This window comes from Macaca thibetana, chromosome 7, assembly GCF_024542745.1.
Source record: "Macaca thibetana thibetana isolate TM-01 chromosome 7, ASM2454274v1, whole genome shotgun sequence".
NCBI classification, from domain to species: domain Eukaryota; kingdom Metazoa; phylum Chordata; class Mammalia; order Primates; family Cercopithecidae; genus Macaca; species Macaca thibetana.
In genome coordinates, this window is record NC_065584.1 from 158,883,315 (window position 1) to 159,001,333 (window position 118,019).

At 53.4% G+C, this 118,019-nt stretch overlaps 1 protein-coding gene across 1 annotated transcript; it reads left to right on the top strand.

Annotated features, from left to right (window-relative positions):
• Positions 1–23,780: 23,780 nt before the first annotated feature.
• Positions 23,781–115,929, top strand: CCDC33 (coiled-coil domain containing 33). Its single transcript, XM_050797761.1, is given in 19 exon segments — positions 23,781–23,940; positions 41,944–42,077; positions 46,168–46,277; positions 47,816–47,932; positions 52,172–52,263; positions 53,225–53,345; positions 60,471–60,600; positions 61,175–61,308; positions 62,279–62,350; positions 76,494–76,688; positions 111,328–111,409; positions 111,412–111,492; positions 111,800–111,888; positions 112,115–112,246; positions 112,337–112,430; positions 113,794–113,960; positions 114,336–114,437; positions 114,997–115,083; positions 115,732–115,929. Coding segments are annotated over 19 exon segments (2,247 nt in total). The 5' UTR covers positions 23,781–23,830.
• The last annotated feature ends 2,090 nt before the right edge of the window (positions 115,930–118,019 follow it).

The window sequence follows — 118,019 nt, forward strand, 5'->3', positions numbered from 1 at the left end:
GTGCTGGGTGCTGAGCTTGTAAAATGAGATGCATGTCACTTCCATTCTTAGGTGACATTCTGTTCCCTTAGACTGCAAGCTCCCTGACTTCAGGACCTGGTGTCCTACAGTTTGTCACAGGACTAGGTATGCAAAAGCTGTGAACTCAGGAGAAGCTGTCCCCTGCTCTCTAGGTCCCAGAATGCCCTGGCCGCCTGAGCCACAAGCCACGTGGACAATGCTCTTCAAGCTGCAGTTCTGAATGTGTGCGAGGGAGGGGAAAGGGGATTGGCGAGATGGCTGAGTTGAACTCAGCAGCTCTAATTTCTGTTATTTAAAGCCATCATCTCCCCGCCATGCTCCCTCTTAAAGTGTCAGATGTCTGCTTCTGCCAAGACAAGAAAATGGCTTTCAAGGGAGAGGAAAATAGCTTCCCTGGGGGAGAGTCGGGGGAAAGTCAGCAATCATAACCCTGACGACAGGGCCAGGAAGCACAAGGGAGCAGACAATGAAGACGGGTCCTTCAGAGAATACAGGGGCTGTTTTAGCTCCAGATAACTCGCTCTAGCAGTTCAGGCTAAGGAAGGCAGGCACCTTTCTGGTGCTGCTACTTGGAGGCTCTAAGGCATGGCCAGAAGGACAGCAGCAAGAGCGGGCTGTCAGCGAGCAATATTCAGATCAAAGCTAGGGATGGATTTCTGGCTCCAGATGCAAATGTCTAGGCTCAAGATCACTTCTTCCAGGAAGCCTTCCCAGCATTGATTTTATCCCTCCCGGGTTATCCTCAGTCCTGACTATGATCAGGCATTTCAACAATCGAATCTATTCAATTCAGAACTTGATTGCAGGCTCACAAGTTGTTCTCCAGTTTGTGTAGTGTGTGGCACTGTTTTGTTTTGTTTTCTCCACCAGAACTGATGATGGTCACGGTGGGGCAGTGGAGCAGGGGCTGGAGAGCAGGGTGAGCAGGAATGCAATGATCGAGGTGATCTAGAATGAGAAGGAAGTAGAAGACAAGGCTCAGTGTGAGACCAGGGTCAGGGCTCTGTGCAAACTTCCACTACTGGCTTTGAATCAGAATCATTTTGCTTCTGAGCCATGGCCCACGGGTGGCACAGCCTTAAATGGCCCTGCCAATGCTGGTCACAGCATTCTCTAGTCCTGGAGACTCAGGAACTAAAACGATCAATTCCCCTGAGCGATAAAATTAGGGACAGTGAACACCTTCCCTTCTCCAGTCCCCAAGCTTCCTCCTCTGTGTGGGTGGGAAGGTGATGGTGGGAGGGACTATCCTCCACGAATACTTCCAGCATGCACAATCACAGGCTCCAAGATAGAGGCCACTCCCTGAGTCCTTGACCCAAGAATGGGGATACTGGGAGCATGCAGGCAGGTGCTGCAGAGGGAATTTACCCACCTGGAGGGCTAACTATTTCCAGGTTCCTGCCAGCCACAGCACCAGCCCTTCCCAGAGGCACAGGGTGCTTCCTTTCTGGGTAGAGCTCCACTAGACTCATCCCACCCACCCCCAGCGCTGCCTCCTGTCGCCTCTTGGCAGGTTTGAGACCGTAGAGCTATGCCACTCCAGCTCCCAGAGCCTCTCCTTCCCCTGGGTAAGGGGCAGTTTATCAGACCAGAATGAAGGTGGCCTGTTTGGTGCTGGGCACAGCACCCTGGGGTGAGGAAAGCAGGAAGGCGCAGCCCAAAGCCGGCAAAAAGGCCATCAGATGTGACTCGGCTGGACACTTTTAGGGGAAAATGATACCTCTTGGAGGGACTGGGAAGGGCAGAGGAGACCACAACAACTGTGGGCCTGGAGCTGGGCTCTCAGGGGTCACAAACCCTCCTGGTACCTCACTGCCCTCTCCAAAGTCTACTGACAATCTCCCACTGGCAGAGCTGTTCAAGAGGGAAACTTTGGAAATTCCCAGGGATGAAATTTCTGGAAACGCAAATTTTAAGGTTCCTTGCTTGTAGCTCTGGGAGCCACCCTGGGGGCTCCCTCGCTAGAAGGCCGGGAACTCCCTCCCACACATCTCTGAGCTCTGGAAGGAGAAGGAGGGGTGCGGTGGGCTCCCTCCCCCAGCGTTTACCTCTTCCCAACAATCGCAGTTTTGTTTCATAGAAACGATTTCGTTTCCCAGGAGCCTTTTAAATGACAAGCTTTCAAGGGTTTTTTTTACTTTTTCTTTTTTTTTTTTTAATTCCTTCCGTTTAAAACACCTTTTCTTCCCCCTGGAGGGGAAAAAAGGAGAAAAGCTAATAAAGCAATCACCAAATGCCGAGCACCTGGCTCTAAGCCTGTGGATTCTGATTGTGAATTTGGCACCCACTGGCTAGGGGGCTTTCATTAAGGAGAAGTGGAGGAGAAAGGAGAGCGGCCACGGAGCTGTTGTGAACGGCTTGCCTAGCATCCCCTCGGCCACCCTTACCCCCATCCGAACCCACTCCCCCCACCCCCGCCTCCTGTGTGTCTCTGGTCCCAGTTCTAGTTGGAGCTCCAGGCCGGCGCTCTCCCAGCCCCAGGCATCCTCTTGCCTTTAAGGCCCAAGCACTCCGTCCTCACTCCCCCCACCCCGGTGGCCTGCTTTTAAATTCATTATGCCTTTTATTGCTCGCAATTGCGTACACTATTTCTATTGCCCTGGAGACTGGAATGGTTCAAGCGGGGAGAGGCACACGATGTGGATTTCATTAACTTTACTCTTTACTGCCCGTTTAATCTCAGGGGTGCGGCGCGGGAGTGTAAGTGGGGGCTGGCGCGGCTGGAGAAACGGGCACCATGCATGCCCCATCCCCTCAGTGCTGGACCCTCGGGTTAGCTGGTTTTCCTCCTCTTGTGAAGCCTCCCCTTGTGCCGTTCCCTCTGCTCTCCTGGTGAGGGGAATTGTCACTGGCCCATTTCACAGGTGGGGAAAGAGAGGCTCTACAATGCGATGCTTGGGTTGCTACCAACAAAATGGTGGGAGGTGGGGAAAGTAAGAACAGGTTAGATCAGGACTGCCAGCCCCCTCCCAGGCTGATATCCCAGCCCTTGGGCACTGGGCTTCCCCCTCCTCCTCCTTTCCTGCGCTTCACCAAACATAGAGGACTGGAGGCTGGTCAGCTCCTCCTTGCAAATGAGGCAGTTTTATGGGCTTTAGAAAAACACTCCAATTGTTCCCTCAATTACCCTGGAGCGGATTGAATATATTAATCTCTCTCTTAACTCGAGTTAGAGACTCTGCTGCTGCCCCTCCCCCAGCCACCAGCGCCCCTCCACAGGCACGTGCCAGAGATTGACTCCCAGCCCCCACCCTCTGGGCCTTGGCCCCGAACAGGTCAGACCCGTCCAGGCAGCATGCTTCTGCTGAGGCTGTGCCCACTGCCAACATACACACACACACACACACACACACACACACACACACACACACACACACACACACACACACACACACAGCAGACAGCTGCTTTACATTTCTCCATCAATTTCCATTGATTTTCTCCTCTGCCACTATTTGGAAGAGCCTTTTCCTTGAGTAAACGCGATCATGGGGGCTCCCCCCTTGAGTAGGAGGTGGGAGGGGGACTGCAGGCAGCTCCCCCTTCTCCTTTGACAACTGCCTCCAGCTTAAACACACTCTGCCCCAGGCAGCTGAGCCCCGTTAAAAGCTACCTGAGGTTTCCCTTTGTAGCTCGATTTTCTTTTATTTCAGGGGAACAAAGGCACTGTCACGGCGTTCTCAGAGAATGCTGTCACCCACGCAGGGAGGGGTGCAGACCGGCACCATGGCAGAGAAAGAGGTGGGGCAGGCGGGTGCTGGCCCTGGGGAGGCTGGGGTAGGGGAGAACTTCCAGCCCCCACTTCACCCCTGCACCCCCCACCCTGTCAGAGAGAGAGGCCAGGGGCTAAATACATCATGACCACCCTGCAGGCAGCCTGCTGGCTCCCCTTCCTCCTCTGGGTGCACTGAAACACTCTTGTTCATGGGGTCCCTGAAGGAGAGCCCAGATGTCCTGGGCAGCATGGATGAGACTCAAAAATGCACAGTTTGAGGGAGTCCCATATTTGTGTCCTTGCCCAAGCCTGTCCCTCCACCCCTGTGCTTCCAGATTTCCATGTCATCTATATGTGCTTTTGGGGTCCTAACAAGGTCCATGCCTGGAACTCAGCAGGGTAGGGGATGGGAGAGATTTGGGATTCAGCTAGCTTAGGGTGAGAGGCAGATGCATGGAAGTCAGGAGGACCTGGATGCCGATTGGGCTCTGGCACTGACTTAGTAGCATTTGACCTGGTGCAGGTTATATAACTTCCCTCAGCCTCCACTTCCACATCTGTAAAATGGGAGAGAGCAATTTCTGTGCCCTTTATTGCTGGCAAGATGAAATGAGTTAGTGTACAGTTAGCCGTGCCCTGCAGTAAGTGGTTAATAAATTTGCGCTGTTCTAGTAATGACTTGGGATGTCTGTATTGCGCAAAGAGGATGTGTCTGGGCCTCAGTTTCTGTACCTAGAAAATAGGGTTGCTCTTTCTTGCCCAGCCAGTATCCCAAGGGAGGGGTGTTAGGAGCTTGTGAGTCTCACTGTGTCTGGGCCCAGATTCCAGCTTGCAGGGTGGAGAAGACCAGCCCAGCCTGGGTGCTAGTCTGGGAAGAGCCTCCATTAGCAGATTGTTGTAACCGAACACACCAGATGGCCCTGCTGTCCTCCCTCATCTCTGCCTTTCCTCACCCCAGCCAGGGACTGACACTGACTCACACCTCCTGGAAGCGTGTGTGTGTGTGTGTGTGTGTGTGTGTGTGTGTGTGTGAGAGAGAGAGAGAGAGAGAGAGATGTGGGGGAGATGGTTTGGAAGGGGGTGCCTGCTTCTGATATGTCTTCCCAGGCAGACCAACCCCAGCTCCACTGAGCAACTCATGAGCTCCAGGGAAGGCAAATGTGGTGGCTTTCTCATCTCCAGAAATTATCTTCACAGTGAAGTAAACGGGGATAAGATGCAGGAAAACCCAGTGACAGTGGCCTTTTCTCGACCTTACACCCATTGAAAGTGGATGTGCCCCCAACTCCTGAACACCCTCCACCCATCCCCAACTCCATCCACCCTCATGGATGCTGACACACACAAGGACACATATGCATGCACACATATGTGAGTATACACAGACCTCCAGCATCCTTAACATGCAGAGAACCCCCCGCCCCCTGCCCCCATCCAATGATAGATTCATACCAAGACACCAGTGGGCCTGCCTGGGAAGCGCACATCCTCCCACACACAGACTCGCACCTCCCTGGATCTCCTGCATCTCCCTGGTTCCATCTCTGTACAACACCCCCAAGTGCAGCACCAGATGAGAAAGGGACTTGGGGACATGGCATATGTGATATATGAGGTGAGATTAAAACCCTGTGTGAAACCCGTCTTTAATATACCTTTAACAGTGGATTAGGGTGGGGAGCAGCAGGGCAGGAAGGCTGACAGTGCCCAGTGAGGTTCCCCTGGCCCTGGTGAGGGGTGTGGCTGTCAGGCCAGCCCAGTCAACCCCAGCCTGGGTCCTGGGCTGGTTCTGCAAAGTCCTGGGGTCAGGAGCAGCTGAGGCCAGCAGATACCAGCTCCCTTCCCAGGGTAGATGGAGAATGTGTGTGGGATGTCCTTCCTCCATTTGGACCTGACAGCCTGCCCTGGGCTCCAAAGGTCCAACCTTCCTCAGCCTGAACTGACGATCATTCATTCATTCATTCATTCATTCATTCATTCACTTTCCCAAGCAGTCAGCTGGGTTGCTGTATGTCTAGCCCTCAGGGAGCTGCCAGGCTGGGCAGGGAGAGGAAATAGGAGGAGTTGAGGAACGATCACTTTCCAAGCCGATTGTGGAGGAAGTGGTGGGCATGAGCTGGGTGGTCGTCAAGGACTCATTCCGTTGGAGGAAGACAGTTCTGCTGGCAGTCAGAAGACTTTGTTTAGAACCTCATTTCCCAGTTGCATATGAGCAGTCATGACTTGGAGCAAGTCCCTAACCTCCCTGGGCCTCAAATTCCTCATCTGTATGATGGACCTACTAACAAGGAAGTTATGAGGCTCAAGTGAGGAAGAGGTTGGGAAATTGCGTGGTGCTATCAACCCACCCCACAAATGTCAGGGAGACAGTTGAACCCTGCCTCCGTGGTGGGGTGGGATTCCAGCAGAGAGTGGGGAGAATGGTTTTCAAGGGTGAGCCGGATGCAGCAGCTCACGCCTGTAATCCCAGCACTTTGGGAGGCTGAGGTGGGTGGATCACGAGGTCAGGAGTTCAAGACCAGCCTGACCAACATGGTGAAACCCCATCTCTACTAAAACATATAAAAAATAGCCAGGCGTGGTGGCATGCCCCTGTAGTCCCAGCTACTCGGGAAGCTGAGTCAGGAGAATCACTTGAACCCAAGAGGCAGAGGTTGCAGTGAGCCAAGATTGCACCACTGCACTCCAGCCTGGGTGATAGAGCGAGACTCCATCTCAGAAAAAAAAAAAGGTGGAGAACAGTGTAAGCAAAGGCGTGGAGGTATTCGAGGGACAAGCAAGTAGAGGGAAAACAAGAGGTGGAGAGAGCCGGTTCAGTAGGATGGGGGTGGTGGGGAGTTGCAGGAGATGCCAAGGGAATGCACAGGAAGTGCCATATCTGAGTACTTCAAGCTCTCTGCTTTCCCCTCTGTACCAGAGGCTGCTCTGGGCCAGGCTGGCAAAGGTGGAACTTATATCACACTTGGCAGCCTGCAGAGCCCATTGGAGCATCATACTGGTCTTGGGAGGAGAGCAGGGTAACCCTGATAGAGCCCATTTTCTGGAGCAAGAAACTGAGCCCCTAGAGGAGATGAACAGCTTGCCCAAGGCAGACAGTAGCAAGGTCAAGCTGGAATCCAGATCTCTACCATATATTTTGGTCTTTCTGAGCCAGTAGTCAGCACACAGGTGGGAATGACTAACAGCATCCTTTCCTAGGGAGACTCACACTTTGCAAGCTGTTCCTTAGCCCATTTGCAAGCTGTTCCTTAGCCCATGCAGCACTAATGCTGGGCTTTCTGGGCACGTGACAGGATCACGGGGAAGCAGTTTGAGGGAGGATATTTCTTCCTGGTGGCCCCAAATCACACCGAGTCCTGCCAAGACAGGTTACTTGGTATTACGCTGGCCCCAACAATGAGTGCTCGTTTATTGCACTGAATGGTTTGGGAGCAAGGCTGGGGATGGAGTTGGGGCTGTCAATGGCTCAGAGTCCCAGAGCAAACTCCCTGAACAACTGCTGTTGGCTGATGACACTTAGAAAAAAGTGTTACATAAGTAGCCCTGGCCCATAATTAAGCCCTTCCCACCCTATCTGAGAAGTGACAGGGAGTTACAGTCAAGAAGGTTCAGTAGACAAACTTTGGACTCATGCTTGAGTTCAGGTTCCTGGTCTGCCTTGCAGTAGGTGTTCCTGAGCAAGTCATTTTACTTCTCTGTTTTCTCATCTGTAAAAGGGGGGGTAATGATGCCTACTTGGCAATGTGGTTGTGACCATTAAATAATATTCTAGTCTCACTGCAGTCCAAGAGGCCTCAGAGGAGAGGGGGCTCCAAAGATTTCCAGAACACAGGCAGCCTGGAAGCCATCCTGATTCACAGCCTTGGAGGCGGGGCGTGGGCCACCCATCTCCACCCCATTACCTCTGCAGAGAGGTGTTACTGATTCCTCCATGCCGGAAGCATTTGTTGAACCCTGATTCTATGCCAGGCCTGGCCTCTCAGAGCTCTTGGAAAGACAGGAGCACCACAGGCAGACCACTGCAGTCACTGGGTATAGAACGCGAAACAGCTGGACCCACCTTGTGGAGGCTGAAGGCGCAGTGGAGGGGTGGAAAGTATTTGATCAAGGCAGAAAGGCAGCCAGGAGAGTAGTGATGGGCTCTGATTTCAATCCTGTTCTGCCCCCTCCAGCTGTGGGACTTCACCTCCCTGCACCTCATTTCCTCATCTGTAAAATGAGGATGATAACAACACTCACCAGCAGGACTGTTGAATTCACTGTGTAGTAAATTTAAAGACTATAGCCAATGCTCACAAAATGCTGGCCATTCTCGTGACATCAGATGAATGGCAGCTTGCCAGGTAGGCAAGGGTTGGACGGAAAAGCTTCGATAAAGACCCAGGGGCTGGAGAGACTGTGGCTTCTTTGGGGAACTTGGAAGCTTTCTGGGGAGTCAGTGATTGTGGGGGCAGGTGAGGGGCTGGGCCATAGGGCCCCCACTCCTTACCCCAGCCGGAAGCCTGGTCTTGAGTCACTATTGGGCCAGTGGAGCTCACGGATGGGCATGGGAGCAGGGAGGATGTAGACATTATTTTAATCTTCCTTTTAAAGCATAATTGCTTTTTGTCGGCGGGTGTTCCTGGAGACGCCTCCCCGTGGGATTGCTTTCCAGGCTCCTCTCTTCCAGGAGACAGGCAGGGGCCGGGCCAGCTCCACGCTGCATTAATACGCTGCAAATGCGATTTCATGGCCTCAAATGAGATTAGGGCCAGAGGCTCTGCTCTCTGGTAGAGATGGCGGGCTGTGTGAGCGAAGGGTGGCGGGCGCTGAGCAGAGAATCTGAGAGGGAGGGAGCCCGGGCTGACTTGGCCTGAGTGAGCAGTTTCCTGTAATTGGAGCCCCTCGGACTTGCTGGCTGCGCATCCCTGCTGCAGAACCAACCCTGAGGCCCTGTCCAGTGGGTGAAGTACCCAGGGCTGTCACCTCTACCCCCAGGCTCCCCACAAGCACCTCAATAAGGAGAGTGCTGTGATTAAGGCCACAGTCTCTGCAGCCAGGTGGCCGAGTCTAAAGCTTGCCTCCATTTTCTTATCTTTAAAATGGGGCAACAGGCCGAGGACAGTGGCTCATGTCTGTAATCCCAGCACTTTGGGAGGCCAAGGCAGGCAGATCACTTGAGGTAAGGAGTTCAAGACCAGCCTGGCCAACATGGTGAAACCCAGTCTCTACTAAAAATACAAAAATTAGTCTGGCATAGTGGCAGACACCTGTAATCCCAGCTACTTGGGAGGCTGAGGCAGGGGAATCACTTGAACTTGGGAAGCAGAGGTTGCAGTGAGCCAAGGTCCCACCACTGCACTCCAGCCTAGGTGACAATTGAGACACGGTCTCAAAAAATAGAAATAAAAATAAAATAAAATGGGGACAACAGTAGCACCTACCTCATATGTCATTGTGAGGACTGAGTTAACGTCTGTAAAACATACAGAATAGTGCTCACCGTTAGCTATTATTACGAGGTTCCTATACACATCCATGCATGCCCTAGCAAGGGGAGAAGGCTTGGACTGTGGAGAGGGAGGGCTTGGGGGAGCACGCATCACTGTCCCAGGCTGAAGTAGCAGGAAGGAGGAAGACACTTGACACAAATGTCATCCCTCACTCATACATCAAGCACACACCTGGTGCCAATTCTGTGCTGGGCAACATGCTGGGCCCTGGGGACATAGTCCCTGCCCTTCGGGAAGATAGATTCTGTCCCAGAGAAGCCCACAATGGAACATGAGCCAGGGCAGGGGAGGCCCACGGGCTGTGGATCTGCTGTCCCTGAGGTGGGGGTGGGGGAAGGTTGCAGTGAATCTTTGTGCAGGTTGTGCACAATTCAACTGTCTTGGATTATTCAGGCTGGCTGGGGAAGAGGGATGGCCCAGGCACGTGGAACAGTAAAGGTGAAGGCCTGAAGGCTGGAGAGACCACTGCACCTTCACAGGGACCACAGGCATGTCATGAGGCTGGAGTGTGGGTATGAGGCTGGGATTGGGTGCAGGGCCTGGGGAGAGCAGACCAGGAGGCTGGCAGGGGTCCCCTGCAGTGATGGGGTTCTACTAAGGTGTTTTTTGAAGCAGAGGAGGGCCTTTGTCAGATTTGGAGGTTGGAAGAGTTGGGGTGAGGGGACACAGGTTTGTTGGAAACAGGTTGAGCCTACTGTCCCCACCCCAAGGCCTCTCTGCCCTCTAAGTATACCCCCCAACCCAACCTTGGCAGGGCACTGCTTCTGCCCCTCCTGATGGAAGGAAATGGCAGGCAGCTTCATTGCTCACGCCTTTATTCAGTCTCTTGTTAAACGAGTTATTGATTTTTCAAAAGAAAAATGCCCAAAAGCCACGTTGCATCTTCAGCAAAGTGATTTATGACATGATGGAGGGAGCTGGGCTGCCCCAAATGAGAGCTTTGGTTGCCAAACGCCAAGAGGAATCCTTCAACATAGCAATCCATAAACGTGCCTGCTAAGCAAATGGAAGCTGCGTTGTCCAACAACGAGAACACCACACTCTACTCATCACCCCCTAGTCTCCTGTTGCCAAAGCTTGGGCCAGAGGTGCTCCATCTTGGCATAAATTGTAAGCGTGAAGGAAAGCCCATTGTGGGGCTGCCTACCATGTGAAGGCATCCATTCTCTTGTCTAATCCTCACCACCACCCTGCACAGAGCCTGCTGGTAGATCTGCTCTGCAGATGGGGAATGGGAGGCTCTGGGGGATCAGGAGGTTTGCCCAAACCTCGCTCCAGTGCCTGGCAGAACCAGGGTTAGAGCCAGGCCTGACAGATTCCAAGTTATCATGCTTTTTTGTTTGCTGCCAAATCTTTTTGCCTATTTGGTGGTGCCCAGAGCCCAGAAGAACTAGGTGCAGCAAGACAGGGTCAGGACTATCATGAAGTCTGCTCTGAGACAAAACACAGATACACATGGGTTTAGCCCAGCAGCCATTTACTGAGCTGATAAAAGTCACCTCTGCACAGCAAGGAACCAGGGGAAGGTCAGAAGGGCAGGTCCCCACAGCCTCCAGGATCCCACCCTGGCCCACTTGGCAAGCAGACCCTAAAGACAGCAGCCTGCATCTAACAGGCTTAGCTGGAAATGGGAGCGAGCTACATTAGTGATAGTCACAGTCTGGGGTGTCATGACCCCACTAGCCCTCGTAATCAAGCAGCCCTGCAGCCCCTCTGTGCTGGATAGAAGTGATGTCCTCCAGGCCCCCTGGCTCTGCCCTTGCTTATGCGGGCCTGGCCAGCCATGCCCAGCTGAGCCTCTGGGACACACCACTTCACTCTCCTTTGACACCAGTGTCTGTAGGCTGCACTGCGCAGAGTCATTGGTCTGGCCTCATTCAAAAGGCCAGGTGTTTTCATCTCTGGTCTTGAATTTTTCATGTTGCCCCAGTTTCAGGAGAGAAGGAGGGAGAGCTGCGGCTCCTTTCCCCAGAATGAAAGGAAAAGGCAGAGTGGTTTGGTGGTTATGATCATGGAGTTTGGAGCCAGCAGACCTGGAGTCAAATCCCAACTTTGCTGCCTCAAAGCTATGTGACCTTGGGCAAGTCCATTCCCTCAGAGCATTTGTGTCCTCACCTTAAAAATGGGCTCTGGCCAGGTGCGGTGGTTCACACCTGTAATTCCAGCAATTTGGGAGGCCAAGGCGGGTGGATCACTTGAAGTCAGGAGTTCGAGACCAGCCTGGTCAACATGTGAAACCTTGTCTCTACTAAATACAAAATATTAGCCGGGCGTGGTGGCATGCCTGTGATCCCAGTTACTGGGGAGGCTGAGGCAGGAGAATCACTTGAACCCAGGAGGCGGAGGTTGCAGTGAGCTGAGATCGCACCATTGCACTCCAGCCTGGGAGACAGAATGAGACCCTGTTTCAAAAAAAAAAAGAACTCACAACAATAACTCCCAGGAGCATAAACGTGAGGATGAAATGAGATGGCGTAGGTCAGCTCTTGGCACGGGACCTGGCACACAGTAAGTGCTCACTGAAAGTTGGGAGTGTGAAGGGGCTGGTGGTGATGATGACAGCAGTGATACCAGGATAGCAGGTGAGAGATTGGGCCATGGAGAGTGGCTCACATAGCAGGTACATCAGCCAAGGTCCTGCTAGGAAAAAAAAGGCATTCAAATTCAGGAGCTTGAGGGAAGTTTTTAATAAAGGGACTATTTCCAATACTGAGGGTGGGGTTTAGGAAAAACAAGAGGGAGACTATAGTGCCCTTGGGGGCTGGAACCTGTGAGAAGCCTTGCCTGACTCCTAGGTTTGAACAGACAAGAGGGAACAATGACCATAACCTGGAAAGGTACCTGTATGGAGAGAGTTGGCTGCCAGGCAGAGTCCAGGGAAGTGTGCGTCTCTCCCAGAGCCCCCACACTTGGCCTTCTCTTTTCCTGACTCTTGCCCCTTCCCCCGTATCTCCCCATCACTCTTTCTCCATTGCTTTTGGGCAGCTGAGTTGGATGAGGTGGGAAATGTAGGCAGTGTGATTTTATAGCAAATGGCAGCTCATAGTTGTGTGATCTTGGGCAAAATGTTAACCCTCTCTGAGCTTTGGTTCCCATCCTTATCCAGTGGGAGAATCAGGACTGCTCTGAGGGCTGAATGAGACCATGAAGGTAAAGCTCTTAACACGGGCAGCGAAGTCCCCCAGACGTGCTTGCTCTTTTCCCTGCTAACCAACCTTGGACTTGGTGAGTTCTCCCCCAATGGAATGGGCCAGAGAAGTGAGAAATGGCCATGGGTTGAAGTCTACATGTCTCCACCATTGCTTGAGCCTTCACACCCATCCAGACCAGATATCATCCCAGGCCCACTTGCCCTCTTCTCTAACCCCTCTCTGTTCCCGGCTTCTGGGCCCACACCTATGGCTGCACCTTTCTCAGGTAGCCCTTCACCAGAAATGTCCCCTTCTTTCTACCTAAATCCAATGTGTTCTCAGGGTCCTGCTCAAGGCCCTTCATCCCGGAGGCCTTCCTCGACCCATTTATCTCCTGCTCTGAACGTGTGCAGTCCTCCTGGTCCACAGCAATACCTCCTGCTTGTGTGCCGCTTCTGGAGCTGCAAGTTCACTCCTGGTATTTAAGAAACATGAGGCAGGGGCGTGGGACCAGGGCAAGTCCCTGCCCCTCCCTTGGTTTTTATTTTGACTGTTGTCAACTGAAGCATTTCCGTTAGAGGGCCTCTATGCTCCCACTGCCACGCACCCTCAGCCCCAGTGGTGTAGACAGCAGGTCCTCACTTGTTGGCTGAAGGATGGAAGACTCTGAGAGGGTCCACCCCTCTCAAAGTCCCTCTGAATCCACCGGCTGCTGGCCAGGACCTTTAAGGGCCGCTCTGACCTCATATAAGTTGTGAGGCTCAGCCTCAGGAGTTTCTGCAGAGAGATTTGGGGTCTGGCTTTGCCCTGTGCTTCCACAAGGGCTCTAACTGGGCCCCTTGAGGCCAGTTCACACCCCACCACTTAAGGTGCTGGGCTGGGTTTAAACTGAAGTCACCGCCACCCAGAGCTGCACTAGAGAGAACTTGCCAAGCCCAAGGTTGGTTAGCAGGGAAAAGCGAGCATGCCTGGAGCTCATAACTATCCGTGTTAAGAGCTTTACCTGCATGGTCTCATTCAGCCCACAGAGCAACCCTGATTCCCTCACTGAATAAGGATGGGAACCAAAGCTCAGAAAGGGTTAACATTTTGCCCAAGATCACACAGCTTTGAGCTGCCATTTGCTACAAAATCACACTGCCTACGTTTCCCACCTCATCCAACTCAGCTGCCCAAATGTGGGGGTGGGACAGGACTCAGAGGGAAGGAAAGGCCAAGTAAGGGAGGGGTGGTCTCTGGAAGACAGACACACTCCCCTGAGTCTCATTGCATGGGTAGTTTGTCCTCACAGGCTGCTTCCTCAGACTCCAGGCCCCAGACATGGCATGAGGAAGCAGGGCCGACTATGAGCCACATCTGTCTCCCCAGATTCTTCTTGCTGTCCAGCCAACAAGATCCTTCCTTCCCCAAGAGCCAACCCCAGATCCAGCCTCAGGGGCTTGCCCCTCCCAGAACTATGGGCTCCCTAGTGGCCACATGTAACCCCTGGCCCCTCCTAGAGCTCCAAGTGCTCTCTCCTGGGGGTAGGGAGTGGGCACAGTTATCTATTAGCTGTGAGATTAATCATTCCCTGCTCTCCCTCACCCTGGAATCTCCCTGAATCATCACAGCTTGGATCTGGCCCCTGGACATTTGAGGAGCAAGCCCACTTTTCTGGGCTGGGGAGGTAGAACTCATCTTGCTGGAGAAAGGGGAGAAGGTAGAGCAGCTGGGCTCATGCTGCTGTTAAGGCCTTCTCACAGGCGAGGAGGAAGCAGTTCTTAGAGGAGGTTAGGGCAGGCACAGGAGCTGCTGTCTCAGGGGTCCTTGGTCTGGGGAGGTGAACAACCAGCAAGTCAGGGGGTAGAAGAGCCCTCCTGGTGGCTGCTGAGTGCACAGGGCCCGCTTGCACTCTGGAGCCAGACGGCCTGGAACCAGTGCCCAATCGCATTATCTTCTTCCCAGGCAGGAAGATGGCACGGGTGTGGCTGCAGAGACAGAAAGCTCAGATGCCAGGGAGGATAGCTGAGTGACAGCCCAGAGCCCCGGGGACTGAGGCAGAGCTGCAGGGCAGGGCAGGGACCACAGTGAGGCAGGCAAGGTGGCCAGGGCGCAAAATGTGAGGAGGCTCTGTGTCAGGAACGGAGCGCTCCCATAGCCCTGAGAGTGAGTGCTTCCTTAAAGTTTGCTTCCTAGGCACCTGGCTTGCCTCTTTAGTCCTGCTGCTGGAGAAGAAGCAATGGCTCCCCACCCCCTCACCCTGCTGGCCTAGCCTCCTAGACTTAGCAGGCCTGAGAGGCTGGGAGAGAGGTGCTTTAGGGAGACTGGGGGAGCAGCCCCTGAGACCTTTCCACACATACACACTGTGCTGGGACATGCTGGCCCACAAGGGAGATAAAGCACAGTGCTCACAGCCAGGCCATTCCTGGTCAGGCCCCCAGTCCCAGAGCCCCAGCGGTACCACTCTTGGCAGGCCTAGACGGGGAGAAAATTAGGAGTGGGGTTCCCGACTTCCATCTCCCACCAGTGTCTGGGTGGTCTTGGCTGGTCCTTTCAGTTCTAATCAAAGACAAAGCCTCAGTTTTTCTGTCTCTAACCTGGGGAGAACCACATCCTCGCTGCTGCTCTTTCTGGAGTGGGGGTAGAGAGGGAGGCTGGGAGGCCTCTGCAAAGCAGGAGTCTTCTGCCTCCTGGCTGCCAGGCTGGTCCTGCTCTTCGGCCAGATTAAAAGAATCTCCAACATGGGGCCCAAAATAGGTAGAAATGAGGCAGGCCACAGGGGCCTCCCAAACACCTCTGAACACCACCCAGCACCCCAGATCCCTCCTCTTCTAGCCCAGGATTTCTGATGATCCTTCAAAGCCCAGTTCAGACCTCACCTCTCTATAGAACAACTCCCCACCCCAGGCCAACGACTAGCCTCTCCTCATTCTGCCATCTCACCTCACCAAAAGCACTTAGAACCCTGCCTGGTGTGCTGCAAATGCTCCACTAAAAGACATACTTTGTCTTCGTAATAATTTCTTGCAGCACTCAGAACTGAACCACAATCTTTGGTTCATACTCTAGTGCCATCACTGGCCCATCATGGCTTTCTTTAGTTGTTTAATTCTAATTTGTTTTCAATAATATAATGAACTCCCATTAACTGACCACCCAATCTAAAAACCCAAAGGTTTAGAATGTATGCTCTTACCCTCTTCTCTCCCCCATCTTCCCACCCACCCTCCCAGAAGAAACCATCCTCTTGAAGTTTGTGTTTATTATTATCAAATAAATGGAAGACTATAGGTACCCAAAGAGGCACGATGGCTGGTAGATTCTTCAACAGAAGTAGCTGTTTTACCGATCAAGCTGCCACGCTCTTGAGAGCAGTGTCTGGCTTCCTCTTTTGCTGCAGTGTGAGCGGCATGGGGCTGGCCATGCCACAGGGTCGGTGGAGACTATGTGAGGCACCAAGAACAGGAAAAGGGTGAGGCCTGAGTGCCAGGCGGCAGGTGGAACACAGCTCCAGGAATAGGGAAAAGAGATTCGTGTTCTAGCTCACTGCACCTGGACAGGTGCCTGTGTGACTTTGGCCCTGCCCTGTGACATCACACAATGTTGCCCAGGTGACCCAGCTAGGTGGAAAAGCTCACTGCTTTTCCAGGCCTGGGCAGAGAGAGGGCTCTCCCATCTCTCCACCGTCCTGGGAGTGCCAAGAGTCAATCGCCTCGTTGCTGACCCTGTCCAACTGGCCATGCCTGCAACCCCCTAGGCCCCTCCACCCATAGACCATCTCGCTGCTGAGAGATCGAGGACCTGCCCCCACCTGGCCACCCTCCCCCTTCCCCAACATCCAGACCCCAGGGCTGGTGTGTGGCACCCCTGAGACCACATTGACCTCCATACTGTCCACTAACCATAAGGACTCCAAGACGCCCAGGCCAACTGTCTGGGCAGGACTGATGCCTGATCACCCACTTATACCAGGTACTCGTCCCCAAGATTGTTAAACAAGGCCAGACACTCCTGGCCTCAAGAGGATGGGACTGAAAAAACAAAAAGGTAAGGCCAGGGGAATGGGCCACACACCTGCATGAATCCATCCCTCCTTCAAAGTCTCTCCTTCAAAGTTTCATTTGTTCCTTAATCATGACAAAAGCTTCCCTTCTCTGGGTCTCAGTTTTCACAGCTGTGAAATGGGGAGTGAGGCGGTCTCTGTGGCTCTCCCAGGTTAGCTGCCCTATACTCTTGGGCCACGTGGGAACTGGAATGCAGTGTACTTGCGGGTGTTGTCAATGCTGACCACCCTTACCTGCTTGTTTCTGCCCTCTTGTTGCTGGGGTCACACAGTCTGAGAGCCCACTGAGATGGTTCATTACCCCCATCCAATATCTCCCAGGATATTCCCAGGCTGCTACCTTGGCAGCCCTGATGCCCCCACTGCCCCCATGCTCTCCTAGCCCTGGCCCTGATTTTCTGGGGCCTAGGCCCCTGCCCTGGAACGCAGATGCTTGGGTCTCTGGAGAGAAGGGATTTTTGTGTGTTTTGTTCATCTCTGTATCCCCAGCACTCAGAACAGTGCCTGGCACATAGTGGGTGCTTAATAAAAAGCTGTGGCCTAGCAGCAGGGTTCTGCCAGGAAGGGACTAGAATCTTATTGCAATGAGATGTAAACAGTTCAGTGCAAGGGACCCCTTACCTTCCTCTCACTAGCAAGGCAGAGCCCCTGCCCTAGATGGTGTTACCCACAGGGATAGCAGAAGGAGCTGAGACCAAAGGCACATCGGTACTTGCAAACGGGGAATACCCTCTTTGTAGTTATACTCAGCTTGAATAAGCCAAATAGCTGGGGGTGCTCAGGCCCTAGTGTGATTTCCACTTTATTACCCTTGATTTTGATGTCTCTGGTTCCTGATGTTCTCTGCCCACAGCTGCCCCTGAACCTCCGCAGACTCCACCCTCCCCATTAAGCCTCTTTCTGTAATGCCACACACTCAGGACCAGGCACCAGTTTGATCTGGCACCCTAAGCTGCCAGGTGGTCCCCACCTGCCCCACATAGCTGGGATTGGGGATCCAGGGAGTGTGCGTGGGAGTCCTGAGAAGGAGCCAAGGTTGCTTTGATTGGTAGCTTTGAGAAACACTTTGATAGCTGGGTAGAATCGCCCATAAGGATGTTCATCATGGCCGGGGGAGTGGCTCACGCCTGTAATCCCAGCACTTTGCGAGGCTGAGGCAAGTTTAAGACCAGCCTGGTCAACATGGTGAAACCCCGTCTCTACTAAAAATACAAAAATTATCTGGGTTTGGTGGGACACAGCTGTAATCCCAGTTACTCAGGAGGCTGAGGCAGGAGAATAGTTTGAACCTGGGACGTGAAGGTTGCAGTGAGCCGAGATCGTTCCACTGCACTCCAGCCTAGGCAACAGAGTGAGATTCCGTCTCAAAAAAAAAAAAAAAAAAAAACGATGTTGGCCAGGCACAGTGTCTCACTCCTGTAATCCCAGCACTTTGGGAGGCCAAGGCAGGAGTTTGAGACCAGCCTGGCCAACATGTTGAAACCCTGTCTCTACAAAGAGCGAAACTCCGTCTCAAAAGAAAAAAAAAAAAAAAAAAGGATGCTCATCATGTATATAATATATATCTTTTGTGTTTCATGTTTTTTTTTTTTTTTTTTTTTTTTTTTTTTTCTTTTGTGAATAGTCTCACGCTGTTGCCCAGTTCATGTTTTTTTAATTGGGTACCGCGCCCGGCTAATTTTTTGTATTTTTTTAGTAGAGACGGGGTTTCACTGTGGTCTCGATCTCCTGACCTTGTTGATCCGCCCGCCTCGGCCTCCCAAAGTGCTGGGATTACAGGCTTGAGCCACCGCGCCCGGCCAGTTCATGTTTTTTTAATTGGGTAATGCTTATAGGTTTCAGTGCTCTTTGTATACTACGGATATTAATCCTTTTTTAAATATATAGCAAACATTTTCTCCTTTTTTCCTTTTCTTTGTATTGCAGGGCATTTTGGATCATTACAGAAGTTTGTATAGATTTTTTAAATGTAATCAAACCTATCCTTTTTTAATGATTTCTGACTTTTGTGTCATCTTTGGGAATGCTTCTCTGCTCCAAAGAACACAATTCCTCTTGCTGCCACCGATGGATACTCAGGTTATGAGTTCAACGGGGTATCCACTGTGGAGCAGAGAAGGGACCCACATCCAAGGAAGCATGGTTAGAGCACAGCAGAGACAGCAAGAGCGTGGGGTCAGACGGACCCTGCTTCCAGTTCCAGCCCCGGCCCCACTAGCTAAGCCGTGTGCTTTCACACAAGAGGTTTACTTTCTCTGAGTGTGCTTCCTCACCTGAAAAAGAGCTTTCCCCTGACCACCGTAACTCCCAGGCAAGTTTAGATGCCAAAGCTAGAAGGAACATGGGGAACCATTTTTAACTGAAAGTCCTTGTGAAACTGCTGGGAAATAGCCCCACTGCAGTCAAATAACTCGCCTAAATGACAGATCCGGGCAGTCAGGCACCCTGCCTCGCAGCCCAGCCCCTCTCCAGCTGGTGTGACTTTTCAGATGCAGGGTCCTTCTGGAGGGCAGAACCGGGCTCAGCTCCTCAGGCCTCCCAGACTGCTGGAGGAGAGGGGTGGCAAGGGAGGCGTGGGTGGAAGAGTTTGTTTCCTTCCGTCTCTCTCCCCACCAGAACCAAGTTAAGCTCCCCCACCCCACCCACAGGAGCTGAATTCAAGGATCATTAACTCCCTGTTGTTCCTACCTCCTCCTCTCACCCCAGCCCTTCCCCCCAGCACATGGATCCAAAAACGCCCTGAGTGATGGGCAGTCCTAGTTCCCCTGCAACATCTGCTGGCTAATCCTGGCCTGTTGAGGGCAAGGCTGCCTGTCTATTGGATAAGGGCGCTTGAGTTAGCAGCTTCCAAGCTTGCCAGGCTCAGTGGAGTAGCTGACAGTGCTGAGCTCTGGAATCAGGCAGGTTTCGGTGCTCACAGCCCGGCCTCCCATCCACTGGCTGTGTGGCCTTGGGCAGGTAAACTGGCCAAACCCCTGCCTGGAAAAGCTGCCTGCTTATCTCTGCATCCTAGTAGTGTTGGGTGGGTTAAGTGAGAGTGAGCCTTAGAAGCTGATGGTGAGCATCCAGCTCTGCTCCCAGCCAAGAAGAGACATGAATTCCCTCCCCAGGGCTCACTACACCCCTACAGATGGGTTTGTGCCACCTGAGACTTACAGGAGGGTGCCCCCATCACCCCCAGTTCACTACCCCTCTTGTAACCCAGTATGTGCATTTTCTGTTCCCTCATCAATCCTCCAGTGCAGGCCAGGGGTAACAGATGGGTTGAGGACTTTGGTTCTGATGCAGGACATCTCTAAGGGAAGCCTGCAGATTCCCATCCAGACATGGGAATAAAAAGAGGATAGCGGGAGGTTAGCAGCCCTGGACCACCATCCCCATCCTGGCCTCACCCTTGGCCCCAGGCCTCCCTGGCCCTGGGCCCAGCCTGCCCAGTGGGCACATGCCTGCAGGCCTCACCAAGAGGCGCCAGCCTGGCAGTTGGCCTCATGCCCAGAACTGAAGCACGAGCAGTTCTCGCCAAACTTCCTGCAAGCTTTATTCCCAGAAGGGAAGGCTGTCCCCGAGGGGAGGCGCAGGGGAGGTAGAGGAGGAATCGGTGTGACTCCTGGCCGGGTCTGCAAATGCCTAGTTGGGCTCTGGGGCTGCCAGGGAGCCAGTAAGGGCCCTTGGACAATGGTCTTGCTCCTGGGCCCTCACTTGTATGGCCCTAGGGAGCTCATGACAGGCCCTGTGCCCTCACAGCGCAGGGAATCTGTCTAGGAACATGAGTCACCCCTCCCAGCCTCACTGCAGGAACTTCAGAGACAGTAACCACCGGAAAGGCTGAATCACAAACCATTCCAGACATTCCCGTTGGCCAGGTGGGAAAACCAAGGCTCAGAGAGGTGGTGCAGAGAGGTAGGGCCAGAGCTGAGCTGAAACCTAGGTCTTTTTTTTTTTTCTTGGTGGAGTCTCACTCTATCGCCAGGGCTGGAGTGCAATCTTGGCTCACTGCAACCTCCGCCTCCCAGGTTCAAGCAATTCTTCTGCCTCAGCCTCCCAAGTAGCTGGAGTTACAGCCTCGTGCCACCATGCCTGGCTTATTTTTGTATTTTTAGTAAAGATGGGGTTTCACCATGTTGTCTAGGCTGGTCTCGAACTCCCAGCCTCAAGTGATTCCCCTGCCTCGGCCTCCCAAAGTGCTGGGATTACAGGCATGAGCCACCAGTCCAGCCAAGTTGAAACCTAGGTCTTTTGCCCCGAGGCTGCCAGCCTTGCTCCTGCGCCACTAAACCAGGAGAGCAAGGCTGCTGGGGAGGGGGGGTCATGGTGGCGTGCGTGAGGGTGGATATGGGAGGAAGTTGCCTACCCAGGAGGGCAGGGAGCAGCACTCTGGCTGCTCCCCCTCCCTCACCTCCAGGCAGGGGCATCTTCCCCTCCCCTCATTCTCCCCTGACAGGAGAATGGGGGGGAGGAGGAGGGGCAATCCTCATCAACACCTCTGCAGATGGTGACAGGCCCTGCTGGGTCCTGAAAGAGGGTGGGGGTGGCCTCCTCAGTCAGAGGATGGAGAGGAGGGTCTCTCTCTGCAGGACTGGCATTTCTGATCTGGGGGGCATGTAGTCTCACCTCCTAGTTAGTCATCTTGCTAGGCAAGGACCACAGCCTGCACCAGGCAAGCCAAGGGAAGCGGGGGAGCAAGGCACAGGGACAACAGTTCTGGGGTGACACCCAGGGAGGAACAGTTCAGGCAGAGGAAACAGCTAGGGCAGAGGCGGGGAGGCAGGAGGGAGCTTGGTGGGTGTGAGAAACAGCCAGGAGGCCAGTGTGGCTGGAGCCGAGTGACCTACAGGGCCCGTGGGACAAGATGAGGTCAGTTTTCTGGGCCAGCTCCTGGAGAGCCCCACAGGCCATTGCAAGGCTCTGAGAGAAGCAGCAAGCTACTGCAGGGCTCTGAGCAGAGGAGAGAGGGATCTGGGTCCAATCTGTAAAGGCTCACTCTGGCCACTGTGTGGGATTGGATGGGGTGGAGGCAGAGCCGGAGAGGAAACAGAACTCCATCAGAGGCGAGTCAGGACATGCAGGTGTCTGGGACCTGAGTGCTGACCTGAGGATGCTGAGAAGGGGTCAGAGTCCAGATATGGTTTGAAGGGGGAGCTGATAGGCTATGCTGAGGAACTGGATAAGGGATGTAGAGGGAGAGAGGGAAGAATCAGGAAGGACTCCAAGATGTGGGGCTTGAACAACTAGAACAACAGCGTTGCCATTAACTCATTAATGAATTGGGGCAGACAGCAGGAGGAGGGGTTTGAAGAGGAGTTAAGAACTCGTTAGCTTTGAGAGGCCAGTAGACCCCCAAGGGGAGCAGTTGAGGGGGGGTGTGGCTCCGATTGGTGGGCACCCCAAGCTATCTTGAGAAATGGATGAAATAACGTTCCTAAAACTCCTCAGGGCAGAGCAGAGCCTCAGGCACTGTGCCCTTTTCTTTCCCTTGGCCTGAGGCTTCCAGGAGCCAGCAGGGGTGGTCCTGTGCCGGGGACCCCCAGGCTCAAAGTAGGAGCAGAGCAGGCTCCAGATAGGCCGGTCCAAGCCCTCATCTCCCCACGGGTGATTCTCAGAGCACCGCTGGCTTTGGGGCCCAGCATGGTGAGGGGCAGAGCTGGTTTAAACCTGGCTCTCCTGACACTCAGGGCTCCTCAGGAACCGGCCGTTCTGAGCCAGGGACCCAGCCTGCCGAGGCTGCCACCAAAACCAGAGCCCATCCAGGGCCCAAGTCCTTGCTTCTGTCTAGGCCTCAATCTCCCCTCTATGTAACAGGACATTGTTCTCAAACCCCACCCACCAGGGCCTGCCCTGGAATGCAGGGTCTGACAGGCTGAGCTTTCCAGAGATGAGGAACAGCCCCCCCAGTGGCCCCTCAGGGCCCTGCCTCCACCCTGAGGAGGTCCCTCGCTCCTCTCCCAGGGCCAAGAGTGCCCCTCTATGGCCCCTCATATCAGCTGGAGGGACAAAGGGTAGGCGAGACCTCCCACCATGGGAGGCCTATCAAGGGTTAATCTAGGTCAGATTAACTGGGAGTGGCAAGTCAGCCAGCCGACCAGTGGAGGACCAGGACCAGGGAGGAGGAGGACACCCCTGAGCCACAGCAGCCCTATGGCCACACTCCTCCCCACCCCACAGCACTTATATGCCCAGCTCTGCCATCTTCCCTGAGTCCCCACTGCCTCCCCAGTCAAAATGAGCCACCTCTGGGCCTTGGAAAGCTCTGCCCTTCCCGCTTGCTGCCTTTGCTCCAGGGTTCTGCTTCTGGCCTGTCCTCCCTGACTCCACTCCTGCACCTCCTTCCAACCCTTTAAGGCCTCCTCCTTCCTGCTGTCTTCCCTGACTGCCTCAGCCACCCAGAGCTCTGTCTTCTCTCGGCAACTCTCATCACAATGGTCCTTTGGGCCATGAATCCACGAATTACTAAACTGCTGAGTCCCTGCTTGAGGCAACTGGCGTAGGAGGCCCCCTGCATGGGCAGGCACCTCTTCCTCCCCAGTCCACAAGGTTCCTGGGTAGAAGACAGGTGGGGCATCTGGGACAGATGCACGAATTCACCTCCATGTGCACTGAGTGCCCCCGTGGACGTGGAGAAACTTTGTCAGCTGTAAAGTGCTGTGCACAGGAGGGGCCTGAGGTGATGGGTGGGCTGAGCTGAGGTTACAGGATAGACTGAAGAAGGTGGCCCATTGTTAGAACTGCAAAAGCAGGTGGGATTTAGGAATTACAGACAAGGGCACCTGCGAAAGCCAAGGCTTAGAAGTGGGACCGGACTTGAAAGGTGAGGTGGCCTGTCTCATCCAGCAGGAAGGGTAGGATCCAGGGCTGGGGGAGAGGCTGAAAGGCACTGCAAGAGATGTGGGATGGGAACAGAAGTAGGGAGAAAATGAGGCCAAGGCGACTGATTTACAGAGTGGGCGGAGGGGTGACAGAGGGAGGCAGGCACTTGACGGGAGCTGTGAGGGGCTAGATGCTAGAGGGTGGCAGTGAAGGGAGGTGTCGCAGCAGAAGAGGCCACTCAGGGCCAGGTGTGGTAACTCATGCCTGTAATCCCAGCACTTTGGGAGGCCGAGGCAGGCGGATCACCTGAGGTCAGGAGTTGGAGACCATGGGGAAACCCCATCTTTACTAAAAATACAAAAATTAGCTGAACGTGGTGGCATTTGCCTGTAATTCCAGCTACAGGGGAGGCTGAGGCAGGAGAATTGCTTGAACCTGGGAGATGGAGGTTGCAGTGAGCCAAGATGGCACCACTACACTTCAGCCTGGGCAACTGAGCAAGACTCCATCGCAAAAAAAAAAAAAAAAAAAAAAAAAAAAGGCCACTTAGCCCTGGCTTTCCCCACAGAACACTGAAGACCCAGAGGAGCCCCTGGTCGCCTCCCAGAGCACGGAACCTAAGATGGGTCACTTGTCTCCCTCTAACAAGGAGACCATCACGGTCACCCTCCATGGAGCCACCAACCTGCCTGCCTGCAAGGATGGTTCCGAGCCATGGCCCTATGTGGTGGTGTAAGTAGCTGTGTGAGAGTGGGGTCAGGGGATGGGTTGGGCTGTGAGCAGAAACCAGGGGACAGCTATTTGGAATATGAGCACCCAAAGGCCCAGGACTGGGTCATACCCAGAGGGGAAGAGCCACTGTGGGCACTGCCTGGCATCTCCACTGCTGCATGGGAAGCTGCTCACCAGGGCTGGGGAAGGCAGGGTGCCAAGGAGTCCAGAGAGTCACCCCTCCCCACCCCACCCCAGCGGGGCAGGGATTGGCCACAGCTCAGCTCCAGTGGGGCAGGGCGCTTGCATGCAGAGGCCTGGGCTGGGCTCATGGGCATGATGGTCAGATTGGGGAAGGGGAATATTTGGGGCCTGCCTCTCCTGACTTCTGGGTGCCCCACCCCACCATACCCAGCCCTGGGGTAGGGTCTTCATAACCACCCTCCCCTCCCCTCCTTCTCCAGTCACTTCTATCATGGGGACTCCCATAGTTCTGGGCCTTTAATGCACCCCACACACCCCCTCCAGCCAGCTGCTGTCAGGGTACACACTTCCCCAGCCTGGCGCCAAGGCTTGCCATGCCACATCTATGCCCACCTCACGGGTCTCACTTCTTCCAGAAAGGCACCAAGTGGCAACACAATCTCCATCCAGCCAACCTTCCCTGGGGACACTAGACATGTGCTCAATCTTTACTATAAAGCACCCTCCAAGGAGCACATCAACCCTATACCCCTTCTATAGACAGACGGTGGGAGCCTTGGTGGCCTCCCACCAAGCCACCCTATACTTCCCCTCCCCCAATACTAGCACCATTCAGTTCCTGCCAAGAGTCTGTTGCCCACATTTCCTTTTGGGGAGTGCCTGCCCCAGCCCTCTCACCAATGCCTGCTGAAATCCTGCCTTCAAAGCCTCCTCCTCCAGGCAGCCACCAGAGTTGAGCTCTCCCTCCTCCGGAGCACCACAGCAGTGGTGACACGGTCTGAAGTACTTTATATCGATATGGTTTATGCACTCCTCTGGGGCTCCCTGAGGACGGATCTCCTCCTCCATTTCCCCCAACAATGCACCCAACATAGGCCTGAGCCCAGACTTAGGGGCCAAGGAGTGACTGAGGCCAACACCTGGTTACTATGACAAGTCCCTGCCCCCCCAGCACCCCACTGTGAAAGAGGGATAGAAGCTGTGCCGAGTCCAACAGGTGAAACACTTGCCTCAAAAGCCCCATTTGTGCCAGCCCAGCTCCTCGGCCCTCCCTCCCCCAACTCCATTTCCGTGGTGAGGGAAGGACAGGTGGCGGGAGCAGGCTTGGCAGGGAGGCTGTTTCTAGCGGGGAGCTCGCCTTCTCCGCTCAGCTATTTCCATAAACCAATTATCGCCGATCATCTCGGGAGATTGAGGCCCTGACTGTCACCAATCCAGCCTGGGCGGCGGGGCGGGGAGCTGGGTGGCCGCGTGGCTCCTAGGCAGGCACCGCGACCCGCGCCATCACCCGGTTGCCATGGGAATGCGCGGCAGGAGCCTAGGCGACCCGAGCCTGGGTGGGGATAAGAGAGCCGGGCACACCCCAGTCCTCCTGCGCCCTCCCTGTGGCTGCCGCACGTGGGGCGGGAGAGAGGGTGGGGACAGAGAACGCGGGGAAGGGGGAGGGGAAAGCACGTCGCTGCACCCCTCTCCAGCTGGGAGCAGCGCCTGGGCCAGGCTGCAGCCTGCGTCCCAGGGCTCCAGAAAGGTGGAGCTGCCACCAGCTCGAGGTGGTGCTAATGAGATGCAAATGAAGGGAGAAGGAAGGGCTTCTGAAAATGAGGGCCCAGCTGTCAGGACCTGAAGGGGGCTTTCAGTGCTGGCCCCCAGCCCCAGGCAGGAACCCCAGAGGGAAGATCCAGATCCTCAGAGGCCATAGACCCTGGAAAGAATTTTATATCCCTGCACATCTGATTACAAATACACAAGTAACAAAGCACGCAATAGGCATAAGAAAGTTCACAAAAGTTTTCGTTTTCTTCATGATGAATACTTCAATGCTTTTTTAAAAATATGTATTTATTTGTAAAGACTTAAATGTAAGACCTGCAACTGTAACATCCCTAGAAGAAAACATAGGGGAAAGCCTCCTTCACATTGGTCTTGGCATTTAATCTTTGGATATGACACCGGAAGTACAGGCAACAAAAGCAAAAATAAACAAGTGAGACTGCATCAAACTAAAAAGTTTCTGCACAGCAAAGGGAATAATCCGCAAAACAAAAAGACTGCCTATGGTATGGGAGAAAATATTTGCAAACCATGTATCTGATAAGGAGTTAATATCCAAAATATATGAGTAACTCATACAACTCAACAGCAAAAAGACAACGCAATTTAAAAAATGAGAAAAAGACCCAAATAGACATTTTTCCAACAAAGAAATACAAATGGCCAACAGGCACATGAAAAGGTGCACATCACTAATCATCAGGGAAATGCAAATCAAAGCCACAAGGAGATATCGCTTCACACCTGGTAGGATGGCTGTTCTCAAAAACACAAGAGATAAGTGTTGGTGAGGGTGTGGAGAAAAGAGAACCCTTGTACACTGTTGGTGGGAATGTACAGTAAAAAGGTGCAGCCATTGTGGAACACAGCATGGAGGTTCCTCAAAAAATTGAATATAAAACTACCATATGATCCAGCAGTCTCACTACTGGGTACATATCCAAAGGAAACAAAATCAGTTACTTGAAAAGATATCTGGCCGGGTGAAGTGGCTCACGCCTGTAATCCAGCACTTTGAGGGGCCGAGGTGGGTGGATCACAAGGTCAAGAGTTCAAGACCACCCTGGCCAATATGGTGAAACCCCATCTCTACTAAAAATACAAAAATTAGCCGGACATGGTGGCAGGCGCCTGTAATCCCAGCTGCTAGGGAGGCTGAGGCAGGAGAATTGCTTGAACCTGGGAGGCAGAGGTTGCAGTGAGCCAAGATTGCGCCACTGCACTCCAGCCTGGGCAACAGAGCGAGACTCCATCTCAAAAAAATAGGCTGGGCGAGGTGGCTCAAGCCTGTAATCCCAGCACTTTGGGAGGCCGAGGCGGGCGGATCACGAGGTCAGGAGATCGAGACCATCCTGGCTAACACAGTGAAACCCCGTCTCTACTAAAAATACAAAAAGAAATTAGCCCTGGGTGGTGGCGGGCGCCTGTAGTCCCAGCTACTCCAGAGGCTGAGGCAGGAGAATGGCGTGAACCCGGGAAGCCGAGCTTGCAGTGAGCTGAGATCGCGCCACTGCACTCCAGCCTGGGCGACAGAGCGAGACTCCGTCTCAAAAAAGAAAAAAAGAGAAAAAAAGAAGAAAGAAAAGAAAAGATATCTGGGCCGGGTGCAGTGGCTCATGCCTGTAATCCCAGAACTTTGGAAGGCAGAGGCAGGTGGATCATTGAGGTCAAGAATATCCCTATATTCATTGCGGAATTATTCACAATAGTTAAGATATAGGATCAACCTAAGTATTTGTTGATGAATGAATGGATAAAGAAAATGTCATATCTATATACACACACGTGTTATATACATATATTTGTATATACTTATGTCATATATACACACACAATTATATATTGTATACATATATGTCCACATATATACAACACATACACAATGGAATATTATTCTGCCATAAAAGGGAGGACATCCTGCCATTTGTGACAATGCAGATGAGCTTGGAGGACATTATGCTAAATGAAATAAGCTAGACACAGAAAGACAAATACTGCATAATGTCACTTAACGGAATCTAAGATGAACTCATAGATGCAGAGAGTAGAATGGTGGCTATCAGGAGCTGGGGATGAGGAAAATTAGGAAATGTTGGTTAAAGGATACAAGCTCTCAGTTTTGGGATGAGTAATTCTGGGGATCTAATATGCAGCAGGTGACTGTAGTTAATGATACTGTATTGTGGCTGGGCACAGTCATGTGCCAGACCTCAGGTGATCAAGACAGGTGGATCACCTGAGGTCAGGAGTTTGAGACCAGCCTGGCCAACATGGTGAAACCCCATCTCTACTAAAAATACAAAAATTAGCTTGGCGTGTTGGTGCACACCTGTAATTCCAGCTACTTGGGAGGCTGAGGCAGGAGAATCACTTGAACCTGAGAGGTGGAGGCTGCAGTGAGCTGAGATTGTGCCAGCGCACTCCAGCCTGGGCGACAGAGTAAGACTCCGTCTGAAAAAAAAAAAGATACTATATTATGTATTTGAAATGTGCTAAGAGTAGAGTTTAAGTGTTTTCACCACATACACAAAAAGTAACTGTGAGGTGATAGATGTGTTAATTAATTTGATCATGATAATCACTGCAGAAAGTATATGTGTATCAAATCATCACTTTGTACATTTTAAATACATATAAATTTTATTTTTATTTGTCAATTATATCTCAATAAAACTGGGAATATATATATATATAATTTTACCTTCTTTCCAAGCATTTTTTCTCATCTTTTTGCTGCCCCTGTTTTCTGGTACCCTGAGCTTAGTCTCCTGGCTTGGTTTCCTGCCCTCTGCCATCCCATCTTCTCTCACCTGAGGTTGGGGATGGGGATCCTGGGAATCCCTGTCTCAGCCTGAGTTCTGTCCTTCTCTCTGGGTTTGTTGCATCCCCTGCAGGTAGGACCACAGTTTCAGGGGTCGAGGCAGGGGGAGTAGTGAAGCACAGACCTGAGAGTGCCCCAGAACTGTTCACTCATTCATCCCCTTAGTGGGGAGCTGAGGAGGATTCAGGCCCAAAGATGGTACTTCTCTTGTTTGGGGCATGGCCACTTCACCCCTTAGGAAGGCACCAGGCTTGAGTCCATCTAGTAATAGGCACATCCTCCAGCCAAAACTATTCCAGACCAGCAGGCACCTGGCTCATCTTGTGGGTCAGCCTCTGTTCATCTAAGCCACTGGTTGGCTTCCAATCTGACCCCACTTCTCCACCAATATAGCTTCTCTGTAGTCACCAGTGACCACCATCCCTGACCCTGCATCCAATGGGCATCTCATCTTTCGTAATCTCTCAGGTGAAGGAAATAATGTATACAGTGGTCCATTTCTAAGACAAAGTGCCTTAAATCAGCTTAGGTCAGCAAACTACAGAAGAAACAGCATATATTAGGCCCCTGCTTGGATAGCCAATGCCTGCTTTTCGGCACCCTTCCCTACCCCCACTTAGTTGCCCTCACCAGAACAAGAAGTTTAGTCTAAAATGAAAGTTTATTAGTCTGCAAAATAGCTCGTTTTGTCTGTTTTTATCAGCCTGCCCAGCTACTTAGGTCATAAGTCAAATACTTGAGGCCAGGCATGGTGGCTCACGCCTGTAATCCCAGCACTTTGGGAGGCTGAGGCGGGCGGATCACGTGGTCAGGAGATCGCGATCATCCTCGCTAACACAGTGAAATCCCATCTCCACTAAAAAATACAAAAAAAAAAAAAAAAATAGCCGGGTGTGGTGGTGGGCGCCTGTAGTCCCAGCTACTCGAGAGGCTGAGAGGCAGGAGAATGGCGTGAACACAGGAGGCGGAGCTTACAGCGAGCCAAGATCACGCCACTGCACTCCAGCCTGGGTGACAGAGTGAGACTCCATCTCAAAAAAAAAAAAAAAAAAAAAAAACAAAACTTGAATAGTCCCTGAGCTAACTAGGATTGTAACAAAATGCAGTAAGACAACCCTAAAACAAACAAACAAACTTAAAGCCCCTACTTAACAATCAGTAGGCGACATCTGGGAAAACTGACCCCACAGTACTTAGCCTATGAGGAACAGGGGGAGAGACCCGTGCACTAAGGGATAAATTGCTTATTGAAACTGTGCTGGGTGTGCCTGCCTATCGGACACCCAATCTTGCAAGACTGGCATTAAAAGTCTCACTTTGGCTGCTCTCTGGGTCTATGAGTCCATTCTTTGGGTTTGGAGGGGTGAGTTTGTTTCTCACACAGAGGCAGCAGTCCCTCATGACCACTCATTCTCTTTGAAGCCCTTTCTCCATTTCCAAGTTACCCCACTCTCCCACCTTCCGCTATGGCCACATCTCTTGATCTCTTCTACCTGGCCTTAAATGTTGGCCTGTCTCAGGTTTCCGCCCTATGTTGCTCTTCTTTCTCTAGCCTGTACTCTCTCTCCATGTGATCCCACCCCATCCTGGTGTCAGGAATCACATTCTCCCCTCATGCAATCCATCACCAAATCATGTCTGTGCCTTCCCATCTCTCGGACTGAGCTGCTTCTCTCCATCAGCTCCACCACCGACTTAGGCTACCACACTATTTCTGCACCTGCTCTTGGTTCCTCTACTCTTGCTCCCTGAAGATTCCTTCAAAGGCAGGTTACCATTGGGTACTGTGGTGCCATAGTACCAAAGGAACCCGGTGGCTTCCCATTGTTCCTAAAGTAAAGAGGATTCCAGGCCCAGCACGGTTGGGTCTTTGCCAGCCTCTCCAGCTCCCCAGCAACAGGATCTCCACCTCATTCTCTTTGGTCCAGCCACACTGGACATCTCTCAGTTCTCTGAGCAAACCCTGTTCCCTCCCACCCTAGGCTTCTGCACGCTCCCTGCCCAAAAACATTCTCCCTTCCCCTTTCCCCATCTCAGCTGTCCTCACTGATCTCCCAGATGAGGCCAAATCCTCCCTCATGCGACTCTGTACCAGGATATGTGCTTATGTACTAGACAGTGTGAGATGCTGCAGGTCTAAAGCTCTACAGGGGGAAGGGGGAGTCCTGAGCAGGCTCACAGTGGGCACTGAGACCTATCAGAAGAAAGCCACAGGACAGTGGAAAGAAGCCAGGCTGGGTTCAGGAAGACCTAGCATCTGGCTCACTGCCCCTGACTCCTTGTGAACTCAGGCCAGTTCTTGCCTTCTCTGAGCCTCAGTCTTCCCATGGCCAGGATGTAAGCTTTGGCCTGCATGCTGCTGCAGGCCTAGCTGGCTTGTGTTCTGGCCTGGGAAACACTCTCAGTTCTTTCGAGGCAACAAGAACCCCAGCTCTGCCACCCGAGACAGATTCTGTGCCCGGGTCTACCAGGCCAGTCCCCAGGCCCAGGGTGTCCCTTGACTGGTTTAGGTGTGGCTCAGTGCCCTGGGGCTTGAACAGTGTCCAGCACCTGTCACCCAGCCTGGCACAGGGAGACCTGCCAGTCAGAGCACAGCAGGGACCAGGAAGGCAGTGGCACTGACAGGCAGGGGGTGCCCCAGTGGGCAGGATGAGATGTGGAAATGGGGCGAGCCAGGAGACGGTCTGTGGGGTTCTGACCCTTGGCCAAAGGCTGCATGGCAGGGCTGCCAGTGTTGGCAGCTGCTGCTTTGGCTGCCTGCTGCCCAGAGCTAATGAGTGGGGACAGAGTCAGGACTCGAAGGAGAAGGCACTGCTTCCTCTGTGCATGTGGGGCAGGCCTGGGATGGCACAGGGGAGGAGGCACAGATCAGGGCCAGCTAGGGTCATACTCAGAGGATCCTTGATTTTCTTAGATCAGCCTGAGAGCCCTGACCCTGGCCCTAGACTGAGCCTGGCCTTGGTCACAGGATGAGCTCTGATTCTGGTGACTAACTGAAGAAGATGTTGAAAGTAGGACAATTGTTTGAAATCCTGGCAAGAGGGGGGTAAAAGAAGGTTACAGTTATCAAATACCCACCATACCCCTGAGAAATAAGCTAGAAGTATATTGTGTTTCATACAGTTTAATCACCACCCAGTCCTATAAGTGAGGTATAATATTATCATCATACCGCATTCTACAGATGAGGTTCCTGAGGCTCAGAGCATTTCCATGACTTGCCTAAGGTCACAGAACTAGTTAGTACCCAAGGGAGGATAAAAGATGTAGGATTTCAAAATCCAAAAGCTCCTTCCACCTCATTCTCTGCCTTGATCTTTCATGCGGTGGTTGCCCCTCTTGGAAGGGGGCTGTTGGGACAGGACGCTAACCCAGACTTCCAGAGAAGATGCCGTGACTAGTGTGGAGACCCCTCCTGGGATCTGGAGTTCTCCTTCCTCCCTGTCTGGCTGGAGGCCTTCGGTCAAGGGCCCCTGAAGGCAGGGATCTGTGCAGACTGGGTGGAGGCTCAGAATGACTCACAGGTGACCCATGAGCTTGTCTCAGCAGCCACAGGGTTGGGCTCAGCAAAAATAACAATAACACAGTGACAGTGATCATGGGATAGTCCCAAGAATAAGGCAGCCCCCACTTGCTGATGATGTCCCACTCAAAGCTCACTGCGAGCTCGGCTGTTCACGCCCTCTGATTCTAACGATGCCGTCCTGGAAGCAGGCTGCATTATTCTCGTGTTATAGTGAAGGAGGCCAAGGCCCAGGGTAGAACGTGAATGTGTCTGAAGTCACAAGGCTGGCCAGTGGGAGTGGAGCAGATGAAGATGACTATTCCCATGTGACCACTGGCTCCTACAGAGGCCAAGCCTCCTCCTCTTCCAGCAGGATCCCCATCGGAAAAAAGACAAAGGTGGGGAGCAGGCCCAGATTGAGGCCTGGGAACCAGGGTCTTCATCTTCCCTGCAGGGCCCCCACACCATGGTTTGATTTTCCACCCACACCTGCCTCCCATGACATCAGTTCCCGGAGACTCAGAACCTCGGGATTTTTATTCAGTGAGAACTTCCCTGTGTCCTAGGGTTATAAACACAGCTGGTGTCAGTGGTTGAAGGATGGTTGGCCTGAGACCCACCCCCAGCTAGACGGAAGCCATAAGGATTCTTTCCAGACGTTCTCCCATCTCTGCCACCTGGGGCCCCTAAGGTATTCTCATGCCTGAAACCCTCATTCAGACTCAAGAAGCATGAGTTCTCCCTCACAGGCTTCTTCCGGAATCCTGCAGAACAGCCTCAGAGTGCATTTGTGCGGGAGATTTGGGGCCGTGAGGCAGGCCAGAGGGGGCCTTCCTGGTGTCCTCGTTGCATCCTCCACTGGCTGTCTCCTCTGCTTACTCCTGAGCCTGGGCAGAGCGGCTGCCCAGGCTCAGGAGTCTCCTCCCTTCCTGGCCATCATGAGCAGCCAGGAGGCTTGGTGATCCCTCCAGGCTTTAGGCAGCTTCCCTCTGCCCTAGCCTGTCCCCCATGGGTCCCAGGGTCACATGCCACAGGGTCTAGCTTGTAGTGGAGTGAGGGAAGCCATTGAGCAGGGGTTGGGGCTCTGGGCACTGATTAGGCTCCCCCTACCCCTGTGTGCTCCATGATTCTGTCATCCCTCCATGCACACACTAAGTTTCCAGCAGAAGGAGCTGCCCTGGAATCCCATTGATCTCCTCATTCCCCACTCCTCTGAGGCTCCACCTATCCATCCAGAAACCTGTGAGATATAGAACTCCATTGTCAGGGAGGAGCTGAGCTCAGAGATGCTTAAGAGATGTGCCACACGGTCAGCAGCAGTGGAGCAGCAGTGGAGCAGTGGAGTGGAGCCAGAATTCAAAGTCAATGTCTTCAAAGCCAAGCTACTTATGCAAATCCTGAAGTTCCTGGCATGTGATGCAATAGAGAGCGGAAGCGACTGTGGCAAACCAGAGAGCACCTAGCTCATTCAGAGGAGCAGCCCCTGTCCCTCCCACTGATCTCTACATTGAAGAACGAGGGCATGGGTTGTCAGCCCTCTTCATTTTTATTTATGTTTAATTATTAGCTTTTTTTTAATGTGTAGAGATGGGAGTCTCACTATGTTGCCCAGGCTGGTTCAAACTCCCAGCCTCAAGTGATCCTCCCACCTTGGCCTCACAAAGTACTGAGATTACAGGTGTGAGCCACCCTGGCCAGCCTCTTCGATTTTATTTTATTTTTTTATTTTTTGAGAAGGAGTCTCACTCTGTCACCCAGGCTGGAGTGCAGTGGCACGATCTCATGACCTCGTGATCTGCCCACTTCGGCCTCCCAAAGTGCTGGGATTACAGGCATGAGCCACCATGCCTGGTCGCCTCTCTCAATTTTTAAAGAGAAACCAGAAATCCAAATGTTTGTGTAAATCAACCAAGTTTTACTTTCAGGCCAAACACCTCTGGTCAGTGAGGATCTCTGGGCCCCTCATTGTTCCTTTCCTGAACCCTCAACCCAACTCAGACGCCACCGGTGCCTCCAGCTTTGCTGTCTGGTCCCCCTCTGCCAGGGTAGTGCCTTCCCAATGGCTGTGCATCCTCCACATATGTATAAATAGGCATTCTCCTTCCTTGAAGCTTCCTCTTTCCTCTCCCCCAGGACAACCCCCTCTCTTGATTTTCTCCTCTGTCTCTGGCCACTCCACTGTGGAATACTTTTTGTCCTAATATCCTGTGAATGTCAATGCTCCTGGCTCAGTCCTTGGCCTCTCCTATGCATCTCTAACCTCCTTTTTTTTTTTTGAGACAGAGTTTCACTCTTGTCACCCAGGCTGGAATGCAATGGTGTGATCTCAGCTCACTGCAACCTCCACCTCCGGGGTTCAAGCAATTCTCCTGCCTCAGCCTCCTGAGTAGCTGAGATTACAGACATATGCCAACATGCCTGGCTAATTTGTGTATTTTTAGTAGAGACAGGGTTTTGCCATGTTGGCCAAGCTGGTCTCGAACTCCTGATCTCAGGTGATCCACCTGCCTCGGCCTCCCAAGGTGCTGGAATTACAGGCGTGAGCCACGACACCCAGCGTCCACACCTTTTAAGAGATCCCTCTCACCTAGGCATCCCCCTTTCCCCCATCCTGAAAGCCCCAGATTCCCTGGATCCAACCTCTCTCTTGAGCTCCAGCCCCATGGACCCACCTGCCAATATACATCTCCACTCAGACTTAGCCTTCTCCATTGATCTCATCCTCTCTCCTTCTCTGTGGCTCCACCGTCCACCCAGAAACCTGTAAGATACTGAGTGCTGTTATCAGGGAGGAGCTGAGCTCAGAGATGCTTAGGGGATGTGCCACACAGTCAGCAGTGGTGAGCCAGGAGCCAGGACTCAAGCCCATGATCCGTGAGCCTGAGCGCAAAGCTGTCTCTCTGGTCTTTGGCAAACCTGGCTTGGGAATGCTCAGGAGGCCCTGGGGTTTTATCCCGGGGAGGGCAGGCTGTGACCTCCCCCTTCCCTGTTCCCATACAAAGATGGGGACAGAGGAGTGGCTGACCCTGTCACTCAGGTGGTGGGCGTGGCCCCCTCCCTCTCCTGTCACTCATCATCCGACTTCCCAACTGTGTGCTGCTGCGGTGTCCTGTGGCTTTGGAGAAGTGGGGCCTAGGGACTAACCGGGGACCGTGGAGGGCACTCTCAGGATGGTCAGTGTGGCCAACGAAACCAGACCTCGATCCCTTCACAGCACCCTGGAATGGGACAGAGAGACCAGGGGCCAGGTTGGACCAAGGTGCTCAGTGCCCCCTGGGCCTGGAGGGAGCCCAGTTCCCGCCCCCACCACAGCTGGGCTCTGCTTCCCCACTTTGGGGGCATGCTCTTGGGACAGGATTTGGAATCTGAACCCTCCTCCCAGCCAAGAGCTATTTCCAGGACAGTCCTGAGGAGCTGCCACTGGCTCAGCAGCCTGGGCCAGTGAGTTGGCCTGGCAGAGCTGGAAAGGAGGTGCTGCCACTGTCCCACCTGATTTTCCAATGGTCTGTCCCCTCTTCCTTCTTTCAGCAAACACCTGCTGGGCCCCACTGTGCCCAGGCAGTGGGAACTGAGCTCCAGCAGCGACAAGACAGGTCCCTGCCCTTGAGGGGTGAACAGTCCAGTAGTGGTGGTGAGGGTGGGGAGGGGCCAGGAACCATAATGCTGCCCCCACTCACTCATCCTTTGCCCACAGTCTCCCAGGAAGGTGGACAAGCTCCAGTCTCAGCACTAGGGTATCGGAGCCCCTCAGGAGGCTGGGCTCTGTGTCTGAGCCAGGGAGCAGCCCCAGACCTCAAAACATGGACTGAACAGCACACGAGTTAAGCAGGGAATGAGAATCAGAATGACAGGAATCAGAAGAGTCCGGTGATTTCTGTGAGGTCAGGAAGTTCGACTTTACGTCTGGTCCACGCTCCTCCTGCCCTAAGACTGCATACGTGAGAAAGGGGGTACTCAGAAGAGTGGCTGTTTAGAGTGACTGAACCATTGAGAGGATCCCGCGTCCTGGCAAGTCCTGCTGGGTTGTCTCATCCAGGCCCACATCTTCCAAGGGGACTGTCATTGCCTCCCCATAGGACCATGGTATTGACTGACAGGTCCACCTATTGCCCATGGCCTAAGAAGGTGGCTCCCAGGGCCCCTCACCAGCTATGCCACAGAACAGGCCACAGCATGATAGTCCAAAGGCTGACAGATGGTACAGACAGCAGCCCTTCCTGGTCCTGCATCACCTCCAGCCTCAAAAAGAGCAAAAATGTATCTCTGGAAAATAAGGAAATCCCCTTCCCAGAAGAGGGTAGAAGGTGCAACAATGCCCAGCACACCAGCACTTGAGCCTGACTTTGGGCCATCACAAAGCTCTGTGGGCTGTGCTTTTCTCCTTGTCCACTATGGGTGGAAAGGAGGGGTGCCCACACTTTGGGATGAAGTGTGAGTAGTGGCGGGGTGGAGGAGCAGCATCCTTGCTTAACAGGAAGATCTTTGCCTTTGCTAGAATGCTTCTCTCAGAGTTTCTCGGAAGGTGCCCTTTCTTTTTCCCAGAGCAGCCCTCATGCCCTGCAGGTAAGGGCAGGGGAAGAGCCAGGCCCTCATGGACTGGGAACTGCTGGCCTCCAGTTGGCGCCCTCCTTGCTCCAGAGTCAATTATTCTGTAAACTGAGGCCCACCTGCAGTGTTGTAGCACCATCAGCAATTAGTGATGCTTCATTAGAGTGCAATTAATAAATGAAACCCAGGATGAGAGCCCCTTGCGTTGCTGAGAATAACAGCCCTGCTCATGCCTTAAGTGGCAGCCTCCTGGGGCTCAAAACCCACAAGGACCAGCTGCCCTGCCTTCGGCATGGGGCTGGGGGAGGCGGCACCATGGACTGGGGGCCTTGTCAAGGCTGTTGTCTAGTGAAGCGGGGGTGAGGAGAGAAGGGAGCTTCAGCGCTGACTCCCTGCCTCAGATCTCAGCTACTCCTTTGAGGAGTCCCCGGGCACAACACCCTGGCCAGCAATCCCAGGGGAACTTGGCGAAGGCCAGAGGTGTGAGGGCTGGGGCTCTTCCCTCCTGCCTGCCTGGCCTCAGAGGACACTGCTTGTGGCCACGGCAAAAAGGGGCCTTGAGAGGGACTCAGTCAGGGTAGAACCGCAGCCTCCCTCTCCTGACTCCCCCAACCCCTGCTCCCAAGCCGGCACTTGCATCAGTCAGACAGCCCCTCTCAAGCCTCATCTTCTCTTCTCCAAGTGGAAAGATCCTCCATCTATCTGTTTAAGCCCTGCCTCCTCCAGGTTTAGGGTTGGAAACACAGGAACCCAGCCTTTGGCCACCCCATTCAGATGATTGTCTCGGCAGAAGCCAGCTCCCATCTCCTGTTGCATAAGACTGGGCTCCTGGATTGGGAAGAGGTAATTGGGTTTTTCAGAGCCTTCCAGGGATGGAGGCAGGCCTAGCCTATGGCCTGGGAGTCTGGCAGCCTCTTGGACTTCTGGAGGATGGGGGAGGCAGGCCTCCCCGGCTCAGAAGTTGGCATGGAGGAAGCAGGTAGAGGGGAATTGCCCTACCTTCTCAGGAAAGATTGAGGCCTGACCATGATACCTCGACAGCTGGCCTGCAGGACTGCCAGTTCCCTCACCTCCCTCTCAGTTTCCCAGGTGAGCCAGCAATGGGCTGTGATGGACCAGGTCAAAGGGGCCCAATACCCCTATTCCACCATCCATCCACTTAAAGGTCCGCTCTTTATCCATTATTCCCAGTGCCTGCCTGACTTCCCCAGTGCCAGGGGCTTCTGGGAACATCCCTCTATTCTTTCAAGATTTACAAGCCTGCCCAGCCGGGACCCCAGCAGCCACAGCAGATCTGAGTCGGGCCCCTCCCCTTTCCTTTGCTCTCCTGGTGGCTGGCCTGGGATTGGCACTCAAAACAAGCCAGGCTGCCTGTGCCCCAGCTTCTAAAGCTCTGCCCAGGAGAAGGCCAAGCCTTGACTATTGTTCATGCTTTGAGGCTTTGAGGGGAGCCAGAGGCCAAAAAGAAGGCAGGGCAGGTGAGGGAGGTAGGCTCAGGTGTGAATAGAAGACCCTGGAGGCAGTTTGAGGGCTGGGTAACAAGAGTGGGTACAGTATGGTACTCACACCTCTCTGGGCAGCCTTGTGCATGTGCATGTGTGCATGTATGTGTGTGTGCATGCATCTGTGTGTGTGTGTGCATGTGTGTGTATGTATGTGTGGATGTGTGTGTGTGTCCCCTGGAGTGAGGGGGAAAGCAGCTCATGAGCACTCTTGCTTTCTGTCCATCAAATCCCATGCTTTTCCGATGCTCACTTCTTCCACTCACAGCTGCATCCCCCAGGAACCAGATGACACATTTTCCCTTCGTCATGACCTTGCAGAAGGAAAGCAAAGTCCTTGTTCCCTCCCACTCACAGCTGCGCTTGGGCCTGGCCCCCTCATCCCCCGCTAGGGTGGGGGCCCCAGGAATGCCTAGCTGGGGACTGGAGTTTGTCAAAGACACACACCCTTCCAGCAGCCTGGAGGGTAGGCCAGGTTGAGGGGGGTTTACATTTTCTTGCAGCTTGGTCTTGGGGCTGCTGCACTCTAAATCCGACTCCAGTCCTATCCTGGCAAGGCTGCCCATGCTGTGACTGGATTAAATCTGACCCTGAGACAGCAGGCACCACCCACTACCTCCTCCTGGCTCTGGATGCCTGGAGCCAGAGGGTCCAAGCTAACAAGGCTGGTCTTTGGGGGGACGGGGAGGGAGGTCTCTCCTTGCAGACAGCCTGTGGAGCAGCCTAGGGAGGCAGGTCTTGGAGAGGTCCCCTGGGCTCGAAGACTGCATTGGGAGCCCTGAGGGAGCCCGGGAACCTGGAACTCAGCCACGTGCCCATCTGCGGGGTGCAGAATGGGGCTGGGAGCAGGGAGTGAGCTCATCCCCTGCTCCTATTCTGTGAAGAATCAGAGACCCTTATTGCTCTCCAGATTCTAGAATAGCATCAAGGCCCGGAGGAGTCAGCTGTGCCAGGAAAAGCCATTACCCTGACAGCTTCCCTCCACCTGCTAAAAGCCTCCCTCTTCCCCTGGGGCCTCCCCCTCCCACCCAGTTGCTTTATCTGCACTCACCTAGCCCTGATGACCTTCATATTAGATGGGGCAGGGAGGTGGAGAAAATAGTTGCTTAACTCTTTCTAAGCTGGAGGAAAGTCAGCACCTGCTCCCTTGCCTTGCCCCATCGCCTTCCCCCACCTTCTTGCGCCTGGGAATTTCTCCTGCCACCCTCCCAGGAGGGTTGGGAGGATATGAGGACTGTAGAAGACAGGCTGGCATGGGGTCCAACCTGAATCCTGAATCCTGTCACTATGCTGCCTGTGACTTCACACATTCAGTTGTGTCTTCTCTGTGCACACAGAGCTATATGAAGATTCCTGGGAATGCCCCAGGAATGTGCCTGTGCAGGTGCAGTTTTGTGTCCAGTTCTGGGGTTGACATTTGGGTGCAGAAGGACTGACTTCTTCCTGACACACCCTCGGCGCTTCTGGCTTTCTGCTGTTTCTGTGCAGGTCCCTGAGGAGGGAGGCTGTGAGGCCTTATTGTGCACTAACTATATATCTGTAAGTAGCAGATCGGGTGGCTGGGTAGCACAGGGAGGCTGCTGAGAGCCTGAGGTCTCTGACTTTGCTGGGGCAGCTGTCAGGAGCGGGAGCCGGGGCACAGAGTGTCATAGGAGGTGCTTAGATTGCACCCTTCAGTCAAGCACGGTCACAGAGCCGGAGGGAAAAAGGGACCTGAGGGTGGAGGGAGCAAGCTAAGTGCCACATTCCTGCTAGGCTTCTGCCTTCCCTCTCTAGCCTGGCAGCCTCCCTCACACCCCTCTGGGGGTGTAAGGAGTACATTCTGCAGAGCCTGCAGGGGTGATGTGTCTGGATGGACACTCATCTGAGAAGGACTCCAGCTCTCTGGGAGATGCCCCTTCTCACCCCAGCTTGTACTCAGTGCCTACCTCTTTCCCCTTCATGCTGTCCTCAGGCAGGTCCTCTTGAGAAAACACTCAGGCTGTTCTGTATCACAAAGAAGGGAATAACATGAACCGGGGCTTTCTGGGTGCTGGGAACAGAACATGCTTTCTTTCCAGTCCTTATAACCACTGTCTGAGGAGGGTACTACTGAAAAAGGAGGAACTTAGGTGCAGAGGGGAGGTGATCCCACCAGGATAAACACAGGCTCCAAACCCAGCTCTGAATCACTCCCGAGCCTATGCTCTTTCCAGGATTCCACACCTTGGCCAGAGCAGCCAGACATTCCCCAATTGCAGACCCAGAGTTGGGGGCATGATAGGGAAAAATCATGCCAGGGCAAAGGGGCTGGTCACAGGAGGGTCAATGAGGCTAAGCTCTCCAGTGCTATGGGGTAAGAACAGGAATTATATTTATATTTTAATAACTTAAGGTACTAACAATTATTAACACTTTCTTGGTACCTAGCAATGTGCCAGGCACTACACATATTCATTTGTTTCCTTCTCACAACAGCCCTGCAGGCTGGGCACCATTACCATCTCTGTTTTATAAATGAAGAAAATAAGGCACCACAGGTTCTGTACCTTGCCTAACATCACCCAGCTGGCAAAGGGTAGAGCTGGGATTTGGAACCCAAAATGCCTGGCTGCAGGGTCCTTCTTACGATCACTGTGTCACACTGCCACTCAGTCAAAGCAGAGCAGGAGTCCTCAGTTGACCTCTGGAGCTTGGAGATGGAACTCCTGCAAGCATGGTTACCCACAGGAGCAGGGATGTGATGAGTGGGGGCAAGGAGCCAGGTCACAGCGTCACTTAAGTCTAAAGGGCAGAGGGAGCAGTGAGGGCCAGGGGGCTCCAGAGGGCTTCTTGGAGGAGAGGAACAAGCTGGGCTGGGAAGAACCATGTTGGTGTTGCTAATGCACAGAGCAGGTGGAATCTGAGCCAATTGGCCTGCCCCACACTCCCTTTGGGGTCTTGAGGGTGGAACAAGGGCTGGAGGGGAAGACATCGTTGCTCCCATCCTGGGGTACAATTTGTGCACCTTGCCTTCCTCTGCAAGGTGTGTGGTGTGGCTCCCTCTGCTACAGGATCTCTGGGATGATTCCTCAGCCCATGACTGCTGCAGTTAATGGAGCAGCGCTGGGGACGGCCCTGGCCTAGTAACCTCTTCTACAGAAGTATTCACTCTCTCCCTGAGCCATTTGACTCCTCTGGATCTCCGATATCTGTGGGGTGCATTTGGGGTGCAGAGGGCCCAAGCTTACCTCTCACCTTAGCCTGGTCCTGAACAATCCGAGTGCTTGAGGGCTGGAAAGCCCTTTCCACCACCCCCTGCCCCCAGACCTGGAACTAGCTCCAGGTGTCCAGCTCCAGGGGCCCAGCCCAAGACCCTGAACGCAGCAGGCATCTCAGAAGGCAGCAGCATGCGTGTGCTTCATTGCAAGCATTTAGAACTGGGATTGCTGGGCGGAGCCTGGAAATCTGGGCCAGAAGTTCAGGGAAATAAGGTGAAGAAGAGATGACAGCCAGGCGGGGCTCTGCACAGCCACCCTGCCCAGAGGCTTCCTCCCACCGAACCGAACCGAGAGAAGAGGGAGGCCATGCACACGGGCTCTTGCTGGAGAGCCCTCCCTGGTGAGGGCTAGGAAGTCAGGCGGGCAAGACATCTACCCTCTACCCCCACCCCCACCCCTGCCCTGAGCCTCTCAAAGTGAGAAGCCTGTGACTAAGTGAAGGCCTCAGTAGTGGTCAGCGAGAGAGTGTGGTCACCCGGGCTGGCAGAGGAGCCCGGGGAGAGGCCTGGGATGACACAAGTGTCTATGCATGAGACAGAGCCCTCCACATGCTGTCCACCTTTCACTCCGATTTATGGACAATGGAGCCTGGGAGGGGGACAAGCAGCAGACAGGACCCCTCCCTCTGACTCACCCTGCCCCTGCTCTCCCCAGGAAAAGCACATCTGAGGAAAAGAACAACCAGAGCTCCAAGGCAGTCACATCTGTGACCTCAGAGCCCACCAGAGCCCCTATCTGGGGGGACACGGTGAACGTGGAGATCCAAGCTGAGGATGCAGGGCAAGAAGGTAAGGTGGGGGCTGGGCCGGCATGTGCAGGCAGGGTGTGAACACAGCCAAGGACTTAGGGCGGAAGCAGGCTCCCTCTCACCGCAGCTGGTAGCCACCTGAACACCTCCTTGGGCTCAGTTAAAAGCACTCAGAAAAAATCATAATGCTGTCACGCCTCATCTCCCCATCCTGCTCAAAAAATGAGTTGTTCCACATAAATGAATTTTCCAGACAATGCAAGCTTATCTTTTTTATGACTGTTGTTATTATTTTCATGGCTGTTATTACCGCCGTCTCTCACTGAAACAGGACATTACAGCCTCCCAGCACGTCCCCACACATCGCTCATTGGAGTCACCGCCTCCCGGGAGGTGCAATGCTGCTCCCATTGCTTAAGAGAACATTGACGTTCAGGGAATTTAACTGGCTTAAGCTCAAGACCGAGGTCCAAGGACTCGGAATTGCATGTTCTTACTGCAGCTGCAGGGTTCTTGCTGCTTCCATTTGATTTTTTAAAAAATCCTTGACATGTCCCTAGAATGGGTCCCTCTTTCTGCCTAGTCCTCCCCAGGTGTCAGCCTGAGCCACCAGGTGCCCACGTACACACATGCATGTGCACCCTTGTATTTACTTTCACACTGTGGGTCTGTTGGATTTCCATTCTCCTGGGGCTGAATGGAAATGGCAGGCTGGACACATGGGAATACTGATTGGCTGATGCCCGAATGGTGGGGCGTCGCATCGGGCACTGCCAGCACACACCGGAGGTGCCTGGCGATGTCTCTAATCTTATCTAGTCAGGACCTCAGACTTGCTTCTTGCAGGTGGTCTCTCCCTGAGAGGACAGGCTTTGCCTCTCTCCCTTGAAACCTTGCCAGAGACCTAGACAGAACTTGTCCTCCTCACACAGAGCAGAAAGCCAGCTGGAGACTATGGGAGGGGAGAAAGGAAACAGGAAGCGGAGCCTTCGTAAAAGGGGAAGGAGCTAGCTCTAGGTCAAACCAAATAATTTTTCTTTTCTGCCTGTAAAGGGATAGGTGGAGCTATTGGGATGCTTTAAGAAGATGCAAAAGAGGAGGAAAAATTGACCTAAGATTTCATGCAGAGGCACATGCGTGCCTGTGTGTGCATGTCTTTGTGAATGCTTGCATGCTGGTTCATGCGCATGTGTGAATGTGGTGTGTGCTGTGTCTGTACTTGTAGACATGCATGTCTGTGTGTCTTATGTGTGTGTGTGCTTGTGTGTGTCCAGCTGCAATGTTGTGGTGTATGTGTGTCTGGATGGATCTGGATGGTGGTGTGTGTCTTGCAGTGCATGAGTATGTGTAGTTTGTGTGTGTGGCTGTGTGTGTATGCATGCATGTATTTATGTGGCTGGTGGGAAGTCAGAGGTTGTGGTGAGTGAACCTGAGATGGGATCCTGCCCTGGGCTCTACATACTTGGGGTAACAGAGGAAAAAATGTAATGGGGTCAGTGACCCCAGGGCCCATCTGTGCAGCAGAGAGAGGGGCAGGACTAACTGCAGGAGGGACAAGAGAGTGGGGAGGCCTCACAGGCAGGCAGGGAATATTGGCAGGCACCTCATTGCAGACTGAAGTAGCTGGATGCTTGTTGGAACCGGTTGCTGTGGTGATGTCTGCGTTGGGGGTTGGGGAGATGGGGGCCAGGCCAAGAGGAGGGGGAAGGGTGGGAGATAGCTCAAGGATGTGTTAATGAAAAGCAAAGGGGAGTTTCAGACCCTGTGTCAGGGCCAAAGCAGGCGGGTGGCAGAAATAGCTTGTTGGCCACACAAAGGGAGTGGTGGGAGGCCGGAAGGGCACAATGCCCAGAGAGGAAACTGATGAAGCATGTTTGTAGCATGGAGACAGGAGCAGGGAGGAGTGGCTGTCCATTACCCCCAATTCCAGCTCATCTGCTGGCTGCCCACACAGAGCTCCAGGAATAGCGGGTGGAGAAAATGCATGGCACTCACCTCTCCTTCAACCCTGGCAAATCCCAACTGGATTCTGGGTCCATGGCGAGTTGGCATAAGGGGCTTCAGCCTGCACAGCTCCTGGTGGTGCTTTGGCTGGGAGCACTGGAATCCCCCAGCAGAGTTTCCTCAGGTCTGCCTACAGCAGGCTTTGTGTATGGAGAGCTGCAGATGCTTAAAGAGGAGGAAAATAGTGACAGCCACAAGGAGCATTTGCACAGAATGTTACAGCTTGAAAACACACTCTTCTCCCTACAGCAACCCAAGGGGAGAGACAAGGCTTCTTATTAAAGTGTTAACATTTTAAAAAGCAGAAACATGAAGCTCAGAGAGGTTAAATTACTTGCTAACAGTCACAGAGCAAGTTAGTGTCCTGGTACTAGAACCCAGGTCTGCTGACTTCATATCCCTTGCCTCAATCTCCCTTCTTCAAGCCAACCTCAACACCTTCGGTGCCTTTTCCCCCTTCTTTCCTTTGAGCATGTATCCTATGTGACAAGCTCTTGAGATATCTTGGCAAGTGTTCAGGGTCACTGTGGGGAAGACAGAGAAAGAATACTTAGTAAAGCTCTCAGCTTCCTTTTCCATCCCCACATCCAAATGACCCATCCAGCTCCAAATGACCCAGCCGCTGAGCCCACTGAACCTGCTGAGCCCTCAAGGGCCAGCTGCTGTCCCTGGTGCTGAAATCCCTTGTCTCAAGAGACGCAGAGGGCAAGGGGCTCCCCAAGTGTCTCAGGCACACCCCTCCGCCCCATCCTCCCTTTCCCGTTCTTCTCTGTTTTGTATCCTTTGTATCCTTTCTTACCCCATCTCTCTCATTCCTTCTCCATCCGTCCTGTATCCTTCTCCTCCTTTTCTCCCTCCCCATCTTTTCTTCCTCCTCAAATCATAGATTTCCAGAATAGAAAGATGCCTCAAGTGTCACCAAATTCAACCCTTCCCATCATCTACTTTTTAGACGTGTGATGTTGATCTAGTTATATAACACTCTGAGCTCCACTGTTCATATTTTAAGAACAGAGATGATGATACCTACCTCAGGGGTTCTGGTGAGAATTTGTTGGAATCACGGCTGAGACATGCCCATCCCCATGCCTGGCACATAGTAGATGCTCACTAAATAATCATGACACTCCTGCTCACTAAACAGGACTGTCATGATTATTTATAGGACATTGGTGTCTTCTTAAAGTTTATACCAGCCAGGAGCGGTGGCTCACGCCTGTAATCCCAACACTTTGGGAGGCTGAGGCAGGTGAATCACTTGAAGTCAGGAGTTCAAGGCCAGCCTGGCCAACAAGGCAAAACCTTGTCTCTACTAAAAATACAAAAATTGGCTGGGCGTGGTGGTGGGCGCCTGTAATCCCAGATACTTGGGAGGCTGAGGCAGAAGAATGGCTTGAACCTGGAAGGCAGAGGTTGCAGTGAGCTGAGATCATGCTACCACACTGCAGCCTGGGTGACAAAGTGAGACTCTATCTCAAAAAAAAAAAAGTTTCTACCAACATTCATGCTATTTTATGAGAAAATATAGTCTATTTGGAGGGTGTTTACTAAGTGGTGCATTATTCTTAGTATTTAGTTTTCCCTTACTTGTAGTAGGCTTTTATTGATAGCTGTATTAAAGGATTTCTTGAGCAAATCACTTTTTCTTACTGAAATTCAGTTTCCCCACCTGCAACATGTGTGAGATAATCTCTCCCCATCCTGCCTCAAGAGCTGGCACAAGTGTTTGTGACCAAGGGAAGGAATCTTATTCCTGGAAATAGGTGCTATGCCTGCTTGCCTGTGTGTCTCAGTGTGTGCACACATGTGTCTGTTGCCACAGGGGACTGGACTCAGTTCTGTGTGTGTCTATCTCTGGCCTGGGAGTTTCTAGACCATGGGAGAAAATTGCATGTTGGAGTCCTAACAGCAACGGGCATGGAGCTTTGCCCTGTGCAGAGGCTCAGACTATGCTTATGGGTTTGTGTGCACAGGGGTGATCCACACATGTGCATGCATGTTGATTCCTCAGTGTGGCCCCTGCTTCCTAATCTCAGCAATGTCTCGCACCTCTCACTGTCTCTCCTTGCTGGGAGAGAAAGGGATCCATTTAAAAGTGAAGCTGTGCTCATTTTTTATCTTTCCAGATGTGATCCTCAAGGTGGTGGACAACAGAAAGAAACAGGAGTTGTTGTCCTACAAAATCCCCATCAAGTACCTGCGTGTCCTCCACCCCTACCACTTTGAGCTGGTGAAGGTGAGTCAGAGGCCTGGGAAAGTGTGGGGAGAGCAGGTGGGAACCACCTTGAATGTCCCCAGTCATTCCCTCAGAGAAGCTCTGAACATTCCACACCCACCCACAGCATGACACATCTAGGACCATGTGGGGCTCAGGAAACATAGCTCCTGGTACATACACAGGAATGATGTCTACAAGAATTTGGAATTCTCCAAATTCATCTCTGTAAGACAGCTGATTATTATAGGACAATTGCCACATTAAATGAATATACCAATTAAAGATAGATTTTGATTACGTAAATGTTAAAAGAGTGGATCTAAAAATCAAAGAAACACAATATTTACAGAGTAGCTGCTGCTTCGAGGCCCTGTGCTAGACACTTCACACTCCCTCTCTAATCCTCCAGGTAAACTACATTTTGCAGACATGGGACTGGGACCCGGGGAGAAAAATCTCCTCTTCCTGAGACACAGAGCAAGTGAGCGGCAGAGTTGAGGATGAGCCCAGGTCATGCTGTCTCCCAAGCCAGTTCCTTCTGAGCTGCCTCCCCATGCTGCCTTGGTCAGAAGGCCCAGGAGAGTTGGGGGTTACATGGCATAAAGCATTCCCTGGAGTGAGCAACTGGGTCCAAGCCATGAACTGAGGGGCCTGAGGCTCCTCACTCCAAGGTTGGGCCTCCAAGGCCAGACCCCTGCCTGTCCTCCCTCCTAGTGCTAAGGGGTAAGGGGTACAATTCACTCTCATTACTCAAGGACTTATGAAGCACCTACTATATGGCAGGCAGTGAGCCAGAGATGAACAGAAGCATCACATTCCCCTCCCCACTGTGCGCTCCAGACCCTGATAGTGGTTGAGAGTATAGAACAATGTAAAGAACAATTGTCGGGGGTCCTAGCCCAGGTTTGCTGCCTCCTAGCTGGATACCCATGGGAATCCACTTAACCCCCAGGCCTCCATCCTCATCAGCAGAGCTGGCACAGTCATTTTGAGGATCCCATGCAATGGTAGGCAAGGTTCCTGGCACACAGTAGGTGCTCAGTTTGGTCAGTTCCCCTCCCCCCATCCCTCCTCTGGGCCAGCACTGAACTTTTTTCTAAGCAATTCTTCAATCATGGCACCAGGGGGCTTTACCTTCCCTTAGGCCCCGTGATGAACCCCAATCCCAGGGCTTCAGGATGGGTCAGGTAGGGAAGTAAAAGAGATGCACCACTCACCCTGGGAGACTCAGCACTTGAGCTGTAATTCTGGGGGCATCACCCAGGCCCCCTGGCTGTCTGTTCACTTACAACCCAGGCCTTGTTATCACATCTTTACTGGAGAGCAGACAGGCAGTGGTCCTTGTGAGGGTGATGAAATATTCAAATGGAAAAGGGAAGATTTATTATATTGATCTCCTTGGAAGGGCTCACAGGGACCATGAGCTTTAATTATCAGCTCGGAGCCCCAGCGGAGCAATGCCAAGTGATTGTCTGCAGAGGGCTGGATTTATGGCCAGGATCTGCCCCTTAGACACCCTCCTTCCTCTGTTTCTTCTGCCCCCACCCTGTCTCCAGCCCACCCAGTCTGGGAAAGCTGATGAAGCCACTGCCAAGACCCAGTTGTATGCCACAGTCGTTCGGAAGAGCAGCTTCATCCCCCACGACATCGGCTGCAACCACACAGCTCTGGAGGTACCAGAGCTGGGGCCCTCTGGGGTGGTGGGTGGAGTGGGAAGGGGCCAAACTTTGAGCAGGCCCCACGCCTTGCCCTTGGCCCCCACTGGCTGGCCTGAGGGTATGGAGCAGAGATATCAAGAATGGAAAAAGTAACCAGGCCTTTCCAAAATAGCAAAAGGAGTTTGTGAAGACAAGCCCTTTGGCAGGGATGACAAGGATGAAGATGCTCAAGCCTCTTCTCCTTCCCTCTCTGCCTTGGAGGTGAGGGGCAGGGGCTCAGCCACACCACTGCTCCTCGTGTACCATCTCTGTGCTGCAGTGGGGACCAGAGCATCCCAGAGCCTTATGTCTCCCCAGATCTTATGCTAGGGGCAGGGGAGAAGCCCTGTGCTCCCCCTTAGCCCATAGCCCAGCTGTTTCCTGTTCTATTCTTCCCCTCCTGGGATAGTGCCTCAGCCCCCCAAGCAAAAGTTTAGGGCCTCCTTGAGCTTTCCTTCAGCACCGTGTCTAAAGAAGTTTGACTGGTCTACTGATTAGGTATTCAGTTCATTCATTCATTTATTCATCCAGCAACTGTTTACAGAGCCTCTTCCATTAGCTAGGACAGGGCTGGGCCCACCTTAGGTCTGGCCACCAACCCTTGACCCATCACCATCCACCCGCTAGGCCAATTAGCAGCTTTGGGAGGAACTCTTGATGCTCAAAGCAGACATGATTCAGGGACCTGGCCCCTCTCCCATTCCCCCAGCTTTCAAACTGCCCATGGGTGACAGATTCAAATTCAGCTATAGCCTGAGTATGATCAGGGTGAGAGCCACAGGACCGAAGCTCTGAGTTTCCACCTACCCAGACTTGGCTGATCTGTTCTTATCCTTCCCACCCCCACTACTTCCCACCCACCAGCACTGTGAGCCTGGCAGGGGAGGAAGCATTCTTTTGTCCTCTTTCACAGCCTGGGACACTGAGACCTAAGGGGAGTATGGTATAGGAGCCAAAACTCCTAACCCACATTTCTACTCCCCCACAGCCACCCCTCCGATGCCAGCATGTCAGACCTACAGGCGCCTTCTGCTCCCTGACACCTTCTATCACATCCTTTCCTGAGGACAGCCAGCAATTCACACACACACAGAACAAGGAAGAGGGGCAACAGCCTGGCCTTGTGGTCCCCAGGCCGCACCCCACAGGGAGGGGGCCACATCCCCAAGACCCAGGCAGAACTTTAGGGCTGCCCCACCCCACCCAGCCCTCTGACTTGCCTGGTAGAGCGGTAGAGTGGGGGCTTTCTCTGGCCAACAGCACCTTGCCCATTCTCCATGCCCTCTCCATCTGTGCGACGAGTATGGCCACAGAGCAGCTGCCTGCCCCTGATGGTGAGCGCATGGCAGGAGCAGGAACTTCTGCTACCTCCCAGGCTGTCATGAGCAGGTGTACTTGGGCAGCTGTCTCATTCACACCTGATCAGAGTCCACACAGAACAGATGCAAATTAGCTGCCACCACCCCCTTTTCAGCCTTACATCTGCTGGGGAGCCTGTGAACAGTAGGGCCTGCCAGCCTCCAGTGAAATCCCTCAGCCCCAGACCCCAGACCCCTCCAAAGTGTGAAGTGTACCATCAGAGATTCAATCCTTTGAATGTGGTGAAGGAATTCAGTCTCCAGAGCCCTCAGTGAGAGCTGCAAGGCCCTAAGGACTATTGTACGTGCCAATCAGCTCACACCTGTGTGGGGTTAGAGGTTGGGCAATCAGCTGAGATGGGTATTGAAAGAGGAGCCTGAGAAGAGGGTGTGGAGGAAGAAAAGGGAGAATGATCCAGAACAAGCTGCACTCCTGGGCCCTCTCCTCCCATTGAAGGTCAGAGTTAGAAACTCAGGGGAGATTATGGTTCAATCCTTCCATGCACGAGTGGGGAAACAGGCCCAGAGGCAGGAACTCGCCAATGTGACCCAGCTGGAGTGAATGGCTGAGCTGGAATAGACCAGTGAGAACCTCTTCCCATCTCAAGCTATGCCTGGGGCAGAGTCCGTCAGCTGTGTCCAGAGCCCCTTCCTCTTCCTGCTTCTTTTCCCATCAGCACCACAGAACTAGGATCCCACACATGCCCCAAGACCCTCACCCAGACCACTGCCTGCCTTCTCCCCTTCTTCCTCTTGGGTCTTTCTGTTTCTCTGTCTCTCCTTCTTTCATGCTCATAAACACAGAAAGGGTAAACCTTTTCCTCCATTGTTCCCCTCTTTTCTCCTTCATTCATATGATCCTCACTTTTTTTTTTTTTTTTTTTTTTGAGATAGAGTCTTGCTCTGTCACCCAGGTTAGAGTGCAGTGGCACGACCTCAGCTCACTGCAACCTCCACCTCCTAGGTTCAAGCAATTCTTCTGCCTCAGCCTCCTGAGTAGCTGGGATTACAGGCATGTGCCACCAGGCCCAGCTAATATTTTCGTATTTTTAGTAGAGATGGGGTTTCACCATACTGGCTAGGCTGGTCTTGAACTCCTGACCTTGTGATCTACCCACCTCGCCCTCTCAAAGAGCTGAGATTACAGGCGTGAACCATCGTGCCCAGCCCATATGATCCTCATTTATCCTCAAGCAGATATTGAGCTCTTTTCTATGCCAGGCACTTTTGTTAAAACCTAGGATGACAACCGTGAATGAGACAGACATGGTCCCTGCTCATGTGGAGCTTGGGATCTAGCCAAATAGACAGAAAAGAAACAAGAAATAAATGAGAATAAACATAGGCTATGATGAGCGCTATGGCAAAGGGAATCCAGCAACTGAGATGGGGAGGATAGGGTGGGCTACTTTATTAAAAATGGTCACGGGAGGTTTCTCAGAGGTGGTGATGTTTAAGCTACAGGATAAGGAGTCAGCCATGATGGGTTGGTGGGAGCTGCGGGGGGTCTGGACAGAGGGATCAGCATGTGTGAAGACCCTGTGGCAGAAATAAGAGGGGCGTGTGGTAGGAGTAAAAGAATGTGGAGCAAGAAGATAGGGACTGGTGGCCTGTCGGGAGACTCGGCAGAGGGGCATGCGGGGTGTCGGGCAGGAAAATAACGTGACCCAGTTCATTTCTAACAAAAGCATGTTTGCCATCATGTGTCAAATTGCCTGGGAAAGACAATGGATTAGGGAAAGGAACAGAAATGGAGAGGCCAGTGAAGTGGCAGAGGAATCGGAGGAGCAGGAGGAATGAGAGCCGAGTGGGAGGTGGGTGAGGGCTGAGGGAGAGTGGGAGCCATTGGTGGATACAGGGTGAGGGTCAAGGTCCAGGAGATCAGGGGCTCTTGGGCTGGCAGCAAAGGCACATGGGGACAGACTCCCTGTCTCCCCTGTCTGCCTTCCAGTGTCCCTAGGCCCAGGCTGAGCAGGAGGTCAGTGAGGGTTGGAGCAAGATGATGCTGTCCACTCCTGCTTTGTAGCCTCCTGCTGCAACCCCGCTCTGCTCTCTGAAAGCTGCGCCAATAGAAGCCCGGAGGAGAGGAGAGGGCAGTCAGAACTGGGAGGCAGGGAAGCCCTTAGCGGGTGACAGAGGACTGAGGAGGGAACAACCGAGGGCAGTCAGGGGAGTGACAACTGGGATCTGATTAAGAAAGAATAGCCCAGAGATGTGGATGCTGTGATCCTGTTCCAAACCAGTACTTCCTGGGGAAACCAGCAAGGCAAGGGAGCAGGCACCAGGGTGATGGGCGCCAGGGAGGCCAGGGGAGCCTGGCTGTGGCCGCTGATCTCAGGAAGTTCAGTATGGCTGGAGAAACCAGACCTGGGCTTCTTGTCTTTTGTTTATAAAGTGCTCTCTCACAAACGATCTAATCAGAGACCCCTCTCATCCCTGAGATGAGCCTCATTTGACTGACAGAAACCAAGGAGCTGGAACACCTAGCCCTACCCCTAGCCCTACCCCTCCCCAGGAGCCAGTGGAGGGGCCGAGGTTAGAACACAACCTCCCTTCCCAGGCCCCAACTCTCATGGCACCCTTTGTCCCCAAAGGAACTAGTGTAAGAGATCCATTGGTAAATCCCAGGACATCAAGCGGGGGTAGTTGCCTCAGCTAGGCAGAGAAGGCTTCCTGAGGGAGGGCAGCCTGGTGCAAAGCAAGAACCGAGTAAGGCAAGGAACAGGGAGGAGCAGGTGTCAAGTGTGGAAGCAGCCATGAGCTCACGGATGGGGAAAAAGAGGGTAGGCAGTCTGGCTGGCTATCTCTGGAAGGTTCCAAGGCCACATGGGGTTCACCTGCCTCCTCTCCTCTCCAGATCTTTCTCCGGGGAGTCAACGAGCCCCTGGCCAACAACCCCAACCCCATGGTGGTGATTGCCCGGGTGGTTCCCAACTACAAGGAATTTAAGTGAGTGGGCCCCAGGTGGGCATGGGCGAGGAGGGGAGGGCAGAGGGCAGAGGAGGGGGCGAGGCTGTCATTGCTGCCATGGGACCTCCGGAAACCCCTCCGCCTCTAAGGCCCTTCAAACCTCTCCACTGGGTCTGAGGTCCCAGTAAGCTTCCTGCAGCAGACCAGGCCTTTCGTTCCCTAGGGAGAGCCCAGGCCCCTGGAAGGGGGCAGCTCATTCCTCTCCTGAGAGCAGGCTAGAGGGCAGGTGGTGGGGATGAGTGCCGATACCAGGCCTAACAGCTAGAGAGTGTGGGGAGGACAACAAGAGGGGTCCTCATTCCCTGCCCAGGGTTCCTCAGCCCCTCCAACCTGCCTCCCTGCCTCACACCCACCACCTCCACACTCCCCCTCCCGCTCTAGCTCAGGGCCACAGGCTCCAGCCAGTGGTTGGCCCCAAAGGCCATCTTGGAACTTCACAGCCTTTAGTCCTGCCGGAGTCCCCTCCCTACTCATCCTGGAGGTCTCCCTGGCCCCAGCCACAACTCGTCCCCTCCTCCTCTAGACCTCCTTTTGAGTCTGTTGGAGTCACAGTCCTCAGGAGGACATTCATACTTTGCCACACAGTGGGAGAGTTCCCCTATGAACATGTGCTCTCTGCCACAGCACCGACTCCTGGGAGTCAGGGTCTGTCTTGGTCACTTCCAACTGGCCCTGATGGCCCAAGATGACTCCTCTACTTCTCTCTATTTCCTGTTGAGTTTTTTCGACCTATGAAGCCACCTTGCTTGTTGGAGGAAGGAAGATGACTGATGCACGCCCAGCCCAGTGGTCCCCACTTGTTATGAGGTCCAGGCCCAAACTCGGCGGGGTCCCTGCAACTCCCTTCTCTCGCATCAACCCAGAATCAAAGCAGGGGCCCTGGGCTGCCAGGCTCAGGTGCAGAGCCCAGAGCATTGACCCTGTCTCCCTGCCTCCCCAGGGTCAGCCAGGCCAACAGGGACCTGGCCTCTGTGGGGCTGCCCATCACCCCACTCTCCTTCCCTATCCCATCTGTGATGAACTTTGACGAGCCTCGCATCAGCCAGAACGGATGCCCTCAGGTATGTCTCCTCCCCAGTGGTTCCAGCTTCCTGTAACTCCCCCACACATTCACTGTTCACTCACTCAGTGAGTCGGTCAGCAGTTCCCTTGACTATTGAGTAAGAGTTGACTGAATTCCGCGGCATACCCAGGGCTGCACTCGCCTGTGCGGCAGAGAAACTGCCCTCCAGGACCTCTTGGTCTGGTGAAGATGGGAGTCACATGGGTAAAAAGGTTGAACATCAACACAAGATAATGTATAATCTAATAACAAACTGGAAGGGCTTGTCAGGGCTATCACATCAGAGGAGAGAAGATACAAAAGGGCAAATGTATAATTCCACTTATATGGGATACCTAGAATAGGAAAATTGAGAGTCAGAATGTAGAACGACGGCTACAGGGGCTGGGGAAGGGGAAGAATGGGGAGTTAAGGTCATGAGTACACAGTTTCTGTTTTGAGTGATGAAAAGTCCTGGAAATAGATAGTAGTGATGGTTACACAACAATGTGAATGCACTTAACATCACTGAACTGTACACTTAAAAATGGCTACCATGGTGAATGTCGTGCTATGTATATTTTACCACAATAAAATAAAACAATTTTTTGAGGCAGAGCTTTGCTCTCATCTGCCAGACTGGAGTGCAGTGGCATAATCTCGGCTCACTGCAACCTTTGCCTCCTGAGTTGAAGCAATTCTCCTGTCTCAGCCTCTCGAGTAGCTGGGCTTATAGGCATGCGCCACCATACCTGGCTAATTTTTATCTTTTTAGTAGAGACGGGGTTTCACCATGTTGGCCAGGCTGGTCTCGAACTCCTGACCTCAGGTGATTCACCCACTTTGGCCTCCCAAAAGGCTGGGATTACAGACATGAGCCACTGCACCCAGAAAAAAAAAAAAAAAAAAAAATTTAATGGGAGGAGAGGGATGTAAAGCCTGGATTAGGGAAGGCAGTCTTGGTTTTTCTTTTCTTTTTTTTCTTTTTCTTTTTCTTTCTTTCTTTTTTTTTTTTTTTTTTTTTTTTTTTTTCTTTTTTTGAGACAGTCTTGCTCTTGCTGCCCAGGCTGCAGTGGCGTGATCTTGGCTCACTGCAACCTCTGCCTCCCAGGTTTAAGTGATTCTCCTGCCTCAGCCTCCCGAGTAGCTGGGATTACAGGCACCCGCCACCATGCCCAGCTAATTTTTGTGTTTTTAGTAGAGATGAAGGTTCACCATGTTGGCCAGGCTGGTCTCGAACTCCTGACTTTGTGACCCACACGCGTCGGCCTCCCAAAGTGCTGGGATTACAGGCATGAGCCACCACACCCGGCCGGCAGTCTTGAATTTTTAACAGAGAAACGGACAGGGCAGGGCAATTGGGCACAGCAATAGCACAAGTGTGAGGTGGGGACGCAGGCTGTGACTTATGTCAGGGTGGACAGGAGTGCCGTGTGTTTGAGTATGAGACTGGGGGCAGGAGCATGCACAGACCATGGCTGAGTTCAGGGGAATAGCCAGATTGGTCTTTTCTCATCATCTGCGCTTCACTGCCAGCTTGCCCTACACGATGGTCCCAACATTCCTAGGGGCCTTGGAGGACAGAGGGATTTTTGGAGGTCCCTCCTATTGTCTGCCCACCAATGCTCATGTCTGGCATAGCAAAAATAGAACAAGACACCCCTTTGGAGCCCAGGCTTCATTTAAAGGCAAAGACATTAAAAGAAGGCTCAGACATGGGGTAGAGTGATGGTGGTGGGGAGGAGTGGGACAAAGGGGGACCCTGGGGACAGAGGCTTCAAACCCAAACCAATCCTTTGCCTGATTTCCCCAGAGTTACCTCACACATGGCCCTGCATTTGCCCAGAAAATTAAGAACCAATCAGCAGGCTATCCCAAGGGGCCCCAGGAGCTGCCTGCTTTAATGAGTGCACCCCCTCCCACTCCCAGGCTCTCTCTGGCTGCCTCTGCCGCCTAACTAATCTGGGTGGGAGAGGCACCACTCACTACACAGACTTGCTCCCAATGCCTTTTGCATGTGTGGGACCCGGTCCAGCAATGGCAGGACACCTGTTGAACATCACCCAACCCCGTGGCAGCTGGGCCAAGTTGAGAATTTGCTGGCAGCCGGCACAGAGGTGCCCAGGTGCAGCAGTGACAGAACAGGGGCAGGCTGCTGTGGTAAGGAGGGGTGGGGATTGCCTGGGCAGAGTCCTATCTGGAGGGGCACCAGCCAGCAGCCTGCGCTAAGACCTCACACAGACCCCTGCTCTGTCCCCTTTGAGCTTCAGTCGCCTCATCTCTACAGTTGAGGGGGTGGGATTGGACTTGGTAATTTCTAGGGCCTGCCCTCTCTGACATCTTGGGGGGCTATGATTTCTCACCAATTGTCACCGTGCAAAGCACTGTTTGACCTGGGTTTGACCCCAACTCTGTGACTTACAGGCTGCATGACCTTTGGTAAGCTGTTCCTTTCTCCAGACTCACTGATTCCAATCTGAAAGGAGAACTGGAGAACTCAAAGGATAATCGTTGCAAAGTGTCCAGGCCCGAGTTAAATGGGTTCCACTCTTCACAGAGCTGTACCTCCCCTAGTGCCAGTGTCCCCTCTGAGGCCAGCCTCACCACTGCCCTTTTCACATCTGGCTCCAAGTAACAGAAACCCCAACTTGGATCGGCTTAAATACTAAGGATATATATTGTCACACACCACATCAACTCACGACATAGAATGCTGCCAGAATTGGTGGATGCTCAGGCTCGGAAGGGTCCTCGAGGTCTCAGGATCTTTCCAACACCCCAAATTACCATCTTCAGCTGGCTAATGGCTCATGGGGGCACCTCACCCAAATAAAATGAAAGACCAGCAGAAAAGAGGCAGCCTTTTTTTTTTTTTTTTTTTTTTTTTGGAGACCAAGTCTCTGTCCCCCAGGCTGGAGTGCAGTGGCGTGATTCTGGCTCACACTGCAACCTCTGCCTCCCGGGTTCAAGCAATTCTCCTGCTTCAGTCTCCTGAGTAGTTGGGATTACAGGCAAGTGCCACCTCGCCCAGCTAATTTTGTATATTTAGTAGAGATTGGGTTTCACCATGTTAGACAGGCTGATCTTGAACTCCTGACCTCTGGTGATCCGCCCCCCTTGGTCTCCCAAAGTGCTGGGATTACAGGCCTGAGGCATCGCACCCAGCCACAGCCCATCTTCTTGTAGGTGGTTTTAAGGAGCAACTGGAAACCAACCTCACCCAGCCATCCCTCAGCAGACCTCCTTCCTGTCTCATTGGCCGGGATTGGTTACATGAACTTCCTTGAGCCAATCACTGAGGAGGAGTGTGGCTCTGCCTTGCTGGTATTAATGTGTAAGGTTATGGAGGCGGGGCCACCCGGACCCAAGGGCCATCTCCTGGCGATGAGGCAGGGAGGGGCATGGTGGTGGGCTAGGTGGCCCTCAGTGGAGCCTGGTGATGGCAAAGCCTGAACTGGTGAGTTAAGGGATAGATGGCAGGTCGGACTTCACCTGGTCTAGCCTGCTGGAACCAACATAGGGTGGGTGGTGTAAGTTACTCCTGCCGCAGCACCTTGGAAGGGGCCCATTGCCCAAAAAGCTTCTCCTGTGGTTCTGGTCTCCTACAGAGCTAGAGTGGAGTTCCGGGAAGCCATGTGTGCCTACCACCAACTCCTCCTTTCTCAGCCCCACAGTTGGCTTGTCTCCTGGGGCCCCTTCCATCTCCACAGACCCTGCCCTAGTGCTGGCCTCCCCTCAGGTCCCTGCCATCCATTCTCTGAGGAGCAGCCAGGGTGTCCCCTGCCTAGCCCCTCCCCTGGGCCCCTGGTCACTATCACGACAAGGCAAAGCCCCACTCTCAGCCAGGTCCACAGGCCCTGTGCCCTCCAGCCTCCTAGCTTATGGCTCCAGCTCATACAGACGTTCTGCAGCCCCACTGGACGGCTTGCTGTTCTCCACACCCATGCTGCCCCCTCCCACCTCCAGCCTCCACCTCTATTGCACTCTCAGCCTGGAATGGCCTTCCTCTCTTTACCTAATGCCCTTGTCCTTCACGTCCTCCCTGAGGAATGGGGTCAGATGTCATGGCTTTCTCCTCGCACACCCCAGCTCCCACAACCACAGCTTGCTTAGGACTCCACATGTTTGCGGGTGTCTGTCTGTCTGTCTGCCTGTCTGTCTGTCCCCTATCCTCTTGGAAGACGGTGAGCTACAGGGTCGGGGGCAGAGTCTGGCTCTAGCAGCACCCCACAGGTATCTGGCATGGAGAAGCCCTCCAGAGTCAACATTTGCTGAGTTCAGTGGAGTTGAACTTTCATCTTAATAGCAAAACATCCATTGTCTCCTTTAACCTCACAACAGGCTTTCAAAGTGAGGAGTTTGAGGCATATCCCAATTGGATAAGGGGAAAAGTAGATCCCAAAGAGCAGAAGGGACTTGAAGGTCACATGGCAAGGTTGAGGCAGACCCAGGCCCAGAGCCAAGGGGTCCTATCTCTCTAGATACCCCAGCCCAGCATCTGTTCCCAGCAACTACTCCTCCTGATGGGGCCACTATGCCTGGGCAGAGCAGGCAGAGGTGGGTGTGGGTGGGCCCAGGGGAAATGAGGCGGGGGGTTGGGAGGGCATGGAATGAAGGCTCTGTCCCCAAGGGGAAGCAGGTCTGCCTCCATGGCTGGGGGTTAATGGCTTTTCTGAAGATCACAGCTGAGGGTTAATGACATTCCGTAATTCCACCACCGCTGTGGCCCTTTCCATTAGCATCTGCAGGCAATGCCTGCCTCTCCCAGCCCCCACCCTGCACACTCATCAGCCACAGCACCCTCACCAGGACTCTGGCATCAGACTGCAGGTCTTCTAACTTCGAGTTCCTCTAACTTCGAGTTCCCACTACTCCTGCCTGCACATACACAAGAGAGGCTGACCCTCCCTCCCCAATCCTAGGTCTGAAGGGATCTTTCCTAGGTGACTTGCCCTGGGAAACTACTCAGGGAAAGGGCTGTTCCTTATTGGGCAGGCAACCACTCACCACCTCTGGCTTCCTAGGCTCCATACAGACACATGGGTAGGTCCCAGAAAGGGTAGCTAGCATCTACTAAATAACCTTCTTCCAGGGCAGTAGCAAGGTATGGGCAGCAGGGGACTGAGTCACAGGTGCCCCAATGCCTGGCAGACAGTCCCAGCCAGGTGGACCCTCCTGCACCCAGGAGAATGGGGTGGCTCTGGGAGGGACATGGTTTGGGGATCAATCTTGAAAGATCACTCCCAAGCCCCACAGAACTCAGAAGCAACTTCTCTCACCAGACCTGTTGGCCAAGCTCCCATAAAAAGTGGGATGCTCCCATCACTGCAGTCTCTGTTCAGGTGTCCAGGGCACCCTAGTCCTGAAGTGATTGCAACCCATCTCCCCAGGGCCAGGGGCAGACACAGCTGAGCCTCGGGCTGAGCCTGGACAAACCAGGCCCATTAGTGTGACTGTCATCAGCACCCTGCCACTGTGGGGGAGTGGACCTACGCTGATATTTCATGATCCTGCATCAATAACTCGTGGAGCCGCAGTGCATTTGTGCTGACCTTTTCAAGCAATGACTGATTCCTGCAGGGCAGCAGGAGGTGGGAGCGGCCGCTACTGTTGCTGACAGTCCCTGGCTGGGGCACAGAGGCAAGGCAGTCACTCGGTGGGTCTGTGGCAATGACCCATAGCCCCGCGCTGTGCTAGGACCCTGCAGGGCTGCCGGCTGGGAGTTACAGGCTGATGGCCATCTCCCATCTCCCACCTTCTGGCCTTGGCAGATGCCAGGCTTCCCCCTGGAGCCTCTCCTCATTCCAGGCGTCCTCTGCACAAGATGTGCTCAGTGCCACTCCACATGTTTGCTTGTGCTGTTTTCCCATCCTGAAGACCTTTGTCCCTCTCTTCACCCAGCCAGACCTTCCTTCAGAGCCTTTCTCTGGTTCTGCTTCCTTCAAGGAGGCTTTTCTGACCACCCACAGGAACATTTCATATAGCTCTCTTATGGGCAGTGCTACAGTTAATACTGTCTTGTTTCATTGTTTGAATCATACCCATGTGTGTGCCCTAACTGCTGGCCTAGGGTGCCATCAAGTCCCCCGAGTTCCCACTGGCCCACACTGTGGGCACAGGGAGGCCCTGTAGTCTGCAGAGCTGTCTTGGCCTCTGCAAGGGGCCAGGGAAATTGTGTGGGGCAGAGAGGGGCTGGTGACAAAGACAGAGGTCATGTCTAACTTAGCATCTGTGACGCCACCAGCCACGGGTGTGAACACGAGTGCAACACTTTAGGAAAACAGTTTACCAATAATGAATAAGGTGTCCTCAAATACACACGTCCTATAACCCAGCAATTCCATTTTAGGTACTAAATTGTACTAAGGAAGTAATTTGCGATATGAAGATATGTAGCAGAGAACTTTCAATGCAGTGTTATTAAAGGGAAAAATGGGAAGGGAGACATCAGGGCACTCCGACATGACAGAATATCCTGAAGTTACTAAAGTCATGGGTGACGAGTTTTCTGTGACTTTGGATATGCTTAGGTTTTACTGGTAAATGAAAAAGGCAGGATGCTAGAATGGCGATTATACATAAAGTACACACAGAAAAAATCTAGGAAGAAGCACAGTTTTATGAACTGTGTTTATCGTAGGAACACCGGAGGTGTTTTTCTTCTTCCTATGTTTCTGCATTTTCCTAAATGTATTTATTACGTGTGTGTTGCAGTTATTTATTTATTTATTTATTTAGGGACAGAGTTTCCCTCTGTCACCCAGGCTGGAGTGCGGTGGCACAATCTCAGCTCGCTGCAACCTCCACCCCCCGGGGTTCAAGCAGTTCTCCTGCCTCAGCCTCTTGGGTAGCTGGGATTACAGGAGTCCCCCACCACACCTGGCTAATTTTTGTATTTTTAGCAGACACGGGTTTTGCCATGTTGGCCAGGCTGGTCTTGAACTCCTGACCTCAAGTGATCCACTTGCCTAGGCTTCCCAAAGTGCTGGGATTACAGGCATGAGCCACCACGCCCAGTCAGCTTGCTTTTATAACTGGGAGAAACTTTGTGACAAATATAGATACACACAACGAAATATCTGAGTATGCCTTGATTTGGGAGAAGCTGTGGCCCCCACCACCTGCTCCTACCTTCTCCCTCCAGCTGTCCAAGCCTGGGGGACCCCCAGAGCAGCCCCTATGGAATCAGTCCTTCCTCTTCCAAGGCCGAGATGGAGCTACCAACTTCTCAGAAGACACAGCCCTGGTGCTGGAGTACTACTCCTCAACTTCAAGTACGTGACCCCTGGTGCCTCACCAGGGCAGCCATGCCTCAGGCAATTTGTATTATGAAAGGGTGTTCAGACCATCCCACCTCTGCCTCCCACAGGGATGGATGGTTCCCAGGTGCCCAGGCAGCTTCCTAGTGCAGGCAGAGGAGAGCTGGCTGCATTCCTTGTCCACAGGCCAGGACACGTGGGCCTGTCCCATACTAGGTCTTAGCCTCAAGCTTTGTTTTATTGCACCCATCAGTGATGGGGGAGGGCTGGAGCCCTCAGAACTCACAGAGAGGGGAGAGGAAGATGGGCTTCAGAGACCAGCTGATCCACAGTCTTCTGCATGGTGGGATTGAAGCCCCCAAAGGGCAGAGACTAGGTTGATGTATATAAATTCCCAGACACACAGAGTATGTTTAGAGTTAGCTTTGAATTCACAAAGCCCTAAAGATGAGAAGAGGATGTATGTGCAGGGAAAGGCCAGGAGGCAGGAAAGCAGGCGGTGGGAGACAGGAGGACTGGATGTCAGGTATTAAAGCAGAGGCCGAAGTGGGGGCTTTGGCAGGAGCCCCAGTTGATCCCTCCCACACAGTGAAAGGCAGCCAGCCGTGGACCCTCGACCAGCCCCTGGGCATCTCTGTGTTGCCGCTAAAGAGCCGTTTGTACCAGAAGATGCTGACAGGGAAAGGCTTGGATGGGCTTCACGTGGAGCGGCTCCCCATCATGGTGAGCCCCTGCCCTGAACTGGGCCCCTGGCATACCACCTGGCCCCACCCTGCCTCACCCTGCCCCACCTCACCACACCTCCATAGGAGAATTTGGCTTCTCTAGGAGCTTCTGTCAAGGCACCCACCAGGGAAGCCACCCAGTCTAGGAGTGAGGAGCTCCCTGAAACCCCAGAAGCCAGTCTTGCCTCTGGGACTATGACGAACCAAGCCAGAGAAATTGCCCCTGAGCAACTTGGGAGACAAGTACAGGGAGACCCCATGAGACAGTACAAGTGCTCAGGCTTTCAGCCAGCCAGACCCAGGTTCAAATCCTGTCTTGGCCCCATCCTCACTGTGGAAATTCAGGCACATTGCTTAACCACAAGAGTCCTCGTCTCTAAAACAGGAGCAGCATGCCAAGTACACAATTTCTGTGTGTAACAAGAGAGTTCAGAACTCAGGCTCTAGAACCAGACTGTCTGGCTTCAAATTCTGGTTCCACCACACACCAGCTAACATGACCATGGGAAAACTACTTAAAGTGTCAATGCCTCAGTTTCCTTGCCTGTAAAATGAGTACACGGCAATAGCACTTTTTTCATAGCGTTGCTGTGAGATTTCATGAAAAAACCATGGAAAGCACTTAGAATAAGTTCTCAACAAGAATGAATAATATTGTTACCATCGTTCTCTATTTCTATGCCACCATTTCCCCTAAAATACTTCTGGCCATCCTGACATAATAGACCTCAACAAATGAGAATCTCTCTGTCAGATGAGCCTAGTGGTGCCAGACAGGTCTCTAGAGGGGTTTAGAAGGGATGGTGTGGAGGTGGTTTGCAGAAGCAGGAGGCCAGCTCCCACCTCCCTCCCACCTCCTAGGTACAGCCCCCAGGTGACACCTTCCAGAGAACTCCAGAACAGTAGGTGGAGCAGAGGCGGAAGCTGCCCTGGCCAGCATGGTCTGAGTGCTCCCTTCTCCTCCCCAGGACACCAGCCTGAAAACTATCAATGGTGAGGCCCCCACAGTGGATCTCTCCTTCCAGCTGCTTTCCTCCGAGGTAAGACTGTGGGCCAGGGGAGGGTCAGGGCCAGCAGGCACATGTTAGTGAGATCCAACTTCCTTCACAATTGCTGGCTTTGTTCAGGGACTTCCGGGGGAATGGGACTACTACTTTGGATGGAAGCATCTAAGGGTGATTTGAGACTCCAGAAAAACAGAGAGAACGCTGAGATTAGGAAAAGGAGAGCTGCGAGCAGAGGGCCACCCAGACCTGGGAGTCAGCCTCTGACCAAGCCCAAGCCAAGTCTGGCTCACTGGGATCAAGGTTCTGCAAGAGTGAGCTAGGATATCAGTTTTCTATTGCTTTATAACCAACTTAGCAGCTTAAAATCATGCCCATTTATTAGCTGACACTTCTATAGGTAGGTCCTGTGACACAGGGTGGCTGGAATCAAGATGCTGGCAGGGTCGCATTCCTTTCTGGGGGTTCTGGGGAGGAATCCACTTCCAAGTCCATTCAGGTAGCCACCACAATCCAGTTCCCCGCAGTGGCGGACTCACAGCCCGGTCTCCTTGCAGGCTGTCAGCCGGGGCGGCTCTCAGCTCCTGAAGGACGCCCGCATGCCCCCTCACAATGGCCCCGTTCATCTTAAGCCAGCAGGCATGTCCAGTCCCCGTCATACCTCAAAACTCTGACTTCCTCCTCTGTCAGCAGCCACAGAAAACTTTTAGAAGTGCTTTTAGAGGGGCTGGTATGACAAGGTCAGGCCACTCGAATCATCTGCCTGTCTTAAAGTCAACAGTGACGTATAACAAACATCATCCCAGGTTCATCAGTCATCATATTCACGGGTTCCAAGAATGAGGGTGTAAAATCTTGCAGGCCTGTTTTTGGAATTCTGTCTGCCACAGCTGGGTTGGTCCAAATGTGAAGACACCCAGGGCTGAGCCCTGCCTGCTGGATGAGCCTCGATCCCTCTAGCTAGCTACACCTGGTCTCAGCCCAGCTTAGACCCTGCTCACTTGGCTGCAGTGCACATGCCAGGCACCCGCTGGACTTTCCCCCTTTCCTTTCAGTGGTGCTGGGATGTGGGTAGTTTAGGACCATGAACCCAGAAAGTGTTTGCAGGGACTAATGTCCGCACCAACCCACTCCTGCCTTCTTCCCACGCAGGAAAAATATCCGCCAGCTCTGGGGTAGTACTTGGCTCTGTGACCTCACTCATGAAGATCACAGGCAATCCTATGGTGTGGAGTATGAGGAGTATATCTGGGCTGGTACCAGCCTGAAAGCGCTTTTACAAGGCCTCTGGAGAGGGTCTGAGACCCCCACTGGCACTCTCTGCTGTAGGTATTCAGGATCGCCCTCTCAAGGGTAGAAGCAACAAACCCCAAGAAAGAGGCAGCAGAATCTTGGAGAGAAAGGTCACAAACTTCCCAGTTTGGAGCCCAAACCTCTGGGGCCTCTTCCCAAGGTATAGAGTCTGCCTGTGGCCACTGGCCACTGCCAGCCCCTCCCCACCTCCCTCTGCCTCCTGCCCCTTCCACTGGGCATGTGTATCCTAGGACTACAAGGAGCGTCAGGTGCCCCTTGTCAGGGGACTGACTAGTGGGCCCAGGCAGGCAACAGGCAGGTGGGCGAACAGTTTCCCAATTGCCCAGGGGCTGGGCACAAAGGTCTCCAGTAATGAATTATTCACCGGAGCTGTGCTAAGTGCAGAATTAATCCCTTTCCTTCCAGCTGGCGGCCTCACTAAATTATCCCTCCAAGTCATGCGGGAAAATGCTGCCGAATTCATTTAGCTGCTGAGTGTTTTGATCTAGGCCTTGTGATTTTAGCGTCTCCTTCCCCCAACCCCCTCCCCCTGGAGGCGGGTAAAAAACCTTTTAGTAATGGATTTCTGAGAAGAAAGGAAAAGAAAGGGGATCAGGATTGGGTGTGTACCAGGAAAATAGTACTAGCAGAAATTCAGATTCTACAGCCAAGAATGCGCGCGCACACACACACACACACGCACACTCTACATATACGCTGTCATTAATCACATGTGAATATCTACACACAGTCACAGACACACAGATGTGTGCGCACATACCTTGGCAAGAAGGATGCACACACTTAATGCATATGTACATGCTCTCACATACATGCAAACTGACACACAGGCGTTTTCACACCTGTAGTGGCACACACAGAAGCTAAATGTCTTTGTAGTGGAAATATTTCTTGGTAAACTATCCGAGAATTGGCCAATAACTGACTCCCTTTGATTCCAGAATCTTAAAGACCAGGTTAGAAGCCTGAGTATAAAGTGCTAATGTGGTTAAATTAAATTCACCGTGAAGTCCTTGCAGCCACAGCACCCATTCATTCATTCTTTTATTCCATGTATATTTGATGAGGAGTCACTGCATGTCAGGAACTATGCAAGGCAAGAAGTAGAATTTTGGCTGCCATTGTGGATTGAAATGGGGAGAATGAGGGGTTGGCAGCCATGGACCTCATTCTACTTTGAGCTCATACCTTCATTGGGCTTGGACATGGCTCTCTAGTGTCTGAGCCCTTTTGGCATCCTTCTCCCTAAGGAATGACAGAAAAGTGTTGAGAATTCATAAACAGGTCAGATGGCATTGCAGCTAAATCTAAAGGGCCCCATCCCCTTCTCCACCCCTCATTACCACCTTCACTGCAATACCATCATTGTTCTCTATGCAACTGCAAACATTTATGAAGCACCCACTATGAGCAATTGCTGTTCTGGATTTTAGGAATATTACATTGAAGAAGAAGAAAAAAACCAATAAGGCCTTGTCTTCGTAAAGCTTGCGTTCTTAGCAGGGAGTATGGAACAGACAATAAACAAATAGTTCATAAGCAGATATCAGCTAATGATAAGGGGTCTGAGGAAATTCAAACAAGGTCACATGATACGGAGTCCTTGAAGGGGCTATTTGGACTCCTCATGGTAGCTGAGTACAGTTATGAGCTAAGCTGCTATAACAGAGATCAGGTTCCTGCCCCCTTATTGTTGCGCCTAAAGTGTTGCCTGCGACTTCATCATGGAAGGTACCTGGTATTCATCTCTGCATCCTGGACTTCGGGAAGGCAGCGGCAGGGCTGGGGCCATCAACTCTTCCACCCTTTAAATCAAATATTGCACAATGGGTCCAGAAGACACCACCTGACACCTGGAGGTCTTAGAGTCCTGCGGACACTCTAGCTGCCGAGGCTTGTGACAGTGGGCCTCTCAGGCCCCTTGTTCGCATGGTCAACAACTCCATCCTAGGGGCAGCTCTTTGCACGTGGTCAGACGTGATCAGTGCTGCCACAGAGCGGAAATGCTTCAGGAGAAATGAATGTGCATGCCCTATTTGGGCCCAGCCCCAGCCCGAGGACATAGGGCTTCCCCTATGAGCCTCCATGTCCAGGAGTTTCGGGCACAGGCTGTCCTGGATAATTGGACATTGTGGTGAACACAGCTTCCCCACACCCACCACCCCCACATCACCCATTCTCAGGGCTCTCAGAACCAGCATGGCGAGATTTGCAAATAGGCAGAGACAGACGATGTCTCTCTCAACAGCCCACCCTGGACGGCGATCTCCTTGGCAGCGAGTGGCCATCCCAGCCTCTCCTCCCGCGCCGCCGTGATGGAGAGCTCACTACCGCCAGGAACAGGCCTTCCCATGACTGAGTGGTAGAAATGGCCACCCTACATTGAGCTCAACCTGCCTCCTGGGGCCCTCCCTCTGCCCCAAGCTCCTGGCTTTGCCCCTGAGGCTGCAGGGCAACCCCAGCAAGCCTCCTACATAGATCCCATAGTCAACCAACACTTTTGAGGGCAGACAAGATAACAAAGCCTGCAGTCTCAGTGAATGGCAAGAGGTGTTGGTCTCTGGTTTGGAATATTGCATTTGAAGGTGGCTGGTTCATGATAGGTTCATTTTTTACCCTCTGGTGGGACTTCTCTAGTCATTTGCTGCTTAAAGTGATCTGCCTTAAGATGGTTTGTGTGTGTAGGTGAGTATATGAACACACACAGATCACACAAAAACTAGAAAAACATGTACACTCGTATACAAAAACATACACACAGAAAACTTCCCTTTATTGCACATTCAGTGGGGGCTGGCCTTTGAGATCGATTAGGCTCTAAAAATCCATGAGTTTGGCTGGGTGTGGTGGCTCACGCCTGTAATCCCAACACTTTAGGAGGCTGAGGCGGGTGGATCACGAAGTCAGGAGTTCAAGACCAGCCTGGCCAACGTCGTGAAACCCTGTCTCTACTAAAAATACAAAAATTAGCTGTGGTGGTGGGCGCCTGTAATCCCAGCTACTTGGGAGGCTGAAGCAGGATAATAACTTGAACCTGGGAGGTAGAGGTTGCAGTGAGCCAAGATGGCGCCACTGCACTCCAGCCTGGACAACAGAGCAAGACTTTGTCTAAAAAAAAAAAAAAAACAAAACAAAACAAAAAAAACTCCATGAGCCTATGGCCACTCCACATACACACACACATAAACACATACACACACACTTTGGTCTCCTCCATTCCCCCTCTGATCTCGGCCTCTTCTCTTTGAAGAGTGTGATGTGGTCCCCGGGGAGTCTACACTTCCCCAGGCAAAGCAGCTTGGCTCTCTTAATGAACTGGTTTCGAGATCCCACAGTATCCTGGGTGCCCTCCAGCTTGCAGCTAGCCTCTTTGAAGTGAGGCCCACACTTACCAGGTTTTCTGGGCTGACCATGTGGATTGGAACCTGGGATGCACGCAGTAGGTGCTCATTGCATCGGTTCCTGCCTCTCTGCCTGGAATGCACCTCCCCATGAGGTGGGACAAGTTCATACCGTCATCTTGGTATACAGCAACGTTTCTCTTCTTGGGTTTAAGATTTGGGATCCATCGCCTTACCCAGATGGGGCACCAGGCAGAAGTAGGGCCTCTCAGATGGGTGGCCACACCCTCCTCAGCCCACAGCCCCCAGACATGCTGGGAGGACTTGAAACCCCCTGGCTTCCTGGGAGTATAGAGAGGGTGCATTTGAGGAGAGGTGGTGGTGACACCTGCTGCCACCACTGAGGGCAGGGGCAGCTGCCATGGTCCCATCTGACCTTCCCCCTCCCTCTTCCCCTCACAGGGAGGGAGTGGGGCAAGTCTTTGATGCTACTCTGGTGGCTTCTTTTCAGACTAGTTACAAAGATCTCTCTGGAGACCAGCCCAGAGTGAGGACGAGTGGCCACTTAGCAAATACAGAGGAGAGGGCAGGGGACAGGCAGCATCACGCTGGCTTCTGAAAAATTTTTATAGATTTTTTGTAAGCCACACATGACACTCCTGGGCTAGTCCTTAGAGAAACCACAACACAAACCTCCCTCCATTTCTTCCCCAAGCACAGCGGCCTGAATGGGCCAGTGCCCAGAACAGTACAGCTGTCTCCTCCACTGGTTCTGCCTTCTGAAGGCTGTTCCCACCCACAAGACTCCATCTCTGAAAACACTACCATAAGGATGGATCCAGAGAAAGAGACCCTTTCCCTGCCACCATCTCACACCATCCCTCATTGCCCTCCCTCCCACATGCAAAGCCTCTGCCCGCCTGTCCTCTCATTGCCTCAGGTCAGTTGGCAGGAGGGAGAGGAGACAGATCCACCCCTTGCCCACAGGTGCCCTTTCCCTCACCTGCTCAGGTTCTAGGTCCAGTGTAGAGCTCTTCCCTTCCCATCCAAAGGAAGCTTAGAGCTGGGTGCAGTGGCTCTGGAGAGATTAAAATCTGTACACCTGTAATCCCAGCACTTTGGGAGGCTGAGGTGGGCAGATCACCTGAGGTCAGGAGTTCGAGACCAGCCTGGCCAACATGGAGAAATCCTGTCTCTACTAAAAATACAAAAATTAGCCGGCTGTAGTGTCAGGAGCCTGTAATCCCAGCTACTAGGAGGCGGAGGATGCAGTGAGCCAAGATCGTGCCACTGCACTCCAGCCTGGGAAACAGAGCAAGACTCTGTCTCAAAAAACAAAAAACAAACAAATCAAAGGAAGCTTAGAATGGGGCGGGAGAGACATGAGAGTCTGTGCTTTCACAAGGCCAACCTGCCCCCAGGTCACGGACTCTCAGTGTGGGAGCAGGGCTGGCCATCTCACCTCTCCTCCCACGCTGCCATGAGGGAGGCTCCTACCTGCTTTCCAGAATGCCTGAATCTCCCCATAGTGCTCCCTGCCTTGGGGACAATATTGGCCTCCCTTGGTGATCTTGCAACTCCCATGCTCCCCACTCCAGAGAAGGAGCTGAACGGTCCCTCCAGAACAGACACAGAGAGTTTGACAGACTCTACTTGGTCATTTCCCATGACAGAAAGCTCATTACCACCCAGAAAGGCCTCTCCATCCTCTACTAGCTCCTTTCTAAACTTCCTTCTGTCTTCTGTCTCTCTTCAGTTTCCTCCCTCTGGCCCTGCCTTTTCCTCCCAGAGGCCCGCTCCAGAGAAGTCAGGGCCTGTGACCATGTCAGTCCTACTGACATTTGCAAACTATTTATGGCATCTCCAGCCTGAACCCACTCTCCTTCCTCTTCCTCTTTGTAGCACTTGGTTTCTGATTATTGTCCTGCTGGTTGTCTCCTCTTGACAACATTCCTCTTAAAGTATCCCCCAAAACTGTGGGGCCCAATCAGCATTAGAGGTAGAGTAGGACCATCACTCCCTCTCGCTGAATACATTCTCCCCTTTGGTGCAGCTGAAGCCTAGCTTTGGTTCTATTTTAGCATTTATCAAAGCAGTGAGGGTCCGTTTAGAGCCAGAGTCTCACTCTGGCACATCAGTAGGCAACATGTCTGCATCTTGCCTCCCTGCTGTTCTTTTTTTTTTTTTTTTTTTTTTTTTTTTTTTGAGACGGAGTCTGGCTCTGTCGCCCAGGCTGGAGTGCAGTGGCGCGATCTCGGCTCACTGCAAGCTCCGCCTCCCGGGTTCACGCCATTCTCCTGCCTCAGCCTCCCGAGTAGCTGGGACTACAGGCGCCCACAACCGCGCCCGGCTAATTTTTTGTATTTTTAGTAGAGACGGGGTTTCACCGTGGTCTCGATCTCCTGACCTTGTGATCCGCCCGCCTCGGCCTCCCAAAGTGCTGGGATTACAGGCGTGAGCCACCGCGCCCGGCCCTCCCTGCTGTTCTATATTGAACTTAGACAGGGTTTCTCCCCTGTGGTGTTTCACCTTTTTCATCTCAGCCCATCTTCTAAGCTTGAGATCATTCTGGACCCTGATTCTATCATGCAACACACAGTCCGATCTGTACCCCCAACCCCAAGCTTCAGGTCATCCGTGGAGGTGGCCAGGACACTTGAAGTGTTGCAGTGTCCACCTTGTAATCCTGTAGACCTGGGCTTGAATCTGGATCTTCCATTTGATCTTAGCCATCCTGAGTTTCACTGTTCTCATCCATAAAAGGGGATTGTAATCCCTACCAGCCAGGAACATAGTGAAGATTGAATGAGGGAGCATGTGCAGATGCCTAACACAGTGTCCTGCAGATGCTCGGTAAAGGATCTCTTAGTGTCGTTCACCCAGGTTTCTGACAAACGTGCTGAACTCATCAGGAATGAGGACAGGGCTCCTGGGGGAGGGGAGATGGTAGAGCCCTGTGAACCCATCACTCGGCACCCGCCCCTCATGACAGCTGCTCCACCAGCTTCACATCCATAAAGACATCAGGAGGCCTTGTCAAGTGCTGAAGATAAACATCGCCAGCACCACATTTGGTCTCGCTGCAATTTTCCGAGAATAAAGAAATGGGAAAAGTGACAGACAATCATCTCTCCAGAAGCTAGATTTGCTAAAGTCCTCAATGTAACCTGCCCTGAGTTGGAGGCTGTGGAGCCTAGGAGCTCACAGGCCAGAGTGGGAAGGGCTGGACCGAGAGGCATACTGCTTCCAATTGCTAGTCATTCAGAAGACCTGCTTTAGCTCATCTCAAATGCCTCATCAGGCTGGGCATAGTGGCTCACGCCCATAATCCCAACACTTTGGGAGGCCAAGATGGGCAGATTACTTGAGCTCAGGAGTTTGAGACCAGCCTGGGCAACATGGCAAAACCCCATCTCTACTAAAAACACAAAAATTAACCAGGCATGGTGTTGTGCACCTGTAGCCCTAGCTACTTGGGAGCACTGAGGCAGGAGGATTGCTTGAACGTGGGAGTTTTAGGCTGCAGTGAGCTATGATGGTGCCACTACACTCCAGCCTGGGCAACAGAGTGAGACCCTGTCTCAATTATTTTTTAAAATGCCTCGCCAACCACAGGACCCAGTGTTGCCTTGAGAATGTGAGCCTACAACTCCCGGCTGCAGATGGAGTATATTAAGTCAGAATGCAGAGATGACTGAGGAAACTGGACTTTGGACACTCCCTTCCCTTGCTCTGCTCTCCCTGTGAGCCCAGTGCATAATTGGTAGATTGAAGAAGGGGGAGGGAAGGAATAGAGAGAGACATGGCAGAAGCTTCTAGACAAAACTTCTCAGAAAATGGGAGTTGGTCTTGGGATTCCCCCCTACTCAAAGCCCAACCACCTTAGCATAGACCTCCCTTCAGTCCCTTCAGCCAAGATGTATCGCTGGCCCAGCCAAGGTCATTCATTCATTAACCATTTATTAGATTTCTTTTTTTTTTTTTTTTTTTTAGACGGAGTCTCGGCCTGTCGCCCAGGCTGGAGCACAATAGCATGATCTTGGCTCATTGCAACCTCCGCCTCCTGGGTTCAAATGATTTTCCTGCCTTAGTCTCCCCAGTAGCTGGGATTATAGGTGCCCGCCACCATGCCCAGCTAATTTTTGTATTTTTAGTAGATATGGGGTTTCACCATGTTGGCCAGGCAGGTCTCAAACTCCTGACCTCATAATCTGCCTGCCTTGGCCTCCCAAAGCCATTTATTAGATTTCTAACCTGTGCTGAGCAGTAAAGCACCCCAACAGATCACTACCACCCATCTTACTAAGGGTCCTGGTTGACATTGGTGCATTGAGTATACAGAGGTCAGGGGAAGTGTCACAGAAAGGCATGGTTTGAGCTCTGTTCCAAATAGTGGGTTGGAAATTGGCAAAGCAATGGTGCTTCAGGCAAAGGGACCCCCACATGCAAAGACATGGAGGCATGACAGTGTCTGGAGCACATGACATATGGGAACTGTAATGGGCAGTAAGACTAGAAAGCTAGATGAAGTCTAGATTGTAGAAGACCTGGGTGTTAGGGTGCAGGGTGAGGGCTTTGTTATAAAGTGGCAGGAAACTAAGAAAGGTCTTGGAGCAGCAGTAGGATGTGATCTCAACTATGTTGGAAAAGTCTCTCTGCATAAGAATAGAGGAACCCAAGGGAAAAAATTAAATTCAGAAAGCCAGGTTTCAGGGTAGCAAGAGTGAGCCCACAGTCAAACCACTGAGTCACAGGCAGGACTTCCATACTAAAATCCTCAACAGAATTTTTAAAAATTCTTATCAGTGGCTCAGCTCTCCTGGCCTCACAACTTGCTTTGGGATTAACCCTCTAACAAACACCACTTTCTGGCAAATGAATCATGGTCCCACCAAGGATTAACACTGGGGTCCTTCTTGGCTGGGAGACAAACTCAGAGCTTCAAACCACTGCAGCTGCAAGAGCATGCAGGATGCCATAAATGAGGCTCGCTATATGCAGGGGAGGCAGCAAGGCCTCTTGGAGGGGCCTGTTGTCTGAGCTTCGCCTACAGCTGAAGAGATAAGAACCTACAACTGCAGCCACAGGAAATGACAAAGCGGTGACTGATCGGGGAGCTGCTGCACAGGGCTCATTACAGCGCTTGCCAGTGGGCGAGACACCCTTATCAGGGAGAAAATTGCATCAGGCCTCCTGAATTACTAGCGATTGGAAGCAGATTTCTTGGGACTCACTTTGTTAGATACCTAATGAGCGGGATACAGGCGGGCAGAGCCCAAAGCCGGCAGGGCGAGGGACAAATGTCTTTGTTAAACAGAATTTGTCAGTTTCCGCTCCAGGCCCCCTGGGGAGGGTTCAGGGCCAGCTAATTGAATTAAGAGCATGTGCGCTCCAGTGAGAAGGCTCAGGGCGGGGCGAGACGCAAGCAGGCCGGAAGGCGGGCACTTTCAGCACCAAGGACAGCAGCTGCAGCCTGGCTAGTCTGTAATTGCGGGGCAGGCTGAAACTGTTGCATTTTGCATGACTGGGGATCTAGGGGATGGAATGGGTAGGAGGAAGGCAGAGGATGTTGTGGGGAGGAGGGAGACAGTTGACCTAAGAAGCCTCAAGCCTGTGATGCCATTGGCCTGGTCTGTCTCAACAGACCCAACTCTGCTAGCAACAGTGAGTGCTGGGAGGAGTGAGGAAGGCGTGTCTTCTCCCCAACCATGGCACTTATATGTGGTGTGGGCAGATGCAGCAACACAGGGAGCAGTGGGCTGAATGCTGGGTCTGAGCTAGTGCGTGGCCATGCATCTCTTTGAGCTTTCAAAGTCAATCTCCAATTACAGTCTTAATGAACCAGGATGTGCTACAGCCACGAAGCCACAGGGACAGGGGCCACTTGTCAGCCCCAAGCTGCCCCAGCAGGCAAGGCTTGTCAAATACAGAAACAAACATGCAGGCTTGTGGGGCGGGCCAGCAGCTCCCACCCTACCTGGAGGAAAGGAGAGTGAGGCAAGGCTGGGCTTGATTAGGAGGAGTTAGTCTTGGGATGAGTTAGTCTCCAAGGCTCTCCCCATCCTTCACTGACTCACCATCTCCTATGGGTTGGCTCTTTCTATGGTCTCGAGCAGCCTGGCCCTCTCTGTGGTCTCAGGCAAGCTCCCTTCCTTGAGAAGCAAGGGGGTGAGGGCATAATTTCCTCCCCCAAATGTGAGCTGATTGAAGCTGTGGAGTCTGGAGATATAATGCTGACCCTAAAGAAGGAGAACTATTAGGGAGAATTTAGACATGATGGGTCTCTTGGTGCCCCTCACCTCACATGACAAAAGAAACTCCCTCTGAGGTGCCCTGCAGGATCTGTGCTGTTTAGAGGTCTAAAGATTTCACTATAAAAGTTACCTCTCCACCTTGCCTCCAAATCCCAGGCCAGATGGATCCTGGCAAAGTTGAATGGGACAGGAGAATGGGAAGGTGGGCAGAGACATGCAGGGTGGGGAGGTACAGGCATGGAGCAGCCATGGGAGCAGATCCTGGCCAGGGTCAACCCCAGGGTAGGGCAGGACAGAACCATTGAGTCTGGCAGGCACTACAGGAAGGGTGGCTGGAGCAGGGATGGGCAGGATAGACTTAAAGTCCACAGATACTCTGCCTTGCCTGCTCTCCTTCCCAGAGCCCACCCCCACATCACCCCCTAAGAGACTGATAGGGTAAAGGCACTGGTCTGGACTGAGGGGTTGTTCTCACCTTTATTTTAGCTTTGTGATGAAATTAAATGGATTATACATGGTAAATTTCAGAATCCACATAAAAGTACCTGGTGAGTGCCCAGCTCAGCTCTGACCAGGGGCTCAGTAAACATCAGCTCTGGGTTATTGCATTGACTCATCTGGTGCTGGGGCCACACTGAGTGGATGTCAGGGAGACAGGCTGTGGGGGAGGGAACTCCCTTGCAATTGTCCCTGCTTTCAGTACTGATGGGGGCACCTCTAGAGACCTCTCCCTTGATTTCATTACTTCTACTTCCTCTCCTAACTGGATTAGATGGCAGTCTATGAAATCCAGGGCATGGAGATTGGCTTTCTGCCTGGAAATGAGCAGAAATGTCATTATAGGTCCTGAATCAGCATCTCATCCCAGCCCCAGGGGCCACCTGGTCAATGGGAAGATGGTCTTTGCCCTGTATTTATGCTTTCCTTCATTCTCTCCTGCATTCATCCATCCATTCATCCACCCACCCATTCATCCATCCACACAATACACACTTTGTAGCTCTTCCTCTGCAGTCAATCTGGTGTTCAGCTGTTCTGAGAAGGAGACAGATGTGGTATTTTTTCCTATCTAAAACACATGGCCCAAAAACCCTAAACCATCTGACTCAGATGCTACCCTGGGTGTCTTCACGTCAGTGGGGAACCTCCAAGTGAAACCCGCCCTCCATGAGCCATAGCTACTGAGAGGACCCCGTGGGAGAGACCGCCAGGCCTGATGCCCACAGACAAAACAGGCCCAGGAGTCTTGATCATGAAGTGCAGTAGGTGGCCTGCCAAAATCAGCATCGGGGTCCCCCAGTGTCCCACTCTTCCCATTCCCACAGTCTTGTTATAGCTGCTTTCTCTTTGGCGTTGTCTAGTTTGCACCCATTTGATGGGGAGTTGGGGAATATAGAGCCCAGACTTAGCCAAATGCCTCTGTGTACTTGTGTGACTGTCCCTTACTCTATAGACATCGCCAGAAACGTCTTCGCCTTAATGAATTTCTGCACAGCAAAGTTTATTTGAAAGTGGCATAAAAGAATAATTACTTAAAGAATTTCAGCGGTAAAGTGAAGGGTCCTTGTCCCAATTCATTGAGTTAGTATGCATGGACTTTCCTATAGAAGAACCACTTAAAAAGAGGCCCACCTGCACTCATTCCCTCTCTGGTTGTTCAGGGTCAAACACCAGGGCACCTCCAACTCTGAGCGCATCTGTACGAGTTGGCAGTGTGCCCGTTGCTCTATTTATTTCTAGCCCAAGACTCCAGACAGTGGAATAATTTGTCTGCTATGCAGCCAAGAGAAGATTCCAACAGCTGGTGCAGGGTGGAACTGGCTCACCTTTGAGGGCCCTGAAAACCCTAGGACTGCATGATTCTTTGAACAATGAGTATGTTTTAGAGATAACCATGAATTTCCAACAGGGCTTTAAAGTAACCCCTCCCCAAAGGGAGCACAGACATGTCCCTAAGCCCAAGGAACTTAAAGTTTTATTTAAAAAACAAAAACAAAAATAGCAGCCAGGCACAATGATTCATGCCTGTAATCCCAGCACTTTGGGAGGCCGAGGCGGGCAGATCACAAGGTCAGGCGTTCGAGACCAGCCTGGCCAATATGGTGAAACCTCATCTCTACTAAAAACACAAAAATTAGCCAAGTGTGGTGGCGGATGCCTGTAGTCCCAGCTACTCAGAAGGCTAAGGCAGGAGAATTGCTTGAACCCAGGAGGTGGAGGCTGCAGTGAGCTGAGATCATGGCACTGCACTCCAGCCTGGGTAAGAGAGCAAAACTCTGTCTCAAAAAAAAAAAAAAAGAAAGAGAAGAAAAGAAAAACAAAAATAGCTTAGAGAGCAACATGAAAGCACAGACAGCCAACTGCTAGATCAGAAGAACACAGAAAATCTACAAGTCAGTGTGAGCTGAGACGTCCAGGCATCCTTGGGTGGTGGGGTGGCTGGTATTTGAGTGGCATCAGACTTTAGACACATGAGAGTGATAATCCTGCCAAGGGAGAAGGAGAACAGGAAAAGAACATGGAGGGAGATGAAGGCTCATCAGAATATACAGAGAGGAGAGACTCTCTGCTTAATGGGTGGTAAGATTGAAGGATGATAGAGGAGATGAAATGGAAAATAGGTCTACATAGCAAAAGGTGTCAAAAGAGTAGAGGATTTTAGAAGCTGTTGTTGCTGCACCAAGTTTGGGTGTCAGAGATGGCATAGTTCATTTATTCTTCCACCAAAAATGTATTGAGTGCCTACAATGAGCCAGACACTAGAGATAGACAAGGTTCCTTGCTGACATGGGACTCATGGGGAGGCAGTTAAGAAGTAAATGCATTTTTAAATTTTCTGGTAGAGTAAGTGCTATGAACACAGTAAAAGGGGATAAATGAATAGAGAGTATATTGGAACTGGGATTACTTTAGATAGAGTGGGCCTCTATCTCAAAAGGCAGGAACCCCTGAGCAGGTCACATTTGGGCTGAGACTTGAATGATAAGAAGGAGACAGCCATGTAAAGATCCCTGAGGACCTCCAGGAAGAGAACAGCAAATGCCAAGGCCCTGAGGCAGGAGAGAGCTTGGCTTGTTGGAGGAACAGCAAGGGCCATGTAGTTGGGGCCCAGTGAGCAAGGGGTAGATGGTAGGAGGTGTGCACGGGCCAGCCATGCAGGGCCTCCTGAGCCATGAGGAGGAGAGGCTTGGGGTGTAGAAGGTGTGCTTATGGTAGATGGGCAGAGAGAAGGAGCCTGTTCCAAAGTTTCTCTGCACCTTCTCTTCTCAGAGACCAGAAAACTTCTTGACACCAAACAACAGCAAGGCTCTTCCTACCTTGGACCCCAAGATCCTAGATGAGAAGCTGGGAACCATCCAAGAGTCCTGGTCCAAGGACACAGTGAGCTCCACAATGGACTTGAGCACGTCCATGCCACGGGAAGTAGAGGAGGAGCCTCTGGTGCCTGAGACGTCCCGCGACACAGTGAGTGTCTCTCCCCAGGTGGGAAGGGCCGGGGCAGTGATGAGGCCATGGGAAGGGGACTTAACTGCCATCTGCAGGACTGGTTCATGCCTCAGGTGGCCAGCAGACCTCCCCTTAGGCACACTCTGCATGTGAGTTACCCCGAAGTCAAACTGCTGGGAGCTGTGGCTTCTTCATTTGCAGGGTCTCTTCACCTTTTGAGTGGAACTCCCGTGTAATTTCTTTCAAAACAAACACATGCAACACTTGGAAGCCAGGGTTCCATTTAGGTGTGTAGGCATCAACCCAGAACTTCCTGAGGTGCACGGCCACTGGGTAGTGGGCAGCACTTTTAAGAGATTCATTTTCACTTATAACGGGAGAAACTGGGGCTCAAAAAAAGAGGACACCAGCTGGTCATGGTGGCTCACGCCTGTAATCTCAATACTTTGGGAGGCCAAGGCGGGCGGATCACCTGAGGTCGGGAGTTTGAGACCAGCCTGACCAACATGGAGAAACCCTGTCTCTACTAAAAAAATACAAAATTAGCCGGGCATGGTGGTGCCTGGCTATAATTCCAGCTATTCAGGAGGCGGAAGCAGGAGAATCACTTGAACCCGGGAGGTGGAGGTTGCAGTGAGCCAAGATTGCGCCATTGCACTCCAGCCTGGGCAACAACAGTGAAAATCCATCTCTAAATAATAATAATAATAATAATAATAATAATAGAGGACACCAATTTTGGTGACAGAGTCTGTGTCCTTGATCATGGGAGCTGCTGTGTCTTCCTGTTGCCGGTTGAGCAGATGCTCAGAAAGGGCTGGTGGAGGTGGCCAAAGTGACATCCTAATTAGCTGAGGAGTCAGTGCTGGGTCTCAGCCCTTGATGCAGAGCGCTAAAGAATGGGCTACCAAAGAGACAGTCCAGGGAGGTGCTACCCAGTAACCATGGCTGAATTCTTGGGTGGCTTCCTCCCTTCTTCCACAGCGGGTCCCATGGGGAATGCTGCTCTGGAAGATCTTGAGAAAAGGCCCCAGACAAGGCCACCAGTCCATAGGGAAGTCCAAGCCATCCCCCTCCCAGGACCTGACCTCCTCCACCAACAGCCTCCTCATCTTCCCCTGGCACTTCTGCACATTTCTGGAACGTGTCCCATCGAACGAATAGGAAGGCTGGCTGTCTGCTGGGCATGCCCAGGGTTCTTCCACATGAGCACCCCTGCCCACCTGGGAGCAGGGCCGTCCTGCTCATGCACCACAGCACTCATAGGCCATCTTTACGATTTCCTCCTGTCACCTCTGGCCCTTGAGGAAACAGCCCTTGGGATCAACATCCAGTTCAGCCATAAACTGCATTGAAAATTTAAAAACCCTATCTTTGGAGATTTGGGGCAGCATGAATAAGCCACTTCCTCCTGCCCTGCCCTCTCCACATCCTGGCCCCGTGATTCCCCCTTCTTGTGCCTCTAAGCAGAGGTAGTAAAGGAAGAGAGGCCAGGTGCATGGCCCACATCTGTAATCTCACCACTTGGGCCGGCTGAGGTGGGAGGATCACTTGAGCTCAGAAGTTTGAGATCAGCCCTGGCAACATAGTGAGATCCTGTCTCTACAAAAAATTCAAAAAATTAGCCGAATATGTTGTTGCATGTCTGTAGTCTCAGCTACTCAGGAACCTGAGGCAGGAGGATCACTTGAGCCTGGGAGGTCGAGGTTGCAGTGAGCTATGATCGTGCCACTGTACTCCGGCTTGGGTGACAGAGCAAGACCCCGTCTCAAGAGAAAAAACAAAAGAAAAGAAAAAACAGGCCAGGAAAGAAAGAAAAGGGAAGGTGCCATCACAGGGAAAGGCACATGGGAAAGGAGGAGAAAGAAGGCATTCCTCCTCAGTCTCAGCCCTGCGGAGGGCTCAGAGCAACCTCTCCTGCTCAGCTGCCCAGGAGGGGCCAACCAGCCAAGCCTCAGCCCTCCCCAAGCTAAGCCTCCACCTTCCCCCAAGGATGCAGACTTCAGCCCCTGACTCACACTACCTCTGGGAGCAGGAGCCTCAAGCACCTCCTGGCTGGACAAGCCTCTCACATCAGTCACTTGGGCACTGACACAGCACAACCAAGGAAGAGGAAGTACCCAGCCCTGCTCCTGGTACTGGGCATGGCAGGGAGTCCTTCGTTTGTAGTCTGCTGGTAAAGCATCCAAGGTCTGAACGGAGGTCAGTAGGTCTGAGAGTCTGGATTATTTGAGAGAAACCAGATACAGATGTCTTAAGACCATGGATTTGTTTGTGGGAAGTGAGACACAAATTGTGGGGTAGGTTGGGTTGGAGTCTGCACTGTGCTTATAAAATTTGATGATGATGATGATGATGATGGTGATGGCGATGATGATAATGGTGATGATGATGGTGATGATGATGGTGGAGGAGGAGCAGAGAGGAAAAAATAGAGTGGAGGAAGAAATGGCCTTTAAATATAGAATGGATCTGAGAGGTGGGCAATATAAACAGTGTTTTCAACATCTGAAAGAATATTAGAATAACATGGGTAGCAGACAAGTCTTGATTTTCTCTTAAGAATTAAACCAAAAGAGATGGGACCAGGCTGCAGCTTGAGAAGTCAAGGTTAGCCATTAGGAGGAAGTGTGTTTTGGGTTTTTGTTTGTTTGTTCATTTGTTTGTTTTTGAGATGGAGTTTCGCTCTTGTTGTCCAGGCTGGAATGCAATGGTGCGATCTCAGCTCACCACAACCTCTGCCTTCTGGGTTCAAGAGATTTTCCTGCCTCAGTCTCTTGAGTAGCTGGGATTACAGGCATGCGACACCATGCATGGCTAATTTTGCTTTTTTTTTTTTTTTTTGAGGCTGAGTCTCACTCTGTCACCAAGCTGGAGTTCAGTGATGCAATTACAGCTCATTGCAACCTCCACCTCCCGAGTTCAAGCAATGCTCCTGCCTCAGCCTCTCGAGTAGCTGGGATTACAGGCACATGCCACCATGCCCGGCTAATTTTTGTATTTTTAGTAGAGACGGGGTTTCACCATGTTGGCCAGGCTGGTCTCGAACTCCCAACCTCAGGTGATCCACCTGCCTCGGCCTCCCAAAGTGCTGAGATTACAGGTGTGAGCTACCACGCCCAGCCAGGAGGAAGTATTTTTAAGCAACTGTAACCATTGTCAGTGACAGAGGAGTGAGGAGAGAAGGAAGTGGCCTGAGCGTGCTAGGCGAGAGTTCTGGGAGGCTCTGAGTGATACCCAATACCCACAAACTGCAGAGGTGTTGTGAGCTGGGTCTGATGGAGAACTCACTCAAGCATGCCCACCCTGGGCATCACCTCCAGCATGCCCATCAGTGGCTCATTCTCCCAGAGAGAGTGTTCCTGGTCCCTCTACCCTCCCTCTTGCTGGACACCAGGTGAGGCCTTAAGGACTGGCTGCTAGCCCTGGTTTGCTATCAGGTTAGGGCCACTCAGCCACCACCATCCAGCCCTTGAACTAAAGAGCTTATTTTACTGACTTACTCGCCTCTGGGCTCCAGAGCCCTGCCCAGACCTGGCCCAAGACAGATGTTGGTAAATCCTAGTTGGGAAATGGAATAGAACCCCTGGCTGGACAGCAAGAGAATCAGAAAGAACCTTAGAAAGTATCTAGACTGATTCTCTCATTTTACAAAGGGTGGCAATGAGGTGGCCCAGGGATGGGTAGGAATGGGCCTGCCCAAGGCTTCCTGACATGGCAATCTCATGCTGCCTTGCATCCAGCCAAGGAAATACTGGATGCTACAGAGGCCTGCATGCTCAGTCGACCTGGCACCTTCGGGTCCCCCAGAGACTCACAGAGTATCCAGGGCAGTGGGTATGTCCCTCTCCCTTACCCATCCCACTCTGTTCCAGGCACCCCGCCCCTCTTTGTTCCTGACTCTTGGCTGCGTCCTTGTTTATCCTCTCACCCCTGGTTCGGTCCCCCAACTCATTTCTCTCTCTCACTCCCTCTCTCACTCGCCTTCTCGTTCTCACTCTCTCACTCTCCTCAGATTTACCAGGCTGGCTATTTCTACTTCTGACACTTTGCCCTAGAGGGGGCCTAGAGACCCAGCCCCCAGCCCCAGCTCCTACCCACTGGCCAGAGCCCAGAAGGATCATAGCTAGGACCCAGACACACATGTTCACGTGGCCAGTAGATCCCAGTTACAGGCAATAGAACGTGGGTGGGTAGCAACAGTGTACGGCTCCATGACAAGCACAGGTAGCCTAGCTGTGTAGCAATGGGTCACTGTTCCATAGCAACCAAACAAAATTACATAGCAATGGATGAACTCAAGCGACCATGAGGCACAGTGACAAGCAGTCGAACATGGCCATGGAGCAGTGGAGTGTCGTTGCATAACAATAGACCCAAGCTGTAGAATCATGTCACACAGCCCTGCACTGCAGGAGGGTGCAATCACAGGAATGAGTACGGAGCACAGTGTGGAAGCTGTGGGCAGACGTACAGAGTAGTAGCACTGGGACACAACTGAGTAACAATGGCACGGTCACAGTGTGTGCGGTTCCTGGACACGTGACCAGGGAGCGGTGGCCAGCAGCAGGTCCCAGGGCAAGCAGCAGGCACCAGTGACATGGCAGTGGTTGCATAGTAGCCGAATGAAGAACTGTCTCCCTCATGCTGGGCCGTTGTCTCTGGCTGAGCCTCTTGGCCTCCCCTGATTTCCGGACTGTGTTGTCTATATCCAGTCTCATCATGCATTCCCCAGAGCCCGAAAAACAATTTTATCTCTGATTCCCTTCAGATCCTACTTCAGCTTAATAAGAAATTGAACAATTTTCTGGAGAGAAAAGCACCTTGGGAGTGGATGAGAGTGGAGAAGAGGAGGTCTATGCCTCTCTGTGCAATGCTGCCTGCTGCCCCTGGTCCTGCCTGTCCCACCCCCATGGTTCACTAAACCCACTGTGTCTCCCTGCCCCTGGATGTGCCCTTGATCTACCTCATTTCCAGGCTGCAACCCAACCATTTCTTCTCACCTTGGAACACTTAGTTTTGATGCAGGCTTTCAAGTTCCGTGTGGTTAACATGGTTCAACACTCTGGTCCTGGGTGGACCCACCGAGGTCAAGTCCCATGGGTATGGTCTTGGGTCGAGCAGGCAGAGGTAGAGGAAGCCTTATCTCCCTTCTGAGCAGCTCAGAAAGCCATTGGGAAGAGGTGAGCCTGTAAGTGAGTGTGAAGAGTGAGGTGCTAAGGTTCATCCTGAACACAACAACTCTCCAAATAGTCAACAACCTGCGAGCATCTGCCCTCCACTCTCTGGGCACTCTGAGCCCACCTCACATGGAGCCAGGCCATGTCTCCTGATGCCAGGAGGGGAGCAGGTAAGGCAAGGGGGCTCCATGCCACCTCTAGATGGACCAACTTCCACCACAAAGGGCTTCTGAAACACCCGCCATGTGCCTGGACTCCCCATTCCTCCAGTCCATCAGAAAATCAGAACTCTCCACCCTGCCATGTGCCCAGCCCTGTATCCAGCTGGGGCAGGGACATGGGGACAAAGAGATCAAGGACCTCAGTTCTGAGAACTCCCCAGTGGACAGGAGCAAGCCATACCCAGGGAGACGATTAGTGGCATAGAGTAGGTACACAGTAAATATTTGGTGGTGGATGAACAGGCAAAGGAGGGGCATGGTTGGGACAATGCAGATTTTTTTTTTTTTTTTTTTTTTTTTTTTTTGAGACGGAGTCTCGCTGTGTCGCCCAGGCTGGAGTGCAGTGGCCGGATCTCAGCTCACTGCAAGCTCTGCCTCCCCGGTTTTTACGCCATTCTCCTGCCTCAGCCTCCCGAGTAGCCGGGACTACAGGCGCCCGCCACCTCACCCGGCTAGTTTTTTGTATTTTTTTAGTAGAGACGGGGTTTCACCGTGTTAGCCAGGATGGTGTCGAACTCCTGACCTCGTGATCTGCCCGTCTCGGCCTCCCAAAGTGCTGGGATTACAGGCTTGAGCCACCGCGCCCGGCCGGGACAATGTAGATTTTTAACTGCCACACTTACCCAGCACTCCTGGACACACCTAGTGAGCCCTCCGTGAATGAGAGAGAGTTGGGGAGGTGGTGGATAGGGGGAGAGGCAAGCAAGGAAGTCTTCCTGGAGGAGGCAGGCTATGCTTTGGATAAAGAAAGGCAGATGTGCTCATTTACTATGAAAGAAGTGTGTATTCAGTGTTGTTTCCAGCACAGAAATTCAAGGACAGGGTCACTTCCCTCCTCTTCCTGTCTCTCTCCCTGTCTCTCCTGCTCTCTCTCTCTCTCTCTCTCTCTCTCTCTCTCTCTCTCTCTCTCTCTCTCTCTCGCTTTCTCTCTCTCGCCCTCCCCCGCTCTCTCTCTCCACCTCTCTCTCCTCTCTCTCTCTCTCTCTCTCTGACTCCTCTGTTTCCCTCCCTCCTTCTGCCTTGCTCAGAGGAGATTTGTGGCAGACCAGAGGGCCCTCATACCAGGAGATGAATAATTGACAAGGGTTGTTAAAAGATTCAGTGGAGTTTTTCCAACCTCCTCACGCTGGAATAACTCATTTCTTTCATTCTGTCTTTGAAAGCCTTTCCCCCCTCCCTCCACCTGTCTCCTCCACATCCCCGCCCCCTCTGAGCATACCGCTTTTGTTTCTCTTCCTTTCTTGAGTCTGCTAGACCCTAGAACGATTCAGCCTTAATCCCTCAGTTTCTCTAAATCCCCTTCCCCAGCTGCCCCCACCCCACTTACCCTGCTCTGGAGGTGTAGGTTGACTTCAGCAGAGACAGCCCCAGATAATGAGCACAGAGAGGAAGGAGGACCAGGGAAGCTGTGGCCTCTGTCAAGTCCCACTATGCCAGAGGTGGGCTCGGTCCTCAGGAAGGCAAGCCTCCCAGCACAGGGACCCCTTTCCTCGCAGGCAGGCAGAGAGGTGCTCTGGGGACTCTGGGTGACCATGTGCCTTGGTTTCTCCATCTTAGCATGGAAGAGGTGCTTGCCCTACCCTACCTGCCCCTCAGGATCAGATGGGAGAGGTGAGGCCCCCCAGAAAGGGCGGCTGGCTGTGTACCAGAGATACCCTGAGCCTAGTCCTTTCTGTCCGGCTGGCATGGCCCTGGGGTGACCACTTTACCCTGCCTGTCCAAGACTGAGGGGTTTCCAGACTATGAGGTGTTCAGTGCTTAAACCAAGACAGTCCCAGGCAAACCTGGATGGTGGCCACCCTACATGGCACAGAAACCTCCCCTGCCCCAGGTCTGCCCCACTGGAGGTTGCCACACCCTCTACCCTGTCAACCTCCCTCATCCACAGGGCACACCCCCCTGCCTAGCCCAGCCCAGCTCCACACTGTCCCTGCACTCACAGTGCTCCCACTGCTCCTGGAAGTGACCTTGAACTTCCTTCCCCTCTCTGGGCCCCAGTTCCTGCCTCTGACAGCACAGGAGGTTGGAGCAGATGTTTCTGAGTGCCCTGGGGCTCCTGCACTGTGGCTGGAGCTTTGGTCCTGCCCCCAGGCCCACACCCAGGATGGGGTCTGCGGCCTGGTGAGGACGTCAGCAGTCAGACCCGGCCTCCACTCCTCAGCACCACCTGGTGGAAGGTGATGAACTCTGAGCAGGAGTCTTTTGAGGCTGCCAGCAGCAGTCACCAGGGAAGGGACTCGGAGCACCCCTGCACACTGCCCACATTGGTGGCAACAAGCAGCAGGAACATCCGCCTAGGGTGGTGACATTGCAAAGCCTCGGGAGCCTGGGATTGGCACTCAGGAACAGGAATACGCAGGCCCCCCAGGGCCACTGGTTCAGGCACCAAGCCCAGCCTGGGAGCAGGGTCACCCAGGGCCTGGGAGTACAAGAGGACCGAGGCCCCAGATCCTTTGGAATCAAGAGAGACTGAGGAACTACGAGAGAAACAGGGAGTGAGACAGAGACAAAGAGAGCAGAACCAACCAGGGTCCACCCAATGGCCTCCAAACAGATGCCCCTGACTCAGTGTCCCCTTCAGGCCATCCCACACCAGCCACAAGACATGTTCCCAAAACACTGGCCACCCCAGCCTTCCTGCTGCCCTTCCTCAGTCTCCATAGCCCTGACTTTACTGCCCAGCGTGACTACCCCATTTGCTGGGTTTATCCTCTCTCCCAGTCTCCTCTCCAAGCATCCCTGTTCTGTGCAGCACACACTCACAAGCTCCTACCCAGGCCCAGCTCCCTACAGGCAGGAAGTCTTCTCAGGGCCCCAACCCTCCTCAGCTCCTCCCCTGCACTCTTGCAGGCCCTCGGCTGGGAGCACCGCATGCTGACAGGGGCTGGAGGGGGTCCTACAAATAAATACTTAAGACGGGGCAACAGACCTGAGCCATGGCTGAGAACACTCACCAGCGCTTCTCCCCTTCCTGTCCCTCCCCCAACTCTGACCTTTTCCTCTCCAATTCCTAAACACAATCACATACAGTGCTTACCAAGCATTTTAGCAAGGAAGGGAGGGAGGGGAGAAGAGTAGAAAGGAAGAAATAAGGATCACATCCCACATGTGTCTGTTACCTCCCTCTGCAGACCCCTCCTCTCATCTGTGTAGCTCTTGCAGGTTTATGTTCCAACTCCACCACTCCGGAGCTGTGTGACCTTGGATAAATCACTCCACCTCTCTGATCCTGTCTCCTCATTGTTAAGTGGAGGGAATACTGTCACCCTGTCCACCTCTTGAGACGATGGGGAGGATTAAGAAGAGAATGAGGGGCAGTGTGTTGGAAACTGTAAAGGGCTGTCCACTTTGCAGGAGTCTTAATAGTCACTGTGTTCGTGGGGCCCTGCGATCAGGCTGAGTATAAAAAGGAAGCAAAAATCCCCCAGGCCTCTCCCTCTGACCCTTTCTCTGGCAAGACTGTTCCCAGACCCCTGACCCACTTCTCCTCCCTCCTTCCCCCATCCCTCGGAGTCTCAGCGGGCCATTCTCCTTCTCCATCCATCACCTGAGACTAAAGAGATTAATAAACGAGACTCATAACTCAGCTACTGGGATGCAGCAGATATTTACGGCTCCATTTCAATTTGCAGAGAGATTAAGTGTTTGTCGATTTATTGTCTCTTGGTGTGTGCAAGTGGCTGAGCAAGGCCCCCTGCAGGCCAGTCCCCTCCCCCACTCCACATGCGCTGCACATGTGTGTGGGCTTCTCGACTCCCACCCCCAGCCCCCGGCCCTGGAGCTGGTGGGGAGCCTGGTGCTGCTCTGCCAGGCAAAGCTATGGGCCACTCCGGTGGGCCTGTCTTCCTGACCGACTTGGCCAGGTACCTAGGCTGATTTAGAGGGCCAACTCACACTCCTCCAGCCTTGTCCCTCCCCACCTGGCCAGGTAAATGTGCCCCAGATCCCAAGCTCCACACTTCTAGAACACTCTGTCAGTACCCAAGACCCCCAAATGGGCCTGAACCTGCTTCTTCTTCCTCCTCCTCTTCCTCCTCCCCTTCCTCTTCCTCTTCCTCCTCCTCCTCCTCCTCTTCTTCTTTTCTCTCCTCCTCCTCCTCCTTCTTCTTCTTCTTCTTGTTTTTTGAAATAGCGTCTTGCTCTGTTACCCAGGCTGGAGTGCAATGGTGCCATCTCGACTCACCGCAACCTCCACCTCCCAGGTTCAAGTGATTCTTCTGCTTCAGCCTCCCAAGTAGCTGGGATTACAGGCACCCACCACCAGGCCCAGCTAATTTTTGTATTTTTAGTAGAGACAAGGTTTCACCATGTTGTCGAGGCGGGTCTCACACTCCTGACCTCAAGTGATCCACCTGCCTCGCCCTCCCAAAGTGCTGGGATTACATGTGTGAGCCACCGCGCCTGGCCTGAACCTGCTTCTGAGGACTATGCAAGCTTAAGTCTACACTTCTAAGGGTTGAATACTTTTGCAGGGGTGCACCCTGAGGCCCAATAAGCAATGGCTATTTGCAGAGGGCACATGCTGGGAGCCTCCATTTCTGTTCTTGTACTGGGCACTACAGACATTAAGGATGGGCCTGGAGAGGTGAGGCGTCCATAGAGAAAGCCCCCCAGCCCAACTGAGGAGAAGTCTGCAAAGGCCAAGGGAAGTGAGACAGCATGAAAAGGAGCATCACCCCAGGGGATAAGGGGGAAGTACTGAAACACCAAGGATGAGCAGTGCTTTAGGAGCCAAGAAGGGGCCACATGAGCACAGGGAGCAAAAGTGTCTAGTGCCCCCAACCTCCGCAGACCCCCAGCTGTCTCTCCCTTCCCTCTTGACTTTGTATTCTGGCACATGCGCCTACTCATTCATTCATGCATTCATTCATTTGTTCAACCAGGGTTTTGAGCATCTACTCTGTGCCAAGTCTGTTTATCTTGCCCCACAGATTCCTCCACTCATTTGTGCAGCCCCAGCAGGCATGAGTCCCATTTCCACCACCCAAGAGCTGTGTGGCCTTGAATAAATCACTCGACCTCTCTGATCCTGTCTCTTCATTGTTAAGTAGAGGAAATACTCTCCCCACCTCTTGAGGCTTTTGAGAGAACTAACAGGAGAGTGGATGGCAATGCATTGGAAACTGTAAAGGGCTGTCCACTTCTGCACTTTGCAGGAGGCTTGTTAATAGTCATTGTGTTGGTGGGATCCCTTGAGATCGAGTGGAATGAGGGGAGGCAGCACAACTCACCCAGGCGTTTCCCTCTGACCCTCTTTCCAGAAGTTCACTCCCAAGATATGTGACAGTCACATAAAGATAAGGGTCTGTACAAGGGTCCTTGTCCTCAAGAAGTCCCAATTCAGCAGGGAGACTCATCAAGAATGGCTGGAGGAGGGAGTGGTCAGGACTGGGGCCCAGGGTCCTCAGGGGATTGTGGGAGCTCAGAGGGGGTCTACCTAATCCTAACCCCCATCCACTCCCACCCCAGGCAGGACACACTTTCTACAGAGTGCCAGGGTAGTCTGCAGATGTCACTGTGATAAGCAAGAGAGAAAAGTCAACCAAGCGGCAGTGGTGGTTAGTATGAAACCATAACAGATCTTTGATTCGTTGGTGGAAGGGAAACGAAATTCTTCTTGTTCCTGCAAGAGGAATCTGTTGATCTGTTGAGTGGGAATTACTAGTTAGTGTGTGTGTGCCTGTCTCTCTCCAGGCTTGGCCTGGGGTCTCACCAAAAGGCACTGTGGGGCCTCAGGGCTAGTCCCTTCCCTGTCTGGACCTCAGTTTCTTTATCTGTATTAATGGAGTGAATGCCTCCCTCCAGTGAAGGATGAGAAAGTCTTAGCGGTGTGGGGGAAAGAACGGATGGGATGGGTGGAGTAGTGAGTGGACTGGCCAAATCAGGGCCTGCCCTAAGTACCCAGAAGATCAGGCTCAGAGGAGATGAGAACGAGGTCACTCCGGGCAGAGGCCACCCAGGGAGAGAGAAAATTACTGCAGAGAGAGTGTTGGGCAGGAGGAGCATCAGGAGACATTGAGTCAGTTCTGACTTGAGGAGTCAGCCTGACTGACCCCTCCCCTCCTGGGCCACCGTCTCCCCTCCTGTGGAGTGAGGAGCCTGGTCTTGACAATTTCCTCTTTCATCCCAGCAAACAAGGCAGGCAGAGGCGGGACAGCCTCCTAGTGCTGCTCCTTAGTGAAATGGCTGGTGCTGCCAAGTCTTGCTGTCCATCTTTAATTAAATGGTGGGTGGGCGAGGCAGGAGTGGAGTGCTCTCGGTAACTAAAGCCAAGATGATGAGGCCATAAATTGCTGAGGGCTTGAATCATCGATTGGTGAGAGTGAGGTGGACTATAGAACCGGAAGTGACTGGGAGAAAGAGTTGCTAACCTGGGAAATGGGGCTGGTCCCTTCTGTACTCTGTAAGCCCAGCCCAACCTTAGCACTCATTTTAATAACACTAAGTGTTCTCATCAAGATTCACTGAGCTCTTACTCTGCACCCAGAACTTTGGTCATAATCTCATGTAATCCTCGCTCCAGCCTGAAAAGGAACATACAATTATCATCCCCACTTCATAGGAGAGGAACCTGCTGGTAGCACAATAACCCTCCCAGGGCCACCAGACAAGACTGAGGGGGAGTCTTGGTCCAACACATGTCTGGGGTCTCCAGTCCAGTGCCTGAGCCTTGGCCGAGCCTGGTCACTCGGAGGTCAGGAGCCTGGTGAGCTTGACTCACCATCTTCCCAGCCTATCAGGGAGGAAGAGCTGCATCAGTTTCCTAGTAAACACCAAGACAAGCTCTGTGGCTGCAGCCCCCACCCCCCGGCCAAGGCCCACCTGGAACATTTGAGAGTACAAGCAAGGCCTACATACCATATGTCCAAACCCCGGGTAATTAAAATATAAATCAAGCAGAAGCTAGCAAACTCCTAAATATGTTCCATTCCTCTACCTCAATAAATACACCTTATGAACAACCTCAAAGAATTCTCAGCTTCCACACTGGCCCCTGGCAGTGTGGGGAGAGCCACTCCCAGGCCCCCACCCCTCAACCCCACCCGCCCCCTTTTCTTCTCAGCTCAATTTCAGTCCCACACCTATGAGACTTTGTGAGCTCTTTCGAGTGCATAAGGGTATACTGCCACCTGCAGGAGGACAGGCCCTGGAAGCAGGGGAGTGCCAGGATCCCAGTTACCCAGGGTGAGGTCTTAAGCGGGCACAGGCTCCAGGTGGGCACGTCCGCCTTGGGACCACCAACTCCTCACCCCATGGGAAGGGTTGTGCCCCAAGGAGGGCCAGAGCAGGACCTTCCAACCCATGGGGCCCAGGGCTGGAGTCCCTCTTGTCCAGGGCTAAAGGCAGAACTGTCCCTTCCCCAACCCTCTCCCCTAGCTTGGTGACTCTATCAGGGTGCACCCCTGAGTTCAGATTAAATGTTTTTCAGTACAGTCCAATTTCCTCCTGGCACACAGACTAGAATAGCCCAGTCCATGTGTGCAGACACACACACACACACACACAGACATTTGGTGCTAAATATCCAATCAAGTCCGCAGATAATGGAGACCAGCCAGTTCACTCCCAGTTTAATCAGATAAAATGCTCATTCATCGGCTCCTGCCAGCGGCTGCCGTCCCCTCCTCAGGGCGGAGTCAAGGGGGCGGGGAGGGCCTGTGGGGGAAGGGGCTGAGACCCAAGTAGCTTGAGCATGTGGGCTGTGCCTTTAAATCTTCAAGGAGGGGGGACCGCGTTGCCCACGGGGGACTAATTATCCTTCAGCCTTTAGCCAGCTCTTACTCAAACAGACAAAAGGGGGCTCAGCAGCTCTGGTGGTACTGAGCCTCTGCAGCAGAATTTTTTTCACTCTCAGATATGCAAATCCACCTCCACAGGGTGGACCCTGGGGTTGGGCTGCAGAGGGGCTCAGGGATTTGGAAGGACCAGGAAGGGCAATGACAGCTGGACCCTCTCAGAGGACTAGTTTGGGACTGGAAGCATCTCGCTCTTCCTCCTCAGGCTGGGTAGGGAGCCGTTCAGTAGGGAGCTGCCAGGCTGGTAGGGAGGGTCCTGTGGTGGCCAAGATGAAGACCCCACCCTCCTGCCTCCTCCTGTATGTGGGTGGAGGGCTCCTGTGGAGGGCCAGTGGCCTCACTCAGAGAGCTGCCTCAGGATCTGGGAGCTGACCGTCCAGATGGGGCCCTCCTGCCCACCGCGGCCTCCCTCCTCCTAGGACACAGCCACCAGGTGACCTGTCCCAAGCCCAAATCTAGACATGCTACCCCCTGCCCTGAACCCATGCATGGTTCCCTTGCCTGCAGCAGGAACCCCTCAGCCTGTTGGGCCCTGGGGCCTCTGAAGCCCCTTCCTCAAGCCTTTACCTGAACCCAGAATATTCTACCCACGCTCAATGGCAGTGGTGCCTCCTCCCAGCTCCAGACCCGTGCTCCCAGCTCACTCCACCTTGTACCCCTCCCCCACCTCCACCTCCGGTGCCTGGCACGCAGTGGGTGCTCAGTAAGTGTGTGCCCACTGAATGCATAGAATGCCCCTTCCTGAGCAGCTTGGTGGACCAGAGGTGGTCTGGATCACAGACGTGTTTGCCTCCTACTCAGCTCCCAGCCAGCACCTACAGGAACCTCAGTCTCTGTAGCTGGGAAAGGCGGACAGTGCTAGCCCTTACCCCCAGGCTGGCTGTGAAAACCTCACAGTGCCTGGAGCAGCTCTGTGAGCCGTAAGAGCTTCTGGCGCCTTTTTTTCCACAGCAGGGAGTGAAGAGGACAGTGTAGGAGAGTGCAGAGGGTCTGGGAACCAGATTCCATCCCTCTCGGTCCCTCCAAGACCCTCGTTACACCACTATAGGCCATTCACTCAGGGAATCTGTTTATCCACTACAAATGGATCTGTGCCCCACCCATTCCAGACCCCCCAAGTCCTCCACCAGCCATCTCAACAGAACAACCTGGACCTTAAGAATGAGGGAAACAAAAACTCTGGGAGAAGCCGGCGCAGTGGCTCACGCCTGTAATCCCAGCACTTTGGGAGGCCGAGGCAGGAGGATCACTTGAGACCAGGAGCTTGAGACCAGCCTGGGTAACATAGCGAGACGCCGTCTCCGCAAAAATTTTTAAAACATTAACCAAGCGTGGTGACACATGCTTGTAATCCTAGCTACTTGGGAGACTGAGGTGAGGGAATTGCTTGAGTCTAAGAGGTCGAGGCTGCAGTGAGCCACGTTCCCGCCACTGCACTCCAGCCTGGATGACAGTGAGACCCTGACTCAAACAAAATAAAAACAAAAACAACTCTGGGAAGATGGTCAGGAGGCAGGACTGGAGATGTGCTTGGTGCAGAAGGTCTGGCTAATCAGAATTTGAATTCTGAGGCTGGGTGCGGTGGCTCACGCCTGTAATCCCAGCACTTTGGAAGGCCGAGGCGGGCAGATCACGAGGTCAAGAGATTGAGACCATCCTGGCCAACATGGTAAAACCCGGTCTCTACTAAAAATACAAAAATTAGCTGAGCATGGTGGTGCATGCCTGTAGTCCCAGCTACTCGGGAGGCTGAAGCAGGAAAATAGCTTGAACCCAGGAGACAGAGGTTGCAGTGAGCCAAGATCGAGCCACTGCATTCTAGCCTGGGCAACAGAGGAGACTCCATCCCAAAAAAAAAAAAAAAAAAAAAAAAAAAAAGAATCTGAATTTTGAGACTGACTCTGAGAGGCCTGAGGTGGTCAGGGGGCATCCTGAGAGACCCAGCGGGAAGGGTACCCACAGGCAGCGGGAGTGCTCCCCCCAGGAAGCCCCCTCCCTTCATTGCCACCTGCATCTGTGAAGTCTGGGCCCTGGATTTCCATTACCTGGGCAGTGGGCAAGGCTGAGTAGGCGCAGAGAAGGTTCCCACGGGGGACTCTCAGGGATGGGGAGAGGGAAGTGTGAGAGGAACCATGGCCAAAAAGGGCCAGGTGACAGGCAGGGGAGGCGGGGGCTCTGAAAGGACCAACTGCCTTGAGGCTCAAGCCTCAAGAGGCAAAGCTGAACACAGGGATTACCAGGGTTCTGATGGCTGAAGCACTTTGTGAAGCTCTGGGGTGGCCTGGAGTCTGGCAGCAGAGAGGTGGTTTCCGCAGCACAGGGCTGGGGAGGAGGCTTGTGGCTTAGGCCGGAGGCAGGACTGTGATCTGCCTGGACAGAGCACACGGGGCCTGTAGCTTAGGCCCGGAGGCAGGGTGGGTGGTCTCACCCCACCTCCTGCTCCCCTGTGACACTGAGCTTCCATCACCCTAGTCCCTTCCCCAACCCACAGTCCCTCCCAAGTCTCAAGATGGTCTAGGTCTCCTTGGATCCCCCCAGAGCCCCAAATGTCCAGACAGGGCTCCTTCTCCCAGGCAGAGACAGGGCAGGTGCCCCCAGTATCTCTCCCCTCCACACCTCCACCCCAGTGTGTTCTCTCCTGGCCTGGGTGAGGACCACAAATGGGACACAGTGGGCACACACAGAAATAATGAGGGAGGAATGTGAAAATGAGAGCCTAGAATTCAGGCCTGGAGACCACAGTCATCTAAAGAGACGAGGCTCTAATAGCAGGATCTCAACCCCTCCAGCTGACGATGACCAGGAACTGCATGTTTGTTAAACATGCAGTTTAACAAAGTTGGAGTTATTGTGGATCATTGTACTAAGGGGGATGCAACCATGGGGAGTTGCGGGGCATCCCAGAAAGAGTGTGTGGGGAAGGACTTCACAGATTCAAGCTGGTGTTAGAGTATTTGGGGAAGGGTTTGAGGAAACAGGCTTTGCTCTGGGTTAGATGGTATCAGGAGGCTGGCTTAGAATCAGCATTCTAAGAGTGGGTAGGTGTCATAGGAGTTCTCATCTAGAAGGCAGGAATGATGGTACTAATAAAGAAGCAGCAGTCACTCATATTAACCAGGAAAGGGAGTTTGGTCATTTTGGGGGTTTGCACAGTGACTATGTTTTATCTGTGTTCACACACGTTACAGAGTGGTCAGAGCGTGGCCTGGTATGATGTTGCGAATGACATTCAGCAGCGGGACACCAGGGTCCAGCTGAGGCCGCCAGCTCCTGGCCACCAGGGGCCGCTTTTCTTTCTTGGTAGCTTCAGACAGCAACCGAGAAGAGATGGAAGGGACAGATGTTACTCACACAGCACATGCCAGGCACTGTGCTCAACGTTAGATGGACGTTGCTCACGTAATCTTTACTAAAGCCCTCTCCTCATTGTACAGATGAGGAAACTGAGGCTCAGAGAGGCAAGATGCTCATCAGAGTCCAGAATGACTGGCAAAACTAGAATGTAAACCCAGTTTATGTTCCCCTTGGTTCCAAAGTCCCTTTCACCCTCTTGCCCTTGCCTGAGGCTGAGCCTCTGCTCGCTCATCAGAGCTACGTGGTCCTGAATTGTGTCCCTCAGACACCCCTGCTAGGCACATCTCCCTGCAGGGTTTCAGCCCATCCATGGCAGGCCAGCCGCAGTGTCAGCAGTCACCCCAGCCCAGGAGGGTCCCCGTGCCTAGAGGTGTGAAGGGTAATGAGGCCCCGTAATTAAGGTTTCTGAAGACATGGCTGGGAGATTTATAGACAGGCTTTGTCAATAATTGTGCTACCGGCTGCAGATCCAGCGAGACATCGATAAGTGCTCGTTACAGCTTCTCCCTGCTCCCTGCTCCCTGCCCTGCCCCCGCACCACGCCTCCTGAGCCATCAGCCTGCTTGTTCACAGCGCCTATGTACACAGGCTTCGCTCAATTAATTTGCACTTGTTGGCGCCATCTGTTCTTTTCATGTGTCCTTATCAGGAGTGTGTGCGCCCTGCCTCCTGCTCAGATATGACAGTGCAACCCTCCTCATACATACAGGGGCTTCCTGGGCAGGCTCACATCTGCCCTCTCAGACTGGGCTCCTCAGGGTGGGACACTGTCTCCCCCCTCAGTCTAGGGCCCCTGAAGGCAAGGCCAAGTCTTCATCTTCCTTCATCTCCCCCTCAACACCCACAGCCTCTCTCTCTCTCTCTGCTGAGCCAAGCTTGGCCTGGGACCCTTGCAAACCCCTCTGAGTCTGACCCCACCTGGCAGGGCCTCAGCCCCCCAGAGGAAGCCCCCAGACCCCAAACCAAACCATGCCCTGGAAGGCTGGCTACCTCTGGGTGCTGGGAAGCAGGGCGTTGGATCTGGTCCCTGCTCTGGCTCCCATAGCCTGAGCTTTGGCAGGTTCCTGCTACGAGAACAGTGACACATTTGAGTCACAGGGGTGGGAAGGGGCTGAGAGGCTGAGAAGCCACTTGGAAGTCTCTGTTTCTCTTGAGCAGCATTGATCAAGGGTGGTACAGGAGCCAAGACTTGTACAGCTCCTAGAGTGGGGTGTGTCATGGCCTGGTGGCTCCAGGATGCCAGGGCAGGTGGCCCAGTCAGATAACTGAGAAAAGGCAGCATCTCAAGGATGCCTTCCCTTGGCTCTCTCCCCATCCCAAGGTTTTGGGTCATTCTGTCTTCCAAAACGCATCTCAGTCCCTTCCAGTCCCAGCACAGATTTCTTTCTTTTCTTTTGTTTCTTCTTCTTTTTTTTTTTTTTTTTTTTTTTTTTGAGATGGAGTGTCACTCTGTTGTCCGGGCTAGGGTATGGTGGTGTGATCTCGGCTCACTGCAACCCCTGCCTCCCCAGATTCAAGCAATTCTCCTGCCTCAGCCTCCTGAGTAACTGGGATTACAGGTGCCCGCCACCATGCCCAGCTAATTTTTATATTTTTAGTAGAGACGGGGTTTCGCCATATTGGCCAGGATGGTCTCAAACTCCTGTTTGAGTTTGAGATCAGGTGATTTGCCTAGCACAGATTTCTAACCCTGGAGGGCTATGAATGCTGAGCTGGCCCTGCCACAGAAGTGCTAGGCAACTTCTTACCCTCTCTGGGCTCTGGGTCCTGCATAGCCATTGAATTTGTTTAAAGGCAACCAGACCTTATTCTGGGAGGGTCTTTGGGAATTCACAAGCATGCTTGGTGCCAGCATTCAGGCCCAGCCCAGTCCACTTTGCCTGCCTATAACAGGCTCGACAGCTGGGCCTTAGACTTGCATCCAAGGTCCCATGACTGAACCCTGCAGCCGCTCCAGTCTCATCTCCTACCAGCCCCTCCTCGCCACATGTCCTGTCTGCACTCCCGCAACGTACCAGGCTGCTGCTCACCTCCACACCTGTGCCCCTGCTGTTCCCTGTGCTAAGACTGTGTCCCCTCCTTATGCCTGTATCACCTAACAAACTCCTACTCATCCTTCAAAACCCATCTCCCACTCTGACATGCCCTCCAATACACCCCTGCCTGCACCCCAGGGTGAGGAGGGGGCTGGCTGAGGGGCTCCCCAGCTACTGCATTTGCCATACTGATATATTATGCCACACTGCCTGCTGTCACATCAACTAGAATACAAGCTCCTTGGGACAGAGACCCCAAGCTTTGGTCACATCTGTGTCTCCAGTGCCCACCACAGGGCCTGGCCAAGTGGGCCTGCCAAAGAGTGTATCCTGAACTGGGAGGACCTCAGTCCTTGGCCTGGGTGGGGGAAAGGCAGTGCTCACTTCTCCCCTGGAGATGAAAGGAGACACTCTCTTGCCACTCTGGCTGCCCACTTATAGGGTCATGACGACCTCAAGGCAGACAATGGATTCAGTTACGGCAAAATGCAAACATACACTTTGGGGGTGGAGGGTACAGAGGAGGGAGCTTTAACCAAGCTCCCTGCCCACCCTTCCCCTGCCAGCCCCCTAGTCTGGACCCATCCCAGGGTCCCTCTGTGAACGTCACTGACACCATGACGAACCCTTTCCTGCAGACAGCTCCAAGCTGTGGTGGAGCACCTGGGGTGAGGATTTGGGGGTTGGGGAGGGGCACAGTTCCATGTGTATTTCAGGCCCAGCAGCATTCCTGCTAGGAGAGAGTTTTAGAAATGGAAATGGAGGGCTGTGTTCCCTCAGCACATGTCCCGCCTCCTGGAGCTGGCATCTCTGCCCTCACACGGCCCATGTGCAGGGGCACAGAACCCCAGCTGCCCACAAGCCCCCTCCGAGGCTGCAGCAGAGGCCCACATCCAGGCAGGGTCCAGAGAAGTCTGACAGCCTGTCAAAAGCAACAGCAAAAGCCATCTCAGCCCCAGGAGCCTCTCCTCCCCCACCCCCGTGTGTCTGATGCGGTGGTTTTATTGCAGGAAGTGAGGGCATTCAAGACAGCCTCAGAATGTATGAACCAGACCTGGAGCCGGCAGGGGTGGGGGGCGCAGAGCAGCCGTGGGACTCCAGGAGACGGGTGTGGGCTCAGTGGAGACGGTTGCAGGGGACCAGGGAGGCATCTGGACCTTCTGGCTAGGCCAGCTTCAAACTCGAGTTGAGGGGAGGCCTCTCCCACCAGCGGCTAAGCATGGCTGTCAACATCCTGCATGCCCCGCCCTGAGTTCAGCTGAGCCTCTGGCCCTGCAATAGGGAGATCCCAGCCCCGGCGAGTGATGAAGCATGAGCCCCGCCCTTGCGGACTCCAAGGCCAAGGCCAGTTGAGGACAGGAGAGCCAGCCCCAGGGTCCGGAGTGGTGGTGAAGACTCTGGAACCAGCTTACCCACTCCAACAACTTCCCTAGCCTCCTTGTGCCTCACTCTCCTCCTCTGTGGAATGGGCATGAAGGTGGCTACTTCATCAGGTGACTGGTGGTGAAGTTAGACCGATCTATTTAAGGTAGTTAAAACAGTGCCCAGCCTGTGGTGAGCTCTTGTCACCTGCCTGATGCAGGCTCTAGAAATTGAGAAAGGAAGCCAAGAAGAGTGGGAAAGCCTTTTGTTAGGAGGTGGGCTTTGCAGAACAGATCTGCAGCAATGGGGGAAGGCGACCCCATCCTGTAGGTAGGAGAACTGCATGAGCAAAGGCACAGAGGCCGGATGCACTGAACCTGTTTGTTCCCCCAGAGGTTCTGAGGCCGCGGGAAGTGGCTGGTGCGGGAGTGGCTGGTCCGAGGGGAGCTGCGCTATTAAGTGTGGAGGGGGAGGGGGACAGGAGCAAGACCACAGGGACCTTGACCGCCAAGCTGGGTGAAGGAAGTGTGAATAAAGCCCCAGTGCCACCAGGCATCCCTGTGCTGCCCTCCTCTCCCTCCCCAGCCCAGCCTGGCTTCTGCCCTGTTTCCGGGGACCCCCTGAAGGAGGACATCCCTTGGCCCCACAAAGAGCCCTGCCCTAGTCTCCACATAGTAATTGTCTTGTGTGTCTCACCCAGTGATAAGGGGTGAGTAAGGGACAGGGAGTGTGGGCTCTTTAGCACCCGTTTTATAGATGAAATGCCTGAGACCAGGCGGGAGCCCCTGGGGCCTCCCTGGCTTCAGGGGGCAGGCTCAAGCCCCTCAAGGGTGCGGCTCCCCTCCCTCTCAGCAGCCCACACTTGGTCTATGTCCGGTGATGGGTCCCTGAGGGTCCGCTCGGGCGCCCCTCCGGTCTCCCGCCAGAGCAGAGCTGGAAGACAGCCATGTCTGGGGCCCGGCTGAGCTCAGTGCATGCCTCTGCGTAGTGCATTATTGATGGTGCTTCTAATTGTGCGTTTCCCAAAGTCTACAGGCCTTTGATGAAAAATTCATGGCACGCCCGAGGATGGGAGCAGACTCAATCGATTGGCGCACAGCAGGCGGGGAAAGATGGGGCCCCTCGCAGGGAGGGGTGGTGAAGCCTGGTCTGGGAGGCTTCTTACCCCAGGATCTTGGGGACAGCAGGGGACACACACCCATTTCCCTGGTGGGGAGCCTGAGGGGCAGGAGCAGGAAGACCTAAGGCCCACATCTCAGTGCCACCTGGTGACTGGTGCCATCAAGGGAGGATGGCCAACTCTACCATGGGCCTCCCCTTCATTTCCCTGGAGGGGTGCTAGACCCTCCAGAGTCCCTCATGAGAGTCACACAGAGGAGGGAGTAATATTTCTGGAGCCACTCTTATATGCCAGGCACTGCTCAGAGCTGTACACTCACAGCCTCATTTAATCCCCAACAGCGTTATGAGATGGGCACAGTGATGCACTCCATTTTACAGAGGAGAAAACAGGCTCAGAGAGGTTAAGTGACCTGTCCAGAGTCACACAGCTGCTTAGTAACACAGCCCACTATCTTTCCACTTCACCAGGCCCACTCAAACAACAACTAATGGGAGTATGGGGATTGTCTGGTGCCACTCCCCTGCCTGTCCCTATTGTTCAGAGGAAATGTCCCCATTAAGAAAAAGTGGAGTGGGCCGGGCGCGATGGCTCACGCCTGTAATCCCAACACTTTGGGAGGCCGAGGCAGGTGGATTACGAGGTCAAGAGATCGTGGGCATCCTGACTAACACAGTGAAACCTCGTCTCTACTAAAAAAAATACAAAAAAAAAATTTAGCCAGGTGTGGTGGCGGGCACCTGTAGTCCCAGCTTCTCAGGAGGCTAAGGCAGGAGAATGGCATCAACCCAGGAGGCGGAGCTTGCAGTAAGCCGAGATCATGCCACTGCACTCCAACCTGGGAGACAGAGCGAGAGACAAAGCGAGACTCTGTGTCAAAAAGAAAAAAAAAAAGAAAACGTGGAGTAAGTGAAACCTGAGGCCTGCAAATGAGAAGAGGAAAGGCACCCCTGCAACACTGAGAGAGGCCAGAGACCCCCAACCCTGTGCAGAGTGCTGAGCTGGGCACCCAGCAGCAGGGGCGGAGATTTTGAAACGGGTGGAGGTGACTGTCCTGGCTTGTCCAGTCAGGGATTATTATTGTGCCACCATTGAGGCCCCAAAGAACACTGTCAGTCATCCATTCATTCATTAAACAAGTAAACAAATATTTATGAAGTCCCAGTGCTCGTCAGCATCTTGCTAGGTCCAGATGGCGGGCCCTATCATGAAAGGCTTTGCGACCAAGCTTGTCTGGGACAGACAGGCTGAACCCAGTTCAGCTGGGGAAAGGCAGGCAGGCCCCTCCATACCCCAGGAGGGGGTCTCAGCAACCCAGGCTGAAGCCATTTACATCAGACGTTCTGCCTTCGTGACCAACGCCGTTTCTAGGTGGCGGGCTGGCTTGTTTGGGTTTGTTTTTTCTTTGCTTCCCAGTGAGTTTCTTTCAAAAACATCCACCCATGTCTCAGCTGAACTAAAGAGAAAGGAATTTGTCCAGAGCATCAGGAAAGCAGACAGGGGAAAGCCCCAGGGGCCAGGCGTGGGGCCCTAAGCCACACTGCAGCTGCAGGGAGGAGAGTGAGCCCAGCTTGTGCTGCGTGGGGTGGGGAGGACTCCTGAGGGGACAAAGGGGAATCGGGGAGCAGAGAGACTAAGGGGAAGGGGGAGGAGGAGACTCAGGGACAGAGGGTGAAGCTCAGTGGGAGAGAAAGGGGAGACGGGATATGGGGGTAACCAGGAGGCAGAGAAAGTGGAGAAGAGAGTGGAGAGTTGAGGGGGAGGCAGGGACCAAGGTGTAGCCAAAGGCAGGTGAAGGAGGAGGGATACTGACCCTGGGCCAGGGGAGTCAGAAGGCCTGAGCCCTGAAGGGCCCCACAGCCCTCCTCGGCCCTGCTGTCTCTGTACTATTCTATGGCCAAAGAGTGAGTCTTGCATTGTTTCAGCCACCCCACCCAGACACCCCCCACCCTAGAACAAAGGGGAAGTGGCCCCATGGCCTGTCTGCTTCAGCTCAGGGCTGGGTTTGGTCACCAGGCAGGCACTTGTTGTAGCAACGGTCCCTGGGGACCCATCCTGGGGAACAGGACTGCTAGCAGTAAAGATGGGGGAGCCAGGGCCCCCATCCCCTCCAGCCCCCAAGGCTGCCCCAGACCTCGTTGACAACCTCTCTGTAAGTCGCCCCCTCACCCACTGGTTCTGGGAGGATGGGTTGTGGCTTGCCTAGCAGCAGGTGCGTTGGGGTGTGTTGCCCAGCAACCAGCAGAGGTGTTCCCAGAGCCTCTACAAGTGGGAGGCAGGGTGGAGAGGACCAGGGCTTTGACTGTTAGATACCCATGGTCACAGGAATCTTTTGCAGGGCCCCCAGCTCCAGCCTAGGCCACCTGAGCCCACACAGTAAACCAGACAGGGAGTACAGAAGGGCTTCTGGGAAAATCCCTTAAAGTGACCGTTGCCTCCTGCTAGTCTGGGCCCCACCTCTGGCGTCTTGGAGGTCCAGCCTCGGATCCTAGAAAGTGACTGAGCCTGGGCTAGCCTGGGAAAGCTTGCTAGTAGTGCATGTGTGATGCGGAGCTGTGAGGAGGAGTAGGTGTGGCAGATGGGGCATCCAGTGGAAGCAGTAGCCTAGGCCGGGGGCTGGGGCCGCCCGGGGAAGTGCTAACCTTTCTGGTTTGGGCCCCAGTTGCCAAAGCATTTCTTCTTCCCCTTTGGCAAGAATCCCAGAGGACAACCCCAACAAGGATCATTCCCCACAGGGGTGCAGATGAGTAGGCACGAAGTGGGCAAGGGCCTCGCTTCAGGTCGTTCAACAGCTGTGGGCAGAGGCTGGATCAGAACCCAAGGTTCTGGGTTCCAACCGGGGCTCTTCCCCCACCCTCCGTGGGGCATTCCTGAGGCAGCAAAGCTCTAACCAGGGAGGATTCTGGCAGGAGGTGACCAGTGGGTAGGGTTCTTTGTGGAAGAGTGAACCGGGCCTGTAAAACCAGGACTGGGGCCTGCCCCTCACCACCGCTGAATGCCCAGCCCTGAACTTCCCTGACTGAGAGCAAAGGCTGGCCCCAATCCGCTGTCAGCAGAGGCTGGACTCTGGCCCAATACCCAAGGAGTAGTGACTGATGGCCTGTCTTGGGATAGCCCGAGGGTCTTCCTGGAAGAGGAGGGCCCAGAATGGAGCCTTGAGGGTCGGGCAGGGTTCAGAAAAGCCTGAGAGGGGAAGTAGGAATGGGAAGCCAGCATCCTCCAGGAAGCCCTGCCCCCACCCCAGCCCAGCCGGTCTCCATTGTCCTGGCCGGGCCCAATTAGCACCTGGCTCCTGCAGGGGCCAATTAGACAGGGGCTGAGGTCAGCGGCCGGCCAAGGCCCTGCCACCCCTCCAAGCTTCACCCAGCCAAGCACAAAAGCTTTCTAGGCACCATCTCTGCTGCAGCAGGAAGGGAAAGAAAGAACAGAAGAAAGGGAAAATGCACTCCTTTTGTTTCTTTGCCGTAACCTTGGGCTGAACAAAGAAGCGACTGCCCCCCCTCCCTGGGAGGGCAGCTTCTGTGGAGCAGGGAGTCTGTTGTAAACAGCAGTTCGCACAGACTGTTGTGGTTGGGAGGCCCAGATGACATTCGAGGGGAACCAGGAGCAGAGACCTGGGGTGAGCAGGGCCCTGGTTCTAGAAACTCCTGTGACTCCCCACTGCCCTCTGTTCAGAAGCAGAGCTCCCGGGCCTGGCTGGGGCAGACAGGTGGGCCTGCTCCAGCTCTCTAGCCACAGACCTGTGTACTTTGCTGCCTCCAAAGAGCCCAGCCCACATGGGCCTCCACACCTTCCCTCGGTGTTCCCCACCTCTCAAGTCCCACCCAATCCAGTCAAATCTCACCTGCACCTCAAAGGCCCAGCGCCACCCCTCCTCCGTAGGATCCTGTCCCCAACCCCACCCCTGGCTTTGACTTGCACTCCTAAGGTGTGAGCCATGTCCCATGCAAAGCCTTCCTCCCACTGGGAACTTCTGAGTGCAGGGGTCTCCCCACCCCCACAGAGCTGAGCTTAGGGGTACAAACAGCAGCTGCCAGGCCCTGCTGGGGAGCAGGTGGAAGGGAGATATATGCCAAACAGAGCCCAGAATGGGCTTGGGAAGTTGGGGCCACCCTGGAGTGGTAGCAGGTGAAGGGGACCCACCAGTGCCATTGTCTCCTGTAGGCTCCCACCCCCATCGCACAGACCACCTTGCCCTCACCTCCCTAACCCTGCCCTCTGTGTCTCAGGAGCGAAACCTCTCCCGCTGGGCAATGCCCTTCCCACTTTGATATCCCACCCAGCCAGTGAGGCTCTCAGTCCTCCCTCGCCTGCCCTCTGGTGGTGATGAGGTTCCAAAGTGAATGGAGGGAAAGAAAGAAGCTTGTTCTCATGGCCAGTGGGTTCTATTGTCCTTCAGTGGGTGGGAAGGGAGCTTGGCTGGATGGGCAGTGGCAAAGAACTGAGAGGCCAGGGACCCAGTAGCATTGGCCCGTGTGCTTCTGGGAGTAAGAGGAGTTCTTAGCCATGGTGAGCCCCGACCCCTGGGAAAACACTAGTCCCTTTCAGCAAATTTTCAGGCACAACTTTCATCCTCCTTGACTTGTCCCTGAGATGGCCCCTCAGAGCTGGGCTTTTGCTCCCTGGTCTCTGGAACTGGAGGAGGCCAGCACCAGTTTGCAAGCTGAATTTTCCATTGTATTTTAAAGAAATGTGGTTAATTCGCTTTATTTTATTTTATCTTATCTTATTTATTTATTTTTGAGATGGAGTATTGCTCTGTTGCCCAGGCTGGAGTTCAGTGGCACCATCTCAGCTCACTGCAACCTCCACCCCACCCCCACCCGCCCCCTGGTTCAAGCGATTCTCCCACCTCATCCTCCCAAGTAGCTGAGATTACAGGCACCCACCACTACGCCCAGCTAATTTTTGTATTTTTAGTAGAGATGGGATTTCACCATGTTGGCCAGGCTGGTCTCAAACTTCTGACCTCAGGCGATCTGCCTGCCTTGGCCTCCCAAAGTGCTGGGATTACAGGCATGAGCCACTGTGCCCTGCCTAATTTTTGTATTTTTAGTAGGGAGAGGGTTTCACTATATTGGCCAGGCTGGTCTTGGACTCCTGACCTCAAGTGATCCGCCCGCCTTGGCTCCCAAAGTGCCGGGATTATAGACGTGAACCACCGCACCTGGCCAAGAAATGTGGTTATTCCGTTTAAAAGTATTGGGAAATTTAGATTAGCCAAGAGAAGCCTCTCTGATATTCAAAGGACACCTGCAGGAGTTCTGTCTGGCAAATTTGGCAGGAGCAGGGTCTGGGTCAAAGGATTTGCCAGAGTAAGGCAGGGAGGCAGGGAGGCCCTTCCCTGCCATCAAGGTCTTCAGGAGCTAGAGGGGGAGCACGTGGGTGGCCCTTGGCAGATGGGGATTGCCAGGCTGGTGTGGACAAGGAACAGCTTCTGGACAGAGGTAGGGAAGGCTTTGAAGATAGGGGCCCAGAAGGCTGGGCCCATGGGTGGAGTGGCCAGGGCTAAATTCTGAAAGGAGGTCTAGCTGTGCGGGGAGAGGTAGAAATTCCAAGTTGGAAATTTACCATGAGGCCCAGTGGGAGCCGTTGGAGGGGTCTGGAGGCCAGAGAGGATGTTCCAGTTACCTATTGCAATAGCAAACTACCCCAAAATGTTATCAGTTAAAACGAGAATTTTTTTCTTTCATTATTACATCTCATAGCTTTGTGGGTCAGGAACTCAGCCACGGCACAGCAGGTCTGAGTCCTCAGCTGGGACAACCTACGGGGAGGGGAGGGAGCAGCCAGGGCTGGGTGGGCCTCGCCCTCTCCTATACATTGAGTTTGGGCTTCCTCACAGTCTCAGGGCAGCAAGAAATTAGCAGCTAGCAGGGAAGAATTAGGGTTACTGCAAGATGGGTCTCATCCCAAGCCTCTGTCCTCATCACTCAGCTCCAACATCTTCCCTGGAGCTAACCCAGGACAGAGGCCCCAGCCCAGGTTCAAGATTCACTGAGTGACTTCAGGCAAATCTCTGCACCTCTCTGGTCCCAATATCAGAACTTCTGAGATGGGAATTCCAGGCTAGAGGTCTTGGAAGGCTGGCTGGACTGCCTGGAGGAAGGACATGTGCTCCTGGAACTGGGGAGAGAGACAGCCCCGCACACACCTTCCCCACAATATGAGCTGTGGGCCACTCAGGTTGGCCTTATCCCACCACAGGCTGAAGCTGGGTGTCTGTGGGAGGCGGCTGCCCTCTGCCGGCTGCAAAGGCAAACCACATGCAGATGGCCTGGGCCTGCCAGCGATGGATCCTGGGGGTGTGGGGAACCCTGAGATTGGGTGGCTGCCCAGGGAAGGGGACAAAGGAGAGGGTGTGTGCCTGGTCCAGCAAACCCATCTGCTGCACCCACTCCACCACTAGCCAGACTGCCACCCACACTGCCTCAGACCCAGCAACCTGTCTCAGGCCTCCTTCCCTGGGAGAGTGAAGCCCCTCCCCACTCCTACTTCTGCTCCAGCCCATGTCTCCCCTGCGCATCCCTCCCTCTTACCTTCTAATTCTCCAGGAAATCCTCTCTCTCCACCACTATGCCTCTCCTTGAGCCTGCGTTCCCAGCTACCTTTGACCCTTCTCAGCCTCACTGTCCCCTCAGACCTTCCCCACAGCACCCAGCATTCAGAGCACTGGCCAAGGTCACCTCCTCCAGGCCACACCCAGAGGCTGCCTCTGCAGTTCTGGAAGCTGTTGAGCCTTCTCTCCTTTTTCCAAAATTCTTTTAAATTGTGAAATGTAATCCATTTCACAATTTAAGAAAAATTGCATTGAACATATAGAACATAATTGTTATAAATTATTATATAGCAAATGTCCATGAAACCACCACCCAGGTCAGGAAACAGCATCACCAGCATCCTCACGCCCCTTGTGCCCCTCCCAGCCACACCCCTCGTCTCCTGGATGTAATCACTCTACCAGCTTTCTGTCCTTGCTTTGCTTCTTTACTTTTTTATTATTGATTTATTTATTTATTTTTGGGACAGAGTCTCGCTCTGTCACCCAGGCTGGAGCGCAATAGCATAATCTCAGTTCACTGCAACCTCCGCCTCCCGGATTCAAGTGATTCTCAGGCCTCAGCCTGCCAAGTAGCTGGGATTACAGGCACCCACCACAACACCCGGCTAATTTTTGTTTTTTTGTGTAGAAACAGGGTTTCACTATGTTTGTCAGGCTGATCTTAAACTTCTGACGAAGTTTAAGCAACCTGCCCGCTTCAGCCTCCCAAAGTGCTGGGATTAAAAGAGTAAGCCAGCCCCGTGGCTCACGCTTGTAATCCCAACACTTTGGGAGGCCGAAGTGGGCAGATCATGAGGTCAGGAGTTCGAGACCAACCTGACAAACATGGTGAAATCCCGTCTCTACTAAAAATACAAAAAAAAATTAGCCCGGCTTAGTGGCAGGTGCCTGTAATCCCAGCTACTCAGGAGGCTGAGGCAGGAGAATTGCCTGAACCCGGGAGGCGGAGCTTGCAGTGAGCCAAGATCACGCCACTGCACTCCAGCCTGGGCGACAGAGAGAGACTCCATCTCAAAAAAAAAAAAAAAAGGTGTTAGCCACTGCGCCTGACCTGCTTTGCTTCTTTGTACTGTCGCTACTTGAGCATGCCTCTTGAATCGCTCTGGCCTAATTTTTCTATTTTTACCTTCATGGAGAGGGCACCATGACATATGCATTGCTTTGCACACAGCTTTTTTGCTCGCCTTGATGCACCCACATCATGGTTTCTTCATGCTCTGAAGTATCCCGCTGTGTGGGTCTCCACCTGCCCCTATCTCTGCCCCATAATTCCTCACTCGCCCGCCAGTTCTTTTATGTTTTTATGAAGGTGAGTTTTGCTTTGTGTCCCATTCAGACCATCTCTAGCGGCGGGTTCATCTCCATCACCCAAGCCACAAGACTCAAGCGGAAGGTAGTCGCCTTGCTTTTGAAACCCTCTGCAGCCTTGGCCTTGCCAGCCTGCTCTCGCCACTCTTCCTCCTACCTCTCTGTCAATTGCCCTAGTCCTGAGAGCTCCTCTCCTACCACCCCTTGTCCTTGACCCCCCTCCTCACTCCACACTTCCCAGACACTGAAAATCTGCTCCCTTCCCAAGGCTCCAATGGAACCAGGGCTGTCCTGCCACCTGTCTCCCACCAGGATTCACTCCAGGCTTGGTCACCATCAGCCACTGCTGGCCTCCTGCACCTGAGGCCCTGCAGGTACCTCACCCCTAACACGCTCCTCCCCCTAACCCAGCTCCCCCTCCTTCCCACTCCAGACCTGCACCTCCTCCACCCAAAGACCCCAGGCTCATCCTCTCCTCATCCCCCACCGCCTCCTTTTTCCCACTTCCTCCTTCCCACTCCAGGCATGCACCTCCACCAAAAGGCCCCAGACTACTCCCAGTCCTCCCACTCCTCCCACTCCTCCCCCACCTCCTTCTCCTCTGCACTGCAGGCACACACCTCCTCCACCCAAAAACCCTAGCCCCTCCCAACGCCCCGCCCCACCATCCCCAACCCTCCTCTTTGTTGTTCACTTCACTCTGTCATGCTGAGTCCTCCTTGGTCTGCCTCCATCCAGCAAGGGTCCCTGGCTCCCTGCTCTGGGCCTCCATTCATTTCTCTGTCCATCTTGAGTGGCCAGAGGGGTCTTGCCACAACCCCCCTCCAGCTTAGGCCTTCCAGTGGCCTGCAGGATGGAGTCCAAGCTCCTGAGGTTGGCCACACCCCTACTCACTCCCCGACCCGCACTCTGCCCTCCAGGAAGTCACCGGCTTTGTTCCTGATCATACACTCTCTCTCCCCCTTGCCTTTGCCACAGTCTCTCCTCTGCCTGAGAGGCCTCTCCCCTACCCCGGGTAACACCTGCTCACCTCCTAGAGTCAGCTTAGGTTATCACCCCCTCCAGGAAGGCTTCCTAGACCTGGGGCTAGGAAAAGAGCCTCCCGTAAGCTCTCCTCTGTCACTGATGTCCCTGCCATCTCCTCGGTGTAGACGGGAGACCATCGCAGGCAGGGATGGTCTGGGCTGGTCTGGGTTCCATGGCCCCAGTGTGGACATGGCCTTCAGCAATTGCTGGTGACTGCTGCTTCCAATGTAGCCTTTACACTGAGTCTCTATGACCTTGGGAACACTACTTCCAATCTCAACTTCCCCATTTTACAATGAGTTTATAAGGACCCTAAGTAGCCACAGGTGTCATTGGATGCAGTGCCTCAGATTCTGCCAGAAGCACTTCTTATTTTGGTGGGAGGGCGGGGGTGGGTAAGGGTTAAGCATTAACCCTTTAGGCCTCCTGCACTCAAGGCCCTGCAGGTAACTTACCCCCAACACAGCCTCCCTACCAGCTCCTTCTCCCCACTCCCAGCTTAAAAACAAAGACAATCACCACTCCTCCTCCTTCGTGGAAACTGGTTCTCAGTTTCTATAAAATGGAAGTAGTCACATCATCATATCTTCTGTACCCACTGCCCAGGGTTATAATAAGAACCATTAAAAATGTGGGGGCAGGCAGAGTGGCTCATGCCTATAATCCCAGCACTTTGGGAGGCCAAGGTAGGAGGATCACTTGAGGCCAGGAGTTCAAGACCAGCCTGGGCAACATAGCAAGGCCCCATCTTTACAAAAAATTTTAAAATTAGCTAGGCATGATGGCACACACCTGTAGCCCCAGCTACTTTGGAGGCTGAGTCAGGAGGACCACTTGAGCCCGGAAGTTCGAGGTTGCAGTGAGCTATGATCATGCCACTGCACTCCAGCCTGGGTGACAGAGTGAAACTCCATCTTGGAAAACAAGATAGCACTCAGAAGGTGGTGGAGGAAAGGGAGATGCTGTTGCCAGGCACCCTGGGTGCCAGAGCCTGGGCTGGCACTCATCATGCCCCCTGTCACTCCACAGCAACCCCTCTTGAGGTGGGATGATTTTCCCATTCCACGGATGAGGATACTGAGGCTCAGGGAACAGCTGCCCTTCCACAGCCAAAGCGAAGGTGTCGGTGCAGCAAAGGCCACCAGCTCAGTGGCAGTGGGGCAGTTCAAACCCGAGAGCTGGGTCTTGGTGGGGAAAGGGCAGTGTCAGTGGGTAAGGAGAATGCAGTGGGCACTAGGGTCAGGCACAATGGCTTTGGAGTCAGTCCTTCTAGAGGAAGCTCAGCCCAGAGACAAGACAGGGAAGTGGCTGGTGCCTGACCCTCCCCCGCAGACTGGAAAGTGGGGAGGGGGCTGGAGAGGAAGGACTGGAGCAAGGGAGGCAGCAGGACCACAACAGGAATCTGGGCCATGCTGTCCTTCCTGTTCTCAAGGCTGGGCTGTGACGCAGAGCATGGCCCTGGGGGTTGGGGGGGGTCCAGCTCCAGGCTGTGGGGAGCGGTCAGGGCCGGTCAGGGCCGCTCATCTGCAGGCAGTGTCCTCCCAGCTGCTCAAGGTCCCTGCTGTGTGGGTTGGGGAAGCCCAGGAGGGAAAACAGGTCCTTCAGGTTCCCACAGATGTAGACGGAAGAGAGGATAGAGACTGAGGGGTAAGGGCCGAGATCCCTCTCCATACCCTGGGGGAGCCCTCTCTCTCAGAGAGCAGCCAGGCTGGATCGGGAGGGGGATAGGCACCTGTGGAGGCCTACAGGACTAGTCTCCGAGGAGTGGAGTCCAGCAGGGACCATCTGAGACAGGGACGCAGCCTCACCAGAAGCCATGCTCTCCCTCCATCTCCTTCCTGGCTCCGGGCCCCGGCTTTCTTTGTCTGTCAAGGCAAGATGTTAGTAACAGAGCTCTGGACCAGGTGCGGTGGCTCATGCCTGTAATCCCAGCACTTTGGGAGACTGAGGTGGGCAGATTACCTGAGGTCAGGAGTTCAAGACTAGCCTGGCCAACATAGTGAAACCCCATCTGTACTAAAAAGACAAAAATTAGCTGGGCATGGTGGTGAACGTCTGTAGTCCCAGTTACTCGGGAGGCTGAGGCCAGAGAATGGCTTGAACTTGGGAGGTGGAGGTTGCAGTGAGCCAAGATTGTGCCACTGCACCGCAGCCTGGGTGATAGAGTAAGACTCCATCACAAAACAAAAATAAAAATAACATAGCTCTGCTCATGCTCCAAAAAAACTGAGTTGGAGAACAGGAGGGTCTTAGAAAAGATCACCCTCTGAATCAGAAGAGGGGGTGATCGGACCCATGGGGTGAGCTGAAGAGCTGGCAGCCCCTTCCCACAAGACTCACCCCATGAGCACACACACAACCCAGTTATGGACAGGATCATATTCATTTGCCATATGCACTTTCCTTTCACAATAGAGCATGGCCATCTCTGTGTGTCAGTACAATAAAATCTAGGTCATCCTTTGTGACCACAGCCTGTGATCCAGAGACTGAGCACGCCCTCATATAAGACCACAAGCTGTGCTGCAGTGAGCATCCCTGCACACATTTTCCTGGGTGTGTGTGTGTGTTTCCCTGGAAGCCAAGAAAACCCATTTGGATACTGCTGTAATTGTCCAGGGCAGACATGCTAAGATCTTGAACCCGGCTGGGCAAAGAAAGAAGGGGCCAAATTTCCTTTGCCAAAATATCACGTGCTTCTTTTGGTCAGTCCCCCGTCAGTAACAGGCTGCCATAAATTGAAGATTTAGAGCACAGCAAAGGAGGGGGCTGGGAGCTCTGGGGGCCGCAAGGAGGAAGAGGAAGGGGTCTGACCTGTTGATTAAAGCAGTGATTAGAATAGAATGGGTGTGGAAGAGAGCAGCAGCCTCCAAATTATACCTGCCTCGGCAGGGGCTTGACGCACCAACTCTGAGCCTCACAGCAATACCAGGTATCTCTGCATGAGGACTCTGAGGCTCAGAAAGGTAAAGGGGCCTGACTGAGCTCACACTGCATGTGAGTGGCCAAGCTGGCCTGCTGATCTGGGCCTGACTGCAAAGCCCTGTGTGTGTGTGGTCTCTAGACAGAGTCTCTGCATTAACAATGCTGTCTGAGGACACCAGATGGGCAGATCTGGAGGAGCCAAGACCCGGAACTCAACAGGGGCAAGTGCTGGGGAGATGGACCTGGCACTGGTGCAATTACAGGGAGCCCAGCCAGAAGGCTAGACAGTGGCAGGTGACAAGTGGTGTCTGGTGGGCCCCTGCTGCCAGGAGAGCCCTGCTCTAAAAGCCATGGCCTGCCATGCAGCAGGTGGGAGGCAGTGGCTGAGAAGGCGGGCCATATCCGCAGTCAGCATGAGGCCCAGGTGGGAGCTGGGGGCCAAGCTCTGCTTCCTGCTCTCTCCTTCCCCCACCCGTATGTACACAGCCTCCCGCAGCTTCAGGAAGCCCACAGCCACCAGGGCTCAGCAAACTCAGGAGCAAACTGACTTCCCCACACCCATTTCCTCCCCTGTCCCTGCTCCTACCTGCTGTTCCTCCATCCAGATCTCTCTGGTTTCACATCAAGGTTGCAGTGAGCTATGATGGTGCCACTGCAAGATCCTTTTCTATTTTGAGCTGTTCAGATTTAAGAAACTCCCTTTATGAAACTTTATAAATAACAGTAGGGAATTTCTGCTTATAAAACAAATGTATATAAATATAGCCTATTAATTTTTCTGTATATATATATGTACATGGGTAGGCATGAATTTTTCTCTCAATTGGGGATCGCACTGGTAGTTCCTTTTTGTAGCCTGCTTTTATCACTTCTCAGCATACTGTTAAGTGTCCATGTGTGGAGTCCTCATGGCGGGATTGCACGGCTCTTCAGAACACAGGCTCAAGTCCCTGTAGGCCTGGATTTCAGACCCTGGCTCTATCACTCATCAGTTTTGTAACTGAGCAAGTTACTCGCCTCTCTGAGCCTTGGTTTCTGCATTGGTAGAACAGGGATAATAGTACCTATCCACGCAGGTCTGATGAGAGGACTGAGGGAGGGCACATAAAAAGCTTAGAAGAAGGCCTGGGACACAGTGAATGCTTAATGAGCATCAGACATTAGGATTGCTGTTGTTCCTGACCTCATGGCTGACTCCAGCCCCCTAACCCCCACCTCATACCCCGCATCCTATAGATGGATCCCAGCCTCCACCCTGAGTGCTAACCTGGGTCTCCCAGGGTGACCTGGGGTCATCTGACTACTGAGTGGCATCCAGTGGGATTTCTGAGAGGTTCTTCCCTGCGTTCTCAGTGACGTAAGGAATGAGAGGAATTAGAAGAGGGGGAAGGAGGAGGGAAAAGGTAAAGAAATGGCTATGATTGAGCCAGACCCTGCAAACCTGGCCCTGGATCTTCTCAAGTCTCCATTGCCCATAGGCCTCCTCCCCTGTGTCCGCGCCCGGGATTTCCCCCTGAGTTGGTATCACAGGATGTGATGTGGCCCTGGGGAGAGAACATTAGTGTGGCTGCCCTCACATGGCCAGGATGGGTGAGGATCAAGTCATAACCACCCCTCCAGGGAGTTGCTAATACTTAGGGCCATGGCTTGGGGCTCCTGGTGCTCACTGGCCTTGGGGGGGCCCACTGACTTTCAAGTGTGGATGTGGATGTGGGACCAGGGTTGCTATAGGACAGTGGGCTCAGCTCTGGGCTCTGGGATCCACAGGAGATGAACAATTACCGGCGGGCCATGCAGAAGATGGCAGAGGACATTCTGTCTCTGCAGAGACAGGCCAGCATCCTGGAAGGAGAAACCGCATACTGAGGAGTCGCCTGGCCCAGCAGGAGGAGGAAGAGGAGCAGGGCAAAGCCAGTGAGGCCCAGAACGTGGGTGAGGATGTGCAGGCCACCAAAGGCACCCGGGCTTCTGCCTGGGCCCAGGCTTCAGGTTGTGCAACAGGGTGGCGGGGTGCTTTTCCCAGATGTACATGCAGCTGGACTCTGGCAAATAGGAGCCCCTTGCCCACAGACACTCACACAGTCCCTGCCCAGCTGGGTCCCCTCAGGGATGGGAAACAGAGAATCCAGTCCCATCGCAAGCCCTGGGGCCGAGGGTATCTGCCTTTCTGCTACTGACCATGCTGATTTGAGCTGGGAGAGGCTTCCTCCCTGAGCCGGCTCCCCAACCCACCTAACAGTGTCCATGAAGCAGAAACTGCTGCTGAGTGAGCTGGATATGAAGAAACTGAGGGACAGGGTGCAGCATTTGCAGAATGAGCTGATTCGAGTGAGCTGGGGCTTGTGGGGGCAGGGGGAGGGAACTATGGTGGGGAGCATCTGGGTGAGAAGAGTCTGGGAGGAGAAGGGAGAACAGGCACAGAGGGAATGGAGGCAAAGAAGAAAGGGGACCAGCCCAGTGGAGGACTCAGCAGAGGCGCCGAGGTGGACTGTCAAGGCCAAGGTGGACTCCCAGGCACCCATTCTCTCCCCTTCTCTCCTCCCCCATCTCACAGAAGAATGATCGAGAGAAGGAGCTGCTCCTTCTGTATCAGGCCCAGCAGCCACAGGCTGCTCTGCTGAAGCAGTACCAGAGCAAGCTGCAGAAGATGAAGGCGCTGGAGGAGACGGTGCGGCACCAGGAGAAGGCAGGTGGCAGAGGGGCTGCCCCCGGGGCCCACTGATGATGGCAGAGTAGGGAGCCCCTGGGCCAGCCCAGCCTCTGCTCTGCTCTCCAGGTGATCGAGAAGATGGAGCGGGTGCTGGAGGACAGGCTACAGGACAGGAGCAAGCCCCCTCCTCCGAACAGGCAGCAGGGAAAGCCCTACACGGGTGGGTCCACACCCTGATGTGATCAGCTCCCCAGTTTCTGCCCCACACCTGGAGGCCCTGCCTTCCTGGAGCCTCTGAACTTCAGGAGAACCTGTGAAGAGGTCCCCTGCACTCAGTTATGTCTGTGGGCCTGGAAGACCCAGGATTGCACTGCTCCCTTCCTCATTCAGGCGCCTCATCCAGAGATCCCCTGAGCTCCCTCCTTCCCTGAAAGCCTCTCAGAACACAATCAGGGTGCAGTGTGAGCCAGGCTAGAAAGAGGCTGGCCCTCCAGAGGAGAGCCCTGCAGACTAGCACAGCAGAGAGGGCCTTCCCCAGAAGAAGGGGCAACGCTTCCCAGCTCCTAACCCCGGGATCCGTAGAATTCTTTCCCCATATCTCCAAAGATTCTGCCTCTGCAAAGCAAACAAACAAAAATATTTTGATTAAATCAATGATTTGAGACCAGCCGTGATGGTTCATGCCTATAATCCCAGCACTTTGGGAGGCCAAGGTGGGCAGATCACTTGAGGTCAGGAGTTCGAGACCAGCCTGGCCAACATGGTGAAACCCCACCTCTACTAAAAATACAAAAATTAGCCAGGCATGGTGATGGGCACCTATAATCCCAGCTACTTGGGAAGCTGAGGCAGGAGAATCACTTGAGCCCGGGAGGCAGAGGTTGCAGCGAGCCAAGATTGTGCCACTGTACTCTAGCCTGGGTGACAGAGGGAGACTCTGTCTCAAAATAAATAAATAAATAAATAAATGATTTGGAGGTTTTCTTCCCCATTGATATTAACAAAAAGCCACCTAAAACTGCCAATCAGCCTCTGATAAGCGGAAAGGACCAGGTAACACCATATCAGGCCAGCCCAAAGCAAGGGATTTCCCTGAGCCTTCCTGTGCAACCTCACCCAGGGCCCCTGTGTGCCAAGCCCTGTGCTTAGTCTTCACTGCTGAGGGTTTCAGGGGCAGGAGGGTGGTTTCTAGGGGCCTTTAGAAAGCAATGAAAGCTGGGCTGGCCTTTCAGGAAGCCTGAGTTTATCCAGGAGTCTGGATGAGACTGAGAAGGCAACCTAGGGAGGGAAAACAGCCAGATCAAAGGCCCAGGGAGTGAGAAGAATTCCAGGAATGGAGAAGGAAGAGAGAGAGCTGAGGAGCTGAAATACACCGAAGACAAATGAGTTAGAGAGAACGTTGGGGTCAGGTTTGAGAGAGCCTAGAAGGACAGCCTGTGTGCACCTGATCCCACTGGCAGTAGGGAACCATTGAAGGGTTGGGAGCAGAGGGGAGGAGTGAAGCAAAAGGCTGGGGCAGATCAGGACAGGGATATGGGAGGCAGGAGAGCCCATCTCACCAACATCTGTGGCCATGTCTCTAGACTTCCCTGTGTTCTCAGCCTCTGGCCTTCCCTTGGGTTCTACGGGAGAGAACCTGCCAGTTGAACTTTACTCGGTGCTGCTAGCAGAAAACATGAAGCTGCGGGTGGAGCTGGATAAGAACCGCCACCAACCAGCCCCCATCATTCTGCAGCAACAGGCCCTGCCGGTAAGAGGCCCTTGACCTGGCCCTGCCTGTGCCGGTCACTGGGTGCCTGGAAACCACCCATGGTACAACCCAAGTTGAAGATCAAGACCAAGAGTTAGGCTTCCCAGGGTCTCCAGTCTGCCTGGAGGCTCCTGGAATTAGCTCTCAGGCCTTGGTCTTTTTCTCCTGGGGAATGTGTGTACCCGAACACCTCACCTTTAACCTCATCTAGCATCCCAGGAGAAAGCAAGCCCCTTGTTGACCCTCGGCCCCTGAACCCTGATCCCTCTGTCACCTGGCTGGCCTCCACCTGGACCCTACACAGGCCTCTCAAAACTCCCTTCTGGAGCATTCCCTGGTCTTGGTGCAGCCTTGGAGAGCCCTTTTCCATCCCAGGTGGACCCCGGGGAGTTGGGAGCAGGAGGAGACTTGGCAGAGAGGCTGCGAGAGACGCATGGCCCAGGCCACTCAGAGTGCACAGAGACCCTGCCCGCACAGGTGGGTGGCCCCAGGGCCCAGAAATGCCCAGGCCCTGCTCCACCTCTGAGGCTGCTTCAGGGCACCCTTGCTTTACATAAACCCCAAAGCAGAACACTTGGAATCACAGAAGATTGGGCAGGGCGGGCGCACAGGAGAGTTTTCTCTCCGTCCCAGGACTCACCGGAGATGAGTTCTGTTGAAAGCACACCTGACACGTGGACATCCAGGAAAAGTGTGAGTGATGAGGTCCACCGCTTCGCAGCTTCTTCACTTCACTCAAAGACTCCCAGTGCATTAATTATAGTGGGCTCCCTAATGCATTTTACATTAAAAAAAAAGTTGTGTCAAAACTTCATATTCCCAAAATCTGTGTGGGAAACAGCTGTGAAAAAAGCACATGCCAGACCCTGTTGTGAACTTCCAGAAGAGAGTTCGGCCCAGGTCTGACGCTCTGCCTCGAGAGCTCAGTCTGAGCTCAGGCCTGACTGGTTTCTTCCTCAATACTGTACGGTTTCCCGAGTTCACACTGCCACAGCCCCCAGCATGGGCCAAATGTGAGTTTGTGCTTTGCCCACAGGATCTCCTCTCTGGTACTTCAGACAAGTTCAACCTCCTGGCCAAGCTGGAACGCGCTCAGAGCCGGATCCTGTCCCTGGAAAGCCAGGTAGGTGAGATGCAGGAGTTGATGAGGCTGGACCGGGCTCACCACACGGCCTGTAACCAGGGCTCAGCATGTGAGCAGGGTCTAGGCTCAATCTATGACCAGGATCAAGGCTTAGTGTGCAGCTAGGGTCAGGGTTCAGTGTGCAACCAAGGTCAGGGCTCAGTATACAACCAGGGTCAGGGCTCAGTGTACAACCAGGGTCAGGGCTCAGTGTACAACCAGGGTCAGGGCTCAGTGTGCAGCCAGGGTCAGGGCTCAGTGTACAACCAGGGTCAGGGTTCAGTGTGCAACCAGGGTTAGGGTTCAGTGTACAACCAGGGTTAGGGTTCAGTCTGTGACCAGAGTCAGCGCTCAGTGTGTGACCAAGGTCAGGCTCTGTCTATGACCAGAATCAGGGATCAGTGTGGACTCAGGATCAGGGCTCAGTATATTGTTGAAATGTTCATCTGTGTCTTGGTCAGGCTGCCTGACTGTTTGGCCCCCTCACCCTCACCCTGTCACCCCTGAGGTCTCGGGAAGGTGTCAAGCCCACATGGCCCAGAGCTTTGCTTTCTGCCTGGACAGCAGGCTCAGGCCCTGGTTGTCCTGGCCATCAGGGATTAGCCCTGCTGCCTATGGTCCTCCAATTGTCCCCCTCTGTGTTTGCAGTTAGAGGACTCAGCTCGACGCTGGGGACGAGAGAAGCAGGATCTGGCCACGCGGCTGCAGGAGCAAGAAAAAGGTTTCAGGCACCCCTCGAACTCCATCATCGTAGAACAGCCCGTGAGTGACCCCCCTGGAATAGCTTCTGGGGGTTCAGGTGGTGGAGCAGGAAGCCACCTCACCCCCAAAGTCACTGGGCCCTGAGAAAAGCCATCGTGGGGCCAACTCCAAGGCTGGGAGTCAGGAGTCCTAGGCTCCCATTCCTGCTCCATTACCAACCGAAAGCTCGGTCTTAATTCCCCCACCTGTCTGAGGGGAACAGAAAACCCCTGCCAAGACTACTCCTTCCCCCATGGGGTGCTGTGAAACTCAAGGAGATGACGGTGGATGAGGGGCCATGCAGGCATCTCCGGGATGCCCTTACACTGAGTGTGCTTTAGGACTGGCTGCGCTCATGCCATGCAGGCATCTCCGGGATGCCCTGACACTGAGTGTGCTTTAGGACTGGCTGCGCTCATGGGCAGAGTAGCTTGTGGCCCCACACCCCTGACTCCATAGAGCGTAAGATTCTCAAATTCGCACACCCTTCTTAGATAGCCACAACGTAGGCTCCATTTTGCCAACTTCCCAAGAACAAACGGGCCCGCTCACAACTGCCCCTCAAGTTCAACCCCGGGACCGCCCAGCCCCGCAAAGCAAAGACCCTGACTTCTCCTGCTCCTGAGCCAGCTATGCTTTGTCCATGGCCAGAGGCTCAGCAGCGGCTCCTGGGAGAGGCCTGGAAAGGATGGGGGAACAGCCAAGGAACAAAGGCAACCTTTGCACACTCACCTGAGCCCTGGGGACTCCTGGAGAAATTAGGTGTCACTTGCTGTGGCAAAATGAGTTTAGAAATCTTTGAGAGGTCATGGCCCACTGGGTTCTGGATACTCTGAGGCCTGGTTTATCAGGCAATATGCCCTTGAGCAGGTCGCCCCCTGGGAATGGGGGATACTCATGTGCCCCACTTTGCACACCGTAGAGTGCCCTCACCCACTCCACGGACCTCAAGCAGCCCTCAAATCTGGAGCCCCCGCTGCCCAGCTCAGACACTAAGCTCAACAAGCCCTCGAACCCCCAGAAGGAGACCGCTAACTCTCAGCAGACCTGAGCCCCAGCGCAGGCCTCCTTCCCTGTGTGCTGGGAAGGAGTCTCATCCCCGCCACCTGAAAACGACTTTATTAAATGTTGTAGCTCTGTGAGCATTTGCCTCTTTCCTGGAGCAGGGCAGCCTGGGGGCCCTGCTTCCTCCTCCTAGACCCCACTCTGGGCCTGGGCCTGGGCCTTCTGCTGCAGCCTTACAGCCTCTCGCCTGCCCCAGGAGCCAGCATCTTTGGAAAGCCAAGGGCCACAGTGGACCCAGGAGGGTGGAGAGAAGAGGCCTTCCAAAGCAGAGGCCAGGGAGACGGGCCCTTTCCAGACCCCAAGAAGAAGCAAGGCCACCAGAGACCAGTTCTGTTGGGAGATATGAGGGAGGTTTGTCGTTTTCATCTGCCCCAAAACATCTATCGTGTCTGACGTTCCTTCTTTCAAGTTTGCTTTGTCTGTCTCTTGGAAAGGGAAAGACTTGAAGACTTGAAGCCTTCCTGTGGCAGTCATGTATCGTTGTGAAAAACTCCATTAAGCCACTAGGCTGAGCTGGCAAGGATGTGTCCAAATGTAGCCAGGGGCAGGAGAGCAGATTAAGCCAGGGGAAGGAGGCACCCACTGGGAGTCAGGAGACCCGGGCTCTGGGGGCAAGCATGCTGTGTGACTTCAAGGGACCCAAGCAACTTCTCTGGGCTTCAGTTTCCCCATCTATTCCATGCACAGCTTGACCTCTTTGGCTGTAAGACTCTTTCCAGCTATGACATTTCTGAGTCAAAGCTGACTCAGGACCAGAGAAGAAAAAGGACACAGAAAAGAGACACAAAGACAACAGGGAAGAGGATTGTGTGGTGGGGAAAGCAGAAGGGCTCCAAGAGTGGATCCAGATCCCGCAGCTTCGGGTAGGAGAGGCCAGGCTAGCTGGACCACTGGCCTCAGCGGGACTAGCTCCCGCACCTGCCTGCAGGACTTAGACTTGGATAGCCAAGGTCCAAGAGGAATCAGGTCAGGAGTTGTGAGACCCCAAGGATTAGGGGGCGGAAATCAAGACCAGTGTCATTCAGTCCAAATAACAAACCAGCGGCTCTGCTGCAGAATAGTCTCCCCACCTCCCGCCCTTGGACGAGGGGGCACAAGCCCCCAGAGCAAGAACATGAGGCCTGGAGCAA